Source organism: Arvicola amphibius, chromosome 13 (genome assembly GCF_903992535.2).
Source record: "Arvicola amphibius chromosome 13, mArvAmp1.2, whole genome shotgun sequence".
Lineage (NCBI taxonomy): Eukaryota > Metazoa > Chordata > Mammalia > Rodentia > Cricetidae > Arvicola > Arvicola amphibius.
This window is the reverse complement of record NC_052059.1, coordinates 63,238,099-63,381,344: the sequence shown is the minus strand read 5'-3', so window position 1 is coordinate 63,381,344 and position 143,246 is coordinate 63,238,099. Positions and strand designations below refer to the sequence as shown.

General features: G+C 39.2%; 2 protein-coding genes across 3 annotated transcripts; one reads left to right on the top strand and one right to left on the bottom strand.

The window, feature by feature from the left end:
- Positions 1-47,566: 47,566 nt before the first annotated feature.
- Positions 47,567-109,145, bottom strand: Exoc5 (exocyst complex component 5). The gene is made up of 18 exons (XM_038310320.1): positions 108,887-109,145; positions 86,099-86,193; positions 84,979-85,126; positions 82,199-82,393; positions 77,111-77,175; positions 75,248-75,276; positions 73,689-73,798; positions 73,028-73,072; positions 72,785-72,925; positions 72,091-72,173; positions 70,793-71,002; positions 69,623-69,770; positions 57,822-57,930; positions 54,463-54,583; positions 52,803-52,889; positions 51,416-51,524; positions 51,056-51,271; positions 47,567-50,444 (listed from the first exon to the last, which is right to left on the bottom strand). The coding sequence occupies exons 1-18, from the start codon at positions 108,911-108,913 to the stop codon at positions 50,256-50,258; spliced, it is 2,127 nt and encodes a 708-aa protein (XP_038166248.1). The 5' UTR covers positions 108,914-109,145; the 3' UTR covers positions 47,567-50,255.
- Positions 109,146-109,277: 132 nt separating this feature from the next.
- On the top strand, positions 109,278-131,613 carry Ap5m1 (adaptor related protein complex 5 subunit mu 1). Of its 2 annotated transcripts, XR_005282968.1 has the most exons (9): positions 109,278-109,586; positions 117,109-117,757; positions 122,609-122,836; positions 124,115-124,254; positions 124,939-125,024; positions 125,115-125,233; positions 127,957-128,022; positions 128,117-128,213; positions 131,391-131,424. XR_005282968.1 is itself a non-coding variant. In XM_038310032.1 (8 exons), the coding sequence occupies exons 1-8, from the start codon at positions 109,513-109,515 to the stop codon at positions 131,471-131,473; spliced, it is 1,476 nt and encodes a 491-aa protein (XP_038165960.1). In that variant the 5' UTR covers positions 109,278-109,512; the 3' UTR covers positions 131,474-131,613. The 2 variants fall into 2 exon arrangements, 1 of the variants encoding a protein (XP_038165960.1); XM_038310032.1 differs by lacking the exon at positions 127,957-128,022 and having other exon boundaries at positions 131,391-131,613.
- Positions 131,614-143,246: the final 11,633 nt, after the last annotated feature.

The following is a 143,246-nucleotide window of genomic DNA, read 5'->3' as shown; positions in this document are numbered from 1 at the left end:
AATGCCCTGCTCTTGCCGAGGACTGGAGTTTGTTTCCCAGCATCCACGGTGACGACCAACAATCACCTACTGTAGCTCCAGGGAGATCCAATACTTCTGGCCTCTGAAGGCGCCTGCACACACAAGTACCAGCTCCCCCGACCCACCCCATCCCACCCCACACACATAGACATAATTTGAAAATACATATTTTTAAACTTGAAATTCTTAGGCTCACCATTAAAAAAAAAAAAAAAAACCCATGAAATGAATCCCTGAGAGACCGAAGACTTGTATTTAAAACAAAACTTCCCCAGAGAATTCTGGGTGTCATCGATGCCGAGGAAGTAGTTCTGCATATTGCAACAGTGTGGTCTCTGAGGAGCATCCATGCACATGTGATATTTAGACAACAAACGCAAATAATGGGGGACTTGGGTGTGTATAAAGATAGGCCTGGTTTCCTGTGGCTCGCAGATGCTGCTCACGGAAGGGCTCTTGATTCCATTTGCCTTCTTGATTGGATGGCAGTGGCCTGGAAAATAAAGCAGTTGTTTTGAAATAAGCACCTTTATACCCTATCAAGGTCAACCCTTTCTCTTGATGTACTTAACTAACCATGTAAAATATTACATCAGCGAGCCTACAAGGCACTTAGAGATATATCCACATTTGCATAATGTCCTCTGTAAGTTGGTCTTTGGTCCTTAAGGGTGTTTAGAATAACTGCATGCAAGAATATACTTAATCCAATCTCATTTTAGCTTTTGCTCTTTTAAGATTTCAAAATTAATAAATCCTCCTGATACTCCAATTACCATGAGCTTTTATAGGCATAACTTTGTAACTTTAACCCATTTATGAACATACCCCACAGGCAAATGTACTAATGAATAGGAATAACATTAGAAGTTTAAAAGATCGTCTCTTTATGAAGTAATGTAAGAAAATCCTGTTAGCTGGATCAAGTACAAAAGTGTGATTTCTTAAAAAATAGAAAATCCATCACAAAATTACATGTAATTACAATAACCAAAGGATAGAAAGTAAGAATAGTTGGAGTACCATGCATTATTTAACTTAGTACATGTTATCACTTGCTTGCATATGGATGAAAGCAGGGAGAAGAAGCTGACATAAACTCTCTGCCTGTGGCTAAAGAAATGGTGGGATTTTGTGCCTGACTTCCTTGATGTGAATTCTTGACCAAATCTATTGACATACCTTAGATAGAAGGTAGTCTGGCTACTTAGCCATTACCTCCCACACTCACCTTTACACACATGGGTGCACACACACACACACGCACGCACGCACACACACACACACCACTGCCTTTTATTCTGAGGTTGCATTCCAGAATAAATTCAGTGTTGGTTGTCTTTCTCAGAACAGAAAGAAATGCTAACTTCAGCGTGATCGACACATGAGATTTCTTCTTTAATCAAGTCAATAAACTAGCCACACACTATCATCGTAGGCATGCTTGAAGAGGAATTTCTATCGCCCGAATTATTTTATAGTGATTTCATTCAGAGTGCCGCTACTAAATACCGCATTGCAAGGAGTCCTGTTATACACAGCTCTGGTCTTCTGGTAAGGACCCTGAGACACAGAGGGGATGAGTCACTTACCCAATACCACACAGCATCTGCCTGAGTCAAAACAGCATTCAGATTTACGAACACTTCAGTTTACATGGCTCACCGAGCTCTACACTCCCATCTCTCTCAGACACACAGACGTATGCTCACACAAACACTCATGCACATACACAGTCACCACACACATACACATTCTCACACTTATATGTACAAACTCACACTTACACTCAACACACACACACTCATATATACTCATATAGATTCACTCACACACATTTACACACAAATGTTCACACAAACACACACATTCACACACACACTCATGCAAATTCACACACTCACACTCTCACATACACGTGTGAAGCTCAAGAGTTGTCATAAAGAATTTGGAAGACAAAACTGTAAAAGGCATGAAATGGTAGTATTTGTCTAGCTGGGCACCAGAGCAAGACCCCAGTGTCCTATGAAGGGGCGTGTCTAGCATCAGCTCTGGGGCTGAGATCTGTGGTGGAGAAACAAGGACAGGTTAGATGTTTCCAGATGGAAACAGAGGCTGATTTCTGCACACTGCTCCTGAAATGGGCATCAGTAACACTGCCGACAACTGTCTCAGAAAGTTCCAGGACAACCAGAAGTTTATGTGTTTCCTGTTTTAAGTGAAACAGAAATGTGAACAAAAGTTTATATTTAAAAGCTAAGTGCAGCTCTGGAGAGAAGGCTCAGCAGTTAAGGGCACTGCTCTTCCAGAGAACCCAGACTCCATTTCCAGCACCCACATGGTGGCTCCCCACTGTCTGTAACTCCAGTTCTAGGGGATCCTATGCCCTCTTCTGGCTGCCCCAACCTGCACATAGGTGGTGCACAGACATCTGTGCAGACACCCTCTTGTGGCTTGCACAGGCACCTGTACACACATACACATAAATAAATAAATAAAACACATCCTCTAAAAATGCTAACTGAATATGGTAAAAAAGTGGAATGGCCTAAATGTTCAATAACTGGAAACTTTAGGAAAGAGACGATGTTCATGTGATTACATATTTAATGTCATAGGTGAGTTCTTTGTTTGTACTGACACATGGAAAAGAAAAGAACATAAATTTATTCAGTAAAATTATCCCTAATCCATACGTTAAAATATTAGCAATTTTCTGTCTCTGAATTATGGAAAAGTTATGAAAGAGTTAAACATTTTGGTTCTTTCTGATATTTTCCAAATTCTCCATGACAAGTACATATTTCTCACATAATCAGAAGCACTTTAGAAATTGTCATGCAGATCCTTTTACACTGCTGTTGGGGAGACAAACCAGTGACAGGCATCACCTAGCGAGAGAAGATACAGGCTATGTCAGGGCCCTCATCGTAGCAATATTTAGAGAAAGGAAAAATTTGGGACTAAAACTAAGTTATCAGTAGGAGAGTAGATGGATAAATTAGCAATTATGATAAATCTCAGTATAATAACAATTATTATTGTGGCTGCAATTAAGTCTCTTACATCTATTGGCCCTCACGTGGTAGACAGATACACTTCAGAGCACGTCAAGCTTGGTTACTTTTCAGCCGTTACTGTAACTCTGTGAAGTTCTGTTTGTGTCAGTCAGGGCTCTCTAGAGCTGCAGAGCAAACAGGTCTATGAGGGCATTGCTGAGACCTGCTTAGCAGTCCATCCCGGCCACGTGCAGGCTGGAGAGGCCAAGAGGAGGTAACGAGGCAGCCCCACTAGGGGGGCCATCATCGCAGGTTCACATCCAAAGGCTAAAGAAACCTAGGATCCCGTGTTCACAGGCAAGGACGGAAAAGGGATGTGCTCAAGAAAAGTGGGCCACGCCTGCTCTCAGATGCCCCCCTTCCTCTGCTGCCACTTCTGTCTTGTCCGTAGACTATAGACCGAGACAGCAATGCCTAGGTACGTGTTCCCCCCTCAGCTGACCCAGCCACCAATGACCTCTGGAAACCCCTCACAAGCACACCTAGCACACAAACACACCCAGTGTTCTACTAATTTTCTAGGCATCTCTCCGTCCAGTCAGGTTGACAACCAAAACTGACCTTTATAGTGCTGTTTCCAGTTGAGCCGCTGCATACATAACCCTCACTGCATTTGGCATTTTATTATTTTGCATTAGTGCAGTTGTTGGCTGTCTTCATATCTTACTTATTTTTCTCTTCAGCATTTAAAGAGTGAGGCATTCTGATGTGCTGATGCGGAACAGTACCTGTAGCACATTGGGGCACGAGCAAAGCGAAACCACAAAAGAGGACACTGAACAAGTTCACTCTTTTGTATGTTCAGAGAAGTGTGAAGGCTCGGGATAGCGCTCACTGGTACAGCACTTGCCAAGCACGGCAGGCCTTGTGCAATGCCCAGGACTGAAAAAAAGAATTCTTTTCAGCTACATATGGTGACTCATAGCCTACAATTCCAGAATTTGGGAGGTGGAGACCGGAGGAACTCAAGTTTGAGGCCAACTTGGGCTACATATTGAGTTTCAAACCAGCCTGGGCTACATAGAAAAACCCTGTCTCAGAAAAAGAAACAAAAATGTTTACAAAAGTCTTTGCAAACATGTGTACATAGAAAGCAAGGGCTAAACTCAGTTAATCAAATTTTTGGTCAGGGTGATAAGCGTTGAAATGATACAGAGAATTTCACATTTTACTTTACACACTTGTAACTTTTTTTTTTTTTTTTTTTTTTTTTGGTTTTTCAAGACAGGGTTTCCCTGTAGTTTCTAGAGCCTGTCGTGGAGCTAGCTCTTGTAGACCAGGCTGGCCTCGAACTCAGAGATCCGCCTGCCTCTGCCTCCTGAGTGCTGGGATTAAAGGCGTGCGCCACCACCGCCCGGCCACACTTGTAACTTTTATAGATGTGTGTGATCAAAATATTATCTTAATGGAACTGTGAGAAATAAAATTAACTTATCTTTCTAGAAGAAGATAAAATATAACTAAGCTAGAGAAAGAGCCACAAAGCACCCAATAGACTGTGAGCCTGCGAGGCCACAGATGCTTTCTGTTGCATTCGCTAATATTAGACACAGAGAGCCGTGGGTGCACACTTGACCGGAGTTGCTTAGTGAGGAGCAAGAGCTGTGGCTTGGGGCCCGAAGAGAGCAGATCAGTCCAGCAAAGGGAGCACCTTAACAGGAAGGAGATCCTGAAGACAACTGATAATAGCAACAGACAACCCCTGCAGACATATAGGCCAGGAAGGAGCATGGGAGGACGCAGTGTTGGAAAAACTCATCTTCAGGCAATGTAGATAGGATGGCAAGAGAAATACCCATAGACAGTTAGGACTATTTAAATGTCAAGTACTTAATAAGAACCAGGTCAAATGTGGAGAACGCAGAGGAAGGAATGTGTCGGAAGAGAGTTCATGTTAATACAAATGAATATATAAATAGATAAAATGTTTAAAACAAACAAACAAAACCCAAAAAGGCCCGAGACACAAGATGCATCCCAATACAAACTGTCCCTATAGGTCCAGTGCGAGGGTTAGGGTTACGGCAGAATTCAACCCATAACTACATCCACCCTTTAGGCCCTAAAAACACACATTCCCACCTTTTTTATCCTATGCTCTTTTTTGTTTGTTTTTGTGTAGCCCAGGCTGACCTCCAATTGGCAGTAGAGCCAAGGTTAGACTTGACCTCCTAGTCCTCCTGTCTCTCTTTCTCCCCAAAGCCTCAGCGGGCATCAGATCAGAAGAGGTTTAGTCAGTGCTGCTGTTAGTGCAGCCTAGGCAGGAGAGACTGCTTTGGCGTGCTGGCAGGTGTGAGCAGAGGAGGTTAGGTTCAGAAACTGCCAACCATGGTGACTATCAACAGCTCACCACTGGCAAAGTCTTTTCTCTGCAGAAAAGAAGTGATTCTTACATAACGAGCAAAAATAGTTTCCTCTATGGTGCTGAAAACCCATTTTCTTGTTTCTTTTTGCCTTTCTATTCATGGTTTTGGGGCCTCATGAATTAGAGGGACCTGAGGAATATTATACAATACTAAACAATTCACCTTATTCTTACATTTGAGGATCTAAATATAGTGGTCAAGTAGTAAAGATATTTATATAGCTCAGTTTTTAACAAAACTGCTTAAAGAATGAATGCTTATAAAATTAAATAGAAATTGAGTGCTTGTCTAGCTTAGTATGTGTAGGCACACAATCCCAAACCTGACGCCTGAGTTTGATCCCTGGAGCCTACATGGGAGAAAGAGAACCTCCTCCTACAAGTTGTCCTCTGACCAGCACAGCTGCTCAAGAGCACACACAGGTATACACAACACAGATACATAAGCGCAAAGTTCTAAAGGATGTTTGTCTAAGAAACTTTGCTTTTAAATGTTGATATTCAATATTATCTGTATCTTAACTGTGTTATATAAATTTAATTATTTTAGGGGGAAATTTTTGAAGATACATTGAATATAATTTTCATATTTATCAGATTTTTAATTTTAAAGGGCTGGGGACATAACTTAATTAGAGTGCTTGTCTTGTATGTACGTAGACTTGGGCTCAATCCCCGGCACTGAGCAGTGGTATAGGCTTGTAATCCTAGCACTCAGGACTTGAAGGCAGGGGATTAGAAGTTTAAAGCCATTTTCAATTAAATGGAGCATTTGAGGCCAGCCTGTGCTACATAACATCCTGATTCAACAAAAATATTTTTCACTATTTTGTTTTATTTCCAGTTACATTCTTCTGAAAACATGTTCAATTTGCTTTCTCAAAGGCCATACATATCATTTAACAATCTTTTAATGTGTTTTTGTTAATAAACTATAGATTATATAATAATCCTGGCTATAACAACAAAACTTGTAATTTTGCTAGAAAAAAGGGCAAAAATAAATATTATATACACATATAATAATATATTAAACATGTTTGTGTGTATGCATGGATGCTGGCTGGTTTTGTGTCAGCATGACACAAGGTAAGATCCGAGAAGAGGGAACCACAGCTGAGAAAACGCCCCCTTCAGATTGGTCTGTAGGGAAGCCTGCAGGACATTTCCGTGATTGGTGATTGATGTGGAAGGACCCAGTCCACTGTGAGCATGTGGCCCTGGGTTGTTTAAGAAAGTAAACTGAGCGAATCAGCAAACAGCACTCCTCCATGGTCTCTGCTTTGGATCCTGCCTCCAGGTCCTCCCTTTGACTTCTTTTAGTGACAGCGTGTGTCTTGGGATGAGTTAGCCAGACATATGTTTTCCTTCCCAAGTTGCTGTTCATCATAGTCTTTAGCACAGTGCTAGAGAAACTTAGCTAAAAATACGTGCCTGCACATACACACGCACACCACACACACACACAAACATGTATACATACACGGACATATGCTCATACAAGACACATACATGGACATCATGTACACACATGCACAAGCACAGACACATTACATATACAGACACACATACACGGACATACATATACACACGTGCACAAACACAGACACACATATACGGATGCACACATGCATGCATACACACACATACATACACATGCATGCACACACCTTTATTGCTCACCAACCCATCACAGAATGCCCAGACATGCGTAACTGTGATTAAAGTCAGCTGTCTTTGGCATTTTGCCAACTTTGAGTCCTTCGTAAACTATAGCTTTGTCTACTTCTTTTGTCATTTTGTATGATATTATCCTAAAGTACTATTTCTCAAGGCAAAAAAGAATATAATTTACTCAGTGGTTCATAGTCTTGAATTTTTGCAACTTGGCCATTCTTAGGCAACAACGCCTGGGGACCACTGCTTTACTCTTTCCTCTTTGCTCTGTCCTCTTAAGCGATACAGAAAGTTGGATTCAAGAGACGTTCAACAGAAGACTCTATTTAGGACACAGAGGGTGGGGAGAAAGGAAACAGACATGCTAAGGATAACAAAGATTATGAATTTGGAGAGCCTCCTGACAGGGAGGACATTGGGAGAAGGTGTCTTGTTCTCTCATCCTGTACAAAACCTGGTAGGTAAGAGTCACTGTAATAACCCAAGCCTAAAGGAAATACACATTGAGAACAATTGCCATTATGATCGACGTTTCAGGGAAGCCCTGATTTGATGGTTCCGACTGTCACAATGCTCCAACTGAAGAGACAAGCAATGACAGTAGACAGAGAACATTTAACTATTATGCAGCTTGGGAAGAGGAGCTAGGAAAGGAGTCCAGTGTCTGAAAGTCTGTCTTCAGGTCTCAAATATAATTCTTGCATGGGGCAGGAAGTCAAAGTGTGGCTTGGTTAAGCACCATCTGGGGTCTCCTTCAATGTGATCCGGTAGGCCTTATTTTCTGAAAGAACCAACTGCTTCTTGGGGAAGGGCTGTACCCTTTAAAAAAGATTTCTTTATTTGTTATGTATACAATGTTCTGCATGCATGGATACGCATGCCAAAAGGGGACACCAGATCTCATTGTAGATGGTTGTGAGCCACCACCATGCGGTTGCTGGGAATTGATCTCAGGACCTCTAGAAGAGCAGCCAGTGCTCTTAACTGCTGAGTCATCTTTCCAGCCCAGGTTGGTCCTTTATAATCCCAGCTTTGCCATCCCAGACAACTGCCCTCATCTGAATGTGTGTGTGTGTGGGCACGGGAACTTTCCTGCAAGGATCTGTCATTGGGATTTAAAGTGTCTATAGGTTTAGGATAATGACGGGAGGCATTTGGTTTCTTTGGGGGTATCTAGAACAGGACACTGTGGAAGTTGACTCTTACCTTTGTGCCCTTGGCCTTGAAGTGGAGAAAAGAGCTCCATGTCCCAGCGACTAAAACCAACTTCGGGGTAATGGATTTGTGTGACTTATAGGTTATGGTTGTCATCAAGGGTGCCAAGGCAGAAACTCAAGGAAGGAACCTGGTGGTAGAACCTAGAGTAGAGACCACTGAGGAATGGTACTTGCTGGCTTGCTCCCAGGCTCACCCTCAGCCCAGGCCTACAGATTGGATGCAGAGCATGGAAGAGGTAAGGGGCATGGGATTGCTAGCACTGGGTATGAAGTAGATCCCTGAAATGTCCTGCGGGTAATGGCAGAAAGAACTGGAATTCCTTTCATTGCTATAGCTACCAGTCTTGTGATAATGCAGCATTGGCCCAGAGGGGAGGTCATTCGGACCACCGTTTGTATTCACGTTGCTTAGTGATCCAAGTGTCTCATTATGTTATCAAGTTCCCTCTGAAGTTGCAGAGAACAGAAAGGAGGAGGCTACAGAATGGGCTCAGACAGCCCACAACATCTCAGACATCCAACAGAAGCCTCCTTCACCTTCAGCATCTCCCATTTTTTCTTCTTTTTCCTTGGGAACCGGTCAGAGCTTGTTTTCAATTTCAAAAGGACAACCCTTTTAGCCTCTTTCCATCTGAATTTTCTTCCTCTGAGAATGTGTTATCTTCTGGAAGTGGAAGGTCCCTTGAAGGTTTGCATGTTGACGGCTTGGTCCTCAGTTGCTGGTCCTAGTAAGTGCTTTAGGGAGTGGGGATGGAGGAAGCAGAACACTGGGGATGTGCCTTGGAAGGGTGTACTGTCCTTTCCTTTCCTGCTCCACCCTTCCTATTCCTACACCTGAGAGAAACTTCCTAATTCCACCACACTCCCCCCACCCCACCATGGTGTTAGGCCCCACCTCAGGCCCAGAAGCATCAGAATTAAGTCACCATGGTCTAAAGCCATGAGCCCAAATAAGCCCCGCCTCCTGGACGTTGACTTTCTCAGGGACTTTGTCGTGGCCACAGAAGCACAGCTAACATACAAAGTTCATAACATTTCCTATCTTGCCCTAGAGTTAGATCCCATGATGGATCGTTGAACCAAGTTTTTATTTATTTATTTATTTATTTTGATTTTTTTTTCTGTTATGTGTGTCTATTTCCCGTGAAAAAAAAATTATAGAAAGCATTCGTTTCTACTGTGGAGTTAGTTTGTTGACAATCAAATTTCAGTTTGGAAACACCTAGCTTTTCACACACACTGATTCTCTCACTGAGTAAAGAACATCCAGAAAAGACTGCCTCTTTGCACATACATATCACGGGAAAATCCCGGAAATGACGTATAAAATATTCCCCAGTCTCCCTTGACTATGGAAGATGAGTTTGCATTTTAAACATAACGTGGTCTGAACATCTGCTTGTAATTCTATGATGCTCTGCATTACTTCATGTTCCAGAGAGAGTGAGATCGAATCCCAAAGCAGAGGCCCCGGCTCAGAGCAAGACCTTGTCATTTTTCATGAGGATATAATCCAACTCTAGCAGTAGCCGCGGTTTAAGTATGCCAGATTTGGGGATAAGCTTTTTTTTTTTTTTTTTTAAGTGACTGAATTTTAATCAACTCTTTTCCAGCTTGGAGAATCCCATATGGCCCCAGGTCACTCAGAACATGGGAATGTTTTGACATTGTATACCACTTTTGTTTCTCTCTACAAAGTAGAGCCACAGTGCTCTGTTTGGGAAGCTGCTTTCTGTGGAAGCTACCCCCAAGAGCCTGCTGATAACTGCTGGCAAAGTGATCTGAACCAGTCATGCGTGAGGAGTCTCCTGCCTGATGTTTTGGCATGTCACGATCATGCACCGCTAAGTCTTTGTCAGGAACAAACCTGTTGCCAATGTTTGTTGCTTGTGCCCGTTGTTAATAATTGTCCCTTTCCCCCACCCCAACAGCAATCAGCCTGTTGTAAATGGTAAGGGAACTCCATCACGGCTCTCCTTCCCTGTACTTGCAGGAGTGAAAACAGAAGGGATGTGGGAGATGGAAATCCTAGTGTATCTGATTACTTCCAAAAAAAAAATTCATTGGCATGAATTCCTACATCTAGAGTCCTTATATTCTACTCTGACCCTTTGGCAGAACTGGAAGATATTGAGAAAAAGTATACTGGTGGCCTTTCTCCCTGCTTAACTGTGTCTGGGGATTAACTGGAGCATCAAGGCATTTTCAAATTCCCCCCTGTGGATGCTGATGGGGAATAAAAATTAAGAAACTCTGTCTTTACTCAGTGTAACATTCTGCATTGAGAGAGAGAGAGAGAGAGAGAGAGAGAGAGAGAGAGAGAGAGAGAGAGAGAGAATGCGCTCATGTAATTTTATTTATTTATTTTGGGTGCCATGCACAGGGGTCAAAGGACAATTTGCAAATTTGCAGGGGTCAGTTCTCTCTTTCCATCATGGATCCTGGGGCTCAGACTCAAGTCTTCAGGCTTCATGGCAAGTGCCTTGACCCACTGAGTCATTTCACTGGTCCTAAGATCCAAGTTTTAATCATTCCCTGTTTTATACTTGGAATCATTAAACTGTTCTTTCTTAAGCATAATGGGATCAGATGACATCATAGCAAGCCAGAACCTCTTGGATCAGCTGTCTTTTATGAGACTGAGGTCTCTTCTAATCTCGTTTTTATGTTACAGGACTCTGGGGAATTTTGTGACTATTATGAAGCTGTCCACCTCAGTTCCTGGCAGGCAATTCGTAGTAGCAGCTCAGTACGTAGTTCTGTCTCGTTTCTATTGGTAACCATGGGGGTTATCACACTCAAAGGGGTGAACTGATTTTCCAGCATTCTTCATTTTATACCAGATGTTGTCGGTGGTGTTCTTATAGTCTTGTTGGTTTTAACTGAACCACGTGAGAACATACAGTTCTAACTCTACCCCTTGTTTACTTCTCACCCTTTTCGCCACCACCCGATAAACACACAGAGAAATGAAACTTGGTTCAGGAGGATCTGTGTTACAGGACAGTTACTGTTCAGGATTCTAGGGCTGGATTTCCCACCAGGTCTTTCTCAGGTTTTCCCATGATTCCAAAGATTCATGGTAGAATACAACAGCTTTAGATATAGGAATTTATGGCTATGATTTTTTTCCACTTTATGGAGTTTCAGGCACTCTGTATCTCCTCTGCTCTCTCTTCTCGTCCAAATGGAAAAATTCCACCAGAGATTAATTCTTGCCCACATGGCACTTTAAAGATTAAAATGGGCTACATTAAAAGAACCAAAGCTTTAGCATAGTGAAGAACAGAAAAATTATTAGGAGAAGAGGCAATAACAAGCGAGTGCACCAGAAGGTGAGTGAGTCTTGCTAAAAATGAGCTACATTTATTATTATAAACTTAGATTGTCTCGATCCCTTGAATATCTGTAGCTCCCTGATGGAGACTTAGCTGAAATCAAAATTCCAGGCAAAGTTGCTGTGTTTATACAGAACCAGTCGATTTTTTAAATGAGAAAATTCAAGGTAAGTTAGTTCTTAGGTGACATTTAAAGTGTGTACTCTCTCCCAGTCACTCATACACATACACACACACACACACACACACACACACACTCACACACACATCGATTTCACATTTGAGTATGGCACGGTTGATGGTCATATACAGTGACCAATAATCATCTGCCTGAGAAAAGAAACTTTTCTCCCTTTGGCCTCCAACACGCTTCAGAGCTATTAACAAAACACGCTCTGGTACCAGCATAGATTCTGACCCTTTCCTGCCATTCACAGAGGTTCTGAAGTTCTGCAGAGACATTCTGTTTGGGCCAAAGAGCAAGCCAAGGACATGTTTGCTGAAAAAGTGCAAAGTCGGAGAGAAGGATGTCTTGAGTTGGCATCATAGAGTTTGTCTTTCCTGAAATGCCATCACCATCCCTTGGGACAACAAAATCTCAAAGCTTTGCTAAGGCTGAAGGTTGTCATCTTTCAAGAAAACTTTTGCTGCTATGATTTGCACTGAACAATTCCCCTCTAGGTTTCCTGTGTTGGTTGGTTAGTTGCTATTTTACTCTTTGACTCTTGATTCTTTTGGCACTTTGGGGGCCCGCCACCCAGCTCTCAAATAAATTACACGGAGTCTTATTATTACTTATGAATGCCCAGCCTTAGCTTGGCTTGTTTCCAGCCGGGTTTTCTTAACTCATCCCGGCTACCTTTTGCCTCTGGGCTGTTTCCTCTTCTCACTTCCACTCTTGCTCTGAGGCTGGCTGTGCTGCTGGGTAGCAGCTGGGTCCTAGCATCCTGTCTCCTTGTTCTTTTGCTCCTCCATCCTCTCAGATGTCGCCTCAGACTTATTCCCTCTGCCTGCCAGCCCCGCCTATCCTTTCCTGCCAAGCTATTGGCCGTTCACCTCTTTATTAGATCAATCAGGTGTTTAGACAGGTACAGTCCACACAGCTTCACAGAGTTAAACAAATGAAGCATAAAAGAATACGACACATCTTTGTATCATTAAAACAAATGTTCCACAGCATAAACAAATGTAACACAACAGTTTGTTGATTGTTTTCTGTTGTGGTTTTCTTTCTTTATTTTTCCTTTTGGTTTTTGCTTTGTTTTGTTTTTGTTTTTCTTTGAGACTCAGTCTCTCTACATAGCCCTGGCTGTCCTGAAAGTCACTATTTAGGCCAGGCTGACCTTGAACTCACAGAGATCTACCTGCATCTGCCTCATGAGTGCTGGGATTAAAGGTGTGTCCCACCATACCTGGCCTCCCCTCTAAGTTTATAAAACAAAATTTAAAAAGTATTTTTTTTAAAAAGCAAGTTTGCTTATTACAAACCCTAATGGCGGGTTGCAAGTGTAGTTCTCAATGACAGAGGTTAATGAAGAAGGTACAATTGGCCTGCAGAAGGGACCAATGTGGTAACACCACCAGAAAGCAGGAAATACAGACTGTCTCAATTCCAATGTTCCTGGGCTGTGACTCATGAGACGACCAGTGCCAATCATTGGGAGGTTTCTAAGCCTGCTACATCTTTCCTAGATCCACCACATCTGTCCTGGACCCACCACATCTGTCCTGGACCCACCACATCTTTCCCAGAACCACCACATCTATCCCAAAACTACCACATCTGTCCCAAAACCACCACATTTGTCCCAGAACCACCACATCTGTCCCAGAACCACCACCATAGGCTCCAGAATCCTTCCACAGAAAGCTGATCTGGACTGTTTACTTGCCACCCAGTGATAAAAAGCTTTTGCTACTGGAGTTAGCAGCTCATCCTTTATTAGTCAATTCAAAGAACCAAATTAGTTATCAGAAGATGTCTCAGTGGGGAAAAGTACTTGCCATGAAAGTTTGACAACCTTAGTTCCATTCCCTAACACTTATAAAAAGCCAGTGCAATAGAATGCATCTATAATCCGAGCACTCTACAGTGAGATGGGAAGTATGAACAAGAGAATCTTCCAGAAGCTCACAGTCCAGGCAACCTAGAGTATACAGGTCTGCAAAAGAGAACCTGCCTCAGCAAGGGGGAAGACAAGATGCAACTTCAGATTTGTCCTCTGGCTTCCACATGTGTGCCATGGCATTCATACATGCACTCAATTAATTAATTAATTCTAAAATCATTTTTAAAATAGCCAAATTAATGGTGAAAGGCAGAAAAAGGAGATTTATTTGATATGACCATGTTAAAAGAGGGAGGGACAAAGAAATTCTGGCACCCCAAGTCCATCCTTAGGTTCTCGACATCAAAGCAAGGTTTAATTGGAAGGCAAGAGATATGCATGATTTAGTTCTGTTCAAGGTGAGTTCCCACTCACTGGCTATCACTGCCATGGCTCCAGTCTCTCTAGTAATGTGTAATGGCGTCTTCAGCACTGGGTGAACCATTTCCGGGAGACAAGTTGTCCCTCTGGCTGGGAAAGGCTTTAACTGTTTTCTTTTCCCAGCAAGATATTCCTGGGGAGAACTTTTAGTTACCTGAAGTGCCTTGTTTCAACAGACCAGGTAGCCAGTTAGGGACACAAGTGTCCCTTTAGAATGTCCTCATTTCTTCTAGGGTATGGCGGTCTGAATGAGAATGGCCCCCATAGGCTCATATATTTAAATGCTTGGGCCCCAGTTAGTAGAACTGTTTGGGATGGTTTAGGAGGTGTGGCCTTGTTGAAGGAAGTGTGTCATTGTTGGTGGATTTTGAGATTTCGAAAGCCATACCAGGCCCAGTCTCCCTGCCCCCGCCCCATGTCTGCTGTCTGAGGATCAAGATGCAAAGTTCTCAGCTACTGCTCAAGCACCATGCCTGCCTGCTTCCCACCACGATGGCCATCGACCAACCCTCTAAAACTGTCACCAAGCAAACACCCAATGAAAGGCTTTCTTTTAGAAGAATTATCTTGGTTATGGTGTTTCTTCACAGCAATAGAACACTAACAACTAAAACACTGTTGTCAGGATGGATTGAGATGGCACAGACCCACAAGTTCTCAGATGGCTAGCTAAGTGGTTAATCTCGGCTGGTCACATCATCAGTCCTGCAATGTGGCCCCAGATTTAAAGTCAGTGAAGGTTTTAGATGACATTTTTCCTGTTATGAGCAAGTTTTTCTTTTTATTGGTCTCAATTCAGACAAGGTTATTTTTGAGTTTGTGTAGTTTAGTTGCCCCATCCATATTGAAGCTTGTGGAGAAACTGAGTCATCCACAGTTTGTATGTCCCTCCCACAGTAGTACAGGATGTGATATCTCAATATTGATGCTTTTTTAAAATGAATATATTACTGTGCATGTGTGCATACATGTTGCAGTCAGAGGACAAATTTGTAGAATTGATTTTTTTTCCCCACCAACATTATGTGAGATCAAGGGATCAAACTTAGGTCTTTAGGCTATTGCTGCAAGCATGTTGCCCCACAATGACCTCTCATGCCCAATATGGGTATCCTTAACTGCCTACCTGGAAACAGATAAGCCAAGACACTGCTCCCCCAAAGATAGCCACTCCTACCAAGAGACTTGTGCTATGGAGCATTGGCATTGGTCAAGTTTTCAAGATCTAAGCATACACTCCTTTCCCAGAGAAGTAAACAAAGAAACAACAACAAAAAAAAACTTCATCAAAACCATCTTTAAATTTCCATTGTTTGGTTGTAGGCATAGCTTTCTACTTTTTTGATTTCCTGCTCAAATTTATCCTTATTTTTTCTCTTAATGCCAAGTGTTTGAGAAACACACACACACACACACACACACTCACACACACATGAGTGCCCTTCTCAGGAGACACCACCAGCATAAAAGTTGGAATGTGCTTGGCTTTGCACCCATCACAGCAAGGCGTTAGAAGATTGGATTTAGGGTTGTGCATCCACAGATATGAAATTAGGCCGACAGAAGTCTGGATCTGGGCCTCATTCCATACTGCTAACTTGTAGAGTGCCGGGAGCCAAAAGGGTTTGGAACGGTTGGCTCTCTCTACAGAGGCTGCCATTCATTTCTGTGGAAACAGGACCACTTACATCTAATTACAGTTTCTGCTTAAATTAGCAGGACAGATATGACAGCAGTAACTTCTTCAGAGTAGCTGGTGGGAGACCTTTAGCTGACACAGCTTACAAAGTAGTTGGCTTGCAGCAAAGCAATGTCAATTTTTAAAAGTAATTTAGAATTCATATGATTCTATCCACCCACCATTTATGGCATCCAGGGGAAAATATTTGGGGTGGGGAATGGGGCAGTGGGGTGGGCTAGAAAGTGCCTACAGTATTCCAGAAGGAAGAAGAGATTATTTCACAAAGTGATTTTTTATAGAGATTAGGTCGTTTTAATTACATACTGCCATATTACATAGTCAGAAATGAGATAACAGGCATTTGAACCTGAAAGATGAACTTCAAAGCCCTGGCAGTAAAACTTGGCTGCCTATAAGGAGTCCTCAATCAGCCTCTATCTTACGTTGAAACCCTGCTGATAGGCACTTGGAGGGTAGTCTATGCTTGATACCAGCACCATGGCAGACATACTGACCCTGTTTCTGGGGCAGTCTATTTCATGCCATGGACCCAAAGTGAGCTGACCACTCTGCAGATTCCCCAGAATGAGTCACTGCACAACCCACAGAATTTAATCAATGTGCGGGACTGCCTGCAACTAGGAAATGGGGTCAGACAACCTTCAAAGAAGGCAGCCCAGCAGATGTGGAGTTCAAGGGGCAGCCTGGTAGATATGAAGTTCAAGGTTTCCAGACTGAACTGTAAGCTGCTCTCTTTTCTGTTTGTGCTTGTTTTGTCTCTCCTCCAGCTCACTAAGTGTCTCCTGTTCACGTACCAAAGCTGTGAAGATGATCACCTCAGATCCCAGCCCTGTCTTCATGACCTGAGCTCCAAGGCTCTTCGTCGTGTTCCATCAACTTGATGGACAGACCCTCTGATGGGAGCAGCCAGAGGGCCACAAGTCCCATCCTGCTCCTGTGATTCAACTCTTACCTAGGACAGACCAACCCTGGGTCACAAGCAGATGCCATGTGATCCGGGGATGCCTGTTTCAATTGGAGGACATAGAGCAACCCAGTTTGACTATCTGTGAAAATAACTGAAAATGAAATCTAGCTATTGAGTTTCATGGCATGCAGTTGACTCTCGGGATCTCTGGGTTCTATTTATATGAATTTAATCAACTTAGACAGAAAAAAAATACAGGAGGGCTGGTCCTATGGCTCAGTGGTAAAGCACTTGCCCAGCATCTTGTGGCCTTGGGTTCCATATCCAGCACCACTATATGTATACATACGTACATACAATGTTTATATATACATACATGTGTACATACATACATAAATATATAACGCGTATACCTTTCATTTAACATACAGATGTTTTAAATGCTTTCATTGTCCTGAGCATCCTCTGTAAGCTAGAAATGACTTAACGGCGTAAGGGAGGCTGTGCTAGGTTGTGGGCAAACACTGCCACTGTCCAGCAGGGACTTGTGCGCTCACAGATTTGGAAGTGATCCTCTTGGTGAGCGCACCCCAGCTATATAAGTATACTTATTTTAGAGTTATAGATGCACCATGTGCAGGACTAATGTGAAATATGTTTCCCTAAGGAACATATCTCATTTCAAGGTTGTATTTTAGAACGAGGCACTCCGGGTTCTCTACCGACTCATCCTAACTTCCAATTGGAGGACAAGAGCCATTGTTAAAAGCATAGTTCCACACAGTGAGTCAAAGGCATGGGAATCATGAGTGACAGCTCCTTGTCTACAGCTGACTGCACCCCCTTTTTTGTGATTAACCTCCCCATCTTCCCACTGCAGTACATTTATTTCAAGGAATTTTCAGACAGTAAGTCAGCAAACCATGGCCTGCCTTTGTAGGTAAAGTTTTATTGGAACAGAGCCATGCATGCTCAGGTGTGTGTGTGTGTGTGTGTGTGTGTGTGTGTGTATGAGTATGTGTGTGAGTCTCTGTGTGTGTTTACATGTTGTCTTAATACAGCACAATGAGCTGAGTAGTTTGTCAGATGCTGAGGTCTGAGAAATTTATTCCCTTTACCCTCTGACCTTCCATAGGGCAAATGTGCAGGTCCCATCTTAGCTAAATAACAAGGGCCACAATCTGCAACATGGGCTTGTTTTATTCATGTGTATGGGTATGAATTGCACGTGTGTGTGCAGTACATATGTGTGTATACATGTGAAGGACAACTGATGTGAGGAATTGTCCCAACCCCTCTCCACTTCATTCTTCGTTCTGGGGTTTTTTGTTTTCAGAAAGTCTGTGTACATTTATTGCAAACCTGTTAGACAATTTATCCCACCCTAGAACTAGAGAAGCCCGCTTGTTGAGATGTAGTTCCCTCTTTTGCATCTGGAGTGATGATAAAACCAGGGAAAACCTTTGCCATACAAGAAATACATTTTCCTCTTGGGTGAATGTTCAGTTACCTGCAAGGAGAGTTCTGTCTCTATGTCTGGGTCCTAGGCTGACTGCTAAAGGTTAAACCTGAGCTGACTCTGGGAGCAAGAGTCTTTTTGGCATTTGAAGCCGAGACCTTTACATTTCAAGGCTAGGCTTGCATTTGATAAGAATAAATTCTTGGTTCAAGCGAATCAACTTAACAGTCACGGTGTCCCTTGACGGTAGAGAGGCTGCTCCCAAACATTGTCACACCTGGGTGTGTTCTGGGGTCCTTGAAGTGAAGCATGGATATTTTTATCCACACAGGGTGAGGTGATGGCAGTCTCTGTAACACTCCCCACAGTCACCTTATTCTCTGAGGCCAGGCCTCTCAGTCAGACCTTCATCACGGCATCAACTTGACTTCTCTTGCTCGCAGGCGGACTCCAGGAAAGGCTGTCTCTGACTCCTGAGACTAGAACTCGCAGTGAACAGCCAGCCATGCCTGCCCTTCCTCACTCCTGCAAACAGGGGTTTTAATTCCAAAACAAAACCTGTTTTCCAATGTACCCTGAGGCTGGGAAAGAGACCATATGTGTTTTAAAGACTGCAGAGTAGCCCTCCCTCCACACCAGGCTTCCAGCACACATGCTTCATGCTTCAATCATGGAAAGAAACCTTGAACTCAAATGCCAAGACATATTTACCTGTTAGCTTTCCTCAGCAGATACTAAAGTTATAAGATGAGAATATCATTCTTTATTCCCATCATCTCAGACCAGCAAGGGTATGTGTTTGCCTGGTTGATTTTAATAATGAGGGATAATGGGGTAGAGGCAACTCACAGCGTGAATGCCTGCAGTCTCCATTGCTGTGGGGGTGAAGATAAATAGACAGCAGTGAGAATTCGTCTGTGCTTTCTGAGTTTACAGGGAGAGCTCAGTTGACAGAGAGCTTCTTTAGCGCACAGCCTGAGTCTCCATCACAGTATCCCTACGCTGGGTGTGGTGGTGCACTCTTACAATCTTGGCGAAAGGCGGATAGAGGCAGGAGCATCAGGTGTTTAAGGTCTGTTGCACACTGAGTTCAAGGCCACACGAGATTCTGTCTCAAAAACAATTTTTATTCGTCTTCAAAGGAAACATGCGCTGCTTCCAATGAATTAGAACAATTGCTCATTTAATTAGTATTTGGTTTGATAATAATGAGAGGAATCTAAAAGTAGTTTCTGCTTCTCTACAATATGGACACAGAAATTAATTTGAAAGCATGCACCACTAGCAAAGTCAAGTATATTGATACCTGTGAATTTAAGGAGGATACAGAAGGGAACTTCCCACCACACGCTCTCTCAATATTGAAGCATTGCTTGGAAAGTTAACAAAGATAAGCACCTGGTGCCTCTCCACGAGTAAAACTGTCTTTAAAACTGGAACAGTGTAAAATCCTGTCCACTCGTGGGTGCAAGGATCATTTTGCTTATTTTTATTCTCTTTTAAAAAGGTGGATCTGTTTTTTATTGATGATAGATGTTTTTGTATGTGGACAGGGATTGGACCTAGCCTCTCATTCATGCCAGGCAAGCGCTCTACAACTGAGCTACCATTCCTGGACTGCTGCACTGGTGTGGGGTGAGGAGAATGAGGCTCCAAGCATCTCTGAATGGAACTGACATGCCACCCGGCCACCACTGCGTCCAGGCACAAGAGGGAACAGATTTGGGCCGGGCATCACAAGCTGCAGTCAACTCTCATAGCTACTGCTGTTGCATTGTGTGGTCCTGGGCAAGTTGAAACACACACACACACACACACACACACACACACACACAAAGTAAATCATTAAAAAGGCCCCAATGTGCCATGATGTAAAGTTTCACTGATAAAATAAAGTTGATCATAAAGTTAAAAATGCAATTAAAATTAACATTTTTTCCTAGGGGTGTGTGTGTGTGTGTCACTTCTATTTGATTTGATTAATCAAACATAGATAGGGCATGTTCCTATTTTGAGGGTAAATGCAGTCTTTTTACAGAAATTCCCACTAATCCAGACATGTCAAGACCAGAGAGGCTTCTGTCCTTCCCAGAGTGGTTCTCTGGTGGAGCTGGGTGTGAGTGGACAAGACTTCAGGAGAAAAATTGAGATGCAGAGGAAAGCTCCCGCATCCCATCTCCCCAGCTGCCCGTCTTTACTGGGTGGAAAAGAAGACAGGCAGCTGTCGGGGGGATGTTGGGATTACTGCCATGGGAGAAGAAGCCACGGTGGGTGAAAGGCTGGGCTCGGGTGTCTTGTCCACCCTCCGCGGCTGGAGAACAAGTGACTATTGCTCACTTTCCTCTAACCCATGATTCACATCCCAGGCAGCTATATTTTTAATGCTGCTATATTGCCAACTTTGCTTTATATATTGTTTTATTTTATTTTTATTACAATCTTTAAGATTTTTCATTGTCATAGTACTGTGTCACATAAGGACGCTCTCACACAAATATCTTTTCCACACTCCTCACCCTGCCCTTCCTTACCCTCCCCCTTCCATTAGTTCTCTTTGTTTTCCTAGACGGTTTTGATTATATTCCATATTTCATGTCATATATACATACACAGTTTTATATATTAATATAAAATCTAGAAACCACATATGAGAGACAACATCGGCTTTCTGAGACAATATCATTATCCCCAGCTCCATCCATCTTCTTGCAAATAAACCATTCTTTACATCATAAATTCATTCTTTACATCAACCATTTCATTTCCTTTTTAAAATTAATTTTATTTTTATTGGTGGTTTGCCTCATGTATGTCTGTGTGAGAGTGTCAGATCTAAGGGTTACAGACAGCTGTTAGCTGCTATGTGGGTGCTGGGAATTGAACCCGGGTCTTCTGGAAGAGCAGTCAGTGCTCTTAACCACTGAGCCATATCTTCAGCCTCATAAAATATACTCTTCTTTTTTCAAGATAAGGCTTCTCTCTGTAGCCCTGGCTGTCATGGAACTAGCTCTTGTAGACCAGGCTGGCCTCGAACTCACAGAGATCCTCCTGCCTCTGCTCCCGAGTGCTGGGATTAAAGGCGTGCGCCACCATTGCCTGGCTCAACCATTTAATTTCTTCAACGTCACTATCCATATTAAGAAAGACTTAAGATGTGTGGAAACATTGCTATCTTCCCTCCAAAGTCTTCTGGGGTAAAGAGGTACCAGCTCCACTGATGTTTGGGAAAGGGTTTATTGCCACACTAAATGTGGGATTAGCCTGAAAAGGGGTTTTTTAGTCCGGGACTTACAGACCTTCAGAGTTGAATAACACCAAGGAAAAAGGCTTTTGACTTATAGGCCTCCGTGTCTCCTGCCTTATCAATAAGAATCTACGAAGTGGTTTTTTCTTCCAGAATCAACAAAAGGTAAGGACACTACATCTCCCATGCTCTCTGTTGTGACTTCTCAGACAGTTGTGTCCTATGTGAAATAGCCAGGGTTCGTTAGCGTGGTTTCTGAAGCGCTGGCCTGCACAGCTCTCATGGACATTCAGGACGCAGAAAGTGACACCGTTCACTTAGAGAACATGACCAACAGCCCAGATAGCCACTCCAGTGGGTAGAGTAGGAGTGACAGAAATGGAAATTTCAGGCCTTAGCCCACTGGTGCTATCCTCCTTCAGGCCACCAATAAGCGTTATGATCAAAGGAAAAGGCAATTTAAATTTGTTGGGCGGAATATTTTCCGCAGCCCATGGGCAAGGCTGTTTTCTTTGCTTGGCCCTCTCTAGCCCTAAAACTATTTATGGTCAGATATTACGAAACGCGTGGAAAGCCACAGAAAAAAATTACATTTCTTTTAACCAAGGGTAGGGGAAATAAGTTAATTTCATGCTATTTCTTGAGGTCAGATAACAAAATGCACATTTACCCAGGAAGAGAAATCACAAGCTTTCCTCCCCAAGGTTGTGAGTCCTGACAGAAAAGCAGCTGAGACCAGGCGCTGAGTGTAGCCAAGCTCGGAGAGACCCACAGCTCCCGGGAGAAAACCCAAGACAGAAGGCCCGGCCGTCAGAGGCACAGGGTTGAGACCAGTGGAACTCTTACCGGTCATATGGTCCCTGTAGAGAAGGCTGCAGGGATAAAACTAAACCTGGGAGGCGCTCGCTGCTGGGGGAAGCTTTGTTCCCCTTTATTCCTTGCAAGCAAAATAACGGAGGTTAGGGACGAACATGGTGGTTAGGGAGGAGCCAATAACTGAGAAGCTTATGGAACGCTGTTGGGATGGGAGGTCAACTGGTAAGCGTCAGAGCTGAGAGTCCTAAGGGACCGCATTGTCACCCACAATCCCCCAGTCCCCTTTACTGCTCATGAGAACAGAGATCCAGATGCTTGTCTCGCTCAAGACAGCAAGTTGGTGGCAAGGTGGGGTTGAAGCCAAGGCTCTGCCTGCCCGAAAGTCAGCTCTTTCACCACAGCTGCACTCTCTTCAGGAAGGGAAGAAAACAGGTCGCGTTCAGATAAGAAATGACTTTACTAGGTAGGCTGCCTCTAGTTTCTGCCCTGTGTATTGTTCCCCGTTCCCAAACCTCTCAGCTAAGTCTACATTATAACTCTATTGACAGGAATGTAAATTAAATATGGCCATTCTGGAAAACAGTTTTCTAATTCTTCAAAACACTAAAGCTAGAATTCCCATGTGACTCAGCAGTACCCCTTCTGGGAATTTTCCCAAAAGATCTGAAGTGAGGATGTTGAGGAGAGATCTTCAATGCGGTTGCAACCCCAGCTTTAGTGTCCATCGGTGAGTTAGTGGACAAAGAAAATGTGCTACATACACATAACGAAATGTGCCATTCAGTGCTTAGAAAGGGAAAGGCCATTGGGGGAAAATATGAATTGAATTAGACAGCTCTCAGTGAGACGAAATAAGCAGGGGGCAGAAAGAGAATACGGAGCGTCCTCACATGTTGCAGGCATCAAAAGCTGAGGGGTTGGAAGAATGGGGTGTGTTGGTCAAAAGCTCAGGTAGGCAGAAGGAATAGGTTAGAGGTTCTGCATATGAGAGCTATTGTACAGCAAGGCAAATATAATTAAAAATAGGATTTTGTATGTCTCAAAGATAGAGTAAAATTGTCATGTTCTCCCTTCAAAACTCAGATATTAGTAAGTATAATTTAATTACATTATGTTTATCATTAATAACAGTACTTTGTACCCCATAAACATATACACTGATAATTTGTCAACTTACAATAATAATTAATCATTTTTTAAAAATCTACGACTTAAATCAAATCCATTCTATGCTCCTACCAACCATATGGGAAAGAAGACCCACAAACTCTCCCCGCCTCTCTGGCATTGCAGCCATCTTCCTGGAGCCGATTCTACCCATGGACTATAGAATTTCAAAAGATGTCTCAGTTTCCCCTCCAAAACCTGTCTTTTTCCTATTAACACCCACCAGGCCAAGAGTTTTGCCCTGGTGTCATTAACTTAGAAGCACACTCTAAGAAGAGACATGGCTTTTGAGTGCAAACAGTTTAAACTTTCTTTGATACAGTTGAGAGCGGCCAATACATACAAAATAAAGTACACGTTCCACCAGGGATGTCTGTGCTGCCAATACATCAAAGAAGTGTCTGAAGGCCATCTTCCGTGTGTGTGTGTGTGTGTGTGTGTTGGAGACTGGATTCATAGCTGCTTTGGGTACTGCTAAGTAAGCACTCTTTCAAGAGTCACCCCAGCTTTCATCATCTCCATTTCTTGTGGAGCCAAAGGAAACGGGTGACCTTGGCTTCCTGAGTAGCTCACTTGTGAACCAACAGTTCTCACACGTTAGGAACATCATAGTTCCCTGGAAGGCTTACTGAAGGCAGACTGGACCCTCTTTCCAGAGTCTAGTTCAGGAGTTCTGGGGTATGGCGAGTGGTATCTTAGCATTTAAACAACTTCCCTTGGTGATGTTGATGACTAGGCTGCTGGTCTGGATATTGTACTCTGAGAACCAATGTTCTAGGTCAAGAATAGGGTAGTCTTGGGGCAGGAGACAACAAGGAAACATATTTCCTCTTCAGTGATTTTCACAGGTTAGAATCCATCACACAATTCTGATGGACAACTCTAAATCCATCAGTAGAACTCTGCTTACCCAGAGGTTTTGTTGGTTGCATGCATTGGGAGACTCTTGTATACCCATAAAGTTAGGAATCAAGAAACTGCATCCCAAAGGGATGATTGATGAGAGATTGGTGGATCTGCTGTTCTGATGATGATCTTGAGAGGAAACGCTGGTCTGATACCCAAGGATGAAGGCTCAAACCCAGTTACCCATCATGCCAATCTATCTGGTCCAGATCTTCAGGCAGAGCATTCAGTAAATGATGCTCGCAGGTCCCGTGTGCTGACCTTGATCTGTGACCTCAGGTGGGTCAGAGGGTCACTCAGCACATATGTTTTGAAGCGATACACAAACCAAGAGCAGATGCGTTATTGCCTAGTAACCCAGTCCCCTCCTTGCCTTACCTCTAGTGTTGACAAGGAAACCTAACAGGCATCTTCTGTGAACTCTCAGGTTTGCATTAGTGTTCACGTGGCTCCCATTTTACAGATGGGGCATGGAAATGTCATAAGCTTGATCCAAACCAGGCTGCAGGAGCGCAATGCACAATGCCACAGTGCCTCTCAGAGGCAGCAGAGTGCAGGCACAGCACAGCCCTGAGACAGCTTGTCAACATCCTTGCCAAACGAAACAACAAAAGAACAGGGCAAGGAGCAAGCTGTTTTGGCTAGCAAAGATGGAGGAGCAAACAAAAACATTACGAAAGAATTGAATTTTTTAAAAAAAAACGCATGTACAGTGACTTCCCCAATAACACTGTAGATTCTTTCCTCTCTAACCCACCCACAGGATCTGTGAGCAGACACTGTATTCACCAGGGCCCGTAGACGAACTTACACCCTCACTTTGGCTGGTCTTCATTTTAGGGTTAAGTCAGGAAGAGCTCCTACGGCAGGAACTAGACTGGCTTTGTTAAAGGTAGTCAACTCCCAGGACCCAGTGGCGTGAAGAATGCCCAGAGAGAGCTTTAAATATGTATTTATGAAGATGCACGTCCCTCCTAAACTCAGTCTCCTCCTTGCTTCTTATCTCCCTCATGTCCTGGGTCAGAGGCAGCCCCAGGCAAATCCGACAAATAGAAGTTTATTTTCAGCACCGCCACCTCATCCTAATCTGCACTCCCCCCACCTCCCTATAACCACCCCAGGTGCTTCTCCCTGCCGCCCTCATCCAAGCTCCATTTTCTGTCCTTCCCAATCAAAACTTGCCCTCCAGAAAGGAGATGATCAAATTTTTCACACTCAAACTGATGGAGCACAACTTGAGCTGCACATTAAAGTCAAGTTCTATTTATTTATTTATTTATTTATTTATTTATTTATTTATAAATATGCCAGAACCTGGACCCCATCCCACCCCCGTCCTTGACCAACTGCGGGAGTCTCTGACAGTGGTCATTGGTACGTAGCAAACAAAACCAACAGATCACCACTCCCGGTGGTTCCAACAAGCAGCATAGTATATATGTTCATGAAAAGCTAATTACGCAACGCTTTCTGGAAAAAAAAAACTTGTTTTTTTACATCATAATGGAGCCTTAGCAGTGGGATTTTTCAGGCATGTTATGAGTTTGATGCAGCGTAAAGGGAGCCCTAAAAGCAAGAAATGACCCCTGTGTCGAAGCTGTTTTCTGAGGAGGGCTATTCCTTTTGCAGGGTTTGGGGGAGTTAAGCCACTTGCTTTGCCTCAGACTTGCTGTGTAGCTGGGGCGACTTTGAACTTCTGATCCTCCTGCCCCTTCCTCTGGAGGACTGGGATTACAGGTATGTGTCACTATGCCCAGTTTATGTGGTGCTGGTGATCAAACCCTAGACATTGCGCTTTCTAGGCCAACACTCTAAGAACTTACCCCTGTGGTTGTCATTAACAAGTTGCGTGGGCCCAACTATGAAAGCGTCCTTCTGACCCTAAATTTGACTTTATCTTAGCCCTCTGGGCTTGCCTTCCACACACCAAACTTTGACTGGCATTTCTGTCGCCGGCACTCAGTCCTTCAGTTGTTCTTGTTAGCTTTTCACATTGGCAGATTGTTTTCCTTGAGACCTGACTCAGATACTTTTTTTTTTTCTTTTTTTTCTTTTTCTTTTTTTTTTTTTTTTTTTTTGGTTTTTTGAGACAGGGTTTCTCTGTGGCTTTGGAGCCTGTTCTGGAACTAGCTCTTGTAGACCAGGCTGGTCTCGAACTCACAGAGATCCGCCTGCCTCTGCCTCCCGAGTGCTGGGGTTAAAGGCGTGCGCCACCACCGCCCGGCTGACTCAGATACTTGCCTGGGACTTTCAGCCTTTAACCAAGGGAGTCGGGGCCCTGGTGGAGGTTTCACGGGTTACCCTGTACAAGAGATGGAGAGAAGCTGGCTCTCCCTTCTGGATGGATCTCATAGGGATGTTGTTTGGTGAAATCCCAACTGTTAGGGCTCTGAACCAAGCCTGGCATTGTCCATGAAGGTGAACAAGCCTGGCAATGACTCACTCTCGTCTACCACACGGGAGAGTTTATCCAGATCTTGGATGGCCAGATTGGCTATTCCTTAGCTGAGGGAGAAGAACCGGCAAAGGTGTGCACCAAAGCCAAGCCTGCTGGGCTTCCCATGTAGAAGGTCTTGGAACCAGACAGCAGCCCTGCTCCCTGCAGCAGCTTCTCCTTGCCCTTCGAATTGGATGTGGGCTTTTGAAGAGTTAGACTTGGAAAGTAGCAGGAGGATTGGCCCCCAAGGACATCTTTGCTGAAGAGATATTGCCGGAAGGAAGCCACTATCTCGTGGCCAGTGCCATTCCTTCAAGGAGAACGGTGTTCTTCTACCTTTGAACCCTAGACCACATGGGAGCTTTCAAAACTCCTGACACTTGGGCCAGACGCTTCAGGACTCCCAGGGTGAGATCGCCTGGCATCAGGACACTAGGAAAGCTGCACACACCTCAGGAATGTACTTCTAGATACTCTATTACTTTTTCCTTATGTCCCCCACTGATTCCAAGGGAGATCCACATTTATGAGCCAGTGAATGGTGTCTCTGAAAACTGCCAGCCTTTCCACAGTCAGAGTCCCCTTTCCTCCAGACAGACTGAAAACACCAGCCTCCTTTTCTGTGTAGTCTGTTGTTTAGGAGGTCAGGGTGAGAGTGGTTTATGCATGCTGTGTCCTCTGTTTGGGACACTGATTGTACATCCCAACTCATGGGACTGAAGTTCAGCAACCCTCAGCTCCCAGGGAAACTCAGAGATTGTGCACTGGGAGTTTGGAGAGTCTTTAATCTCCCCATTAAATGAAGTCAGACCTGAGGTTGAGAGCTGCTGGGTCACGTGAGTCATCTAGTGCTGGTGACATGTGTCAGTGCCATCATAAGAGCGTCACTCCTTACACAGGGAAAACGACCAGGCAGAAACCAGACAAAAGCTTGTGGCACAATTATATCAGGAACAATACGATTGTGGACTTGGAACTCACAGAAACATTTCTACCTTTGTCTCCCAAAGGCTGGGATTAAGGGTATGCATTTAAAAGGAGGAGGAGGAAGAGGAAAAAGAGGAGGAAGAGGAAGAGGAGAAGGAAGAGGAAGAGGAGAAGGAGGAAGAGGAGGAGGAGGAGGAAGAGGAAAAGGAAGAGGAAGAAGAAGAAGAGGAGGAGGAGGAGGAGAAAGAGGAAAAGGAAGAGGAAGAAGAAGAAGAAGAAGAAGAAGAAGAAGAAGAAGAAGAAGAAGAAGAAGAAGAAGAAGAAGAAGAAGAAGAAGAAGAAGAAGAAGAAGAAGAAGAAGAAGAGGAAGAAGAAGAGGAGGAGGAGGAGGAGGAGGAGGAGGAGGGCGAGGAGGAGGAGGAAGAAGAAGAAACATCCTTGCAAAATTGACCCATTCTCACCATTCTCACTAAATAGACATTAAATTCCTCTTTTCAGCAATCTTCCCAATCAAGCCCTTGTTTTTACTAATGTCATTAGGGTTGGTTACTTCTTCTGGGCAGGCTATATGATGTAATAAAGCCAAGGCCTTCACTGTTTCCTGAGCATTTACTTTGCACCTAGCACTTCCTGCCACCTTTTATTATAATTTCTTTCACAGAGGGGCACGCTCATTTATTCAGATGGTGACCATCAGCTTTCTGCTAGAGAGGGGCAGTGTTTGGCTTTGGTGAACAGGTAGGTTTAGACTGAAGTGCTGTAAGTTTGAATGCCTGATGCATGGGTACTGATCATCTGTCTTTAACACAAGAGGTTTATTCTTCCTAAGCTTCAGAGCTGCTGCTTCTGTAAAATACGGATAAAAATAAGATCACCATAAGCAATTGATTCATTAAAGCACTGGAGACAAAGTTGATGAGTGTTCAGTAAGGTTTGAGATTGTCATTTCTCCAGCAAGTACTATATACTAGATAAGGGCTGGGTTCTGGGTACCTAGTGCCTTTATCTCATAGGAAAATCCATATTCATTTATTTATTCGTCTGGTTAGCAAAATAGTCAGTCAGTACAGCATTTCACAATGTTGTCTAGGTCGTGAAAAGGCAGACAGGAAGCAAATAAAGAAATTGGAGGTGATAACTGAATGTGTATGTCAGGGGGTGCATGTGTGTGTGTGTGTATGTGTGTGGGTGGTGCATTGTGATTGTGTGTGTGACGTGTGTGTATGTGCGCATATATGTGTGTGGGTGGTGCATTGTGATTGTGTTTGTGTGTGTGTGATGCTGGGAATTTGGGGGAGGGGTTAAAGTTAGCAGGTAAAGGATAAAGGAGACATAAACCACGCCGTAATGGCAGCAGTCCCTAGAGTGGAAGACTAGCCGGCAAAGCATGCTTTTGGCCAATGAGAAGCCATGTGACTGGTCTGGTTTCTAGGATAAAGGCCTCTGCTGACGACAGAGGACCCCTTGTTTTTTCCCTGGCAGTCTGAGGAGTCTGGATTTAATCCTTGAGTTAGACTTAGCTCCACCTATCACAGTTCTCAGAAATCCCCATTATGATTTGATGACTTTTCTACGCAGTTCTTATGAATCAATTGGCCAGAGCCGAGGCAAGTAGCGACTTCAAACAGTTACTCAGCCATTCATGACAAGAACCCGAAAATCAAAGGCAAAAAGGAAAGACGGGCTGGTAGCTGGTTTCAGAAGATATCCTGACATGGTTTTCTTATCACTTGAATATTTTTAAATTAGTTTTTAAATATCAAGTACAAAATTCCCTGACCCTGCCCGCCCAATAATAGCCCTTTGGAAACTTTAACAGAAAGCAACACTGTAAACATTTACGTAGTTTATCGCATTAGAATAATTGTCAACACAAAGGAAATCATCACTTTCTTTTATAACAGAAAGTTTTGCTCACACAATTACACACAGAAAGCAAACCCGTGTGGTGCTTTGTCTTGCCCACCTCACTCTCCAGAGGCCTTCGGAAGCATTTCTTTCCACACAGCCCCCAGCAGCCAGGATGTCTTCCAGGAAGTGCCTAAATCCTGAAGTCCTTGCCATGCAACAAGAAAAACAACAAAACAAAACCGAAAGCAATAGACTATCGCTGCCCCAGGGACAGCCTCTGAGCTGGGGATGACAGCATTCTACCCTTTTCAATAGTTTCCAAATGTTCTGCAATGAACGCTTTCTGCTTTCAAGAATTTCCCAGTTAAAAATATCAGAACACAGACAAAACTCTGTCACTTGGGCATAGTTTTAGCCCCTTGTCTAAGCCCAGCTTGTTTTATTGGGAAAGACAGCAAAGACGGGGTGCAAGGGGCTCAAAGAGGACCAGGCCTTGTTCCTGCTGTAAAGTACACCCCACTCTCATCCCTCCGCACCCTCTGTTGATTGTATCTTAGTTTTAGATGTCATGATTCCAAGATAACGGTTTAATCATGTGTGCCTTTTAATAAGAGTATTGTCACAGCCGTTGAAAATAATAGATGCACAATGGCTGTGTGGCGACCTATTCTCTAGGACTGCTTTCCTGGAGACCTACAGGGGGAACAAAAGGCTTGGGGCCAGTTCAATAAATTTTCCCAAATGTAACTTCCAACAAACTGCAGAAAGGCAACAATGACAATATTTCAACCATCTGTAAACACAATCGCTAATGTTCTATTTTGATAATTGGGTTAGAAAAATCTTACAAACTGCTTCTTTTCTGGTTTGGAAAAAAATTAAATCACAGGGGAGAAAAACGTCACTTCCTGGTCACACAGCAAGAAACATTTTAATTGTAAATGTGCCTTTCAGGACCTTTAAATTTCAAAAAGATGAGGAGGCCGGATCCCGTGTGTTTACTAATCTGTAAATAGAGAACAGGCCAAGAATCAATTCTGAAATGTGGCATCAATTGCACAGGCTTCCACTTAGTTTTAGTCGAATAAAAGCCCTACTAGATACACAAATAACATCAAACTTACTGGATTAAAGAGCGGCCCCTCATACTCTAAATCATGATTGTCAATCATCACCCGGGATTAAGGGATATATTTTAAAAACCTAAAAGCAAGCGCTTCCTTTTAACTTCTGCCTACTGCGCATTTTGGATTACCGCCCAGAAATAGTATTACTTGAAACAAGACTGCCTCCCTCCTACCAGCCAGGAGAAGTGCATTGTTCGCAGCTGCCGCAGCCCATCAGCCAGGCGCGCAGCTTAGCGTGCGTGCTGAGCCCTTCGGATGCTGTCTGTGTGCAGAACGCAGCTTCCCATTTACTACAGCGAGCTGATTTCCAGTTTAGTCAGTGTTTTCCTCAGCCTTGCTCTCCCCGTCCAGAAAGAAGCAAATTAGTCTGAGAACTAAGACGACCACAACTTATTGACGTTGCAAGAGGGAGCCTCCTTTAAACCCGTGGTGGCCCAGCGAAGCTCTTCGCGATTTATTTAGCTGAGCACCCCCTCCTCAGCCCCGTTTTCGATTTTTTTTCATTAGCATGACGCACCAGGGCCTCTGTCTTTCAGTACTGGAAATAGTCTTTGAAAGGTCACGTGAAAGAAATAAAACTTAGAAGGCGTAACCGTCCAAGGGCCTTGGACAATTTGTAGCTTTTCATACCACAGGAGCTTTGAAAAGAGTTAAAAGAGGCCCAGTAACTTGTAAGTTGCTTGGATTTATTTACAGGCGAGAGAAGTTAATTTTTTTTGCAAAAACAAATCTCGGAAGGCTTCACAGACTGGTCCCAGGTTTCTTCAGTAAGAGGTTGTCCGTAGGAGACTCCAAGGCTAGGGTGTTTGGACAGTTGCTTGGCTGTGCCGTTCGGTGCTGTTTTAAACAGTGTGCTAACATTGGGAGGTTTACCTAGTAATGCAGCTATTTGAAATTAGGAAAAAGAAAGAAAATATCTACTGGTTCTTTAAATTTAAAAAGAAAAAAAATCTCATTCCAGAACTAATCTTATGAAGAAATAACCTTTTAATAAGATTACTGGGGAAAAAAAGTGTTAAGCTATGAAAAGTTCAGCACTCTTTGAAACCACAAACAAAACACTGAATTTCAACCCAACAGGTTGCTTCGTTTAATTCATTCATCCACGCCTGGCAAAGACATTCCAAATTTGAACTTAATTAATATTCCCTCTCTTGGTTTCCATAGTTTCTTTTTAAACACGAGTAGCAGCGAAAACTGGCAGTAACTTTACCCATATTCTCAATAATAACCCCCTCTGGCTGTCAGTATGGATGAAAAGGGGAATTTTTTCCATACCCAAGGAGCCTCCATTTTCGTGTCTTTTGTCTAAAGCTCTGCTAGTGATATGTTTTCCTCTTTTTTTATTTTGAATATACCGTCTGCCATAGTTAACTCTTTCCTGGATGGTGGCTCCTGTACCAGTGCTTCAGTAGAGAAGGAATACTCAAGTGTAGATTGCCATTCCTGGATCCAAACAATAGCCTCCCTTCCCTTTCCCTCCGACCACATAGGGCAGCGGTCTTCTCCACTGGAGCCTGGCAGTCCTGTTTCCTGGAGGAACTCAGCGCCTACATTGCGAACCAGCTGGCGCAGCAGGGCAGGCCCCTTTGTTTGTGTTAACAATGAATGCACGTTTCTTTGGCCACTATGAAAAAGGAAGAAATGGGTATGGAGCATGTGTTTGAGTAAATGACATTAGGCCCGCTAGAATGGTTGCTTTAGGGGCAACTAGTTCAGCACACTCCAGGTTTTCTTCCAACGGATAAGGACTCCGTGTGCAGAGTGGATGGAATCACAGTCTCATATCTGGTCTTGAATCTCTGTCACATCTCTCTGCCTTCTTTCCTCTTGGGTCTATTAGGGAGCTGAAAGCCTTCCGCAAGTCAGAGTGCCTTCAGCAGGATGCTGGAGGGGGTGGCACTGTAAACACCTCTCTGCTCATCTCCTTTCAGGCTAGAAATCTGCCCATGTCTTTCTGCCATCAAGCTACTGCTTTGATTTATTATTATTATTATTATTATTATTATCAATTATTATAATGATTATGTATTTATTTATTTTACAAATATTTAAAACTTCATTGTAACCAGAAGGTGGTGGTGTACTCCTCTAATCCCAGCACTCAGGTGGATCTCTGAGTTCAAAGTCAGCCTGGTCTACAGAGCAAGTTCCAGGACAGCCAGGGCTACACAGAGAAACCCTGTCTCAAAAAACTACACACTCAAAAACAACAACAACAACAACACTTCATTGTAAAATACTTTATAGAGTTAAAAACTTCAGCAGTGAGATTAGCCAGATTCAGAGTCTAAACATTGTAACACTTCTATCCCATAGAATAGCCATTCCGAAGCCTGAAGCTTCACAAGAGTTTACACTTCCACTGTCCATTCATATTGTACACACTTATCTACCACCACACACATAAGAGGAAAAATTAATGACAGAATTAAAACTAGAGGAACAATCTGCTTTATATCCTCTTTTACTATTTTTTTTTGTCATTAGAAGTTCAATGGATTATCCACTGAGCCACAGAGCCTTTATTTAATTTTTAAATTTATTTAATTTTAAATCTTAAGTGTATGGATGATTCGCCTGCATGTATATCTGTGCATCACTGAGGGCAGAAGGTGGTGTCAAATTACCTGAACAGGTGTTGCAGCTGTTAGCCACCTTTGTTTTGTTTTTGTTTTTTTTTAAAGTTAGTATATAAAATAATGAACTTCATCATGGTATCTTCATGTATGTACAATTTCATGCCATCTTACTTTGCTATTCTTGTTTCCATCCAGCTTCTGCACCTCTGGACGTTGGTGTGTTTCACACTGCTGTGAGCAATCACATGTGCCGACTTAACCTATCCTTTGTAGTTTACAGGTAGGCTTATAACCTTGGATCTGGCAAGAAATTCATTTCCTCCGGTCTTCACAAATCAGGAGTGGAGCCCCCATCCCGGCAGCTCCCGTGGCCCTGTCTGTGCTGTTCTTTGCATTCATCCCTTATTGGCCATCAGTGTCAAAGGCGTATATGTAGATCTCACTGAAAAGGCCACAAGGTCAGTCACCTCTGAGGTTACCTCTCACTGGTTTTGCTAACACCCATAGCTATGTAACACTCAGGACAATCTGTTATGACCACTGCTGGCCTTGCCAAGAGCAACTTTTTAATCAGAATCTCACCAAACTTATTAGACACTCATAATGTAAATGCTGCCTCTGTCTACCTGGGTGTTCCTGTCTTGGCTTTAAAAACACAAGTTCAAGGGTGGACTTATGGAGAACTGCAAGCTGATATCAGCAGAACACTGGACCGAGGGTAGGCCATTCTGAGAGCTGGTTCAGAGCAGGTGCACAGGTCTGGTGAAGAGGCTTACCATGCCATACTGACCCTGGCTTTTAAACTGCTGCTCTTCCACTCACTCTGCTTCCCCCCATGGTTTCATCTAGGATCTTTCTATGTCTCTTATCACCTTTTGATGTAATACAGAGTTATCTACTAATTATCTTATTTGACTTTCAGTGGCTGGAATGCAAGTTCAACATGTGACTTCATTGCCTACAATGCCTGGTACATACTAGGTAGTGTTTTTGATGAATGTGAAGATAAAATCTTCAGTGCTGCTTGGGCCTCTGCTACCTAGGGCTCAAATTCCATGAGGTAGAAATTTGTGGTAGCTCTTCCCCGGAAATATGTCGCCCTGATTCTAAAGAGTGAAGCTGGCGTTGGGAAGACTCACCACTCCCAGGTTTGTATTGTCACCATTTACTGGCTTAGTTAACTGGGCACGGACAACCTGTAAACCTGTAAACAGGTTCATATTGTCTTTATTACTCCTCGTTAAACCTGAACCAGGCCTTGAAATGTAGCATGCTATTAACACAAAGCCTACAGCAGGCTCTGGGGCTGGCCCAGCCCAACAATCAGACATTACCATCAGCTAACTCTTGAATTTTAACTATTTGTTCAGAATTATAAAATGGCACACCACCTAAGTTTTACAGGTCGGTATAGGTATTTTAGCCTTTCCCAGGCAGTGAAAGGCCATATTAGTGATGTGCTTGCTGCACAAGTAAGCATGAATAGCACCACTTATTAGAGATCAAGCTATCTGAAGCTATAGTAATAAAAACCTATAGCTGGATTATGAGCAGGGTTTTGACAGGAAGGGGACTGGGATTTTTCAGTCTTGCAAGTTTCTGATTGTTTGATGCAGTGTTCTGGTTTTTTTTTTTTTAATGGGGGATGATAGATATTTTGGGTTCCTGATGGTAAATGATTTCATTATGTTTTAATGCCCTGAAGGAAGCTCTTTTGTCATACAAAATGTATCTAAGAGTTCATCTGCTTATCTCGGAAATGTAAAGTCATTCAAAAATACAAATCCAGATATCATAATCTGAGCAGTTTTTTTAAAAAATTATTTATTATGTATATAGTGTTCTGGGCACCAGATCTCATTATAGATGGGTCCGAGCCATCGTGTGGTTGCTGGGAATTGAACTCAGGACCTCTGGAACAGCAGTCAGTTCTCAACCTTTGAGCCATCTCTCCAGCCCAAGCAGTTGTTTTTTTAAAGAAATGTACCATGGGTGTAGATGCCATGTTTGATCCTCATCCCACCTTCCCATAGCTGGGTGGATTTCCTGGGTTTTCTCCATGCCTTAACCATCGGCAGTATCTGCTGTAGAGCTTGTGTACAGGTGAAAGCAGCATGGAAGTGTTCTATGAATGCTAACTATTATCACTAGTGCTAGGAGTCCCGTAAACATGGGATTGGCTGTGCTGGCTATTGAAGTACTGACAAGTGCTCTCCTGAGATGGGGCCTCAGTGTCCCTGTGAGGTGTTAGTAGGCTAACTTGGGATTAGAACCATGCATTTTCCTGGGACTGGCCTGGTCCCACTTTCAAACACTTTAAGGGAGAAAAGGTAAATGGGCCTTGGCATTATCAGGAGTGATGATGTGGAGCAGGGATGACTTTCCCAAGTGTTGATCTGGAGGAAGAAGATTCTTGGAGAGTTTTGTTGAACAGTGTTAAATTGGCTCCAACATCCAGAGCCTGATTAAAAAAAAAAAAAAAACAAAACCTCACAGGATTGTTAATATTGAATTTGGGGTTCATAAATGAGAAACTCACCACCATCAGTATAGTAAATCATATGTGGGGCTCAAGTACTGAGCATGCAGTAAGGCTTCATTAACTACTATGAACCTAGACTTGGTGTTGGAGTCAAGATACTGTATTATGTTTTAAGTTGATGTTTTTTCAGCCCATCCAATATAAGTAATAATAGATGGCAAAATATTTATTTTTATTTTGTTTTTTTTGAGACAGGGTTTCTCTGTGTAGCTTTGGAGCCTACCCTGGAACTGGCTCTGAAGACTAGGCTGGCCTTAAATTCACAGAGATCTGCCTGCTTCTGCCTCCAGAGTGCTGGGATTAAGGGTGTGTGCCACCACCGCCTAGAATGGCAAAGTGTTTTCTTCCTCATCCTATATTGTGTAATTCAGTTCATGGTATTTATAGCATGTTTATGTTATTTCAGAAATGAAAAGGATGGGTCATACCCACATGTAAATTCACCTATACAGGAATTATAATAGATCTTAACTTCTCAGGTAAAATGATGTTAATTATTCAACAAGTCCAATAAGCTTATAGTTATATCCAGAATGTTTTAAGAATGGGTTTGTGCCGTCTATAGTATTTTGAGCAAAACTATTAAAAGTTCTGGATTTTTTAAAAAAGGAAGGAATTACATTTCACTTATTGTTTTAAATAACATTTTTTATTAGGATATAACAAACTCAGAAAAGCACTTACAAACGTACTCTTAAGAAATCCATTTGTGCCCTGGGAAGCCACACACCAGGCTGGCCAGGGAAGCAGGTAGGCTGGCTGCAGATCTCTTTCTTCTTGTCTCAATCTCAGTCTGCCCGCCTCACCCCCAGCCCTGTATGTAGAGACCACCTGCTGTGGCCTCCCTTTCTCTCCCTTCTCCTCCAACCTTCCTCCCCTCTCACCTATTGTCACAACAGATTTTCACTTTCCTGCTCTCCTTTAAATCCAGTCCCTCAGGCTCATCCCCAGGTTTGTAGTTGTGGCTTCTCCTCGCTCTCTTTCCCCAGGGACTAAGCAGATCTGGGGAACACCTGCTTTCCTCTTTTCTGTGGCCAAACAGTATCCCCCTCTTCTATTCCATCCCCATTCTTAAGTGTCAGCTACCAACACCCAGAAACATTTTATTGGGACTCTAGTGACCGCAGCGGCAGGATCCCAGAATAAGTCCCTAAAGGCAATGCAAAGCCATCCACAACCTCCTAAGATTCAGAGAGGGCGACAGAAACCAAGGAACAAAACACTCACCCAACAAAGAGAAGAACAGATACCCAGAACTACATTCATCCCAAACTCAGAAGCCTTGATGCCAGTGTAAAAACACAATCAATAAGCACCAGGACAATAAGTCCCCTCTAGAGCCCAGCAACCGTACTACAGTAATAGGCCCCGATTAAGGCAATATAGGTAGCGGAAGCAGGAGACGTGGGCTTTAAACAGCCTTTAAGAATATAATAGAGATGCCTAAGGAAGAAATAAAGAAATCTCTTAAAGAAATCTATGGAAACACAAACAAGCTGTAAAAGGAAGTGAATAAAATTGTTCAGGACATGAAAGTGGACATACAATTAGAAAACAAAACCAAACCAAAAAACAAACCCAAACACTGAGGGAAAGCTGCAAGTGAAAAATTCAGCAACTTGAACAGGAACCATAGAGGCAAGACAGGGAAGAGAGCATCTTGGGCACTGAAGAAAAGATAATGTTAAACCTAAGAATCGTGAGGAGAAAAGACCAAGCCTACGATTATCCAATTAAAGCAACCTGTATTTTGGAGTGTACCCAGATCTGACCAGTCAGCTGTCTTACCCTTAGCAGGGATCTGAGCGAGCAGCTCCTATAGACTCTCGAGGTCCCTTTTCTAGGAGAGAAATTGGATACCAAGGAAACAAATAACCCAGTTAAAAAAGCTATACAGATCTAAACAGAGAATTCTCAAAAGAAGAAACTCAAATGACTAAGAAACACATAAAGAAATGCTCAATGTTCTTAGTCATCAGGGAAATGCAAATCAAAACTACTTAGAGATTTCATCTTATACTTGTCAGAACAGCTAAGATCAACAAAACAAGTGACAGCTCATGCTGGCAAGGATGTGGAGTAAGAGGAATATTCATTGATGCTGGGAGTGCAAATTTGTACAGTCACTATGAAAAATCAATGTAGTGGTTCCTCAGGAGAATGGGAATTGATTTACCTCAAGATTCAGTTATACTACTTGCACACACCCAAAGGATGCTTTGCTCTACTACAGAAACACTTGCTTAACCAAATTCATTGCCGCTCTATTCATAATAGCTAGAAATTAGAAACAATCTAGACTCCTTCAACAGATGAACGGATACAGAAAATGTGGGATGTTTACACAATAGAATATTACTCAGCCATTAAAAAAAGGAAATCATGGAATTTTTAGGTAAATATGGATGGATTAGAAAAACATCTTGAGTGTCCCAGAAAGACAAATATGTAATGTTTTCATTTATATGTGATATTAGCTGCTAAGTCTTTGACAGTGAAGCTGCAATCTTGAAACCACAGACGTTCTACTGGGGATGAAGGGAGATAGCTCTTCCTAGGAAAGGGAAATAGAAGAGATAGCTATGGATTGACAGGGTGGGTGGGGCTGGAGTAGGAGGATAGAGCAAGGAGGGAGAGGGAATATGGGGATAGCTAAAATTAAGGTCCATTTGAGGGTAGTGTGTAAACCTAGTACAGCAGAAGTAAAACACATTATATGTAAGAAGATGATCTAAATGAAGTCACCAAATAATGGGAGAGACAAAGCCCCAACTGGCCATATCTTGTCACCAATGGACCTTTTGGTACTAGGTTTGGGTTACATCTAATTGAGTTGTTGGCCCGAAAGGTCCCACTGGAATCCCCAAACAACTGAGGCTGTAGCCAAAACTATAGATTGCCCTCCACAAATTGATGGCAAGGCCTTATTCCTGAAGACAACACCTATATAACTCACTGAAGAATAGAGGTGTCAAAGCTGCTATCTACCCAAAGCCTTCACCCTCTGGATTAGTGTTCTTGGCACTCAAAGGTACTTTGCACAGTACCAAAGTAGAAATGTAAATGTCAACCCAGCTACAAACCCTCTGATCCACAGTGGTGTTCTGCCTGCTAGTGCAATGGTGGCACAAAGCTTGTGGGAGTCACCAGCCAATAACTGACGACCAAAGATCCACTCCATGAGATGGGACCCATACCAGCTGCTCTTTTAGGTAACCAAAAACCCAAGACCAGATTGTTCTAGGACGTAGGGTAAAGCCAAAGAATATTGTTCTACTAAAGGAACTGGCAGTAAAATAATTCCTAGTGACATTCTGCTGCTCACAGACCAGAGTTTGATCAGCCATTATCAGAGAAGCTTCCTCCTACAGCAAATGGGAGCAAATACAGGGACCCACAGCTAGACATTACATAGACACTGAGAGACATTGGACCGCTTGTCCTAAATGAGATGACTCCATCAAATCCCTCCCCTCAGAGCTCAGAGAACACTGTGGAAGAGAAGGCAGAAAGAGTGTAGAGTCAGAGGGGACAGACAGAGGACAAGAAACAAGGCCTTCTAAACACAACAGGACTGACACACATATGAACTCACAGACTGAGAATGAGGCGGTGTGCACAGGACCAGTTAGGGTCCTGGAGCTGAAAGTGGACACAAGCCCCCACCCCTAACCCAGAAGATACCTCCAATGGATAACCACTTGCAAATAAAAATTTAGTTTTTCCAAGGGAGTCTCACTGGGGAAACAAACTTCTCAAGCACGTGTAGGCTGCATGCCCAGAAGTAGACGGACAACAAAAAGTGAACTCAACATCTTTGGAGGTTTCTGTTTCACAATAAGTTGTAAGAGCCTTTTTTTTTTTTTTTTTAAACATTAGTTTTAAAATTTATTTCTCATTTTTTTTTTACATTCTAGGTACTTTGCATATACATTATGGCTCTAGTATTGTTTTTATGGGGATTCTTGAGTGTGCTAACTAGTGGGTCTCTGAGTCCATATCTGCTTCTTGTGCCCTTTCTTGGACTCTTTCTTCCATGTTTGTTTTGTCCTAGTCCAATGTACTTTTGTTTTATCTTACTGTATTTTATTATCTCTTAGATGCCTATTTTTGTTTTTTTTTTGGGGGGGGGGGTTGAGATGGGGTTATGTAAGTCAGCATATCCAAAGTACAAAGGGTAAACTTCACCTTGGGAAAATCACCTTTGTGATCACGATCATGGTATCTTTCTTGCCAGGTAAGTATGCCTGTTTGCTTTCTAATGAGACAATAGGGTGTAGACTGAGATGGGAGAAGAGGTGGGAAGCAGTTGGGAGGAGTAGGGGGAGGATAAACCATAAACAGGATATATGCTAAGAAAAAAGCCCTGTTTTCAATAAAAGAAAAAATAAATTAAAAAAAGGAGAAATACACTCATTTTAATTTTACTCAGATGCCCCCTCTTTCTTTTTGGTCATTAATTTGCCTGCTTAAAGGCAAGAATGGAACTTCCTGTATGGATATGAAACTGAAAAAGTAAAGTAACCAAAATTGTGATCCACCCATATGTCTACCCCATCAGAAAGGTGCTCCTTCCACTTGCTTCACACAGCTGTGACATGGGATAGAGTTAGCTGGCCTTTTTTTTTTTTTTTTTTTTTTGGCTTTTCAAGACGGGGTTTCTCTGTGTAACAACCCTAGCTGTCCTGGAACTTGTTCTGTAGCCCAGGCTAGCCTCAAGCTCACTGAAATCCTCCTGCTTCTGCCTCCTGAGTGGTAGGATTAAAGGCATGCGTCACCATCGCCCAACTTGTCTGCTTTCTTGATGCTAGCTGTTCTGTAAGTTGTAGAATCTCATATAGTGTAGGTATCTGGTGAGCAGCAAGTCTGAGAACTTTTTGTTTCTATCTGTTTTCATTTAAATGTCTTCATTTGTAGCTATTTCAAATGTTTGTGCCTCTTTTCCTATTTGAATCTTTCTACTTGGTAACATCGACCCACTGATCCATGCTGGCCTTGTCGTCTACCTTTCCTCAATGTTTTAAAGTCCTAGCACAGGCTCTCTCGCTACCTTTACTCTTAGTTATCTGGGGCTTCTGTAACTGGTGTTGCTTAAAACCTTTACCTTCAGATTGCTATTGCTGGTGTAAAGGGAAATTAATTTCTCATATGACTTTGTGCCCAGCAATCTTGCTAGATTCTTACAGACTTCTGTGCACACAATCACATTCCTGAACAGTGCAATTTTATTTGCCTTATCATATTGGCAAGGGTCTCCAGTATATTAAACAAATGATAGCATATTTTCTTGTCTCACTGTTGATTTCAGAAAGGAAGTTTTCAACCTTTTAACACTATCCTAAGTCTTGTTACTTTTTGTAGCTACTGCAAGGAATTTTATTCTATTCCTAATTTGCTTTTTAAAATGGACACTGAATTTCATTAATCATTTTTGTTGTGATATCTTCTGAGATGTTCACCTTAGTTCAAGAAACATGGTAGATTTTGATTTTTAAATAATCTATTGTTGAAATAAACCTTACGTGGATATAATGCAGTTTTGCTTTTAGCTATCACTAGGGTTAAGTTTGTTAGTACTTTGGGATTTATGCTCTACATCATGAGATTCTGTAATTTCCCTTTCTCCTGTTAAACTCTCAGCGTGGTTACAACTGCTGTTAGGTGTTCTACTCTCGGTGTGGTTACACCTGCTGTTAGGTGTTCCACTCCTTGGGAAGTCTGCAAAAAATTGTCATTTCTCCTTTTGGTAGTTGTAGGAACTTTTCAAGTATGTCACCACAATCTAAGTTTTCTGTTGGACTTTTTTGTTTAGACAGAATCTTACACTTTAACACAGGCTGGCTATTATCTTTGAGATGTATAGACTTTAAATCTGGTTAATTTGGGTGTATGATGTATCTTATTTGCAAGATTTTTATAAAGTTTATTAATTTAAAAAAATTCATTTGTAGGTATACATATGTATGTGTATGGGGGTACACATGCTATTGCACACATATGCAGGTCAGAGGACAAGCTGCAGGAGTCAGCTGTCTCTTCATAGCACATGGGATCTGAGAATTGAACTTAGGTTGTCTGTCAGGGTGGGTGGCAAGCCTTTTTACCTGCTGAGCCATCCTACCAGCACGTATCCCATTTAGATAATGGTGACCTTTCAGAATACAGGGACACTCCTCCTAAGCTGACTTTTTCTAATATCCATAAACAAGTCAATCGTTTGGTCCTGTATCACTGCCAAGTTCAGGCCTTCACCATCCACATTAATGCAGGAGCCTGCCTTCTATTCTCTCCTCTCTTTCACTGCAGGTTTATACTGGATTGTTTAAAACAAACTCTATCTTTGATTTGTTGTTTCTATAATAAATCAACTGACCTATGACTGAAGACTTAGTAAGCCAACCCAAACCATTTTAGCCTTGCCTTAAAACACACACTCACACTGAACTCTACTCTCAAAGCCATCTTTTCACTTGGTGAACACAGCAGTGTTTCAGATTCTACCCATCTGCACAAGCAGTCACTCTGCCTGTCTCCTGCCTCATTTTCTAAAATGCTGCCTGCATTTCTTAAGGCCCAGGGGAAACATGGCCGTGAACTTTCTATGGGTAACACAAATAAGCTCTTAAAATACTGGCCTCAGGGCCAGGGAAAGTCTGAATCTGCTTTACTTTTAGAAATATAACTTGGCTGACATCTATGCCTCGGTCTATCATTTCATACGGAGTTGACCTCAGTATGTGTGAGACCCAGCACTGGGAGAGATTCATGTGTCACAAAAGGTCCACTTGAACATGTAATTTTTAAAAGGTCTACAAAAACAACAATTCTATAATCATTTTTAAAATTTATTAGCAAAATTATGTTATCTAATGTTTAACAGCTAAAATTTCATTAAGTTCCTATGATGTACTCTATCATTAAATAAGCAATTACAGCAGGAAAGGGATAGAGAAAAACATGCCATGCATTTTAAATTTGCTTCCAAAATTTAACTTTTTAGTTTATCACTCAGTAGATTTAGTAAATTCAGCTTTACTATTTCCCTCACTATAGTGCACTCCTATATAGTTGTTTGGGTGATGAAGTTATGAGTAATTTATTGAAAATTTAAAAACCTTTACATGATTTCCTTTTTGTTTTTTCAAGATAGGGTTTCTTTGTATAGTCCTGGATATCCTAGAACTCACTTTATAGATCAGACTGGCTTCCAACTCAGAGATCTGTCTGCCTCTGCCTTCTGAGTGCTCGGATTAAAGGTCTACATCACCAACATCCGACTTACACGATTTCTAATATGATCATTCTTGTTCTTCCAATTTGGTCCTAAAGCCAATACTTCAGTAGCTGAGTAGGATGAGGATGCCCTCCTTCTTTGCATGGGTCAGGAGATCCTGTATGGGACATTAAATTTCATGAGGGCTGTGTGTGACAAAGGGGGGAGAAGGCACAGGAATAGATACATGTGAATAAGTATTTTTAAATGAGTGTATGTATGTATACTCACATGAAGCTCCCCAGCACTACGAACTAGAAGTAGCAGCATCTCCATTTTAACGAGTACTACCAGTGCACGAATCTTGGCTTCCAAGTACCAATTTCCACTAAACAGTAGGATGATTGAGAGCTGCAGCAAATCTAGTCACACCACCCTGAAGGTGCCCAATCTTATTTCATCTTGGAAGCGAAGCACAGTTGGACCTGGTTAGTGCTTGGATGGGAGAGCTAGGGTAGACAATTAAAAAATGAACTTGGAAAATTCTGTTGTATTGAGTCCAAGACAGAGCTTTTAAAATGTTGGGAATGCCAAAAGTGCACAAGGGCCAACCTGAAGAAGCCCCCACTGACTAAACAAACTAGAGACAATCCTCATGAAAGCTTCGAGTAGAAAACTGGTAATAAAATGAAATTATGATTAAGACTATGATACACACAAGCAGCTTCCTGTAACATCATCTTAAAGCAGCTCTCCAGAGCAGAGAGGCCTGATTCCCTAAACAAATGGTTAAATGAGCACTTCAGAGTGGGTGAGGGGGAGATGTGAATACTCCAGAGAGTGCAGAACAGCAACCATGAAGGCCCCAAAGTATGACTGGGATCCAACCATGAGCAAATAGGAATCCAAACTCAGCAAGGTGTGGAGGGTTTGGAAAGTCAGAGGCAATACATGGTCAATCAAATAAATGAACCACAGATAATCCGTGGAACATGACTTTCATCTGGATCTCAGAGTTACTGAGGCAAACCTGTAAGACTGAAGCTGGGTCTGAGGACTAGATGTCAGTTACACATCAAAGCAAATTCCTGAGTTCAACAGTTGCATTATGGTCAGACAGAATTCTGGAAAATGCAAAAGAATTCTAAGATAACATCACAGGAGCAACTTACCCTCAAAGGGGGAAGTTTTTGATTTGCACAGTCCTTAAAATTCTAAAGTCCCTAAAATTCTTTCCACTTGAATTTATCTCAAGTTTCCCCATTAAAAAGTGAATGTAAACAATGAATACCCCCCCTTTAAAAAAAGCTGACAAAGAACTCAATGCAACATATAAAACTCTAAAAACAGAATTTTAGTTTTGGTGAATCTGGTTCAAGTCCTCCATCTCTGTGTACAAACATGTTTTGGGTTTTTGTGTTTTTAATATTCTTAGACTTTTCCTCATTGATGACTTACTGAATTACACACACACACACACACACACACACACACCTGCAGTGTATGACAGTAGTGTTCACAGATGTTATTCAGTAAAGTTTATGAATTCTATTTTATAAATAAAAATAAATTATCATTATAAAAATAACATCACCCCCTTGTGGTAAAAACTGAAAAATACATTCTGCTGGAGAATCCTAACAGGCACTTAGGCAGATACTTATAACGTATTTCCACACAATTCATGTGTGTCCCTTACCGTATTTACAAACAATATATACAGAAGTAGTCCCAGTCTTCTTTGGGTTGGTACTGTGTCTGGATTTCTAACAGGGGACCTCTACAGTAAAAGCCGCCCATGTGACAGAAGTGCCACAATAAAAGACTAGAGTTCAAAGAAACCGAGATTACCACAGAACAAAGAAAAGACTGTCAGGCCTGATTGGGGGGGCATTTGCCTACTTACGATTACAGGGGCATCAAGGTGTCCCACTCTGTCAAGTTCAACCTACGATTTGGAAGTCCTCCTTAGCTCAGTTCTATTTTACAGGTTCTACTCGTCTTCGCCTAGCTTACTAATATAAAGATATTATGGAAGGGTCTTTTCTTCATTTAAGATTGCCAATAGTGATAAAGGTTATGAGTATAAATGAATCTTCAGCTTACTCATTCTAGATTCCTAGTTCCAATCTCAATCCTCTGTGTTTTCTTCTATTAAGTAGCAGGCATTGATAAATCTGTTTTACTGATGTAAGTTAAGTAAGTTAAGTGCTTTCTAGAATGTAAACATAATTCTGGTCTCAGAGTTTTTAATTAAAAGTGGCTCAGTTGGATACTGCCTGTTAAACACAGTAATATAAATATTAGTATCCTGGCTAAAAGGAATTATTGATAGCTTTAACACATGTTGCATAATACATATTAACAGAAAATACATGTCAGCAAAATAATGTTGACTATATTCTAATCCATTCCATCTGCTCAAATATTAGTGCAAATAATTATACATTTGAAATGCTTCACTGCTGCCCAGCACAAACCTATGCCTTCCTAATAATGCCTTTCTTCTGAGGTTGTTTGCTATTTGGAGTACGATACGATATATATTCCTATTTAAATTGGCTTTGCACATTAAGGCAGATGGCAACCTTTTAAATCTCTGAGAAAATGAGCAACTGTGTTTAATTGCTTGTCCTTTTTGCTTTGAATGGATATTTAGTCAAAAAAGCAAACGTTTATTGATACCTACACCAAGTAATATCACCAAATAGCAGCGATAAAATATGAAGTGCCTAGTTTAAAACTATGTACTTAGTTAAGTCCAGGGTTACCAGCTCCATTCACCAATGAAAATTCTAATAATTACAAGTTATTAATAAACTACTTTTTTGTCCAACATTTTCATTCTGGAACTAGCCATTTTAAGACTATTGATGCATTAAAAAGCTAAGAGAATCAGCAAGCCATTCAAAATATTCTATTTTTGGATGTAAAAATACTGATTTCTTTGTATCTCCTAATGGGGAGTTATTATTTTTTTCCTATGCTATAAAAAACTATATGAGCAGATGCATGTTGTGTATACACATATTCCTAATATGTAATTATAACATACTTAGTCTATGTAATGGTATTTGTATGCATGTTTTCTGGGCTGACAAAAATTTGAAAGAAAGCAAGGAGGGGTAAATGGGAAGGATAGGAGGGAAGAGGGAAATTATGCAATTATAATCTCAGAAAGTAAAAAATTCAAAAACTTTATGAAATACCTATACTCTACTGTTAAGATCATTAAGCAGAAACAATATGACTGTATAATATTTTCACTAAAGGAAACCTCTGTGATAGGCATGTTTCCATTAAATACAAACTTAAAGTTCAATTAAAATTGCATGACTACTTACATAACTTTAAACACCAATTGAGAAAGTATGATTACACACTGAACATATTTTTAAAAATTCAACAGTAGCTTGATACAGATACTATATTCCAACCTTATTATCTAAACTTCGCAGTGAGAATCAAGCACTGGATGAGAAGAAGATTAAGTAAAACTATTGAGGCTTTCAAAATAAGGAATATACATAATGTTACACGAATAAGAAAAAAATACAAGATAAATTATAAAAAGACATTATTCATTCCCATTATATGAGATTTAAGTCTGAGCCCATGTCAGCTTATAGACTTTGAAGGTCTCCTTACCTGTTCTGTGCCTTAGGTTTTTCATCGGTCATACAGAAATAATAGTACCCAAATGACAGTTACTCTGAAATCAATAATATATGCAAAGGACTTAGCATAGTACATCAGATTTAAGTCCAATAAATGAGGATATAATTACCTTCACAATCATTGTAAATTTTAAAAGTTAATTGTGTATATTATGTGTTAAATGCCTCTGTATAGCTTGCTGTTTTATATATGATTTAATACAATAAATACATCAACAATAAAAAAAATTTTAAATTGCTGTTTTTACTTCATGCAAAATTATTTGGCATAATGATATGTACTAGTCTTCTTTCCCAAAATATGCAGTAAATTGTAGGATAAGCCTTCACGAGTAGAGTAATAAAGTAACTGAATGTAATTCAGTGAACTGGATAAATCAGAGTGCTTTGTATACCAAAGTCTCTGTTAGTAATCAATAAAGTGTGTGTGTGGGGAGGCTTCTGGAAAATATCTCACACCCATGAAAAGTCAGTGGACAGTGTGTGGGCAATGACAAGATATTTTTATAAGAACACCGTGTTAATCAGGGACAAAAGCTGTTCTGGTCATAACAGGCATGCATTTGAGTGCCCCTTACTCTCCCACCAACAATTCAAGCAGGTCTTAGCCTTGTAAACATGACCACTCTGAGGTTCAGTGGCATTTCAGGAGTCAATATCCCTTCATCCGGATGTGAACCAACGTAGACAGAAACATCTCAAGGAAGCAGTAAATTCTCTACTTTGAATCAATCTATTGGCTGGTAATTATTTCACTGTGTATAAGAAAGGTAGTATTGAGAAAGTGAAATATTTAGAAGTAAAAGAAAAATGGAAAGAAGAAAGAAAATATAACACAAATTATCTGCTTTAAGTTTTAATTTAACCCACTTTAACCTACGTTAGCAGCACTTTTTAAAACAAGGAAGACCCCGGGGCTCACAGGAATGGCACGTCTAAATGTCAGTAATTGTCTTGGAATGGCTACACGGTCATATTCTAAAAATCTGTCCACCTAACTATTATCTAATAATTCTTGATCAGGGCTCATCATGTACTCTATCACTTCTAATTAATTCGGGGGCCATTCTAAACCTATGCATAAGGACTTGTGTGCTCTAATTTTCAGTAATTTATAGGCTTGTCTTCCTTAGTCTATGCTCTGCATCTCATATAAGACACTCAAGTTCAGACAAACAATTTTCAGCATTTTGGAGCAAACTTCAAATTAAATATTTATACCTAAATATTATATGAGTTCACACAGAACCATGGAAAGATTCTTATTTAAAGAATAGTGAGTTATTAAGCTCCACTATGTATAACCAAAAATTTCCCAGGTAGCATTTTATCTACTGACAATCTCTCCTGAGTTATACATTTTGAACTAAATTTAATTATGCCCATACATGTAAATACTTTAAAAGTGAGATGCAAAGAATGTATAATGGTTTATACAACACACTTTTTATTTCTTTAGAGAAACACCCTATTCTAGCTTGATTACTGAAGCTTGATTATACAGTCATGTTCTTTTCTACTAAAAAAGGGAGATACCTAAGCTATGAAAAATAAGGAATACTGTCAGTAAAAAAATCAAATGTTTAATTCATTATAGGTGTCCTTAAAATGTAAAAATATTGTAAGATAAAAAAACAACTGCAGGGAATTTGTTTATTGAGCATGAAAGTTAACACTTCTAAATAAGGTATTCACTTTGAATTTTCTTTGTCCTGTTAGTGGACATAATGGAAAATATTGCACAGAACTCAAGCATGGAAATAACAATTAACAAAATATCTAAGCAACAAGTAACTGCTTTACATTTTTAAAAATTAATCCAAACAAAATAATTTGAAGTGCTTCTCTGATTTGGAAGTCTTAAAATGTTATCTCATGTCTTTTTTTTTTTTTTTTTTTTTTTTTTTTTTTTTTTACAAATTGACACTGTACAAAGAGTTCAAATGGCCAGTAAACTCCTGCCTTAAACTGTTGGCTTTAATAACAGAGGTATGATCTGAATTCACAGCAGTGTTCTCTAAAGTGGCAATAGTACAAGCATAGAGCTTCCTAGGATCTAGAACCTGTTCTGGTTCTCCTTGTCTGAGGATTACTATCTGGAAAACCTCCAAACCTGCCACAATGTCCTATAAAAGTGACAAAGGTTGGCATGCTCATTGTCCTTGCTTACCTTTGTAACACTGGGCTAAACAGAAAATGAAAATCCAGTCAACAGTAACTTGCACAGTAGCTAGTTCTGAACTAGACAGCTGGAAATGCTGACAACTATTCAGAGGGAGGTTCTCAGTAGAAAGAGACAGCTCCCCCCAATTAGGCCAAACCCTACATTAAGAGAAAACAACGCTATGAATGAACTGAACATTACAGCTTCCCTGGGTCCTAGAGACTATGAAGAATGCACTATGTATAACTTAGAACATACCCTCACAGAATAAGTTAATAGGGTTTATAGAACAATGGCCTTTCTACATTTTTATATGATGTTTAAATTTTTGTGAGTTACTTATTAGTTTGTCATATTAACCCAATTCAATTAATAATATCCAAATAGGAATAACTTCAGAAATACCTTGAAAACAATGAAATAATCTTCAGATCTGAAAGGCTAGCTTTTGCTGTAAGCTTGCCTCCAGACTTGGAATATATACTATTTATTTATTGCCTGAAACTCTCAATTCCTCTCAGAATAGAAGATGACTGGGTGTTTAGCTATCCCATCTCATTCAAGGCTGGTATTAAGGGACTGACGGCACTGTGGCTAAACATGTTGCTATCTCCCATAAACACGGTTTACACTATAAGTCGCTTTTTACTCAGAGTACTAAAATAACAAACATGGTCCTTTAAAGTATTCCCCCTTAAATATAAAATAAGGTTGTTTCATTAACATCTTGCTAATTAATTGGCTTAAAATCTATTTATCAAATAAGAAATAGTAAACTTTAAGTTTTACCCAGAAAGTAGATCTACTCTGATCTGTTCCTAACATCTACTTGAGACAGTTCTGGGCTAGCGTTGCTGTACCTCAGAGAACAACCCCAACCACCTATAGAAATGACGTTCCACTCTGGTCCTTTTGAGTCGTAACAAGTTCTTCAATCACCAGTGCTGAAAAGTTAACTGAAAAACTAATAAATAAGAAATGTAGTTTTACTGCACTTCACCTATTTTAATGCAAATAGGACGGTAAGATTTCCAGATAGAATAAGTTCAAGATCAAGGACCAGAACACTGGTGAAATTTCATTCAGCTTCTGACACCAATGCTTTTCAGGATTATAACAGTCACATACAGGTTATAGAATTTGAAATTTATAAATTAAAGCATGGGATTCAATGTAATAGGGAAAAGATAAAAAGCAAACATAGCTAGTGGCGTCCAAATTTCAAATAAAATTCCTGGGTAAGTATGGCTGCTGTTTTCTTCCAGTCATTTTTTTTTCTGTAAAATATTGGCTGTGTCATAGGAATCTCCTGTGCTTTCTACCATCCGAGGCCTTCCGAAATAGAACACATTTCCTTTTTAACTTCACTCAGCTGAAGTGTCGAGCTAGGCGGGCAGATCTATAGTCAGCACGAAGTTGTACGAAGGAGTGAAGTATGTTCTTGTCCAGACTGGCAAGCTGTTCTCCTGAGCAGACTTGCTTTAAATTATCTGGAGCAACGACCAGGAGATTGCAAAGTGCATGCAGAGTGTCAAAAAGATGTAATACCATTGGAATCTGAATCGAGAAAGGAAAAGAAAAGCACTGAACCAGAACAACTTGTGTCCTATAAGTTCTGCAAACTCTTCTAACACGCTGCTGATCAGAACTTGGTAGTATGAAGACATTCCTATGTTAGAATGTTCCAAGCTGCAAGCTTATGAAGAGCTAAACCTTAAAGGTTCTGTAGTTAAAACTCCTAATAATCTTAGAAAAGATTTATATTATTCAATTTTCTCAATAATTTGTGATTTGTTACACTAGAACGATCATTAGTATACCACCTTTAAAAGTAACTTAAACATAAGGGGAAACTGATTTCACATGAAGAAAGAATATTTTCCTAATGTGTGACATCAATGGATGTTAAAAGGCACCTGAACGGAATGTGCTGAAATATGACCTCATCAAAAAAAAAAAAAAAAAAAAAAAAAAAAAAAAAAAACTGAAGGGGGAAAATGCTAATATTGAAATATAGCTGGAATAACATGCCTTCAGGAAGGCTATATAGTAGAGCTCTCCTTATGGTGCCAATGAAATCACACTTCTTAACAAGTCGGTATAAGTTTTTAATAGTATGGCCTGTTTTCCTGAACTTATTTGCAAGCTTGATGACTGTTTATACGTACCTTGAAGTCTTTGGCACATTTTCTATATTCAGCTACGTCGCAAATTGCTAACATGCCACCCATACAGCTATAGGAATATTGTTGAAGATGCTCATAAATAAGCCGATGGAAGCGGACTCCAAGCTCCATCAGAACTGTGTCCACATTCTTCCCATCCATGGAATTTTTAATCTTCTCAACTTGTTTTCTCACATAAACACAGACTTTTACACATGCCTGTAAAAGGTTTTCTACACTTATTATACAGATATGTGTGTCAGCCTAGCAAAGAAAAATCTTAAAGCACAATTAGGCATACTAACGAGGGTTCAAGCATTAACAAAGGAGATAATATATTAGCAAACAGAATAGTCCACTCACGTTAGTATACTGAATCAAAACATTGTTCTCATCTTCTGGCTTAAAATCCGTTTTCTTTTGTTCTGCAGCCAAGATATGTTTCATCTGTCCAATCATACAATTTAATGTCCTAAAGACAGAGGACACAGTATATGACCCATTTAACTCAAGTTTACCTTTGTATTATACTAAATTAAGTTATATTTAATTTCCAATTATTACAAAACTACTTGGTATTTACAAACCAAATTTTAGAAACAAAAACAAAAACAAACCATTCTATAACTTGCTATCAAAGAGCTCCTAGTTTTAACATCTTTCTCTCTTGAAAAGATCTTGACCTACTACTAGTTACTTACTTCATAACTAAGGATCTTCAAAGGCAAAGCCATGCATAAAGAACACTTAGGAAACTGGACGATAAAAGGCTTAAAAAGAAAGGTTGTAGGCACAGAGTCCCATAGTCAAAGGATTATTAGGAAGATGGACAAGTGGTACTGAATTCCCAGCTGAGATAAAGGTACTGATTAGAAGGTATCAATAATATCTAACTTATGTGATATTCTCCAACAGTAAGCTTATAAAAATGAAAAAGACTACACTAACTCAGACTTTAGTGGCTGTAAGACAGAGTGGTCAAAAATATAAGTTTTATATTAAATTCAAGAGACAGACCATATAATTATTGTTAAGTATAACAATAATGAGGACAGTAGACCAAGATAAGATAGTGAGATTAAAGGATACCAATCATGATCCCTGTACTGTGCCTGATATATAGCAAATACTTGATACCCGGGAGCTGTACTAATTTTTAATCAATGTAAGACCACCATCATCTGAAAACAGACAGCTGCAAAGTAATAGTATTTATAGTCTTCAGTAAAGTTTATCGGGTTTTGAAATTCACTCAACAGAATTTACAAGTACAAAACCAGTAAAATTATTAAAATATTTCAGATATAAGTCAGAATACACTAAATGGAAATATAATAATAAATATTGCATACCTTTGTTGTTTCAGCAGCACTAAGGATTAAACCAAGGGTTTCCCACAGCCTAAAATATAAAACACTCTAGCCCTGGACAACCTCTCAGCCCTGCATCTCATTTTTCAAAGAAATTTGTAGTTTGTACATGTATGGTGCAGAGGAGTAGGGCTTAAAAGGGACTTCTGTTTTGATTCGAAAATATATCTAAACATATTGACTTAAAAAAACCACCTTGGAGATTAATAAAAATAACATTCTCCTAAAAATAAGAACAATATGTTAAAGTGTCAACTTTACAGCCAGAAAAGTAAAAATAAACACATTTTCTGTTTTAAAAATTATGTTCATGCTGCAATGCAAATGCATGTCTATAATTTTTAAAACTGCAGGAGAAGAAAGAGAAAAAGTTAACTTACCTATCGATGCCAGTATCCAATTTCATCTCCATGTGTTCAATGATCTCTTTTTTCTTCTGAAGGCATTCAGACAACTTGGGAGATGAGCTATGGTTTATTAAAGAGAAAACAAACTCCCATTAATAGCCTACTTTCTAAGTTTCTAATCTGTGCATCATGAATACACATTTGCAAATCCATTTGCTCACATATCCAATAATTACAAGATAAATCATCACACACATTATGTCCATTAGTATGCCCAATTCATTCACAGTAGAAAAATTAATCCATTAAAAGTAAAGACAGAGTTGTTATCCTGATCTCTGAGGAGATAGGACTTAACATGCAGCTTTGAAATTTTGACACTAGTTTTCTCTGTATCTAAATATCTGGTATAATAGTAAGGAAAGTCACGGATATCACCAAACTCTTAAGAATATAATTAATTCTAATAAAAAATGTGGACAGTAGTAAGTAAATCCAGTTACATTTCACTTTTTTAAGTAAAAAGACATGAAACCTAATGATCATGGTCAGCTTCTCAATAGTATTAAAATATTAAGGAATAAAGAACACTAAAACCCCTGTGAATTCTCTGCTATGTGACATAAGAACCCTTTACAAAGTAAATCACTAAGAAAACTCCCTAAGCTGGGCTTGGTGGCTCATGCCTGTAATACCGCCTGGACTATACAGAAAAACTGTAACTTTCCTTTAGATTATGATTCAGGAATCAAGTGATCTGTGAGCTTGTTTCTGGGCACGATATGTCATAGCACTGCCCATAAAACAACTACCAAACTCTATCATTTATCTGAACATTTCCTGCACAGATAATAGTGTTAATGACACAACTTTATGTATACATATAAAGCTCCATTTAATTTTCAAATGCTTTAGAAATCCATATAAGTTGATACAAAGAATGAACCAAATCTTAATGCTTTATCAAAATTTGTTCATTCATGTTTCTTATGTCTTCATAACAAGTGTATCATGTCTATTGGTGTGTATGTGTGTTTGTGTGTGTTACTTGGGAGTAAGCCCAGGACTTTGTAGACACTAAAGCAAGCTCTATCAATGAGCTACACCCTTAATTTTTTTTTAAAAAAAAGAACTTTCAAAAATTTTGAGATTATAACATAATTCCATAATATCTCTATTCCCTGAAAGCCCCCTTATATCCATCCTACTCTCAGTTCCTTTAAAAAAAAAAAAGGATAAAAAGAAAACAAAAACCCAAAACAAACAGAAAACAAACACCTTTTGAGACTGGGTCTTGGTTGTCCAAGCTGACTTTGAAATCATTATCTTGACTAGACTGCCTCAAACTTGAGATCTTCCTGCCTCAACCTTCTGCGTAGATGAGATTACAGCTATGCACCACCATGCCTGGTACCTGTCTTGTCTTCTGAAGGATGTAAACTGGTTGAGCTGCACTAGGCCGGAAGGCCTTTTTCATGTTAGATTTCCAATTTTGGTTTATGATAATTAAAACTTTTTAAATATACCAAAATTAACAGCATAGTGGGAAGAAAAAAACAAGAATTCAAGGAAGGAAGAATTTTATTTCAAATCTCCTGTCCTGTTTGATGTTTTCATGAACATGTATTATTTAAAAAAATAATAAAAATACTACTCATTAAAATACCAATGAAAATATGACAATGTAACTAACCTTATTAGTGGCATAAGGTGATCATTAAATTGTTTGTCAAAAAGATGAAAAATAGTATTGGCCTGTTGTACAACATCCAAAAAATAGAGATTTGCATTCCTAGAATCTGATGATGGAATTCCTAAAATTGGAAGGTACAGGTGAGTGAGAACCAACCTTGGAAAAAACTGGGTAAAATAAAAAGAATGATTTTATATATACCACATGAATAAAAGTAATTGTCATTTAATAAACCAGAAGTGATTCTACAGAGATTTTGATAAACAGCTTAACAAAATTCATCCAAAGCTATTTTTATACCCCAAAGTTAAGCATCCTCATGGCTTCTTTGATAAAATGGAAAATCAATCAACAAAGCACCTAGGCTCCCTTCCTCTGACAGTTGAAATGGTCTCCTGTTCAGTTTGCACCTCCACTCTGCGCAGACTCCTGTCGGTCACACACTGCACTCTTCATCTCTCCACTCTTTCCTCAACATAAGATTCTGTGTCGCCATCAACAGCATCTGACACCAAAGATGAAACTCAGCCCTCTGGATCGTTTCCTCCTTTCCCAGAGAACAACTCACGGACTCAAGATTCCTTGCTCTTTTTAGCTCTAGATACCTGTGCTTCTGTCCAAACTTAAGACTAGACTAAGAAAAACACCCCAGCTAATGATAATACATAACTTTACTAACTCGAGTTCTTTATATGATGATTCTTCAATTTTACAATTAGAAAACTAAGGTGCTATTTTGTACAAAAGAAACAATCAGTTGGTAGGAAAATTAAAGGTGTCAACACAAACATAATAAAAACACCTGAAGCACGTGTAGAAAATACTAATCCCAACAAAACATGGAAATTAAGACAGTAATAGTGGATGTATTTACCAACAAAATATAAAAATTTTTGAAGAATATTTAAAACAAATAAAAACTGGTATATACATGTAAGCTAGAACCAACATAAATTGTATGGAACAAGCCTCTTAGGAAAAAAGGTAAATTAATTTAAAATAAATAATAAATAAATTTGAATTTAAAATAAAATTTAAATTAAAAATTAAGTAATAAAAATTATTTTAAAATATATACACATAATATACTCTGACTTGGAATTTTATCTAATGAAAATAATTCAAGTAAAGAGTAAACTCTACAATGTTACTCCAGCATTATTTCTTATCACTTGGCAGAACTGTATGTGATCAGTAAGAACAATGACTGTGAATACTAACTACATGAAGAATAGTCCCAGTCCAAATTAAATTTTCCTCAACATTTCCAAATTCAGAACACTGCTATTAAAATAAACAGGAAGGCTTCCATTCTAGATAAACAATCAATCCTTCACACCAGATTTAAATTCACATTACTTTATCTTTTTTAATGAACAATTTAATTTTGTGTGTGTGTGTGTGTGTGTGTGTGTGTGTGTGTGTGATGTGTATTATATTAGTCAGAGGACAACATTCAGGAGTCGGTGATCTCCTTCCGCCATGGGATCCAGGTACTGAACTTAGGTTGTCAACCTTGGCAGCAAGCCATGTTACTGCTGAGCCATTTTGCTGGCCCGTATTCATATTCAATATCTTCTGCAATTATCACATCTTTGAAGATTTAAATTATTCCAATACAAATGACCACACCAAGTCATTTACTGCCGGCATGGGTTAAATACGTGATGTCAATAGTCTGCTACAATTAAGTTAAAATACAGTTACAGACATTCTTGCTTATGTAGGAAATAAACTGGAATTAGTTATGACTGATTTATGGCTAAATTTGGTTCATCATTAAAGGTTTCTAGGACGGTGTTTTATGCAGCCAGAGACCTCCTGAGCACAGTGCTAGAGGCAGGGTATGAAACAGAGTGGGATTCCAACCCTAAGAGCTTAAAAGCTGGTGTCTCTTCTACAAGTTTACTCACCACTTCACTGAGCTCGCTGACTCGTGTCTTCTCAGAGGCCTTCTCTGACTACCCTTTCAGAAAATGCTTTTTGGGGGCTGGCAAGATGGCTCAGTGGGTGAAGGTACTTGCTGCCAAGCCCACCATATAAGTTCAATCCCTGGGACAAATATGGTGGAAAGAGAGAGCCAACTCCTCTTTCCTCTGACTTCTGTGTGTGTGAGCATACACAAAATAAAAAATAAATAATGTAAAAGAAAAATAATTTCTGCCTGTAAATCCTCCACTCTACTGCCCCATTAGTGTTCTCTACCCCTTACCCACTTTTGATTTTCTTTACTGAACTTCCTAAACTTTTGTCTATCACTCTTACTGGACTACGATCCCCATGATTAGGCATGTAAAAAGTATGTGCTAACTTAATGACTACTGACAGGAGACAGGTACTAACCGATGCTATTATAAACGGTGAAATCAACAATGACTATGGGTACTATGCTGCAGCAGGAGCACTACTTCATCTAAGGTGATCAGCACAGGTGTCTGGAAAGGTGACAGTAGGTGAGGTCAGGTTTTAAAGACACCAAGAGCCAAGGGAAATGCAACTCAGAGAGGAACACGTGGAGGCACACCACAGCTCATGTTCTTCTGGACACAGGAACCAGTTAGGAGATGACAGTGTTTGAGGTGGGTTGCATCAGTAGATGAAGCAAAGTAGATAAACCAGTTATATTTGGATGTTTACTGACAGGGTTTTCTGACGAACTGGCTATCAGCAATGAAAACAGGAAGGTTAAGGTAGTTTCTGAGTTTGGTAAATAACAATTTCCTTAAAATCCTGGAAGAACAGTGTTGGAGGAGGACAGCTTCTTTGTTTTGCTATTTTAGGTTATTCAGAAAACATTATATAGTCTAGGCTGGCCTCCAACTCATAATGACCTCTGCCTTGGAATCCTGCATGCTGGGATTGCAAGCGTGAACCACCATGCCTGGCTGAAGAGTTTCATTTTTGAAATGTTAAATCTGAGACACCCACTTCACAGGTCATGGGGTCAGGTTATGAGGATAATAGAGACACAACCAAAAGAATGAGGCCAAAACATTTAATATAAATTTATTCCTTTCCAGATTTATTTTTGAATATTTTTCTCTCTAAATTTCATTACTTACGTCCCAAGCAGAATTATTCTTATCTTTATTTATGCTCCTTGACATTTTATAGTATAGAGCACTCTTATACACCCTGCCAATATATTGTGCTGAATTTTGTAATGGATGTAAACAATATGAGGGAATTGCCTATGTTTAACTTCCAGCACCTTGCACATCCTAGGATTACAAGCTCAAATGCATTGTACTGAACTGAGTCTATCACACACAAGCTATACATAAGACAGCATTATGAGTATTGGTCAACCAAACAAGACCAAAGGAGTTCAACAGAAAGTGTAATATAAGTATACTTACCAGCAAGCCCCGTTTCTAAAGCATAATCAATATGCTCAATACATAAAAATTCCACAAGAATGGTAAAAATTCTAAAGGCATTCCTTGGTAAATCAGAAGGATCAGAAAGCTTTAAAAACAAGCAAAAACAGTATTACTCTTCAGGGCTATATTTTAAAAAGCCACCTCTTAAAGCAATTTTTTTTTTTATAGAACACTATTTCAGGTAACAAACTGTTAGTGTTCTCTTCCCACTGCCCACACAACAATTATAATCAGTCTGTAACTCTCCTGACCTAGAGCAGTGCTTTTTAAAATTTAGATTGTAATCCATGAGTGAAATGCAATTACACTTTCAAGAAACACACGCATGCTCTGCTTCCATGTGAGATGTATTGTTAACTATAGTGACCACAGTCAAAGAAGTTTCAGAGCCACTAACAAAGAGGGCTGTTCTAGTAAAACTCAAAACAAAACAAGTCAAACAAAAAGATTCTTATGGAATCAAGATACGAAATCAATTAATATACATAGTAAAATATAACAAGATCAAATTTTAACTCATCATGTCCTGGTAGAGCAAATCTTTAGACTGTTACTGAGCTTAACAAAGTCTCATTGTTTCATGTATAGATGAAACAGCACTGACGGTATCTTATGTTAGTGTTGAATTGGAATAAACTAGGGAACTGCGAAGTGGTTACAACACAGAACTTGATTTAAACAAAGCTCACAATTCTCACTTTGATGTTGCTGCTGCTGGATTATTTACTAGGAGTTGAGAAAATGAATTCTTCTTAAAAGAAAACTATTCTCAATTTCTTTTCAATGTTTTCTGTATTAATTATAAATCACTTTCTGCCTCTGTCAAAGCTACTTATAGTATCCATTCCTATGGCTTTCAGGGTAATACTACAAGTGAGAATTCCTTATCAAAAGAGTGAGACTAGAAGTGTTAGGGATTTTAGACTCCCTGGATTTTGAAATATTTGCAAATATATAATGATATATCTTGGAAGACTCAAGTCTAAATCATAAAATTCATTTATGTTATATAAATACCTTATACAAACAGCCTAAGGACAACTTAATACAATACTTTTTACTAAAACCTAACCTTAATGCCACAAGTAGAACTTTCCAATATGCCACCATATTAGTGATCAAGAATTTTTTATTTTGGAGCATGAAAGACTCTGTGTTTTTAAATCAAGTACATTTAACCCAACTGTAATAATGTAAACCTGATGTACAACTGAGTTTATGAAAATATCCATACACTACTTTAAAACCCCAGTGATTATACATCCCTATTTGGTACTAGACTTCTTAACCACTATTAAGAACCTTTAACTCTTACCAATCTCTCTACTGCTTTGCTTTTGTTTCTGATGCTCAAAAGGTGCCCTTACCTTCATCACAAATCATAAAAACCAAGCCTAAGTGTTCCCACCTTTCTCCTGTTTATATCCTCAAATCAGTGTATAAGAGGTCAACAGAAAGCTGATAGAAAATATAGAGGACATCAACAAATAAGACCTGACATTTATAGAAAACTCAGCCAACAATGTGAAGATGTGCATTATCTCACACGTACAGAAAACCAGCAACATGGGCTGCACTCTGCATCTCAATACATTAAAAAGAACTGACATCATGATGCAAAGCTTGCCCACTGACTATAATGGTAGAAGACCTAAAGTCATTAATAGAAAGGCATCCAGAATATCTCCAAATGTTTAGCAACCAAACAATACAACTTCTCAGTTATCTAGAGCCAGAAAAAAAATCAAAGAGAAATTAAAGAGAATTTCAAAATGTATTAAAACATACTAAAAAAACTAGTTTCAGCTAACTCAGAATTTGAGAGTAATGTCACTAAATACATACATTAGAAAAGGTCAACAAACTCAGCTTTTACCTAAAAAACAAAGCCAAGGCAAAAACAAACAAAAAACCAAATAAAAAACCTAGGAAAGGGGCAAATAATACCTAAGTAAGTTGAAGTAAGGAAACAATAAAAAATAGAAATGAGGTTTGTGGTGGAGCACCTTTAATCCCAGCACTTGGGAGGCAGAGTCCAGCAGATCTCTTGAGTTTAAGGCTTGCCTGGTCTACAGAGAGAATTCTAGGACACCCAGGACTGCATAGAGAAAGCCTATTTTGAAAAAGATAAACAAAACAAAATAAAAAAGAACAGAATCAGAGAAATCTAAGGAAAAAGAAAAGAAAGATATTACTAAAACCAAGAAGTGGTTCTTGGGTAAAATTAGTAAAAATAATATACCTTTATTAAGATTTGTTTGTAAAAAAAATTTGGTAAACAAATTACTGATGTTGGGAATAAAATGGTAATTATTACAATAGTTTCTACAACGAGTGATGACAGTAAGAAAAATATCATGAATAACTTTATTCCAATAAATACAATTTTGGTGAACTATGAAAGTCTTTAAAAGATACAAATTAGGCCGATGTATTGGTGTAACACACCTTTAATCTCAGCAATGAAGGGAGAAGCAGGTGGATGAATCTCTGCAAACTGAGGTTAGCCTGGTCTGCATAGTGAGACCGTCTCTAAAACAAACAAAACTGACAAGCTCACTTAAAATTAGATTACCTGAAATTTCTGTAAACATTAAGTGGCTGGATTATTAGCTAAAAATCCTTACAAAGAAAACCACAGCCCCAAGTAACTTCCCTTGTGAGTTATGACAAACCTTTTAAGACAGAAAGACCACCATCTACACCCATAAACAATTGAAAGGGAAGGCAGAAGTACTTTGCATATCATCCTATGGGCACAGGATTACCTTCATTATTAAAACAAGACAAAGACATCAAAGGCCAATATCCTTCATAAACACTGATGCAAAAAAGTTCTTAAGAAAATTTAAAGCACATGGGCCAGCAAGATGGCTCAGATAGTAGTTTGCTGACAAGCCTGAAAATGTGAATTCAATTACTGGGACCTACTTTGTAGACAGAGAGAACTGACTGACTTAAGTTTTTCTCTAACTCCAAAATGTGTGCCCTAATACATTAAAGGCAGCTTTTTAAAAAAACGTTTTTGTTTTTTTTAAATTTAGCAACCCTAGCCAACAATGTGTGAACAGGACAATAAGGAAATTGCAGGTGATGGCCAGCTGAGGGTTACCAAAAGATGCAAGGATCACATCTGAAATATCAGTTAGCATGATTCTCCTAAAGAATAAAAAGAAAACATGTAAGAAAATCTAACACCAAATCTTTTATTTTGTTTGTTTGTTATCTGTGTGATACAGTCTCCTGTGGCCAAGACTGGCTTCAATCAAACTCATCATGTGGCCCAGGATGATCCCGACGAACTCAAGATCTCCCAAGTGCTAGAGTCTAATAATACCCAAGCTTCATATGACACTTTAATAAACTAGCATACATTCCTCACTGGAGAGATGGCTTAGATGGTTAAGAGCACTGGCTGCTCTTCCAGAGGATCTGATATCCTCACACATATATATATATATATATATAAATGAACGTAAACACCAATCAATGCTCATTTAAAAAAAAAAAAAAAAAAAAACACTTTCCTCAGGTTAAAAAACAGTATTTATAAAAAATAAAAACAAAAACCAAACCTACAGTAAACATCACATTTAGTGATCAAAGACTAAATGCTATACTCCAATGGTCAACTGTAATAGCCAGTGTTTGCTCCCTGCATGTCCTTCCATATTAGATTCCATACTGGAGTCTAGCCAGAGCAACAAGGCACAAGAACAAAATAAAAGACACCTATATGGAAAGGAGTCAGTATGGCTGTCTTTATGGTAAAATAACATGACAGTCTATGTAGAAGGTCTAACAAATTCTATAAAAAAGATTGTATAGTAAACTTAACATGTAAAGATCCAACTACACACTCCTACATACCAAGTTAAACTTGAAATTAAACATAACTTTAAAAATTACTTTTCTGTTGTTTTTGAGACAGGGTCTCACTTTGTAGGCCAAGCTAGCCTTGAACTCACAATGTAGCCTGATTGGTCTTGAGCCCATAGAATGCTTCTGCCTCAGTCTCCCTTGTGCTGGGATTATAGGCATGTCGAACTGAAAACACTTTTATATAATAGTAATAATAATAAAAATAAAAATAAAAATATCAACTCTTCCCAAATAAAATCATAGACTCACTGTCATTCCAAACAAAACTAGACTTTCCTCTGATAGAAACTGGTAAGCTATTAGACATATATGAAATACAAATGGTCCATATGGAAATGTCAGAGGACATACTACCTGATTCAAAGCCTATTGTTACTACAGCTAACACAGCATGATATCAGCATAATAGATAAACTGTGCAGAACAGAGATGAGAAACAGTCAACTCATTTTTAACCAAGGTTGAAAGTAATTTGTTGAAGAAAGAAGTCTTCAATAAAGGATGGCAAAATAAATGGAAACCTAATTGTAAAAAATATAAACTTCAATCATACATGATTATATTAGATTCCTAATTTAATTCAGAGCTGACTATCAGCTTAGTAAGCAACACTGCAGATTATAAAACTACTAGAAAATTTAAAAGGCAATTCCTGTAACTCTTAGCTCAACAAAGATGTACCTGCAATACAAAAAAATGCCATCTACAACAGATGTTAAATGTATTTTATCAAAATTAAGAACTTCTATACTTTGAAACATTAAATGCAAAATCATATATTTATGAACAAGCTATAGAGATTATGAAACTTAAAAAGGGTTCAAAGGACAACCTGACCTTAAAAATGCACTAAAGATACGAAAAAAAACACTTCATCAAAGAGAATGTTCAGAAAAGAAACACATGAAAAGATGCACAGTGTGAAGCCATCAAGTCATTAGGAAAACCAAGGATTGAAAGCCTAAGATAGCACTACACACTCTACTAGATTAGTTGTTTCTTAAGATAAAATACCCTTATGACTCACATCACAGCCAAGTATTTCTGAGATTAATTCATGCTGATTCATGTAATTCTAGCTGGTTCATTTAAAATGGTATAGTTTCCTAGTGTGTGAACACCACCATTATATTTTATTTCTCTTTTTTACTGACAATTTTTTAAAAAGTCACAAATTATTCTTCAAAGTAACTAAAGCAAATTTTGCACACACACCCCATTACTGGGCATTGAACCTAGAGACTCACATGCTAGACAAACACTTTTAACAACAAACAGTCCCAGTCCTCACTGTAATAATTTTCAAAGTCATTGGTAGTATATGAAAGTGTCTTTTACCTCACTTTGTTACTAACACATGATAATATCATAGTTCTTAATTCATGTTACCTTAATAAAAATAAAATGGTATTATTCCTATTTTACTTACCTATTAATAAGTAATTTATATTTTAAGTGACATGTATATTCTTTGAATATTTCTACTAATTTGTATATTAATTTACTGATATTCAAAATGAATAAATAATATCTATATATGCATATAAATAAAATACTAAGATTTCCTCAGTTCTTAATTCCAGAACTAATTTAGGAGCTATGATTCTCCAGCATAAAAGTGTAAGAATTACCTTACTGGGTCTTTATGATGATTAAATGAGTTAATACGTAACACCTGAAGTATGTAGATTAGTTACCAGAACATGTTATTAATATAGTACTAGGCGAAGCCTCAGCACTACTGCCCCAAGCCGATGTCTATGGATGGGGCCTCAGGGCTAAGCAGGAACTGGTGAAAAGACAGACTTGTGCTCAGGCCACTTGTGTCCAGCTACAGCTTGGGCCTTGAATAAACCAGGTCCCTCCTTTAGTCACAAGTCTCAGGCACAGGTCAGCTTAGGATCAGTCACGGCAACCAAGGGACTGTTTTTACCATGCTACTACAGACCTGAGCAACACACTGTATACAAAGACTTCATCTGCTAAAGGAAAGACAGGAAACTAGGCACACAAATTTTCCTCAGAACTGAATGCCAAGCCTACACTGGTAAAAGTTAACACGAGATGGGATACAACAGAACCTCTCTTGAGCCTGGCGCCCACAAGTGGAACCTTTAAGCCTGTCCTAGCATCAGGTGGGTCAGCTGTATACACCTCCAGACCTGCGGAGGTTCCAGGCCACAAACAGAGACAGGACTGGGAAGACCACAACAGTGTGGGCCTTTGTCCTATCTCTGTGCTGCACTCATCTCGATGGACTGTGAGCTCTGAGTAAGACCAAGTATTACTGTATCCGTGACAGCAAAGACAGAAGAACTTCATTTAGAAAAAGAAGACAGAGCCAGCTGTAAATTATCACTTCAGAGGTATAGACCAGACATCTGAGAGCAAAGCTGCAGAGTGATGGGCAAGAACCCTGCAGTGCTGAACACAGGACAATAACTGTAGAAACAGGTTTTGGGCCTACTCTGGCTCGCGGGAGAAAGATGCATTCATTACCTTTCTATGGAATGCCTAATGTCTAGGTCTTTCTCGCTAACAATCTAATGTTAGCTTTATAGTATGTCTGTGGATTTGTGACAGATTCAAGCTTGAAGCCCTCTCCAGTGCTGAACTAATGACAGTAAGAGAACTAGAGCTGGCAAAAATCTAGATGTAGGGTGCCATCTAGTGCTAAAACAAGGGCAGTGACCAAGGTCTTGGTGATAATAATAAACAGATTATTGGGGAAGAATGAGTATAAAAATACAAGGGCAGATTACTATGACAGTAATAAGCATCTAAATTTCCAATATGCAGATATTACTGTAGGCCAACAAGCATCCAGAGTTTTCAGGGACGCAATCATGAACAAAACAAGGCAAAACAGAGCCAACCAAATTGTGTGATCTCTCAAGACAGAAAACACTAAGTAGATGCTTTAAAGAAATTCTAGGAACCTCAAGAAGATATATGCAAATAATTTTGCAATTTGCCAAAGAAAGATGAAATAATTTATAAAACCAAAACATCCTGGAGGTAAAATCATGGTAAATGAAAAATGCAATAAAAGCATCATTAGCAGAAACAAGCTGAAGAGTCAGCTACCTCCCAAACCAGACTACTATATATATAGTCTATATATACTATATAGTATATGTAGCATATATATATACTATATAGTATATGTAGTGTATATATATCTATAGACTACTGTATAGTATATGTATATATTACATATACATATACTATATAGTATATGTAGTATATATATCTATAGACTACTGTATATATAGTACTCTATAGATATATATACTATATATAGTATATATAGACTATATATATAGTAGTCTGGTATATATCTATATATATAGTAGTCTATATCTATAGACTACTATACTATATAGTATATATAGTATATAGACTACTATATATATGGAAAAGAAAAATAGGAATATAAAGATTATAGGAACTAAAGAAAAGCATTAATAGAGCAAATATTCAGGCTAATAGGATTCAAGGATGGGAAAGCAAGAATAGAGAGTTTATACTTCAAGATTCACAGGTTATAAACAAGTTTCAAAGGTTTAAGACAAGAAGATTCTTAAAGCAACAAGAAAAAATGAAACAAATAGCATATAAAGGGATCAATAGTGTAAATCTGTCCTTAGAGGTGAAGTGTGGCTTCTTTTGTTACCTTCCCGTAGTATGTATCTGGGTCCTTTTTTTTTTTTTTTTTTAATTCCACTCAGTCACTCAACTGGAGAATTGCAGAGCTTTAATGGCCAAAAGAGACTGAGATATTCACATGTTGAAAAAGTAAGAGAGAAGAAAAACAAAGCAAAACAAGCAACAAAAAGCCCCTAACAAATAAAGCCTGTCAACAGAAATACTATACCCAGCAAACCTAGACAATAAAAAATACTATACCCAGCAAAGCTAGCCTCTAGACACAAAGAGAAGAGACATTTCCAAACAAACACTGAGAATATTTATCACTACCATATTTTTCCTACAAACAAAACAAAACAAAAAAACTCAAATAAACAAAAACAAACCCCTGAACAAATGCAGGTGTTTTCATCTTGTTAACATCTCTTCATTTCAGTCTGAAGAACTCCCTTTAAGCATTTGTTCTGGGGTTTGTTTTTGTTTGAGATTTTTGTTTCTTAAAAGTTGAATATCTTTCTAAATAAAACAAAAAATTAGTAACAAAAAATCTTTGGGAATTATACAAATACATGAAAATTAAATACCTAAACCATCAATGAAACAATAAAGAAGGAAATTAAAAATGTCTTGCTATACATAATAATGGAAATAAAACAAACCAATACCTTGTGGATGAAACAGTACTAGCAAGAAGTTTACAGCAACAAATAACTATGTTTTTAAAAACATACTTAAGTCTCAGTGGATACATCTACAAGACAATTCCTCCACCTTGCTTAGACTCAGGTATGGTTATGGAAGAGGAAACAAAAAGATTATAAGAGCCAGAGGAACACGGACTTTTAAAAAATGAACCATTTCACATCTAATGTAGCTATTTACTACTTTTGATTTTTAGATTTCAAGATTGCTATGAGATTATGTCTCCTAGAAATGTTAGAAGCTACACTCATAAAGTCTCATCAACAAGAAAGCCTACCCAAGAGCTAAACAAGGACAACAACAGATATGCTAACATGGGGTAGGGCCGGGTAGAGGAACCAAAGGCTTCAGTCCTACACAAACAAGTACTGGCAACTAAGGAATGACGAGGGTAGGGGAAACAGTCTTCCCCAAGAAAGTTTGGTTATTACCAATAGAAATGTCAGCCCTGAAAACATACATACAAGTAACATTATACAGATTGAGGTTGCAGTCACATACTTAGGTATATTTATGCATTTACATAAAGGTACATAACCACAATTAAGAAAAGCCATGAATTAAAGAAGCAAAGAAGGGGTGAGAAAGAAGGGAAGAGGGGAATAATGAATATATTTATTATAATCTCAAAAACATAAAGAAACAAAACAATACGACACTAAAAGTCAGGTGTGGCTATGCATGCTGTTTGATATCTCAGCACTCAGGAGGCGAGGGTCTCTGTGAATTCCAGGCCAACCCAGGCTACCGAGGCGATCTCAAAAAAGGAAAAAGGAAAATTCTACATAAGTAAATCAGAGTGGAAAGTAGACATTATAATGGATGCCATAAAATTACAAAGGATTAAAGAATTATTATGAATAAAGATATGCCCAATAAATATGATATCTAGAAGAAATGGACAATTCCTGAACACATTCCTTATCATGAAGAAAGAGAAACCTAAACAGACTAAGAATGAGCAATGAGATGGCCCACCAGTGTTATGACCGTCATGGACGTGACTGATTGGGCTCCACTGGGACTCTGCTGTGGACTATCAGTAAAGGTGTGCTACATTTGTTTATGCTGTGGAAAAACTGCTTACTGATGCAAAGATGTGTTGTGATCTTTTATGTTGCATTTGTTTAAACTCTGCTGTCTAAAACACCTGATTGGTCTCATAAAAAGCTGAATGACCAATAGGAAAGCAAAAGAAAGGATAGGTGAGGCTGGCAGGCAGATAGAATAAGTATAAGAAGAAATCTGGAAAAAAAAGATTGAGGAGCATGAAAAAAAAGAGAGGAGGACATCAGGGGCCAGCCATCCAGATACCCAGCAAGACACGAAATAAGAAGTAAAGAAAGGTATACAGAAACAGAGAAAGATAAAAGCCCAGAGGCAAAAGACGGATGGGATAATTAAAGTAAGAAAAGTTGGCTAGAAATAAGCAACGTTAAAAGTCAGGCATAAGTAAGAATATGCTTCCATGTGTGTATTTACTTGGGAGCTGGGTGGGCACCCCAAAAAAGCCAAAGAGCAAAACACAAAAAGACCAAATAAAATACATTAATTAATTAATTAAAAAAAACAAAACACAACTACAGGATTTGATGCTTGTTCCACATGAGTGAGTTCATGCCTGGTTCTGTGAAGTGGGTCAAAGACCCATGGCCTAGAAAACCATGGACCTTAGTGGTGAATCTATTGTGTCTGTCTGGCTGAAATGGACATACTATCAAACTACTCCCTAAACAGTTACATTTATTTGCACAGGCTAGTGATTGCCTCAGCATGGACACAGAAGTTTCTTTTTGATCTGACAAAAATCTTAACACAAATTAGGGAAAACAATCTGTTTCAGCTGGGACATGGGACAATATGTGATGACGTACAACTGTCTGTCCCTAATAACAGACACAAGTTCACTCAAATAAATTAAAGCCTTTAGTGGAACCCCTCAAATTATGAACAAACTACAGGAAAACATAGTGGATATAGGGATATTTCATTTGGTACTTTTAATTAATAAATAAAGCTTTGCCTGAAGGTCAGAACACAAACAGTCACACTAGTCAGTCCATACAAGCTCAGAGCAGTGGGAGTGGCACACACCTGCTAATCCCAGAAGCCACACTAACAAGCCATAGAGGTCTTTAAACCCCAGCTCTCTAGTGGTTTGGCTGCTTTGCTTCTCTGATCTTCCAGGTTGAACCCAAATATCTGTCTCTGGGTTTATTTAATTGTGCTAAAAGTGGGAAATACTTTCCTCACATTGGAATGGATAAATGCTTCTTGAAGGAGATTCCAAAAGCAAAGGAAAACAAAAGTGAAAACAGGAAAAGTATATTCAACTACAAAGTTTTCATCCCAGACAAAGGAAACAGCCAATGAATGAAGAAAACTTACAGAATAAAAAAGAAAATATTGCAACTATACAATCTAATAATTGTAAATGCATATGGAGAGTATATAAGGAACTCAACACAATAAAAACATGATCATTATCATTAGTCACCAGAGAAATAGCAAAGAAAATTACCAAGTTATCATTTTACTTCAGTTACAAAGGCAAAAATTCAAAAAGGAACACAACCTTGAGAGGATATGGAGAAAGAGAACCCTTTCTACTGTCAGTAGGAATGTGAATAGCCATTATGAAAAATGTTACAGAGATTAAAATGCATTAGAACCAGTAGTCCCCTCCTGGGTACAGAAACAAAGGAAAAGATATTTGCTTGTGGAAGAAAGATCTGCATTCCAATGTTTTTGAATTGAAATTTATGTCCTAGCAATAATTTTTTGAAGTGTGCATGGGCAGCCCGTATATGGCAGCTCTGTTGAACTTGTCCATATAGAGTTTCATGGTCTAAATTGATGAGTACGACTAACCAGGTCTCTTCCTCAACTTTTACTACAACAATATTTGCAACAGCCAAGAAACAGAATCAATTTAAGTGTCCACTAAATGGCGGATAAAGAAAGTTTGGTATATATACACAAAAAGGGATACTTTTCAGTCATCAAAGCCATAGAATCCTGTTGTTTGCACAATGGAAAAGGAACTGGAAGACATTCTGTTAAGTGAGGTAAGCCACGCATGGAGCAACAATACTGTAGCGACTTCACCCATAGCCAAAACTAAAGGGATTTCACAGACGTTGAGTGAATCTGGGCCACTCGGCAGCCGAGGGGAAGTGTGGAAAGTAGAGTGATGGAAAGGCTGTCAACATTCTACTAAGCACCAGCAGGATGACAGCGATTAACAATATGCTCTACATTTTGAAATGTGAGAATAATTTTGAATGTTTTAATAACAAAGAAATGATGAATATGAGGATATATATGCTCATCCTGATTTGAATATTACTCAATGTACACTTTGATCAAACTTCATATGGTATCTATATGGTACATGCAATTTGTATAAACTGTGTGTCAATTAAAATTAATGTTAAAACATTACTTGGTCCTAATCAAGAAGTACATTTTTATCTTTCTATAAATGAGACAAAACTTGAAATATACAACTATAGCTTAAAAAATTAATTTATTATTCTTACCCTATGACATCTCTCAAAGGCTTGTTTGGTTTCTTGTAAAAGATTAACTACCACTTCTTGAGATAGGAAAGTTTCCCCATGCGTATCAATACTTGGACCCAGTGGTAAGTTGGTACGTTGTCTAATCCTTTCTTTTAAATCTTGAATACTAGTACATCATAAAGACAAACAAAAAGAGAAGTTTACTATATTTAGATTTTAACTGCAAATATGCTCAACCTTAATGCATATCAGCAAAAAGAATAACAAAACCCAAAATGAGCCAATAACCAAGAGATTAACATTTTAATTATAAAAGTTGGCTTTTAATGACTTTCATCAAGACAGGATAAATTTGAGGTTCTGAACTTTGGTGTGCATGTGCACAAGTATGTCTGGGTGCATGCTCCTGTTTACTCACAAAAAGCCAGATGAGGATGTCAGAAATCCTACCTGGATCATTCTTCACCCTCAAGAAGCTATTCTAAATAACAAATAACTGAAAGTAGTCTTGTATAAAAAGAAAGCTTTAAAATTTTAGTATTTCTTTTAAAAACACAACCATTTAAATATATTGCTCATATCTTTACTATATTAAACTAGACCTATTAAGTATAACAGCTTTCCTTAGTGATTAAGGGTCACCTGTTATTATGCACATATCTCTAAGTTAAATTACTTTTGCTACTAGAACATATAGCTCAGGCTACTGTGAACTCATTTTTTGAAGTCTTATGTTTATTCTTTAGGTTTTTACTTTTTTGAAATAAAAAGATTTTGATTTAGCATGAAAACAACTCAAGAATTCCTTTTTAAAATGTATGAGATATGTGTGTGTGTGTGTGTGTGCAGGCTCATATAACTCAGAAGGCAGTTTTCGGGAGTCAGTTTTCCTATGGATTCTGGGAACGGAACTTCGGTTATTAAGGTTCGCACCAGAAGCTCTTTTACCAGCTGAGCCATGTCCAGCCCAAGATATTCACTCCTTTACTAATGGCATTCAGGTCTTATCTTTGTTCACTACAGACCATTTCAGTGTGTCAGTCGAGAGTAGGATTTGGTCAATAGTACATACAGTATGAAGAGCTGTACACAGAAAATCTTAATTGCAGCTAATAGTTACTAACTTTACCCAAACTTAATGTTCTTAACAATTTCAATTTTAACTATATTTAATTTTTAGAAACCTACCCTCCTGTGCCAATGGATCTCTTTTGGTGGTTTTTTGAATCATAATAGCGCTGTAGGATCATAGCACTTCTGCTTTTCAAATATCCAATCTCCACTTCAATATAGTTCTCCAAATAGGAAATGAAAATGGATTTGATAAGCTTAGACAAGAAAGTCTGTTTATCAGTACCTAAGTTAAACTCCATCAATTTGTTGGAGAGACTGGTGGTTCTTTTCATGGAAAAGAGAAAGAAAAAGATTAATATATCTTTTAGATACAGCAACAACATTATAGATCCTATATATCATAATGAAACTTTAATGGTTTATATCAAACCATCATTTCTAAAATGTTGGGAGACTACTTAAGATATAGAAAGCATCTTATAAAGCTATATACGAAACAGAATAGAATATTACAAATAATAATATAGTTTTGAAAACTGGCATAAAATGCTGGAGATGACCTAGAGAAAAAGGCTGTGAAGCAATGACTAGCATAGAAATGGCAAAAATGGAGAGCAGCTAAGGTATATTCTAAAGCCTTCCACCATAAGTACTCACGTGATTTGAAGAATTTACTGTCTGGTCATCATTTCTGTCTTTGTCCATGTGGCTGACCTCTAAGTTTTTATTTACAACCATTGAAGAGAGTGTTGCTACTCTTATTAGGATGAACCTTCTCCCAAAACAAAAAAGACTGGGGATGAATGTAACTGTACTAATTCGTTTGTTTCGTTCGTTTGTTTGTTTGTTGTTCTTGCTTTTCAAAACTGGGTTTCTCTGTAGCTTTGGAGCCTGTCCTGGAACTAGCTCTTGAAGCAAAGGCTGGCACCAAACTCACAGAGATCGACTGCCTCTGCCTCGCAAATGCTGGGATTAAAAGTGTGCTGTACCACTGCCCAGTAACTGTACTAATTCTTAAAGTAAAACAACAGAAACACCACAAAAACTAGCTCACAGGTCGCAAATGAAATTCTCAAGTCAGTTAAAACAAGGTCTTTTGTTAGAACAGTAAGAATTCTGCTTCTGTGTACCTCCAATCTATACAGGCCAGCACTTACTGCAAAAAGGGACAGTGCTATCTGACAAATACCTGAATACTTTCCCATTTTCTAGTAAAAGAGAAAGAAAATATTAAAATGTATGGCTACTGTCTAATATTAACAATATACCTCAGCAAGGCATAGTCACACATATTGTGACAGTCTAGTATTCACAAGGAAGAGGCAGATAGACCTCGGTAAATTTGAGGTCAGCCTGGTCTACACAGGAAGTTCCAGGCTAGCTAGAGATAGTGAGGCCCTGTCTGCACATACCTGGTATACAGATCATAGAGACTTTTGAGATACTGCTCAGCATCCGATTTCCTACATTCTTCTAGCTGATCTTTCACAAAACTCTAAAAGGCAAAGTAACATTCTTAGGAATCAGGAAATATTAAATTATATAACTTCTCAAGATCATTATGTTAAATTAATAAACCAAACTTACAAACACAAATATCACATTCTTTCTTATCTATGAAACCTAGATTTAAAATGATATGAGAATGCTGTGGGTAAGTCATAAAATTAGAAAGGGGTAAGCGGGTAGGAAGAGAGCTTAAGGGAGGTGAGAACGTAGAGGGTGGAAGCAGAGGGGCTTCTATGAGGAACAGAGAAACTGCTTGGAGGAGGGCACAGGGCAGGGAAGCAGCACAAGAACAAAGGAGAACACATCAAGTTGCTATAATGAAACCCATTTCTTGATATGCTAACTTAAAAAATTAATTAAAAAAATCTTCCAAAAGCACTGACTTCAATTCACAGCACCCACATCTGATCGCTCACAATCACCTGTAACTCCAGTTCCGGGGAAAATCTAACACCTCTGGTTTCTATGGGCACCTGAACTCATATGCATGAACACACACACACATAATTAAAAATAATGAAAATAAATTTTAAAAATCTTGAATAAAAACAACACATTGCCCTAAGAACTATTTAACTTATTACTGTTTAAAGTTACCTGTAGTTTGATTTCAAACACATTCTGAATAAGTTTAGCCAGTACTGCTTCTGGATTACTAAAGATATCTCCAACTTGCTTGTTCACTCGCTGACAGAGTATTGCTGCATCTTCAAATATATCATTTCTCAAGTAAGCACCCTAAATGACAGAGGTAATTTACATTGTTAATATATTATTTATAAATGGCTTCAAAATAAAAATTAGTATAAAATAAAATTCAAAAATATACTGTAAAATTACCTCCTGGCACTGCTTTATATAAACATCAATACAATGGGAATAACCCTATAAAGAAGAAACAATGTTATTGTCTCGTTCTAATTATAATAGCAGTCTCAGCAGAAGATAATAAAACTATATTTTGTACTAATATTTCATACTACATTATGAAATAATGGTAGTGAACCATCCAGTAATTTAACATGGGTATCTTGCCCTATCTTCTATGATTAAACTAACAGAATTTTTCAATGAGGATTTTCTCTCCAGCGCAGGCTCCAGGAAGACAGCTCCATAATCCACATGGATGTCTTCAACACCCGAGATCTTCCAGGTCCCTATTTCTAGTCACAGTGCATCTACTCTCTGGTTCATATCTTCCACCAGATATTTATATTCAGGTTTTCTTATTTTTTACTTATTTATAAACATTTTTGATTGAAAATGATATACTTGAAGCACGAAGGCTAATGACATGATTTTCTTTCACCAACTATTTATATTGCTTGATATAGCATTAATATTACCAGAAAATCTTAAAAAAAATATTAAGTAACATTTAACAAACATCCAAGTTATTCTGTCATATAGTTATATAATAATTAGGGGAAAATTAAGGGACATAAAATAGAAAATCTTCAGGAACTTGGAAACTGGTTATGAGTTAAAATCTTAGCATTACCTTGAAATGAAGTAAAACTGCGGCTACTTCCCTCATCCTGGAGATCTCTCCTCTTCTTTGGGCATTAGTAAACTCCTGAATCAGTTGGCATTCCAAATCATGGTATTTACCTAAAGCCAGGAAATCATCCAACTGAATCATGGCAATCTAGTATACAACTTACATACAGCCATCTAAGTCTAGAAATATTAACAAAATTTATAGTGGTTATGGGTCTGTCTTCTTGGGAGAATTACAAAAACATGAGATTACAAACAGGGAATCTAGCTCATACAACATCCTGATGTACACTAATCTGTATTTCAGGACACAAAAGCTTACACACTGGCAAAAGAGTTGAGCTCTTCGAGGTATAACAGCCATTTATAAATATTACTTAAATCAAAAGATGACGAGATATTTAAATGAAAGAAAAATGAGAAAGAGAAAAAACCCTTTCAGATACCAATTTTGATGGGAATATATAGAAAAAAAATCCGTAATCTGTTAATGGCAGGGAACGAGTATAGGACTAGAAAGCCTTTAATAATGCTCAGATTACTTCTACAGAGATACAGTCAAATATCAAATTTTATCCTAAGATAGTATGTGGCCCTTGATTTAATGCCATATTCTTACTTATTATCCGAACCATGGACTAATTTATAGTGATCAAAAATTATCCCTAGGGAATCCAAATATCTATACATGTCCTTATTGTAAGATAAGAAAAAACCAGGTCGTTGGCTTTCTGAGAAATAGCTTACTTAACAGTGAACATAGGTAAAGTGTACTAAAAATACAGGGATTTTTTTTTTTCTAGAAGCATGGGTTTGGCTTAAAAAATAATGACTTTTTTAAAAGACTGACTTAAACCAGGTGTAGTGGTACACACCTTTAATCCTAACAGCATTCAGGAGTTCACAACAGCATTCACAGAGTTCAACTCTGTGAGTTCAAGGCCAACCTGGTCTATATAGTGAATTCCAGGATAGCCAGGGATATATAATGAGACCCTGTCTCAACAAAACAAAACAAAATACCCCCCTCAAATAAAACTATAACCATATAAGGAACAAGATAGCTAAACAGAAATTGAAATGTTTATGTCTTCCCAAATCAAGAAAAAAATCCTTACATTAAATGAACACAATCTCTAAAAATGCATAGTTAGGCTAAATATAGTAAGTCTAAAGTTACATGCTTCCAATTATTTTAAAATATAGAAAGATACATCAATATGCACACAAGGTACTAGTTAGAATAGCCCAGAAATTGGTCATTGTTATTCCTGAGCGGAAGAGGCCTCAAACTTAGGATCAGATGGATCAATGTAGCATTCCTGCTTTCTCACATGTTGCTTTTTTTTTTTTTTTTTTTTGGTTTTTCAAGACAGGGTTTCTCTGTAGCTTTTTTAGAGCCTGTCCTGGAACTAGCTCTTGTAGACCTGGCTGGCCTCGAACTCACAGAGATCCGCCTGCCTCTGCCTCCCGAGTGCTGGGATTAAAGGCGTGCGCCACCACCGCCCGGCAGAGTTTTTCCTTTTTTAAGAATGTGCTAAGTAAATAGATTGCACTTACTTGCAATTTTGGATTTTACTTCTGAAAACCTGAGAAACAGAAAGCCAATGATGAGGTTCATGAGCCATGACAATATGACAATAAAAAACAATACAAAGGGGAAAGTGCTGCAGTTATGTGTGTCACCCTTTGTATTACCTTCCTAACTGTTTTTAAATAGAAAACTACCATAAAAATAAAACGTCACCATAGAAAAGCAGTAAGACAACACTGTGGAAGAGAATACTGAAAGAAGACAAGCCAGGTGACAATAAATTTAGATAATTCAAATGACATTGCTATTCTCATTTAGAAAATTTACATGTAATAATCAATTCCCTTGTTAAAGAAAGAGTTCCACCTGAGGCAATAACAACCCAGCCAATCTCATAGGTTACTTTCCTTTCTAGTTCAATGGTCATTGTGAAGAATAATGACAATGTAAAGTTTTAAGTTTTTTTTAATGATCACATAAGATGATACAGCAAAATCAAATGATAAAAACCTCAAATGAATTATTCTAAAACTAGGAAAATGAAAGAGACCATAAAAGAATTTGGAAATTAGTATAGGAGAATAATCAACTTTTACAAAATGAGAACAATAAAATACACTAAAAACTTTTCAAATATTAATCATCAAGGGAAACTGACTTTGAGAGATCCTAAACAACTGATCATTTGAAGAAAAAAGATGCTAAAAGCAGACAAGGAAGGAAAAACATTTAAAGGGCTATATAAAAATCTTATAGCAAAGTCACGGTAGACAATGGCTATATTAGTCTATGTGAACCCCACTGGATTTGATTAGAATAAATATTCAACTCCAAGGCTTAGCTAGAGGCATGTCAAATGTATAGAGCCTGGGTTCACTCCCCAGCATTCTGAACCCCCATCTTTGCCCCCACCCCTACCCACTAGTAATAGCAGAGATAACTATAGGCATGAACGGTAACAGTCTGGTGCAGAAAAATCAGACTGAAAGGTAGGATATAGAATGAAGCCAGCTAACATCCACCTAATCTTGACTTAGACATTTTATTCATTTAAGTACTGTTCTAACTCTTGGGTGACTAATAAAACTATTAGTCATTAATACAGTAATAAAACTATTACTGTTCATCTTTTATGATGGTACAGGGTTGAGAGTGAAGTAAGTATATGGGGGGTGGTTAACAGTATGCAAGGAAAATAACAGTCGAGGTTTTAAGTACAACAAAATAAATATTCACAGTCTATCTGTACCTGAAGATTTTCAAGTATCAACAGATGAAAAGCATGCTCTGTATTTTACAGAAAGTAGTATTTCCTTTATATAGTCACCTGAAGGAACTGTTTTTTATGAGACAGCACAAAGAACATTTCTTTCTCAGTGGACAGTTTATTTTAGGGTAGAATCTAGTTAGTGATGGCCCAGAACTTTACATTACAAAGGTGTTCTTAACTTAAATTCTCTAGGATAGGTTTTTATTGTAGTATAAAATTCCACATAATTATATACAACAATCTGTACACATCTTAATTTCTGAAGAAACTATATTATCTTTCACTGGCTTTTCAAAGGTAACAGAACCCCGCCCCCCCCAATTTAACACTGGTCTAGTAACACAAAAAGAGTTAAATACGCAAGTTAACATTGGTTCTCAAATTTCCAAATAGGTTAATTCAAAATCGTACTTTGTCAATTTAAAAGATCTCCTCCATCAATTTTGTTTTTCAAAAAAAACAATGAAGTCCCTTCAAGTATATTATTATATTACACAGTATCTTGTACAAATGAGGTGCTCCATAAATTCTTGCTGCCTTAATGAGCAAGAAAAACACAGGAAAATGCAATTTTATTCCATAAATTATATTGACAAGTAAACTCGGGGTATAAACTTGCCTATCGAAAGGTAACTCCTGGGCAATCAGATGCAACTTCTGAATGACGTCTGCTGCTTCCTTTATCTATCAAAAATAAGTAAAAGCAACAATTAAAGGTACTCTTTTAGATTTCAAAAGTTAATAGTATAGCTGCAAAGAGCAATGCTGTCCTATACCCAGCCATAACACCTTTACAAACAATTTTCTTTAAAACCTTAGGGGCAACACCATAACAACCCAAAACCCAACCATGTATCTTTCTGGTGCTTAAAATACTATTTTTTTTGATATCACAATTCTTCCCCCCAACAAAACCAGCAATTAAATTTTAATCTCTGAGCAAATTAAAAATCCTTGTTTGTTAAAAGCAAAGTAGAAATTTCTTCTACATTAGTGAGATCAACAGAATAGACAAGATTTAGAATATACTGCTGCATATATTAAGCTGAATGAATAAAATAACAAAATGGTTATAACTTAACTATATAAATTTATAACGTGTACAAAAAATAAAGCTACAGTTTAATATAGTATCTGGAATGAAATATAGTACAGAAATATGTATATACTGTCAAGTATTCATTTTCAAGTTGAATAAAAAACTTAGGCAAGGTTTCTAAAATTCTTTAAATAGAGACATTTATGCTCATTTATGAAACAGTGAAGGAAAGTCATATAGAGGCCACTTCTTACTTTAAATTCCAATTTAGTACTTTTATTTTGACACAATTTTAATAACTCACTTTGTGATGATTTATACTGTTTTACATTAAGAGTCATATAACCATGAAGGAAGGACTAAGAACATTAGCATAGATTTTTGTAGGTGCTCCTGTGATCCCTGGTAAGGGATGGAAACATGGCTTGTTCTTGTATATTCATGTGCAGTCAACAGGAGCAGTCCTGCTTCAGACCGCGCCGTCTGACTCAGCAGGTCACTCGTTTTTCAGTCGCCATGTGCTTTCTTCACCCTGATACATGGAAGTGTACCAGTCACTGCAGCTTCCACTACCGGCCATGCATTCAGTCTTAGGAGCAAAGCCCTTCGTTGTTATTTATCAATATCCTCTTCAGAACACAGCTAACAGCCCGCCAGCTCTGGTCCATCAGGATTTTGTTCTTATTCTTTTTAGGAAGCATGGTGTTTGTAAACTTTGCTGTTTGTGGTAGAAGTACCACAGTTTTGTTTCTTAAAAGCTGTTTTTACTGATTCCTCAGGGCTAACTGGTAAGAATTGTTTACAATATCACTTAAAATAGGCATCAATAAATACAAAAAGGTACCAAATAACACCTAATAAATTGTTTGCATTTGAACTGTTTAAAACAGTTTTAAACACTCATCAGGTCTTTACAAAAAAAGCACTAAGCTGCTATTCTAAGAAAAAGGTATGGCTCAGTTTGTAGACGCTTGCCTGGCATACACAAGCCCTGAGTTCCATCCCCAAGCATCCTATAAAAACCAGTGTGGTGATATATAACTGTATCCAGGAGACAGACTTTCTCTCTCTCTCCTCTCTCTCCTCTCTCTCCCTCTCCCTCTCTCTCTCTCTCTCTCTCACACACACACACACACACACACACATGTTAGAAAGAGGAAGAAGAAAAAACATATTGTTTGGCATTTTATCTAATTCTAATTCCTCCTACAGTCACATCTCCTTAGAGCTCTGTGGGTGATTTTCCTTTTCATTCCATTTGGAAAGTAAATGGCAAAAATCTAGAAACTGAGATAGCCAGAGGTTTATTTGATAATTGGCAATCTATTCTCACACATTAATTTTATCTATTACTTATTTAAATTCATGTGTATGACTTTTGCCTGCATGTATGTAAGTGTACCACATGTATGCTTGGTGCCCACAAAGGTCAGAAGAGTGTTTTGGATCCCCTGCAACCAGAAAAGGTCGTCAGTTACCCATGTGGATGCTGGGAACGGAACCTGTGTCTTCTGCAAGAGAAAACAACATGCTCTCAATCACTAAGACAACCCTCAAGTCCCCACACTGGCATTCTTAACATATGGCTGTTATAGGACCAGGTCTTCATTATTACACAGTAACCAAGTGACAAAAACAAAACAAGGCCAGCGGGAAAAGCAGAGTAAAGTAGAGTACAGGAGATAAAAGACAACAGGGATCCAAATGAAAGTGAAGCAAAGAAGAAAAAATAACTTAAATATTGTGAGTCTCCAATTATGATGACGTAGTAACCAAGAAAGGTACTAACAATGTAAAAATGATTTCCTTTCAATTAAAACCTAAAGGGATTAAAAGTCAGACATCAAGAACTATGATTAGTTAAGGGCAATTTCAAAATTTTAAAGTTTAAAGAGTAAGCATTCAAATAATTATAAATCAATTTTTTTAAAAATCAATCTAAATATAGATACTTCTTCCAACTTCTTTCCCGAGTTTCAAAAGGAAAGCAGCAATAAAATGACTCCTAACGCTATCCTGTTATATCCACAGATGAGTGTCTCACTCAGCCATCATCAGAGATGGCTCCTCCTGCACTGGATGGACACTAATGGACAGACAGACCTACAACTGGACACTGCAGAGAATGAAACCTTGGAGCACTCAGTCCTAAATGGGATGTTGCTAGCTTTTCTCTCTCCTCAGGACTCAGGGAACCCTGCAGAAAAGGAGGAATGATTGGAAGAGCCAGAGAAAAGCCCAAGAAAACAAGACCTTCTAAACACAGTTCTGACAGACACAAGAACTCACAGAAACTATGACGGCAAGCACAGGGCTCACACAGGTCTTGGAACAGCAAGGGGAAGGGGACACAAGCCTGCATCCTAACTCAGAATCTCTCCATTGATACTCGCTTACAAATGAGACATTAGGTTTCTCTACCCGAGTCTCACTGGGTATACAAACCACTCTTAAGAACAAGTGATGCAGGATGTCCCTCTGTATGCTGTGAATATGTTTTATTACCATTGGTTAATAAAGAAGCTCCTTCAGAATATAACTAGGCGGGAAATCCAAGCAGACAGACAGGGAGAAAGCAGGCAGAGTTGGAGAGATGCCAGCAGCCCCTGAAGTAAGATGCCAGAGAATTACAGGTAAGCCATGGGGCACATGTTGATATACAGATTATTAGAAATGGGTTAATTTACTTCTTACTGGCTAACCAGTAAGAAGCCTGAACTCCTGGCCAAACAATTATAATTAATATTAAGCCTCCAAATGATTATTTCATAAGTGGCTGCCGGGAAGGTGGGCGGGAGAGAAAAGCCTTCAGCTACAGTCAGGCCCCATGTCCATCAGTAGATGGTTGACACAAAATGAAAACAATGGCATTTTGGAGGTGCTTTGTCTTATAACACTTTGTAAGGGTTTTTTTTTTGGGGGGGGGGGGGGCTTGGTTTTTTTTTTAACCTTGTCTCATTAGGCTTTGTAAAGATTTTGCTTCTTTTAACTTTATAGGTCCTTTTTATATATATTATGGTTCCCAGCTTTGTGTTTTTATGGGAATTCTGTATGTGTGAATATGTATATCTCTGAATCTGTGTGTTTCTTGAGATTTTTCTTTGGCTTGTTTTCTTCTATTTATTTTGTCTTATACTGGCTTGCTTTCATTTTAAATAATAATAATAATAATAATAATGATAATAAAGTTTTTGATGCTGATAATAATAATTTCTAGACAATTGCATGTTGCCTAAGTGTGTTTATCCCTTCCAACTGGTCTCCAAGGTGACACACTTTGGTGGCTACAGAGCTAATGCACTCATCTAGTTATTGGAAATGTTGGAAGGTAACTTAGAAATAGTGCACACAGAAAATACAACCAGAGAATTGTTTATTAATAATTATTGCATAATCATAATAATTACTATTTTAGATAAATGCTTGTATCATAATGAGTGAGAAAGAAAGGAAGTAGACTTTGGTAGGTGGATTTGGGAGGAGTTGGCGGAGGAGAAACCATAATAATAATATATTGTATGAAAAACAATCTATTTTCAAAACAACAACAACATAAAATAAAAATAGGCTAATTATGTTGGTTAAGACAGTTGTATTTTGCTTAGAGCATATAATCTAACAGGTACAATCAAAAGTAACTTAAGGAATCAGTTTTACTATGTCCAACTTATTTTATATAAAACAGAATTTTCATGTTTTAAATAGGTACTTTCGTACTATATTTATTAATATTTAGAAAAAAAGCTTAAGAATTTTATAACTATCCTGAAATGCAAATTGATGTTCAAGTCTCATATACATTCTTATATCTAAACCATATAAATATAAAATGAAACTACCAGTATATAACAAATTCTTAATATCACTTTTCTTGTTATTTATCAGGACTATTTTATACTATAATCCTTGAAACTCAATCTTTAACAGCTGTCTTTTCTTTAGAGGGAGTACCTACAGATATGTAACCATTTTCATATGTAAATATTATAAATCCTTTAGCTTTACACAGTTCTACTAATAAGAACATGTTGCTTAATTCAAAACAAACCTCATTAATATTTAGCTTTTAACATCTTGAAATCTGATGTTCTACATAGTAAATTTGGAATAAATCAGCAAAACTGTATTCAACATATGAGTGGATTAATGTATAGCAAGCCTATGATTCACAAGACTATCTTTTTTGTTTACATTGTGATTTTTTTTCCCTCTATAGGAAGGAAACCAAGCTTAGATGCCTTCTCTCAGAACTGACAACCAATACCATATGTGACTATGTTATGAAAAGAATAACAGAGTTTTCAATGATCACGGTCTAATTTTGCTTTATTTCTTTATAAGGGATCTTGATTCAAGTAAATAAAACTAGGACTTGTGGATTCCTTTACAGAAACACATTTCAGCTCCTCAACAATTTAGGTTAGACCTACTACCCTATATTATATAACTATTAAAGACTATGTAAATTTCATTAACATTAAAAGTCAAAGGATAAGGAAATATTTAAAAATAGTTATCTCAGCATCTAAAACGAATTCTAATTTCATAAATAAAAACGTAAGGTGACTGTTCATAGGTGAAGCCCCCACACATGCAAACAAATGTTTTTTAAAATATAAGGCAAACCAATTAAAATTGGATTTTTGCTTTACTTTTGGCAATGCTTACCTTTTCAGAATTTGTAAAAACATCAGATTTCAATTCTCCATCTAGAAACTCATTAAAATATTTCATCAATTTCTGAGCCTCCACTGCACGTTGTCTAGGTGTGTTTACCCCTTCCAACTGGTCTCCAAGGTGACACACTTTGGTGGCTACATAGCTAATGTGCTCATCTAATTCTTGAAAATGTTGAAAGGCAACCTAGGAAAAGAGCACACAGAAAATACAATCAGAGAATTAAGTCTATAAATTAATACCTATCAAAACTAAACTATCAGCTCAGGGCATTAATGGTAGTGCAGCCTACCCCAGGTTTGACCACTAACATAGCACAAAACATGTATACATACCGACCTCACTACTACTCTCTAGGAATAACACAGACCTTACATAGGAGATCCACAGAATAATTTATACTCATTGGCATGTCATGATCTGACAACTCTTAACCAAGTTTCCAACTTTTACACACAGGCAACTAGAAGTCCTAAACGATGACTGTGAAAACAATGAAGTGCCAGAAAGGCTAGACCTGGGGGAGGGAGAATACACCTGTGGAGAGAAGAGAGAATACACCTGTGGGGAGGAGGGAGAATACACCTGTGGAGAGGAGGGAGAATACACCTGTGGGGAGGAGGGAGAATACACCTGTGGGGAGGGAGAATATACCTGTGGGGAGGAGGGAGAATACACCTGTGGGGAGGGAGAATACACCTGTGGGGAGGAAAGAGAATACACCTGTGGGGAGGAGGGAGAATATACCTGTGGGGAGGAGGGAGAATACACCTGTGGGGAAGAATACACCTGTGGGGAGGAGGGAGAATACACCTGTGAGGAAGGAGAATATACCTCCATGCCTGTGGGCAGGTACGCTTGCCTATACAATGCAGTTTAGAGGTCAAAGGGCAATACCAGGTGCCTTTCACCTTACTTCACAAGATACAGTCTCACTGAACTTGGAGCTGCCTCTGTTTTTGCTCTCTGAACCCCATCCCTGTGCTAAGTTGCAGGTGAATGCCACCAGACCCAGCCTTTTAGGTCTCAGGTCCTCGTGCTCACACAACAAGCCACAGCCACCTCCCCAGCTCCGTGGGACTGGATTTTTGAAGAACATTTTTGCTATTAAACTGAAAAGATTAGAAAATGTATTAAAGGTTGAAGGGTACTGACTAAAAAGAAAACATTAACATTAAAAATATCTAAAACTCAATGCTAAACTGGGTGTGGTGCTACATGCCTGCAATTTCAGCACACGGGACAAGGACATAGAAAGAAATCGCAAGCGAGAGGCCAATCAGCACTACAGACCAAGACTCTGCCTTCATACTGCCACCAAAATGCACGTGACACTAATATTTGTGACAATTTATTCTTTTCAAGTTTTGAAAACAGGATGGACTACAGCAATTATCCTGCTAAAGCCAAGTTTCCCTTGTCCTACAATCCATGAAAACTGAATGCAATCAATCCCTTAGATTACCGCTGATAATTCAGAAAGATACTTTTGCTCTAATCTTAAAGGGGGAAAAACTGAAACATTTGAGGACTTTCCATCAGATACTATTCTAAACATATCACTTATTATATATTACTATCAATATGTTTACTTATTTAGTAATTATAACCCATTTTACACATAAAAACACAAAGTTCAGAGATGTTAAATTGCTTGAGATTATACAATTAGCTTAGTGGTCAGGTTATAATTCAAACTCAGGCAGACTGGCTCCAGTTTGTTACAACTATTAATATTATTTTTATTAATCAAGGAAAAACTGTATTAGAAGATTATAGAAACTGTCACCATGATTATTCAAAAACATATTGAAATTATTAACTTTTTAAATCAAATACTTTACCATAGCCATATATGCTTAAATAAAAGGACATGAATGAAATTTTAGAAGAAATGAGCTTGGCCCCCAGGAGTGGGCAAAACTCAACAATGTTCTTCAAACTACACTTAGAAAAGACAAACTCCAAATTAAACCAAGCCAGGGAATGGGATTCAGACATTCAGACGTAACAGGAGCTAAGAAGTCTGGTAAGCTAGCCTGGAATCAGGCTAGCGGTTTGGTTTCACTGGAAAGTAGACTGAGGAAGAGAGTTCTGTAGCAGTTTTCACAGCCACAGTAGAGCTCTCACTGAGGCACAGCCTGGGGCTTTTGTGAAACCACTCAAGTTTCTTTAGGGCAGCAGTTCTCAACCTGTGAGTCATGCCCCCTCCCATAGCAGATATTTAAATTATGCCTCATAATAGGAGCAAAAGTATAATAGTTATGAAGTAGCAACAAGATTTTATAGTTGGGGGTTCACCACAGCATGGGGAACTGTGTCAAAGGGTCACAACATTATGAAGTTTGAGAACCACTGAGGTAGGGGATAATTTGATCCAGATCTGGCTTTATTTATGATTAAATAGAATTAAAATGACTTCTTAAATATCATTCTAATTAAAAATTTCTCAAAGAACAGATCTATGGACTAGACAGTCTTGTGAAATTTACTCAATTAAGAGGTGAAGCAAGGGTCACAATCAGGCATCTACCACCCTAACCTAAAAAGGGGAATCCCGTGATTCCAAACCCACCCAAGGAGCACACCAACGCCAATAGTAGGAAATAACAATACATTATTTTATTCCACAGGACCAGAGAGTTACAAGTTACTACAATTTGACTTGACTCTTCAAAAGCCTAAAGCTGAAAAGGAATAAAGATATAACAAAAAAAAAGAAAATATGTTATAATCTATATAAACCATTCATTCCTTAGTTAAATGTATACCTGATTGCTTTTCTGGAGCTCTTGTACCTTCTTAGCAAATTCCTTAGCTTCTTTCTGACACTGCTGTTCTAACTTCTCCACCTTCCTTTGAATTCTTTCATCCATTATCTGAAGTTCTTGAATATGATTCACAAATTCTTCTAACAACCTAACAGAGGAAAATAATGATACAATCAACTTGCCTAGTATTAATTAAAAGGGAATCACCAGATTGCTTTAGGAAGGTCTTAACAGGGTTTGTTGAGATAGGGATAAGCATGTTCATTTTCTTTACAGCACCTTGTAATTTCTTCAATAGGGGAAAAAAACTTTTGGTGTGGTTTTAAAATTACATAGCATTTGTTATTGACTTTGCAATGGATTATCTCTAAGGTAAAGGAAAACCTCAAAGAATCCCCATTCAATATCCAAACAAGCTTTAGAATTTAAAAATCAAGAAGATAAATGTACAATAAAAATGTACCACAGACTTCAGTGACTTTGTTTCCCTGATTTATAGCTATTAAATTTAAAAGAACATAGCCAATTTTTCATTATTTATTTGTCTGTTCAGAGTCGGGAGTTTTGCTATGTATTCTAGACTACCCTCCAACTCACAGCTCTGTATTCTAGACTACCCTCCAACTCACAGCTCTGTATTCTAGACTACCCTCCAACTCACAGCTCTGTATTCTAGACTACCCTCCAACTCACAGCTCTGTATTCTAGACTACCCTCCAACTCACAGCTCTGTATTCTAGACTACCCTCCAACTCACAGCTATGTATTCTAGACTACCCTCCAACTCACAGCTCTGCCTCAGGTCTGAGTGCTGAGATTACAGGTGTGCATTACCACGCCCAGGCGAGTTTTAATTTCAGAAGTATAACCAGACCTTTCTAATTTAATGCTAAGTGGAGAAATTAAACTCTTAATGTCAATAAAATCCTCTCATCCAATCAGCTCAAGTGCTTAAGGAAAAATACAATTTTAGACTTCTAATGGTGTAAGAAACTTTTTGAGATGTTAATTAAAATTGTTTTATATGAACACTGAAAGAAACTCCAATACAGTTGTCTCTAATCGTAACAGAATTTGTAGTACTACATTGGGACTATAGAAATTTTGTTTTTTAGTTTACCTTTTGGGATCAAAAGCTTCAGATCCACCTCTAGAACCACCTCCTGGGGTTCTCCACACCAGACGCTCGATGTATTCATCAGCCACAAAAGGCTCCTGGTTCACAGAATAAACACGTTTTAACAAGACTTTACAGAACAAGTTACAGTCTAAAACAGGCTTTACTACTTGAGAACTTGAAAACTGATGTCTATTATTATTAAAAATGTTTTTGTTGTTTAAAATTCTTTAATAAATAAGGCTAATTAGTTAAAGAAACGTAGGATACTAAAATATTAGAACAGCATTACCGACCAGTTAGAACAACCAAATAAAAAATGAAAAAAGGGTATAAGAAGGCAATTTAGTCAAACAAACAAAAAACTTAAACCCAAAACAAAACAAAAGGTATAGCTTTACTAGCAATGGATAATCTTTTGGGGGGGCATGAGGGAAAAATAGGCTCTCTCTATGTAGCTCTGGCTGGTCTGAAACTTGCTATGAAGACCAGGTTTAGTGTGGAACAATTCTGTATTCTGTCAATTATGCTTTAAATAAACACTGATTGGCCAGCAGCAGGGCAGGAAGTATAGGCAGAACAACTAGACGGAAGAAGAGGCAGGGCAATGAGAACAGGAGAATTCTGGGAAGGAGGAAGCCCATTCCTCTGCAGTCCTGTTCAGACACCGAAGAAGCAGGATGTGACCTGCCCCACTGAAAAAGGTGCTGAGCCATGTGGCTAACATAGATAAGAATAATGGGTTAATATACATTACAAGAGTTAATAAGAAGCCTGAGATAATGGGCTAATCAGTTTATAATTAATATAGACCTCTGTGTAATTTCTTTGGGGCTAAACGGCTGTGGGACCTGGTGGGAGGACAGAAACCAGGCAGGACAGAAACCTCAGACAACACAGGTTGGCTTTAAACTCAGAGATCTTCCTGTCTGTCTTGCCAGTGCTGCTGTGAACCCTAACCCTAACCAAAGCATGAACCACACAACATCCATCAAGTTAGTATTTTTTTTAAACCCAGACGCAGAGAACTGTATTTTAATTATAGAGTGCAGTGTGGTAAGAGGACAGGATGCTGACAGTTGCATGGCACAGCTGCCAACCAGGCAGAGCCTTTCAGAAAGACAGCTGGCAACCTCCTAGCAATACCAGCAGTGTTACCAATGCTCAGCTCCAACCCCATCATTTTATTTTCCCATTGCTTGGAGAATGAGGCAAGATCATAACAAATTCTTGGTTGCAGAGCAAATCCCTGTCTCAAAAACAGAGATTAAAAATAAAATATAAGGAAATGCATATATGAACAATAAATTCTGGAGTAACTGGACATTGTGTATAATGCTGTAAACTACATACATATTCAATAAAACTTCACTTAAAAGTGTTACGGTAAACTTAAGCTGGAGAGATGGCTCAGAAGAGCACTGCCTGCTCTTCCAGAGGCCCTAAATTCAATTCCCAGCAACCACATGGTGGCTCACAACCATCTGTAATGAGATCTGGTGCCCTCTACTGGCCTAAAGGATATATGTATGCAGAATACTGTATACATTATAAATGAATCTTTTTTCAAAAAAGTGGGTAAACTTATATACAAAGCTATGTACTATTAAAATCGCATAAAACATTCAATGAAATGAGTTAATATGTACACACTATGTGAAAACAAGCACATTAAATTTTCTCAGATACAGCATTATTAGATTACTATTATTTATTTAAGTTATTAAAGTACAAAGTCAAATCAAAAATAGTAAATATGCATGTTGGGAAAAATGATGCATGTTTGCAATTGTAGCACTTTCAAACTTTTGAAGGGCAAAGACTTGTGAAAGCAACATGAACACCTAAGATTACTAGCAGGGTTTGTTATCACACTGGAGGTCAGATGCCTAGTAAGTTCAAAGTGCTAAACAAAAATCTGTCAAGAAATCCTATGCGCAGCAATACCAGCATTCAAAAGCAAGGGAGAAATTGAGATGTTCTGAAATTAAAATAAATAAGGAAATAAAAACTGAAAGTCCGTTACCTGCCCAGGATATAAGGTAAAATAAATGAGCACTATACAATAACCTAAAAACATATAAAATAAAAATCCTAATAGATTGCTGGAAGGCCTTGCTGGCTGGTCAACAGCTTTTCCCAAAATTTCAGAGACATGAAGACTCTCTTCTGCCCCAGCGAAATTTCCTGCTCTCTACCTGCCCTTATCTGGAGAATGTCCCTTGAACCAGAGGACTGACCTGAAGGCTGTGTCTAAGCCAGAGGCCTGATTTAGCTTTAGCCTGACCCGTGGCACAGATTCCTGCTAGACGATTTGTGCTAGGAGCTCTACTATAGGACCCTACTGCCACATACGGAGAGCCTCATGCTAGGAGCGTGTCACTGAATACAAACTAGGGTTGGTCCCAGGTTCCCCAATCCTAAACACTCCTTATATTCTGGAATAAAGCTGAGATGATTCACTAAAGTCTGTCTCCAAAGTGCTGTCTAAGTCATACCTACAGCTGTCGGAACCTTGTTCCCCCTTCTGCTCTCTCTACCCTTGTGGACCAATGCAGACAAGCAGAGCCACAAAAGATAAGTAAACAGAAAGGTAGTTAAGTCTTAAATAATAAAACCAGCTACAACTTGATATTTTGTTTCATATGTAATTTAAGAAATTAATATACTTTAAAAATTATAAGCTTATGTTTGAGGCATATAATATATAAAGGTAATTTTGTGATTCAACAATAAATGAGACTTTGGGTAATTGCCCAAGTAGCCGGTTGTCTCTGTCATTTCTTGCACCTTTTGAAAGTTGCTCAATTGCACTTTCTGTTTACTCAGGTAATATTATTTCCCTTCTCAGGTCTTTAATGGGGCTAAAGACTAGATAGTCATAGTTACTTCCCTCTCATGACTTATCTAAGCCATTTTTAATATAAGACTAAGACTATTAAAACATTTAACATGTTTCTTGTTTAATGCTGTTAATGCTGGTTGTAATTCTAATTGTTATGTATGTCTTTGCCTCTTCTTTTGCCTGGACACTATATAATTGATGGAGGAGTGTCTATGTGTTAATTTCATTGGTTAATAAAGAAACTGCCTCGGCCCTTCAATAGGACAGAAAATTAGGTAGGCGGAGTAAACAGAACAGAATGCTGGGTAGAAGGCAGTGAGGGAGACACTTCAGGGAGTCGCCATATGCGTCTCCTCTCCAAGACGGACGCAGGTTAAGATCTCTCCTGGTAAGCCACCCCTCGCGGTGCTACATAGATTATTAAATATGGGTTAGTCAAAACGTTGAGAGTTAGCCAATAAGAGGCTGAAACTAATGGGCCAGGCAGTGTTTAAATGAATACAGTTTCCATGTAATTATTTTGGGTAAAGCTAGCCAGGTGGCGGGACACAGCCTGCTGCTCCTTCTACATATAATATTTGTTATTATTGTATATAGTTTTGTATTAGGCCTAAAAGTCTTATTAGACAAAAGGGGAGGTGTTGAGAGAACTCCTTCAGCCAAAGCCTTTAAGATACCAGCCCACGTTGGGCGTGGTCTCATGTACTATAAGTGCAGATGAAAAGCATGCAAGGTCCTTTTTTTCTGCTGGATTCATTTCCAGTTCCCAGTGCATGCAGAGAACTGCAGATGGCTACCCTTTCTGTGAGTTTATCCCCAAATAAATAAACCTTTGATACTACTACAAGGATTAGGAACAAGAAGTAAAGTACAAATGATCTGCCTACCCTATCACCTAATCTGTTCATGTCTCATGTCTGCAGTGAAAGAGATCTTGATATCGAAGGGGGAATGCTTCTTGCCTAAGCACAAGGGAAGTAAGAAGTGCACTAAAGAGGTTGGAGAGATGACTCACACTTAAGAGGACCTGAGTTCAATTTCCAGCTGTGTCAGGGATCTCACAACTGCTTGTAACTCCAGTCCCAAGGAATCTGATGCCCTCTTCTCGCCTCCACAGACACATGCACACATGTAACATATACTTCACAGACACATATACTTCTAACAAAAAATTCCAAAGGAAGAAACAGAACTGCATTAAACTCTGGCTTTAAGTGCTGCTCGATAACACTGGCTGCTTGTATTCAGAGAATAAAAGGGAATAAAAGTGATCACCTTTGGCGGGGGCAATCAACTGTGATCTTCAAAGAGGGAGAGGCGCTGCTATATACCAAAGCAGAGACTAGTATCTTCTGTGTCACAAAAATAATTCTCTTGGGAAGATCAATTCCCTCAGTTTTGAAAGCATACATATAAGTGTCACAACAACAGCCTAAGAAGATTATGTCAACCAGTTTAGATAGTAAGAATAACAAAAGTACTAGCTATAAGTAAGATGGAATTAGCCTGATCACAGAGGAGATAAAGGGTCAGCTGCAACTTGAACCATCTAGCTACCAGACCAGAGGTTTACTCTACTTTTAATGATCTTTAATTTCCTCCATAATGAGACTGAACTGGAATCCTGGAGGGTCTGCTATCAAATGAATATGGTGTAGAATCTAGTGACACAGGGTGGCCTATTGTGGACAGTGATGTACCTCCAGCTCTCCCTGCAAAAAGGGACTTGCTTGATGCTTTTACCTGGTGACCCCCACTTACTGAGTGTCATATTCCACTGATCATACCTTTCTCAGTGTAACACAGCTTCAGTGACTGAGACAGGAGCATGAAGGCCTGATGTGTAAGATCAAAACCAGACAAAGTGACGTTTCATAACTTTTAGTTAGTTTTATAACTCCCACACAGATATACAAAACAGAACATCGCCATATATGTCCTGCTTCTCATACGCCCTATCTTACTTCCTCACCTACCTCTTCACCCCAGCGGCACCTTCTAATAAATATGCTGCATAATAAACTCTCTCAGTATCTGCTTCTAAGAGGACCCAACCAACAACACTGTCGAGACAACAGTGGTAGAGATGAAAGTGGCAGAGGTCAGAGCTTTGGGAAATGTGTTCATATAATTTTAAGGGATATATTTAAATACTGTTGAAGAGTTGGAAGTGAAGAGAAAAAAAGTTAATGGGATTTATTTTTAATTAATTAATTATTATTCTTTATACATTACATCCTGATTGCAGTTTCCCTTCTTCCTCTCTTCCCAGTTCCATCCTCTCTACCTCTGCTCTCCCCCAGATCCACTCCTCCATTTCCCCCACAGAAAAGAGCAGGCCTCCCAGGGACATCAACCAAACACTGGTATAACAAGTCACAATAAGACTAGGCACATAGCCTTATATCAAGGCTGGGCGAGGCAACCCAATAGGATGAAAAGGGTCCCAAGAGAAGGCAACAGACTGAGAGACAGCCCCACTTTCACTATTAGTAGTCCCACAAGAACACCAAGCCACACATCATAATGTTTATGTAGAGGATCTAGGTTAGATTTTGTGACATTTCATTTGTATTTTAATAAATAAAGTTTGCCTGAAAACTGGAGAGTAAAATAGCCACAATGGTCAGCCTTATAGACCAGGCAGTGGTAACACCTTTAATCCCAGTAGCCACACTAGTCTGCCACAGAAACCGGGCAGCACAAATCTTTAATCCCAGCCCCAGAGAGAAATAGAGGATGGAAGGAGACAGCTCACAGACCCAGCTTCATTGTGAGATTCCTGGAGGCAAAAGTGCCATTTTTGGACTGAAGTAGATATAAGAGCCAGAACATACTGTTCTGCTTTTCTGACCTTCAGGTTGAACCCCAATTTCTGTCTCTGAGTCTTTATCAATTGTGCTTTGGTCAGACCCATACAACTCCCTATTGTCCATAAAATATATGTAGAGGACCTCAGTCATGCCCATAAAAACTCCCTGATTGGTTAATTTTGTGGGCCATCCTATGCTGTTCGTGACCCCTCTGACTCCCACAATTCTTCCTCTCCCTTTTCCACAAGATTCCCAGTGGGTCTCTATAACTGCCATCCATATCAGGTGCTGAATGAAACTGCTCTGATGAGAGTTATGCTAGGCTCTGATCTACAAGTATAGCAGAACATCATTAGGAATAGTTTCATTGACTTTTTGTTTATTTATAATGCCAGTCAAAAACAGAAATTTCTTAAAGAGGTTTATGATCTGAACAACTATGGTGGTACTTTTTACAGTGATGGATGCCAGGGAAGGAGATGGAAAAGGAATGAGGAAATGAGAGTATATATCATACTATAAACTAGCTGTCAAAGTGAAAATATAAAGCATGTCGTTAAAAAACTAGGTTGGCGTTATAGAAACAACAGAATATATAATTTTGAAGTAAACAAATATTTTAAACCTCAGTAATGCATGAGATCATTAGGAAGGAGGAAGGCATGACAATTTGGGGGGAAAAGAGCAGGAAAAAGATCCTATAGAATAGACAAAATAAGACACCAGTGAAGGAGAAAAATGGAGAGAACAATCAATACTCTAAAAATAAAACAGAAGTTTTATCTTCTGAAACAAATTATTGCTAATTTTTTAAAAAGCATTTACTAATGACTATGGGTACAAATTTTTTGTTTTTTAATAAAAATTTCTGTTTATAAACCAAACAAATCTTAATCGTATTTTCTAATACATAACCTTCCTGTAATGGCATTTACCTTAAGAAAACAATAAATTAACCAGTGCCCTGGCTTTTAAGTAGCTATGCCCTCCCAAAAGGCTTCTCACTTTAAGAACAAACGTCAAACAAAGAAACAAACTTTTAGAATTTTATAAGTGTAGCATGAATAATAAAAACCCAGAGGCAGATATTGGGGTTCAACCTGAAGATCAGAGAAGCAAAGCAGCCAAACCACTAGAGAGCTCTTACCTCTGTGAAATCTTGAGACTGAAAGAGAACAAGTTCCTGTCCCATCCCACTCTATATTTCTCTCTAGTGCTGGCGTGCACCACACCTCAGCCTGGCTCTATGGCTAATTAGTGTTGCTTCTGGGATTAAAGGTGTGTGCCACCACTGCCTGACCTGTACGGCTAACTAATGTGTCTGTTTTGCATTCTGATTTCTGATCTGTAGGCAAGCTTTATTTATTAAAATACAAATGATATATGACTACACTTCCCCCTTTTGGTCTAAACTTTAAAAAGGCTATAATTAATATAAGAAAAACTTCATACAATGAGTATAGTAACTATATATAATATATACAAGCAATAATTACATCAACAATGTCCATTTGCATTTGACAAATTCAGAGAAAATACTCCATATCTATCCTATCTTGGTGAGTCCAAAGCCTTTTACCTAATTTACTTTCTATCACAACTTGCTTTCTGCATCTGGTAAACTATAACTATCTAGTCTTCAACTCCCTCAGAGACCCAAACTGAAATAATATTAACTGAGTAAGCAGGAAGTGTGAGCAAATAATTTCCAAAAAAAAAAAAATGTGAGAAATGACAGAAACAGCTGGCTGCTTGAACATAAAGTTCCTCTGCAACATTAGGGCATCAACCTTGGCCTACAGGCTTAGCACATTTGGCAGACTTTTCTGTGTAGGATATCCTGAAGAACTGTCCTACCTTGTCTTGACAATGTTTGGCAGACACTCTCTTTTGTGTCCTGCTTGTACAATTAGGACAGCAAAAGGTCAGTAATGGCTTATTTTTGACACAAGGAAAGTAAACTCAATGTGGAGTTTCTTCAATTCTCATTATCTTCTCTGAAGTAGATTGGTGCTGCCATGAGCAGACATGTCTCATTGTCATACAAATGAGCTTATGTTATTAAAACATCTACATGCCATATTCTCTAAATCTCTGAAGTGTCTGGGATGACCTGTTTATCTAAAATAAATCCTCGTTTGACCTTGAAAACATACCTAATATGACTACAAGTTCTATTATAATAGGTGATTAATTAGTAAGCTTCATTTCCTTATTATCCTAAACAGTTGGCAATACTAATTTTCAAGTACTAGAAATTTGCATTCCATTGTTAAATGAGATGTAGAGGTACCATACCTTGAACAACAATAGAAATTTTGTCTTAAAAAAATTCATCTTAAATTTGTATCAATATACAAAACTTGTATACAATATACAAAAATCCAATCCAATGTAAAAGATTTAAAATTAGTAGTTGCTTTTTTAAAACTAGATTCAGTAATCTACCTTTGTATCATATCTATAGCTTCTCTTTTTTCTTTTCAGAGCAGAGTCAATAATCTAACCTTTTATCATATATCTTTATTCCCCTTTTTTCTTTTCAAAACAATAACTCTATCTAATCTCCTTTGTTCAACATTCCTCCTGGTTGTAACCCAAACAACTGGTAATCAACCCCCCTCAACCATGGCAAATATCCATAAGCCACTGAACAATCAAAAACCGCCCACCCAAACTCTTGGGAATGTGGATGTTGTGTTCTTAAATTAGCTTTCTTCAGTCTGGGGGAGGGGTGACTATATCTTTAGGGGATCCTGAAAAGAAAAAAAAAATGGGTTCTCAAGTTCTGAGAGAGGAAGTTGTATCATTTGTTGTCCAATTTCTGTGCAATGCAAAAGTGCAGGGCTTGTCTCAAGTCCTGGCTAGAGTAGTTTGTTAGTATGGATCATCTCAGCTCGCCACCTCGTAATTGTTCTGAGCAGTGTGTAGTTCAAAGCTGATCTTTAGGTGGTATTCTTCAGCTCAGTGGTGTTACTATAATCCTAGAGGAATCCTTGCTATGGGGCCCCATCTTCCTTTTGGAGACAGCAAAGGTTGCTGTTAGGCATGGTCATGGTTCACTGCAGAAAACTATCTGATAGAGACTCAAACCCAAAATCAAGTATAGGAAGGTAGATGAAACTTTTTATCTATAATTAGTTAGTACTCTATATGACCATTAATAGCATGGCAAAAAGTCTAATATATATCTTATAAATTTTATACCTTAAGAAAAGCTGTTTAAGAGTCAATATAAAACCAATGGATTATGAGATTAGTAGCAATAAAACAGTCCTTAAATATTTGTTTTTCTTCTGTCCTGTAGCAGGTGTCTCTTCTGTCATGAGACAGAGATTTTGCATACTTTAACAAACATGCTTGGGTTTAGAGAAGGAGAGAGCCACACTCCAACTCCAAAGTCAGCTCTGATTTTTAATTACACTGGGACTACAAAAGACTGCATTATATGTCTGTAGAAAACAGCAGAACCAAACATTTGAGAAGATTTATGAAACTTTACCCTGTTGGAAATGTTTAACAAGACAATTTAGTCTTTTTCTTGAGACATTTTGGTGCGGGACAATTCTATATTCTGTCAATTTTAAATAAACGCTGATTGGCCAGTAGTCAGGTAGGAAGTATAGGCAGGAAAACCAGACAGGAAGTAGAGGTGGGGCAATGAGAACAGGAGTATTCTGGGAAGAAAGAAGCACATTCTGCAGTCATGCCCAGACTATGGAAGAAGCAAGATGTGACCTACTCCACCAAAACAGGTACCGAGCCATGTGGCTAACATAGATAAAAATAATGGATTAGTATAAGTTAAAGTAGCTAATAGTGAGCCTGAGCTAATGGGCCAATCAGTTTATAACTTATGGAGACCTCTGTGTGATTTTCTTTGGGACCTAGTGACTGTGGAAACTGGGCAGGACAGAAACCCCAACAAGCAGGCCCTCATGATACAACATTTGGGGGGGGGGGTGATTTGTCCCTTTTCTACAGATGTATCATATATCTAGTGATCTTCAGATTCCTCAGCTGGATACCTTTATTCTTATGAAAAGACAGAAACAAAACCCTTCCCCAACCCTAATTATGGAGAGAGTCCCTTTTGGCAAGTTTTATCTGATCAAATAAAAGGCATTTATTAGTTTTATAAGTTAGTTTAAATGGCCATGGTGTTTAATGAACTTCTTCTAATTAAGAGGCGTCTCTTTTTCAAATCTAATCTTTCTCACTTTTGATGGTATCCAAAGTTTTCTTCTCCTGTGGAAACAAAAGAAAACCCTTCCATAATGTAACACATGTTCTGTCTCCCATTGTGACATCAGTACATCTTTAAAGTATATCAGCTGATTTAATTCTGTAGTTTTTTTTCTACTAACCAATTGTCTCTCAATAGTTGTTCCTTTCTCATTAGCATTTAGAAAATTCAAAGTTAATAAAACATTATGCAATCTATTTCTGTGGCTATCATCCCTTTCTGTTTATTTAACATATCCTTTAGAGTTTGATTTGATTTTTCTATAAAACTCCTTGGATTATAGAATTGTACATTATACCTATAATATGTTTTATATTGTAATAAGCAAAAAACTGCTTAATTTTCTTAGAGACATAAGTTTGAGCACTATCTGTCTTTATTTGTGCAGTTATACCCATGATGGCCAATTCTTCTAGTAAATATGTGATTACTGAATCAGCCTTTTCTGAACTCAGACAAGATGCTCATTGAAAACCTGAATAGGTATCAATGGTGTGGTATTCATATTTTTATTTTCCAAATTCTACAAAATGGAACACATCCACCTGCCATCTTTCATTCTTTTGAGTACCCATTAGGTTAGTTCCTGCAGGCAGTAGTGTTTGGTTGTATAAAGAAGAAGAAGAACCTTTCCTTATAATTTCCTTGGCTTGTTGCCACGTGGTAGAAAAGTTTTTTTTTAAAAAAAAAAAAAAAAAAACCTCTGCTATTAACATGATGGGTTTTTTAAAATGAAACTGTGAGGCCTTCAGGACATTTCTAATCAATAATTTATCGATTTCTACATTACCTTGTGCTAGAGGACCTGGGAGACCCATATGTGTGTTATTATAGGAGACTGTTCATTCCCAGCCTCCCAAACCTGAATAATCACACAGAATCTATATTAATAACACTGCTTGGCCAATAACTCAGGCATATTTCAAGCTAGCTCTTATATCTTGAATTTTCTTCCTTCCTTCCTTCCTTCCTTCCTTCTTTCCTTCCTTTCCTTTTTTTCTGGTTTCTCAAGATGACGTTTCTCTATAGCTTTGGAGCCTGTCCTGGAACTAGTCTTGTAGACTAGTGGAACTAGTCTTGTAGACTAGTGGAACTAGTCTTGTAGACTAGTTCTTGTTGGCCTTGAACTCACAGAGATCTACCTGCCTCTGCCTTCCAAGTGCTGGGATTAAAGGAATGCACCACCACTGCCAGGCAAATTAACCCATTTCTATTAATCTATGTATCACCATGAGGCTGTGCTTACCAGGAAAGGCTCTTGGCATTTGTCTCCCTAACTCTGCCTACTCTCTCTTTATCTCTGTTCAGATTTCCTGCCTGACTTTACTCTGCTAAATCGTTGGCCAAAATTGCTGTATTCATCAACCAATAAAGCAACACATACATAGAAGAACAACCAACATCATGTTATGTATATAGGATGATTCCTATTCCTGACTGTATCTTGTAAATGAATAAATAATAAAGTCAATTTTGTATCATCTGGTATAAGCTCAATGGTTTCAATATACAAAATATCTTTCTGTAAATTGCAAATTGGTAACTATCTTGAGAAGTTCTTTAAAATCCCTTAGCACCATAAGAATATCAGGTAATTCTGATTTTTGGGCAGAATCATAGGGCTTTGATCCATGTTACTTAAGTTTTCTAATTTGCAACCTGCCTTTCCTGATTTATTTGCATCAGTATAGAATATAGGGGCTCCAATTATTGGTGTGTCCTGTACAATGTAAGGAAGGATCCAGTTAGTTCTCTTTGTAAGTTGAATTCTCTTACTTTCGGGATAATTGTTGTTAATCTCTCCCAAAAACCTACTACATGCTCTTTGTCAGGGTTCACTTTCCTTTCATAATTTGTCAATTTCATCATTATTAAAAGGTACTATAATTTTTCCTGGGTCTATTCCTGATTATTGACAAAGTCTTAATTTTCCTTTTAGAATTAACTAAGAGACTTTTTCCACATAAGTTTTTAATATTTTACTAGATATATGTGGTAAATAACCTAAATAACTATTCTAAGATATCTTCCCTTGTAGGGGAATGTTTGGAGGATAATACGACCAGAATTCAGCTAAGATTCGGATCCACACAACCCACATGTACCTTCTGTAACTTCTCTTCAATCAAAGACAATATCTCTCAACTTCAGCTGATAATTCCCTGAGACTATTTAAGTCCTTGTCACCATCTAATGTTATGCTTAAATTAATAAGTTCATCAGGACCTATCCCAATAATGTGCTGTACATGGCAAATGTCTCCTAGTAATCTTTGAAAGTCATTAAGAGTCTTCATTTGATCTCTCCTAATTTGTACCTTTTAGGGCCTAATTTTCTGTAAACCTGTCTTATGCCTAAATAATTAATAGATTATCCTCTTTGTATTTTTTTCAGCAGCAATTTGTAATCTCCAACAAGGCAAAATTTTCTTCTCCAAACATTTTTTCTAAAGTATCTACATTTGAATCAGAAAGCAAAATGTCATTCATGTAATGGCAAACTATAGATTCAGGAAATTGCTTACATATCATTTTCAAAGGCTGATTTACAAAATATTGGCACAGGGTGGGGCTATTTAGCATACCTGTGACAGAACCTTCCACTGATATCTTTTAGCAGGTTGAGAAGTATTTTAAGTAGGCACTGTGAAGGCAAATTTTTCTTTGTCCTTTTCTTTTAAAGGTACAGTGAAGAAACAATCTTTTAAATCAACAATTACAAAGGTCATCCTTTAGGTAATAGGGAAGACAGAGGAATTCCAGATTGTAGAGAGTCTATTGGCTGAAACACCTTATTAACAGCAGCACTTAGATCTATCACCATTCTCCATTTTTCAGATTTCTTTTTAAAAACAAATACAGGAGAATTCCAAGGGCTGATTGATTCTTCAATATGCTGAGCATCTAGTTGCTCCTGTACCAGCTGTTCTAAAGTCGGCAGTTTCTGTTGCTAAAGACCATTGCTTAACCCATACAGGTTTGTCTGACAATCATTTTAAAGGCCTTTGAAATATCAGCAGTTGTTGTGCCCTGTTCTTGTACAACCTGAATGGTTGCTGACTGGTCTTTATAAAACTTTCTACTATTTTCCCCAAAAACATGTATTAATTTATGGTTTATTTTTAAGATTGGTGGAATGTTAATCTGAGTATTCCATTGCTATAACAAATGACGTCCCCACAAATTCGTTGTTATGTTAGCGACGTATGGTTTTAATATTCATCTCTGTCCTTCTGGCCCATTCGACCCATCTCTTACTCTGTTTCATCTGAGATAAAGTTCTTATTCCTAAAAACTGAACATTCGCATCCTGAAGAGGAAAATTTTGATGCCAAGATTCTGATGAAATTATTGTACCAGACCTTCAATGATGTCATTCATTCATATTTTTAATTTTAATCTTTGTTCATTTATAGAAGTTTGCCAAAATATTCACTTTATGGTTTCTCCTGAAACTTTTGTTCTCTCTTCTATAGTTGTTCTAATATCCAGAACAGTATGATTTCTTACACTAGGCATTAGGTTCTTTACTTGCTCTAGGAAGGAATTTCCTCTACAATGACAGGAAACAATGGAACCATATTTGGCATATGAGGCCCCTCAAAGAGTTTCCTGATGGCAAACGATTTCTTGGATATTCCTCATTGACCTACATTTATTATTCCAATACCTGCCTTTGCCACACTTTACACATAATCCAGAAGGGAGAGGCATTCTGAATGGATTATTCTTAGAAAAAACATTGTTTCTAGGAACATCCTATCTACAGTCCCTTTTAAGGTGACCTTGTTTGCCACAATTATAACAGCTGACATTTCAATTTTTCATCAAGTCTATGAATATCACCTCTCCTATCCATGCATCATCATGTTCATGAAATTCAGTATTCATTGTATCTTGAATCCATTCTCCAAAGGTGCTACCTTCCCTTTAATGGCCTAATGATTCTTCTGCATAGAAAACTGGCATTTTCAAAAGCCAGAGATTCAATTGCTTCTGATATAGTATCATCTGTTTACTGTTGATGTGAATCTTTGTAAGAAATCAACGAAGGTTTCTTTTGAGCCCTTTATGACTTTAGCAAATGATTCAAACTTCTTTCCCGGTGTAGGAGGTTATTCTATATTTGTGTTGCTTTCATTGGTTATTAAAGAAACTGCCTTAGCCTAGTTGATAGGGCAGAACTCAGGTAGACAGGGAAGACAGAATTCTGGGAGGAAGAAAGCAGAGACAGGCAGATGCCAAGAATCTCTGGCCTGAGACAGACGTAGGCTAGAATCTTGCCGGTAAGCCACAGTCACGTGGTGATACACAGATTTAATAGAAATGGGTTGATCAAGAATGAAAGTTAGCCAATAAGAGGCTAGAGCTGATGGGCCAGGCAATAATTTAATTAACACAATTTCTGTGTGATTATTTCGGGTATAAGCTAGCCGGGCGGAACAAGGGGCCCCGCTCCCCACACGACAATTTCCTACTTCTTCAATTCTGTTCCAAGCATTCAAAACTGCTGTACAGCATAAAGCCAGGAAGTGACCATCATACAGAGATTGCCTTTCTACAGTAGCACAATTTCCTTCTCCAAGAATTTGATCTTGGGAGATTTCCATACCTCTAGTTTTACTCCATTGCTCAACAGTCTTAGCCTCTTCTCTGAACCAGGTACTCCACTGTCATTGTGAACCAGGCTCTAAAACATCTTTAACCAACTCTATCTAGTCTTCAGGAATAGTTCTAATATAAACTAACCACAAATTTAACATTTCTTTCACAAAAAGTAAATGCATGCCATATGAGACTATTGCTTCCTTGAATTTCCTTAAATCTAACATTGGCACCGGAGTCCATTCATCTCTTCTTACTCTATCATTTGGCAATTCCTTAAGGTTAAAAGGTTAACCTTAAAAGGTTAGTTGTTTGGAAACTTAAAATTGTTCCTCTCTATTCTTACAATGCAGCACTGAAATTGGTTCTCCACTAAATTCCTGTCTAGATTTGAATATCTCTGTGATCTGTTTTATTAAGTTTTTCTAAGGCCTTTATCTTAGCACTCAGATTAACCAACATTTTTAGTGATACAGGAAAAATGATAATGTTGAAAATGATTACAATTGACATTACAATCCCATCTAAATTAGTTATCCTCTCATTTAATCATTCCATTTTCTTTTTCCATTTTTTTTTAACTTTTTTGGTTTTTTAAGACAGAGTTTCTCTGTAACTTTGGAACCTGTCCTGGAACTAGCTCCTGTAGACCAGGCTGGCCTCGAATTTACAGAGATCCACCTGCCTCTGCCTCCCGAGTGTTGGGATTAAAGGCATGCACCACCACCGCCCGGTTCTAATCATTCTATTTCCAAAGTGTCCAGTGATTCCAAATTTTTAATGTGAGAAAAACTCTCTCTTTTAACTAATTCCTCCCTTTAAGAATTCTGAATTGTCTTGCCAAATCTGCAGACGATGTTGATGAAGATGTGAGGCTTATTGCTGCTAACTAGAACAGTGAAAGCCTGACTGGATTTCAAGGTAACTACCTAGTTTGGCCCGAGAAGGGAGTTCAGCGAGAGCCCACCAAGAGAGAAAAGCAAAATCTAGTCAGAAGTGCAGTGACTCCAGTCGTGTCTAGCTCCAGCCTAAGCTGGAAGTTGTAAAGCCACAGGCAAATGATTTTTTTCATGATTTTGTACCTCAAACATTAGGCACCAAAAGCAGCATGAACAATAAAAACTCAGAGATGGATATTGGGGTTCAACCTGAAGATCAGAAAAGCAAAGTGAAGTCACTGGAGAGCTCTTACCACTATGAAACCTTCAGCCTGAAAGAGCGTGAGTTCCTGTCTCATCCCTATTCCTCTCTAGTGTTGGGATTAAAGACATGCACCACCACAGCACTACCACAGCCCAGCCTCTATGGCTAATTAGTGTGACTTCTGGGATTAGAGGTGTGTGCCATCACTGCTTGGCCTGTATAGCTGACTAGTGTGGCTGTTTTGCGTTCTGATCTTCAGGCAAACTTTATTTATTAAAATACAAATAAAATATCACTACACATAAGCCTAGTAACAACTTCTTAGTCCCATCTTTTGTTTTGCTAGAGTATTTATTTATTTATTTATTTATTTATTTTTCTGGTTTTTTTTTTGTTTGTTTCTCCCCCCCCCCCCACCCCAAATGAAGGATGTCATTGTGTAGCCCTGTTCTGAAACTCATTTCATCGACCAGGCTGACCTTGAACTCACAGAGACCCACCTGCCTCTGCCTCCCCAGTGCTGTGATCAAAGGTGTGAGCCATCACTTCCATCTTAGAGCAATTTTTTCAATCCTCAATCCTGCACAAAAGTCAAAGAACTATGTACTAAAATGCTATCACATCATATGCCACTGTGTAAATTGGTTTCACATTTTCTAAACACTAGCAATTAAAGACAAAGCATGGAGAAATCACTTGGAAACTATTCCTTTTAATCAAGAATAAAAATCTCCATTGAAACAAAACCAATCAACTTTAATTTTCCACTATTAATACACTACTACACTCAAAATAGATCAACATAATGTATCAGAACTACCCACAACCTCAAAGAAACTAGAGTAATTCCCCCACAAGCTAGGTGAAAGAACAGAATTTCAGAGTCACGTACTTCTGTATTCCCTTAGACCAACAAAACCACAAGTTCAACTGTTGCCTACAGTGTATTTTTCTATTTATGATGTTTACATCTGTCACAGAAATCATTAAAACATTGCTACCTTTTATTCAGAACTTCCATAAGCAATCTCAGTTGAGGTCACATTCATGTGTCTGTTTTAAAGCTCACCTTGATTTCTGTTTCCCAAAACCAAGAGCAACACTCCCATCAGCCCGTCAGCCTACTCCACACTCTTGCTACTCCAGCTATCTAATCTGGGGTTATGTAATTTATTCTATAGAATGCCTTTTTCCCCCTATTAACACAACCTCCTATGGCTTGGATATGCTTCCCAAAACTTAATCACTGATGAAGCAGTGTTGTGGGACAGGATACAACAGAAAAGTGTTTAGATAATGAAGACTCATTCCAGTCATAAAGAAGTTTGAGAATGAGTTCATTAACCAAACATTATGTGCTTACTCCAGTCTCTCTCCTGACTCCTGCCCTCACCAAATGCCTACACCTTGATATTTCAATTCCAAGCACTAAGAAAAGTGAATTTCTTTTCAAAATTACTCAGTTTGTTAAAATAGTAGCAACAACAATGAACCAAAAAAAAAAAAAAAACAAATAAAACCAATCAAACCAAAAGGAGCAAGACACTAAAGCCTAGCTCAAATCTCTGAAGGTTTCCATTTCTCCCCGACATGATCACCACCACTTTTCCGTCTTAAACCCCTACAAACCATAAAAGTTCAAATGTCAATGCAAAGCAATTTGTTGTCACTTGTTCCTTTTTGGTTTTTGTTCATTTACAAACATTAATGCAGGGATCCAAACATGTTAGATAAGCACTCTCCACGGAGCGTACTATCAGTCCTCCAGCAACACCTTATTACATTGCCCAGGCTGGCCCTTGAACTCTCAATCTTCCTGCCTCAGACTCGAGTAGCTGGATCATAGTCTTGTGACACCAGCACAGTCTTACTTACTGTTTCATAACAATTTTTTCTAACTTACTCTCTTCTCCTTATTTTAACTGAGAGCAAAGGCAAGCTCTGTCACATACTGTTTTTCCTTTCCATCTGTAGTCAATGGAACAATGCTGAACAAGCCAAAATGCTGACTAGCTAGGGATATGTGCAAACCCTCCTTGAAGGCTCTTGAAACTCACACCTCATACATGCAAACCCAAACTACTAGGTCATGAACCAGAAGAAACTGGCATTACATGGTGTTACCAATAAAATATAGATTAGAAATATGAGCCTAATACAATAACACTGAAAGAAAATGATTTTGCCCTCCTCTTTGGCCCATTGGATTTGTTAATGATATTTTTATATATTTACTATAAATTAATAAACTCTATTTATTGATTATTGGTTATTTGAAAAGCACTATAAAATCCTTCTCAGGATACCATGATAGATCTCTAATTAATCTGGAAAGGTAGAAAAAATAAAGCACATTAAGAAACTAAATCAAGACAAACTTTAAAAGTTTTTTAGAAACTACCAATACAATCTTGAAGGAGGTACCACTGCTTAAAAAACTCAACAATGGTAGTTAGAACTGTATCACTTTTTTAGGTTATATTAAGTAAAATCTCTCTTCCATTAAAGAATATGCTTTATTTCTGAAAAAATCTCATGTTTTAGGTTCCAAAGAAAAAGTAAAAGAATTTAATGGTATCTTTTACATGATTTAACAGAATCACAAAATTAGATTTAAAATTCTTAAAATAGGAATGGTCTTTAAATATCACCCTTGTTCAACTCTTTCATCTCATTCACTTATTTTATTTCAGTTCCAAGAAATGAGGATAATAGAGAAGAAAGCTCAAATGTTTGTTTTAATTTTTCAGTTGGATCAAGCTGAAATTACTGAATTTAAAACATTTTAATCTTGGAGGAATATTTTGGCTTTCTGAGTCCTTTAGTCTGGGTGTCTGCTGCCATGTGTGTTTCCTCACCCCTGGTAAATCCCTTTCTTCAAATTTCCAGATGCATGACAAAGCACAGACCCAAAAGGATGAGCGTGAGTCACACTTTAGGGTGACAGACCTTGCTGCAGACACCATGGGTAACACAACTTTCCAGTCACTTTTGTACTCTCTCCCAGTAGTCGGCTATGACTCTCTCTAGTGAGACTATCTGAAAGGCTCTTCTCCCTGATGGAGGCTCAATCTTAGAGGGGGCAACTTGCCATATAGCCCAAGCTGACTTCAAACTCAACATTCTGCCTGCTCTGCAAACCAACACCATAATCACAAGTATATACACTACCATGCCAGGTCCCTCCTGTCCCACTAATCTACTTATATTCAAAGTGGCTATCATTCTCTAAGAAGTTTATCAAATTTAAAGTAATCTTCAAAATAAGCTTCAACAATGAGAAAACTGCAGTACAAAGAAAATAGGTAACCTGCTCAAATCCTCCAACTAATGAGATGTACAGTTGATAGATGTCATCCATCCAGGTCCAAGTTATTATCCATATAATCATTTCTAAAGTGCTAAAACTTCTTGTGACTTCCTTTTAAGTTACTTATTCATATATATTTACAGTTAATAGTGATTGTCTTCTGATATCTTCATAGGATACTTTGAAAAAGCCCTTTTTGTTGTTTTGGTTTTATTTCTGGCTTTTTGAAACAGAGTCTGGCTCTGTAGCCAAGTTACTTGAACTGATTCTCCTGCCCACCTCCTGACTGTTGGGATTACAGATATGGACTACCAAACCCAGCTTTAATCCATACTTCTTTTTTTTCCCCTTTTTGCAACACTGGAGGTTGAAAACAACACACAGTGCTGTATGCTAGTCAGGCACTCTGCATGTCCTTAGCCATCTTTCTACTTATTTTGAGATAAGAATCTAAATTGCCCCAAGCTGGTCTTGAACTAGCAATCCTCTTGCAGTGGTCTCTAGAATAGCTGGGGTTATAGACCAGTACCACTAGATCCAGCCTAACATACTTAAAAATTAATTTTCTCTCCTTAATATATACTTAAAGTTAATATATCTTTTTCTCCCTGAAAGGGTTCTACCAGTTTTCTTTGCAGAGGTTAACATATTTAATCACCTACCTTCACAACTTCACACACACATGATTAACTTCTTAGTAACCAATTTTTTTGTTGTTTTTCAAAATGTCTCCCCAAATTCTCTGATTTTTCTGTTCCCATTAAACTAGTTTAAGATTTTTACATCTAGGCTAATGAATCAGCAACAGACAATTCTGGAAGGATTAACAAATGACAGGAAGAGATGTCGATGACAACGACAGTCTGTAATCCCCACTGAAAACCATTCTTCACACTAACTGTAGTCTTATGACTCACTTAACCTACTAGGGAAAAGTCCTCAGCTCCTTCACGCATGATCTACAAAAGCTGTCTCAAAACTTCCGCAAACTCCTATCATCCAAGACTTCCCATGAGCCACCACTCACTACACACACACACACACACACATACACACACACACACACACACACACACACAAACACAGGCAAGCATGTACACGTGCCTCCCTTATCTTGAGTTACCTTCTGTCACTGCCTTAGAATTCCTTTCTCCTGCTTGAAGTTTCTACTCTTCTATCAATACCTAACTTACGATATTACATGAAACCTTTCCTAATTATCCAGGAAAGAGGTGGCTGCCCTTACTCTGCATTGGGTTTATCAGTTATCCCATCTATAATTTTACTTTGTGATCTTTTAAACCCAATGTCTGGAATGTCAGCTGCATCAATGCACAAATGCATTTTCTGTGGCACGTCTGAGGGGACATGCAGTGTTGTTAAGTTTAGCACTTTATCTTGAAGTTGATGGGTACTCAAAAATATTTCCAGAATGAATAATTGACTCTAGTTTTTAATAATGAACTCTCCTATAAAATGTAAGCTGCCCAGAGAAATGGGAAGAATATGTAAGAACGACAGGGAAGACGTTCACCAAAGGAATAAGAAAGTATTTTCAGTAGTAGAAGTAAAAGAGCAATGTCTGAAGCAACAGAAAAGGAATTTACCACTCAAGCTATTTTTTATATGCTGAATATATCATTAACCCAAACCACTGAGGAATCTCAGTTCGGATAGGCCATCCTGAGTTTATTACTCAGAAACACCACAGATGGATTCTTTCAGAAAGACCTCCCAACAAGAAATCAAATTAAGAAGGGTATTCTGGGAAACTTCCAGCACATTATTGCAACCACTGAGTCATCTATTAATAAATCATTTTGTCAACTGAGGAAAGATCCTAAAGTTTGATTTTATAGTCAGAAGTTGTCTGTCAAAAAAGATGAGTCACCAAACCAATAATAAGATTTTACAAGAAGCCGAGTTAACAATGAAATTTCATGGGTTCAAAGCTCTACTTTGTTTCCATTAAATTTTTCTAATGTGGAAAATGAAAGTACAATTTTATTTAGTAGTACATGAAAATCAGGATGCATAAAAACAAAATATCCTTGACTACATCCTGCCTTGTTTCCCCCAGTTCTCCAGCTGTGGCTTAGAATAGGAAACAGGAGATCCGCAACCTATAGTGATGGCAGTAGCTGCAGAAATGGCAGCAAAGAGTGGGGGCCTTTTTCTTTCTCCCCTTTCTAGAGCAAAGAAGTCAACTTTTCACTTGGGGAATGAAGACTTACTCATGAGCAGAGTCCTTGCAGGGTTAGACTCACAGCAATTCAGGAAAAGACAAATAGACTTCTTAATTATACATAACCGATAATATTTAATTGTAGCTATTACTATGTTTTTAATTTTGATGAAATAAGATACACATGACGGGAGGGGGGGGGTCACTTCAGTTATAAGACCTATCGATATGCTTAAGTTTGTCCTAAGAACCTTCTGATGACTGCACCAGCATGGGCTACCTAATCAGCTATTACAGAACTGGTCTAAGTTAAACAACTTTAACAACTCTCCACTAAATGGCAAGACCTAGAGAACAAACACACATTTCTTCACTCCCTTTTCTTCATCCCTGGGAAAGAAAACACGTTTTCCAGTAAGTTACTGGACTCATCTGGTCATATATTTAAAGGAAATAGAGCATGATCCAAGACAAAACTGCTAGCTTCAAAGAGAACTCATTGTAGCAATAGGGTAATGGGATGGTTTTCTGTCAATTAGTGACTAGCGAAACCCATTATTTAAATATCTCAAAGCCTGTAAAGATGTAAAAATTGAAAGAAGGAACTACAGAATTACCTAGTATTTTGATCAAAGATACACAGTAACGTTCAGAGGACTAAGACGGTTTCCTTGGCCCAGTGTAAATAAACAGATGGCAGAATTTTATGATTAGAGACGCTAATATTGTGCATCTCCAGACACTACACCTGAGAAAAAGCAATAATTCTTCTTAAGTTTAATTATAACCCTCCACTCAAATCACTTTCATTATAACTTACAATTTATATTTCATTGAACAAATGCGATGTCTGTGCTAGGCAGAACTGCAAACCAAGGTGCAGTAACAAAAAAGTAACAGTGAAAAAAGTTGAGTTTGTTATGAAAACCACGGCATTTAAACTTCAAGCCACAATCCACGCTGAAGCTCAAACCAAGAGGACCCGATTTTCACCCGTGGTGACATTCTTACTGGAACCGCAGTGTGCTTTACCAACTTACACTTCTGTTGATAGGATGGAAGCCCGCAGAGCCTTCATTTTTCCTCTTATCTCTACTTCTACTTCTTTTTCACATAAGGACACATTGTTTCGTTGTTTTGTCACCCATTCCATTATCTCAAACACCACAGCTTCTTACAACGAACACCACCAAATCCAATTTCAAGCTGAAGTATCCAGACACTAAAGAAATACATCTGACCACCCACAGCACCTCGCACCTTAAGGATTCTCTAAGTAGCAGCGGGGTGGTTCCACGACAATTGAACGCCCTGAGCTGTGTCGCTGCCCTAAGCCCACCGCTGAGGCTAAGCAGGCCTTTATTGTCCTAAAACATCCTCCAGGCTTTCAGCCTGTACGGTAAGCCGGCAGGCTCCCGGTGCCACTTCCAGCCTGCCGGGCCATCCACGGGGACAGATCTCCGAGAGCCCCGGCTGCGGTGGCCCCCGCTGCCCCGCTCGGCGCGAAGATCCGCGCGGAGGACCCGGCTCGCCCAGCCTGGGCTCCCGCCGCCAGCACCTCGGCCCCGGCGACCCGGACCCGAGCGAGGCCCGGCGTCCGTCCCCGCCCCTCCCCCGCCGCCGCCCGCCGAGCCCCGGGACCCACCTCGAAGAGCTCGGCCGTCGTGGCCATGCCGGCCGGCTGAGAGGCTCGCCCCGCGCTGGAAGCCGTCTCCGCTTCACATGCTGCGCCTCAGCGGCGCGGCTCGCACGTCCCAGCTCGGCCTCCCGCCTCCGGCCCCGGCTGCGGACGGCCGCGGGCCGCCCGGGTCCTCACACAGCGCAGGCTGCGCGGGAGAGCGGCCATGAAGCGGAGCCGCAGACGCCTGTCAGCTGCCTCCCGGCGCCGCCCGCGCCGCTCCCATTGTCACCGCCTCGCACGCCGGAAGTGGCGCTGCGCGCGCCCGGCGGACTTGGCGGGGCGGGCGGGCCGCGGAGGCGCTCGTCTGCGAGCGGGCGACGCGCCTTGAGCCTCGCGGGCCGCCGTCCCGGAAGTGGCAGGTCAGTAGAGATTCCGGTGCGGGTTCCTGGACTTTCTGAGGTGTGTGTTGACTTCCTGGAGGGACCGGCGGACTTGAGTCACCGCACTGGAAAGAGCGAGCGTCTCACGTGAACGGTTGCGGCGCGCAGTGAACGCCGACGTTCCCCGGCGGAGTCCATCCCAAGGCCGGTCTGCTCTGGCGGGATGGCGGCTTTAGTTTCTGTGATGGTCTGATACTGCGGCGGCTCACCATGGCCCTGCGGGCAGTGTGGCTCATCCGTCACGAGCCGGGAACTCCGCTCGGTGGCACCGTCAGGTTCTCCAGGTAATTGCGAGTCTGCATCGTCAGGCGTGATGGGGCCCAGAACGGATCGTGTAGCAGTTTTCTTGTGTGCACTGAATTCCAGATCTGCCCGGAACAGCACGCTGAGCGCCGTTTCTGTACCTTCTGAAATTGTTGTGAGAAATGAGTTGCTTGACACGTTGCTATCTTTGTTGTTGTTGTTGTGAAGCAAAAATACCCCAGCTATCCTGGAACTCGCTATGTAGACAAGACTGACCACGACAAACATATGTCTGTCTCTGCCTCTGGAGTGCTGGGATTAAAAGTGTGAACCACCATACCCGGCTGTATTATTGTATCTTAAAATGAATTCCATCTGTTTAAGATTGGTACAGATATAATGAAAGAAAAAAAAACTTACTGAGCACTAAATCTGTTTCAGGTTTTTCAATTTTCAGTGGCAAAATTTATTTTAGAGTATTTTAATGCATTCTTCCAAAAACTTCTTGTGGAGCAATAGACTGTTGTTTTCATCTTATCAGTGGACGTGATTGTTAGAAGTCATTATTGTTTGCAGTTTTTAGTGGTTGAACAACATAGAAGGAACAATGAAAACTTAAATTACCTTCACTTTTCTCTAGGTGACATAAATGATCTGATCCCAATTTAAGATTTTGCCATATCTTACCAAAATAATTCTACGGCGAGGACTATACATTAGCTTAAAATACGGAAGACAATCGTGTACACTTATAAAAATATTTTTAAGCTATTTTTGTTTCTTTTCAGAACTTATTATTGAGTTCATTTCTCCATTTATTGATTGGAAGTTTGGGGCTGTGTATGTGTGTGTGTGTGTGTGTGTGTGTGTGTGTGTGTGTGTGTGTGTACGTGTACGCGCGCGCGCGCACGTGGTTTCCTGCAGTTCTTTATACAAGATATTAACTGCTTTATAAAGTATAGCTGGCCAAGTTTTTTCCCAATCTGTAGGCTGTCTCTCTCTCTCCACTTTGCTTGTAGTGTTATTTTTTTTTTTTTTTGCAGATACATTTTAATTTCATGTCACTCTTGAGGTTGTTTCCTGTTCTTGACAGTATTTCTGAGAAGCCTCTGTCTTACTGAGTAGCTTTGCATTCTTGGAAACTTCCTACATGACAGAAAGGGAATGGGTTCTAAGTCTATGCTAATGTTACAAACCAGTAACAGTAAGCACGTGTGAGTGGTATGACTGAGGAACTCATTATTAGGTCTTTGTTGTTGTTTTGAGACTGGCACTGCGTAGCGCTGGCTGACCTAGAACTCACTATGTAGACCAGGCTAGCCACAAACTCATAGATATCCTCCTGCCTCTGCTTCCTGGGTGCTGAGATTAAATTCATGCCACAACCATGCCCCACCTCAGTTGTTATTTTTGCTTAAGTTTAAATCGTACATGTACCTAGTGTCTACCATATTAGATTCGGCAGCTCTAGATACTTGATCTGTAGGAAGTTATGATTTCCTTCATTTGAATTCCTTAGTGATTCAAGCTGCCTCTCCCATTCAGAATGGAGCTACATTTGAGGAGACATCCTCAAATGGCCTTACAACATGTTTATAATGATTTTGACAAAATACTGACAAGCAGCTTCCCAAATGCTAACACGTTCATTAGAAATTAGTGAATTTCTGTACTTTTATGACTCTTCCTCTAATTTTTACCAACAAAGGTAATCTAATTTCTATTTGTATATCTTTCTCTAACTATTTGCTCATTTCTTGGGTTTCCTTTTCTGTGAATTACCTTTACTTTCCAAAGATACCAATTTATCCATTCTGTATAATTTTGTCTGTTACCTTTAAGCCTTTAGTCTATTTGAAGTTCAGCTTTGCATATGGTGGTGGTAAATGGGAAGTTCACCTTTTCTTTATGCTATTTGACAGTTTTCCTGACATCGTCATGTAAGTCTATATACCTTGGCTCACTATTGATGTTTGGTATATTCCTTTATATAAACACTGGTCTATCTCTGTTCTATTACTTTGTCTTTTTTGTGCCAATGTTCTGATTTTATGCATTGTAATTGAAGTGAGACTTTAGTTAACTGAAAAAGTAATTCCATTTGTAGAATTCATGCAGAGCTGAAGAGATGCTTGGTAATTAAGAACGTTTACTTGCTCATTCAGAGGACCAGAGTTTTATTTCCCAGAACCCACATGGGGCAGCTCACCAGCCACCACTAACTCTAGCCCCAAATGGATCCAGCGTCTTCTGGACACCAAAGCCATCTGCACTCAAATGCACATACCCACCCCACCACTCCACATGCGTACGCAGAATTGGGAAATGAAAGTCAAGTTAGTTTTCGGGATGCTTTCCCAGTTGTGCATATTACGTACTTTAGACAACACATTCAGACACGTTGAGGTGAGTCTCACTACATCTCTATGGAGTTAGCAAGTTGGGGGGTCACATGATTGATTCATCTATGTGTTGCTTTAATTCTGTATTATTGAATAAATTGCTAGTTTTGTAAAGTTCTGCATTTTCAGATTTCTGACCACTTGAAGCTGATGCTAAGGCCAATAGATATGAATTAACATATGTTCCTTAGCCTGTTCTGGGAAGATACAATGTTTGTAGTAATATTTTGTAATCTACCAAATAAAGGTTGCCTGAAGATCACATTGCAGAGCAAGTCACTAGTTAGCCATAGAGGTCAGGCAGTGGTGGCACATACCTTTAATCCCAGCACTCGGGAGACAGAGGCAGACAGGTCTCTGTGGGTTCAAGGCCACCCTGGGTTATATGAAATTGTTCCAGTTTAAAAGAGAAGCAGAGTCAGGTGGTGGCAGCTCACATCTTTAATCCCAGTACTTGCAAGCTACGCACCTTTAATCCCAGCACTAGGGAGGTGGAGATAGGGATGTAAACTGGACGGAGACAAGAGCTTAGATGCAGTCTAAGGATTCAGTCTGAGCATGAAGGAGACAAGAGCTTAGATGCAGTATAAGGATTCAGTCTGAGCATGCAGTCTGAGATCATAGAGATGGATGCAGTCTGAGGTTTCGTAGAGACAGCAGCTGTCTGAAGATTCTTATAGACTGGATCACCCCTTTGGTCCAAACATTGGTAGAAGTAAGAATTCTCTAGTGGTTGACTGCTTTGCTTCTCTGATCCTTCGGCTTTTACCCTGATAGCTGACTTGACCAATTAGAATTCTTGTTATAAATGTGTAATAACCCTAGATTTAAAAAACAGTAACAGACCAAAGGAATCTATTCAAGTTGAGCTTGACAAACCAGTGTGTTTGTTGGGGTTACTTAAGGGAGCACGGGTGACTCACCAGAAGACACACCAGTCACAGTCCCCCAAGTCAGTTGTTTACCTGTTATGTGGTAGGATTGGTGTCTTGGGGAGAGGCGGCCCTGAGAGGTTCCTGTCAGTCCTGACTGGGTCATCATAGCTACTCTGCCTCCACCCAGAGGGAATAGTCACAGCACTGCATATTCTCCACATACACACCAAAGAGTAGTGGCTATCACTTATAATACAAGAGGGCAAACGATCTTCATATAACAGTCTGGATGCACCTCAGATTTGTATTACACCCATAGCTATAGGAACACTTTTAAAAAAAGATTTATTTATTTATTATATACACAGTGTTCAGCCTCCATGTACGCCTGCAGGCCAGAAGAGGGCCCCAGATCTTATTACAGATGGTTGTGAGCCACCATGTGGTTGCTGGGATTTGAACTCAGGTCCTCTGGAAGAGCAGTCAGTGTTCTTAACCTCTGAGCCATCTCTCTAGCCCTCTATAGGGACACTTAATCCTGTCTTGAAACTGATGTTTTTCTGTCGGCTCAGTGGCTGTACATGAATCTACTGATATTTTAATTATCATCTGCTATCCCACAGCCCCTCAGTCAATGCCCTGCCGGCCACTCGGGCCATGGCCTGGCTGGGATATATAGGTTTAAATTAAGTCTCTATCGTTCTATTTACTAATAAGACTCAGGAGTCAAAGGCTGGGATGAAAACCTGCTAGCCCAGAGAGGCTAAGTGGCAATTAGCTGACCTTTATTTTTGACTAGAGACACCACAAGAGTCTCTTCCCTGATCCCAAAACTGAGAAAGCTCCAACTCTAGTTCCCGCCCTTTCCTTCCTATGTGCCTTCTCTATTGAAACTGCTGACTTCTCTATGACCAGTTCTGGTCAGCTAGTCACTGGATCCACCCCTGATTCAAGGTAGAACTTTATTGGACAGTCTTGGGAGTGTCAAGAGTATGAGCAAAAGATCCCACAACATGAAACAAAACCTCGAATAGTTTGAAATAACAGATTAAATCAGCTAACAAAATTTTAAACACATATTAAGACATTGTGTAAGGTCCCGGATTAGTTTGTTTTCTTTATAGTCAACTGTGAGAGTAAGACAAGTCACTAATGGTATACTAGCTAATTTATCCCCTTTTCAATCAGAAAAATATGTAAGAATCTAAGTGAATATCCACTAATTAAGATTATTTCAATGTATTATTTTATTTATTATCAAACATTAGTATCAGAGAAAAATATTGTTATGAAAACTATAAAAAGAAATCTTAGCAATTGCTATCCATTTGCTAGGTTTTAGTTTGCTTTTGGTGCTGGAGATTGAATCTAGTGTTCCAGGCATGCTAAATACATTCTCTTCCACTGACATATACCTCTTGACCTCTCATGTATTTTATAAATAGGAAAATGGCCTTAAGAGAGTGTATTAGGGTTCTCTAGAGGAACAGAATGGATAGAATGAACATATTGTGTGTGTGTGTGTGTGTGTGTTTACTGAAGTGGGTAACAGCCTTTGGTCCACCTAGTCCAACAATGGCTGTCTACCAATGCAAAGTCAAAGAGTCCAGTGGTTGTTCAGTCTGTGAAGCTGAATGTCTCAACTGGCCTCCTGTGTACACTGAGTCCCCAAGAGGGAGTCCCCACTGCAGAGAAAGAATTGACTTATCAGCAAGATTGAAGGGAAGCAGGCAAAGAGAGTAAGTTCCCTTCTTCTGTGACCTTTATATAGGCTGCCTTCCGAAGGTGTGGCCCAGATTAGAGGTGGAGCTTCCCACTTTAAAAGATTTAATTTAGAAAAAAATCCCTAGAGGTGTGCCCAGCCACATGGGTTTTAGTTAATTCCAGATATAGTCAACTCCACAACCAAGAAGCGCCATCACTGAGGGCTTGCTTATTTACTCAGAAAATGAGGAGTTGTAGACAACTTTATTCTGAACTTTAAAGTAGAAGGAAAAGGAATAAAGAAAAGTGTATTTTTTGAAAGTGAAAACCAGTGTTTAGGATCTAGTGGCTCAGCCCTTAGCCCTGGAGAGAGGTGTGGCCGTGATTAGTGGAGTCTCACAGAAGACTGAAGGGGCTGCACGTCTTCTGCTTTGTAATGTGGCAGAGAGATTAGAAGTTTACAGTCTACCCAGAGTGCATAGACTGTAAAGGATTAATTTGATTTCTCTCTTTTTATTATCTCTAAATATCTTCCAGTACTATAGAGCTAAGCCAGTATTACAAAATGATCTCCCCTATTTAACAAGGGTTGTTAAGAACATTCACGGCATCTGTTATTCATTATGTACATTATATCATCTCAATAAATGAATCTAAAAGTTTAGAGGCATAAATATAATCACTTCATTGTGATTAATCTAAAGTATAATTAAGCCATTTGAGGGCTGGCAAGAGACCGGACTCTAGGGGGGTTCCCAGGTGTCCAAGGAGATGTCCCCAGCTTGTTCCTTGAGCAGCTGAGGAGAGGGTTCCTGGACTGGCCCTATACTATAGCAACTCTGATGAATATCTTTCATACCACCATAGAACCTTCATCTGGCAATGGATGGAGATAGAGACAGAGACCCACATTGGAGCACTGGACTGAGCTCCCAAGGACCAAATGAGGAGCAGAAGGAGAGAGAACATGAGCAAGGAAGTCAGGGCCGCGAGGGGTGCGCTCACCCACTGTGACGGTGGGGCCGATCTAATGGGAACTCACCAAGGCCAGCTGGACTGGGTCTGATGGAGCATGTGATCAAACCAGACTCTCTGAACGTGGCTTACATGGAGGGCAGACTGAGAAGCCAAGGACAATGGCCCTGGGTTTTGATTCTACTCCATGTACTGGCTTTGTGGGAACCTAGTCTGTTTGGATGCTCACCTTCCTAGACCTCGATGGAGGAGGGAGAACGTTGGACTTCCCACAGGGCAGGGAACCCTGACTGCTCTTTGGACTGGAGAGGGAGGGGAATTGGGGGAGGAAAATGGGAGGAGGTGAAAATTTGTAATATAATAATAATAATAATAATAATAATAATAATAATAATGCTGTCAGAATATTTAAAAAATAAATAAAAATAAAGTAAAATTAAAAAACAAAACCCCTTATTATAGATACTTGAGAGAAAAGAATTTATTTTGACTCAAAGCTTAAGGGTACAGTCCATCAGGTTGGAGATGTCGTGGTCCAGGAGCGTGAGACAGCTGGTCACACTGCACGCACATCAGGATGCAGAGAGCAGCTAATACTGCCCCCACTCTTTCTCCATCTCATTCAGCTCAGGACCCAGCCCGTGGAGTGAGGTCACCCGTGTTCAGGGTGGGACTTCCAACCCCAGCCTAATCTAGAACATTGTCCCACAGACATACCCAAAGATCTGTTTCCGTATGGGAAATTGTTTTTCTGTTGGCTTAGCGGCTGCATCTGAATCTTCTGCTATTTTAACTACTGCTGCACCCACCACTCCGCAGTCAACATCCTTCCCCTCAGACTGCAGCCTGGCAAGGTTTCCAGTCCTGTGGTCACCATCTTGGCTGCAGAGGGCAAATGTAGGTTTTAACTAGGTCTTTATTATTCTGTATACCAGGTAAAACCTTGGGAGTCAGATGTTGGTGTGAAAACTTGCTAGATCAGAGAAGCCAAAAAGCAACCTGCTGAGCTTCCCATTCGGCTAGAGACCCAGCAAGAGAAGCATCTTTCCGTTTATCTTAAGCCAAAGATCAAAACTCTCTAAGTCCCAACCTACTCTTCTTGTGCATCTCTCTATCCGTATTCCTGGGTCCTCTGTGCTCTCTATAGTTAATTCTTGTCAACTAGTTGCTGGCTTCACCCCTGATCCAAAGTTAATTTTATTAACAGTGTCGGAGTTTCACAGTGTGATCAAATATCCTGCAACACTAAATCCCATCAAGTTGACAGTCAGATTAACCATAACATTTACCAAGATGGAATCTGAGTGGCTTTATTTGAATTAGAAACATGTACTCTACCTGTTTAAAAAACTAATTAAATTGAGTCAGTCACTTTCCACAGTAAATGGTACATTTTGTCACTTGAGATAACATCCTAAATAGGAAACATTTGTTCCAGTCAGACATTAGCAGGTTTAATGGCTTAGGGTTTTTTCCTTTGGTAGTGCATGTTATTTATTCATTGGTTTATGTTTTATAGCTGTGACTCTTTGCCTTCTGTCTTAAAGCCTTTTAATTCTCCCATTGATGTACATGGAAGAATCATTTGTAATGTTTCTGTTTCCCAGACGATACCCTACTGTTGAAAAGCGAGCCAAAATCTTCAATGGAGTGAGTTATGTTCCTGTACCCGAAGATGGTCCCTTCCTGAAGGCATTACTCTTCCAACTGAGATTATTGGGTGATGATAAAGACTTTGTGGAGAGGCGTGATAGCTGCTCACACATCAACAAATCACCCATCTATGGACTTTCAGTAGGCGGTGAAGAACTCTGGCCAGTCATTGCTTTTCTGAGGAACGATATGATTTATGCAAGTGTTCCACTGGTTGAACAAGCTCTGTCCCCCCGTCCGTCTGTAGTTAGTGTTAGTGGAGTCTCACAAGGCTTGGAACTGCTTTTTGGGATACAGGATTTTCTTTACTCCTCAAGTCAGAAAAGTGACACAGATCTAAACACAAAGTTGAGTCAGTTGCCTGACCTGCTTCTGCAGGCTTGTCCTTTGGGTACTCTGTTGGACACTAACTTGCAGAATTCACTGAATAGTACTAATTTCTCATCTGTGACTCAGCCGCATAAACAGCCAGCATGGAAAGTTGGAGCATACAAAGGAAAGCCTCAGATTTCTATTTCTATCACTGAAAAAGTGAAGTGCATGCAGTATGGTAAACAGGATGCAGCAGACACGTGGCAAGTTGCTGGGACAGTCACTTGCAAGGTGAGCTTTTCTCCAGGATTTGCTTTGTCACATCATTTAACACTGAAGAACAGAAAATTTTGTAGCTTGTCTTTTACAGTTTTAAAAGTTGTGATTGTTATCCTTAGCAGCAGCCATGAGATTTTATCTTTCTGTATTTTTTACAAATTGTTCACTTAATGACTATTATGTAATGAATTATCTCATTGCTCTAAAATAGACATTATCTTAATAGTTTCTGTGGGTCACAACTTTTCGAGCAGCCTCGCTGGGAATCTTAGTAGAGAATCTCATGAGCCTTTAGTCAGGGTGTTGGTTGGAGCTCTTATCATCTGAAGATCTGTCTGGGCTTGAATATCTGCTTGCAACATGACTCACATAACTGGCAAGTCAGTGTGGGCTGATGGGAGGAGGCCCTGTCCCCACGTCACATGTCTCCACTGGCTGCTTGAGTGTCCTCAGCACTTGGTGGCTGTCCTCTTTCAGATCAGATAGTGTGTGCTTATGTGTGTGTGAAAGAGAGGAAGATTCAAGCTATGGTTCTCACAACTTACTCTGAAAAGCCATGGCATCATTTCTACTACGTTCTGTTTGTTAGATGCAAAGCCGATCACTAAGTCTGGTTACATGAGGACACACAGAATCAAATCCACCTCTGGAAAAGAGGTTTTGGGACACCTTGTGAATATCCTTTAGCACCATCTCACTTCCATTTCTCTAGGAGAATTGACAAGTCCTCTGACTTCACATCAAATAACAAGAGGGTGCTTATTTTATTTAAATAGCTCAATGATAGAGTTATCTGCCTTAAAGTTAGAAAATGGGGAAAGTGGAAACATCAGTACAGATAGCAGTGATTAACATCAGGTTGAATAATAATCAACAAAGTCCTCCAATTAAACACTACATGATGGATAAGGGTCATTTGTCTATGTGCTACTTTCATTGGTTAATAAAGAAACTGCCTTGGCCCTTTGACAGGACAGAAAATTAGGTAGGTGGAGTAAACAGAACAGAATGCTGGGAAGAAAGGAGTCAGGCAGACGCCATAGCTCTCCTCTCCAAGATGGATGTAGGTTAAGAATCTTCCTGGTAAGCCACCTCTCGTGGTGCTACACAGATTACTACATATGGGCTAAAGCAAGATGTGAGAATTAGCCAACAAGAGGCTGAAACTAATGGGCCAGGCAGTGTTTAAAAGAATACAATTTGTGTGTTGTTATTTTGGGGCATAAGCTAGCCAGGCGGCCGGGAGTGGGGCGGCGGTGCTGCCCGCTGCTCCTACTACAACTACATTTATGTATTAATAGTATGCTCAAATAGCTTTTTTGGTCCTTTATTTTATATATTTTGTAAATTTAACATTTAGTTACTATATATAAATCCTATGAATAAAGTATATTTTAAGAACAGAATTAAATGGGGAAATTGTTTCTTTTTTCTAATTAAAGTAACCTAAAAGTTTTGTCTATGCTAAAAGTTTCTGTTGTGTTCAAAATTGCATTCAAATTGTTCATCCTATTAGGAGGAGCTATTTTGAGAAGCTTGAAAATCATGGGCTTTGTCATTCATCACTCTTAAGGTGCTGAGTTTTTTCCTCGTGAGTTCAGTGCAATAAAAATTAGAAAAGGTTGCTGTTCTTCCTCCTGGATGTTACATATATTGTGACTAACATGATATGTACATTTCTCTGCTCATTGATAAGCTGACCCTAGTTTCTTGTTTGTGGGAAATGTGAGTTACTGCCTTCGCCCTGGTTCAAATGACCATAATGAAAATGTTTTTTAAATAAAGGAGGGCTGGTGAGATGGCTCAGCTGGTAAAGGCACTTTTCTCCAAGCCTAACAATCTGAGTTCCATGGCCAACTCTCATGAGAGAACTGACTCTCACAAGTTGTTCCCTGACCTCCACACATGCACTGTAGCATACATGCTTATACACATATGTATACACACATACATGCTCTTATATAGTAAAATAAATAAATGCAATTTTCTAGAAAGTGTTTTAAAGTGGGTAGGGATGATGACGTATATCTCAACCTAATAGTAAATGTTTGTCTGAGGCTGTCCATTACCTCTAAATGACCTGTGTCTTTACAAAATCACCTAACTTTGTAAATCTCTTATCATTTTAAAATAAGATAGCCTTCTATGTGTCTTCTTCTTTTATAGTTCCTGGTTCTCAGGTCCAGATTCGTATATGCCAAAGGATTTTAAAAAGGCATCTAGAGATTCCTTCTAGAATGGCGGTCCTCATCCTGTACTTATGGCAGTTTAAGTGACTAGACAGCAGGAGTTGTGACGGTTTCCGTAATGGTGCAGTTTCTTCGATCTCATTGCGAATGATACACTGCTAGGGAAAAATTTAATGAACGTAAATGATGCTTTAGGTTTTAATACTATTTATTCTTAAACATCTGGGTGTTTATTATCTCAATAAATAACAAAATCAAGACTTTTATTCTTGCTAATTTACAAATGTAATATAAAACCTAATTTTAAATTCAAATTTGAAATTTAATATTCTTGTAATTGTCACAAGTAGGAATAAAAGACCTTTCTAAGCTACTACTGTGCCCCAGCACAGCTGAGAATGCCTGCCTACTGTTGAAGCAGATACACTATGAATTCCTATGTGTTAAGTGGTAGGTCAGACATTACACAGTGAGATGGCTCAGTGGTCAATACTGCTCCTGCAGAGGATCTGAGTTTGGTTCCCAACACCCACATGGTGGCTCACAGCTGTCGAATTGCCGTTCCTGGGCATCTGGCACCTCCTCTGTCCTCTGTGGGCTCCTGCTTACATGTGATGCACGTGCATGCGCCCTGACGAACACGCATAGCATAAAATTAAGCCGGTATTTGAAACATTTCAAAGTGAAAGATTTTATATTGATATTGGGGAAGAAATAAGGTTGAAGATTAGAAAAGGATATGAAATTGAAGCAGTTAAAACTGTTCTCTCTCCTGTGAATAACAGTGATGTATAAGGAAGCACAGAGCAGCTCTTGCTGAGAAAGAGCGCGAAGCTACAAGAGGGGAACGATTAGGAGCACAGATCACGTGGTGACTAGTGGTGACTGCCTGTGCAGACTGTGTAGCATCTAGAAGCACAGATCACATGGTGACTAGCAGTGACTGCGTGTGCAGACTGTGTAGCATCTGACCTGAGCACTCTGCCTGTCGAGTCCTTCTGCTAAATGCCTGTGTGTCTAATCAAACATGGTTCATTTGGCTAATTGAATCCAGCACTTTACAAACTGAATAAGGGCTGGAGGGATAGCTCAGCAAGTAGGAGTACTTACTGCTCTTGCAGAGAACCCAGGTTTGGCTCTCAGCGCCCACACCAGACAGTTCACAGCTTGTAACTCCAGCTCCAACGGGCCCATTGTCTTCTGGTTCTGGCTTCCACAGACACAGTACTCATTGTACATATCCACACATAGACATAATTTAAACTAAAATAAGAAGTAAATGTCAAGTCAGAATTAAGGTTCAAGGAAGGCCCCGAGTACACCCTCTCTGTACATTTATACACACACAAGTAAGGTGTGTTGGTGTAGGCTTATAAAGTAAAGACATTGAGACTCTCAAGTACCAGAGGAACTGGGGAATAAATCTTTTCTTTTGATTATAGAAACAAGTCAGTCAAGACTTCGTTCTGGAGACTTGACTAGGTAGAGGAGTTCACAGAGAAGGCTGTGAACTGCGTGTCACAGCTGGGGTCTAAGGAGAGGGCTGGGAAAGGGCTCTATCATTTGGCCCTGGTGGTCATAACATAGAAGCTCACAGAAAGACCTATGGAGCGGTCTTACCTGCCTTCCCCGACCTTCATGGTTACCCTACCATGGGCAAGTCAACTTAGTCACATAGGAAGAAGACCCTGTGTCTCCATGCAGAAGCAGACGGTTAGGCAGTGCAGTGCAAGGCTCACACAATCAAAATGAGCTAGGCACAAAGAATGCAAGGCTTTCTTTTAAACCTTTATTTGTGTGGGTGCACATAGAGGTCAGGGGGCAACATGGGGGAGTTGGTCCTCTTCTTCTACCATGTGGGTCCTGGGGATCAAACTCAGACTGTCAAGCTTGCCTAAAAGTGCCTTTCCCCAGAAAGTGATGGCTCCTGACTAAGTAAAATACTATATAGGGAGAACGCACACCTGCAAGGACCAGTGGGTGTTAGGGTACGCATGGAAGGATAAGACGATATTGTTTATTCAGAAAGAATGCAGAATTTCTATACATTTGCAATGTAAATCAAGGGGCAGAAGATTAGAGTTAGATGGGAAGCAAACGATGGAAGGCATAAAAGTATACCAAGTGAAATAGAAGCCATTGAAATGTCTGAGTCTGGAGTCAGTGTGGCTGGAGGGCTCGAGCAGTGGTTCTCATACAGTTCTTGTGGTGCCCCCTCCCCCGCAACCATAGTTCAAATTGCTACTTCATCACTAATTTTGCTACTATTATAAATTGTACTCATGGGATCTGATATGTAGGCTATCTCATGTACGACCCCTGTAAAACGGTTGTTCAGCCCCCAAGGGAGTCATGTCCCACATGGTCTAGAGGAAAACAAGTCAGATTGAGCTAGTGAACAGTAACATTGTAAGAGCCTGGTTGCCAGGGTCCTGAGAGAAATTAGTAGATGTGAACTAGCTTTTATAGGGGCTTAAAGGAGAGCCAAGGGGTCTGTGAAACCTCTCTGACCACTGGCTTGGCTAACTATCAAATTGCTAATCAGAAAACAGGGCAAAGAGAATAATGCATAGGGAAAAGATACATTGGGAGAAGTGACTTGAATTCAGAAAAGCCTCAGGAAAGCTGCACTACTGTAAGATCTTGGCAATTCTTGTTTCTGCTTGCATTCCAGTGTGATTTGGAAGGAATCATGCCAAATGTTACCATCAGCTTGAATCTCCCCACCAATGGATCTCCACTTCAAGATATTATCGTTCATCCTTGTGTGACTTCTCTTGATTCAGCCATTCTGACCGCTAGTAGCATTGATGCAATGGACGATTCTGCGTTCAGTGGGCCTTACAAATTCCCGTTCTCTCCGCCTTTAGAGTCATTCAGCTTATGCCACTACACGTCTCCGGTAAATCACCTGGGCACAGTTGAGACTCTGCTGACACACTGGTGAATGCTCCTGGATGGAAACTTCTCATGAGTTCTTTACAGGACAGGAAGGGGTGGAGGAGATAAAAGTTCACGTCTCTGCATAGGCTGCCTCTTATCTCTGCTGTCTGTAACTGCATTAATTTTCACAGTCAGTGAAGTCTTTTTCTTTTTAATCTTTAACTAAGCATCCCAGATCACAGGATGGACCCTGATGTGATTTAGTCATGGTTTTAAATGCAAACACGAATAACAGGCAGGCAGTCTTAGCTAAGTGAACATGGGGTATTTGTAGCTGTTTATGCTCACTGTGTGTGCTGTGTGTCACTGTCCTAGGCTCTTGCATCTTTCTCTCTAGTGATTCCAACAAACAAAGATGTTACTGTGTCTGTTCTATAGACGGTGAGAGTCTTAGAGAAGTTAAATGACTGATAGGTGGCAGAGCCTGGGTTTGAACCCAGGTCTTCCAAATTCCCAGAGCCTGACATGTTTTTACCATGTTGTGTCAGTTGTCTCTATTTCTAATTATCAGCCAGTTAGATTAGAAAACCCTGCTCCAGAGATTGACTAGAAGAAATTTATCTTGAAGGATTCTCATTATCATTCAAGAAATAGATGTAGGCTACCTGAGACTTAGAAGCAAAGCCACGACAGTCTCCCTTGTCTCGCCTCTCCTTCCCAGTGTTCCCTGTCTTTTGGGTCTGCTTGCACATGCACATAAAAGAGAAACTTCCCTGTGTCTTGCATAAATGTACCAATAAGGCGTCTCGCTCACACCAGCATACAGGCCGTTTCCTCTTCAGTCAGTCATTAATGCCCGGCTAAGCTATCGCTGAGCTGGGGGCTGGAAAGGAGAAACAATAGTCACAGGGCAGGAAGGGGGCATTTGGAGCCGTGGGCAGAGCAGTTCGCAGTGTGTGTAGAGGACGACCCATGCTGAGGTCTGAGAACACGGAAGAGCAAGAGTAGGAGCAAGTGTGTTCTGTAAGGTGCCTTTCTGGTCTCTGTTCAGAGAGGAAGGGAATCTGCTCTCAGGACAGATGTAGACCAGCATTGCTGCTGTGGAAGCAATGTAGAACAGCCCTCTCGCGTTAAAGCCTGCGTATACAGATTTATAAAGTATATATTTTATGTATTTATAATATGTATGTATAGCTAATAAATAATATATTACTACAGGGCTTTTTTTTTCCTGTCACCATTTGTCTCTTAGACTCATTAACATGAGAATTATACTAAGAGTTGTGTCTGTTTTCAGGTCCCTGTCCCACCAATATTGGGTTCTTATCACATGAAAGAAGAAGAAGTACAACTGAAAATAACAGTTAATTTAAAACTTCATGAAAGTGTAAAAAATAATTTTGAAATCTGTGAGGCTCATATACCTTTCTACAACAGGTAGGGACAAGTAATATGGCGCCATGATTGCTGTCCTCTGATGTGTTCCTGTCCCACGATAAAGTGTCTTCTTCATTTACCATATTTTTAAAAGCTAAGTAATTTTGTTATTCAAATGAGTACTGATTCTGAACCCAAATGTAATCATGAAAAGAATCTATTTACCTTTAGATGATGCCTCAATTTTTTTCCATTTAAACTTGCAAATAAATTCCAAACTTAAGTCAGTGTAACTTCCTCAAGGACCATGGTGCCACTGACTTGACTTCTATCAGTGTCTCTGGTCTGTGTACATCAGTCTTAACCATCAACAGCCTGGTGACTTGGGCAGTTAGAGCAGAGGTCAGTTCTGCTTCTACGATGTCTTCAGCAGCGCAGCTCTTTATAGAGTGTACTTAATTAGTAGTCTACCAATGCAAGTGATATGAATATAATCTATATGATTTTATAATTGTCTCTAGGAACACGAATGTGATATATAGTTACTGTAAATGTGTTCTCTAAGATCTGTATTCATTTTTTGTTCTCTTCTGCAGTTGGAGTATAGATCTGCTTTTATGGTGTAAATAACAGTAACAAGATTTGAATCATCAACTTTAAAACTTATATCTGAGGGTTTTTTTCTATGTTCTCTCTCTCTCTCTCTCTCTTTCTCTCTCTCTCTCTCTCTCTCTCTCTTTAAAGAGGTCCGATTACCCATTTGGAATACAAAGTTAGTTTTGGTCAACTTGAAGTATATCGAGAAAAAAGTTTGTTGGTCTGGATTATTGGTGAGCAAGGTTTTATCTATTGATTTTTTTTTCTCATTTGCTGTAGAATTTTCTGTTTTAGAATAATTGATTGATACATTTGTGTTTTAGGCCAGAAGTTCCCCAAATCAATGGAAATTAGTCTTTCTGGAACTCTAACGTTTGGAGCCAAGGGCCATAACAAACAGCCATTTGATCACATTTGCATTGGAAATACAGCATATGTAAAGGTAAATACATGAAACACTGCATCAGAAACCCTATTTATTTCTATAGTGTTTCCTAGCACTTTTTATGTAGCTAAGCTCCTTCTTAGAAACGTTTGTTGAGGGGAGCAGGATCTCTGCCTTAGGCCAAACTGCTCTCCAAATCCCTGTGTAATGCTAGTTGGCTTTAAGCTTATGAGTCTCCTGCCTCAGCCTCTCCTAAATTCTTGGATTACAAGCATGAGTCACCATGGCCAGAGGTAGCTTTCCTGTTTCACCAAATGCTCAAATGTTAAGGAAAGTAGTTAAGAATAACCTAAACACTCTAATTTAAGCTACCCAACTCTTAGTGACCACATTAGATTTATGTTCAAAACTAAGATGCAGCCCTTGATTTCTAGGGTATTTTTAATAGCGCGGATTAGTGATTGATCAGTACTAGTTGCTTTAGTTGTCTCGGAGCAAGCATGAGTCCTTCTGGCCAAAGCAAACTCTGAGGACGATGTGAGCATGAAGTCTGACTAATATCTTCATCTGAACAATGGGTTAAGGGCCAACATGGCCCAGCGGGTCAAAGCTTTAACCTAAATTCAGTCCTTGGAATTCAGAGTGGAAAGAGCCAGCTCTCAAACATGTCCTCTGCCATCTCCATCCACACATGGCATCTAAGTGCCTATGCTTACACACAACACAGCACATAGTACGCGTGCCGCATAAACATAGTAAGTATTTTTTAAAATGACTTAGAGAGTGAAAGGAAGTGAACACGGTTTCAGAAACCAGTGCTAGGAATGTGAGTTCATAGGAAGGACAGGTAATTTAGGTTGGAATAGAGAGACCCTGCATATCCTCAACCTTTGCTAGATGTTTCAGTTTCTCAGAATGATCTGTTTATGAGTGTTGATCTGTAGTGGATTCAAGCAAAGTGCATGATGACAAAAACTGTATGACTCCTACTCATTCTCTGTTTGATCCTCAACATCTAGTCCAGGGCCTAGCACATAGATATTTGTTGAATATGCATGTATGTACGTACATACATATGTATGTATATCTGGTAATAGCAACATACCTTAATGTAAATGTCCAACAGATAACTAAAACCCTAAAATTTGATTCACGTGAAGATCTACCATATAATAAGGATTTAGGAGTACCCATTGAAAAGAGAAAGTTGATACAAGGAAATGAATAAGAACATATAAATAAAAGAAAATAAGAAAAGAGTCAGAAGAATCAGTAAGGAAAATTGAAGGAATAACCAGAAGGTTTACAGGGAAAGAGAATGCCATCAGAGAAATCAAAGATGAAAGATAAATAAATATCTATAAAATCAGCAGTAGTGAGGGTGGGAATACACTGCTAAGAATTTATATTTTTCTATGTGGGCTTTGACTTCGCCTGCTATTCTGTTTTAAGGCTTATTATTTAAATTTTTTATTTTTTTCAGAAAAAATACAAAATGTTACTACATTGTGTATGGCAAGGGCTGTTTTTAGAATTTTCCTGCTCATTTCTTTCACTTAACCAGTTCCAGTCTGATCAGAAGCATATAATAAATATGGAATGGACCTCATCTACATAGCTTCTAACACTGAGAATTAAAACACTACAGCAAGCCCAAGCTCTTTGCTTTCCTATTATGTGAATTGCTGTAAGAAAGAGATTGTTAAAATCTGAAAATTATTATACGCACATGCACAAAATGGGAGAAATTTGCAGAGAAGAGAGGAGAAAAAAAGTATATGGCTTGGTATGTAACGCAGAGATGGAGGGCTTGCCAGGAATGTACAAGGCCCCTGGTTTAGTGTAGGGGGAGGTGTTGAAAAGATAGCAAGATCTTGGCAAATGAGGTGTTTACCAACACAGATGAGAACAACAGCCCAAGGAGCCTAGAAAGGTGTTAACTCCTCATCTTATTTTTTTTTTTTTTTTTTTTTTTTTTTTGGTTTTTCGAGACAGGGTCTCTCGGCAGCTTTAGAGCCTGTCCTGGAACTAGCTCTTGTAGACCAGGCTGGTCTCGAACTCACAGAGATCCGCCTGCCTCTGCTTCCCGAGTGCTGGGATTAAAGGCGTGCGCCACCACTGCCCGGCTAACTCCTCATCTTTATAGCCCAGTGTGATGCTAGCATTCACAGTGATAACTGTACATCACCGATGGGATCCAAGAGCGGTGGCTTACATTTTAGAAAGTTTTCTAGATGAGGGAAGGAATAACTTGATAACAGTTCTGTAAGAGTTAGATTTTGGTTGTCAGAAAAATTAGGTGGAGCGTGCCATTTCCCTAAGCATGAGATAAGCTGGTATCTCTTCTTGTCATGATTGCATTTGTGTGCTTTATTAAAAAGCATACACATCCTACATATAATAAGAATGTGGTTGGGGCTGGTGAGATGGCTCAGCGATTAAGAGCACTGGCTGCTGCTGCTCTCCCAGAGGACTCAGATTCGATTCCCAGAACCCACGTTGTGCCCTCTCCTGGCCTTTGAGGGCATCAGACACAGACATGCATGCCGGCAAAACATCTATACACGTAAAATTAATTAACTGAAAAAAGAATGTGATCTGAATTTATCAGAGATAGCCTGCTAGGGAGAAAAGACTATATATAGCTCTGTCGGAAGTCCAGCAGGAGCAGTTCTGAGACTACAGCTCTATCGGGCAGTGTAGCAGTAGGAGCAGTTCTGAGTTCAGATGCACGGTGTGCTGCACATTCTGAGTACTAACCACCTCCCTGTGTGCACCAGAGTTCATGTTCATGGAGCACTGGATGAGTTAAGCACTTACAAAGAAAAGGAACTAGTACAAAGCGGGTATGCACACATTTATGTGTTTTCACAACTGTACTTTACTAATTGGGTCTGAGCAAATGATCCCCTCAGCTGACTCTCTCTCTCATTTCCCTAGCTTCATTTTAGGATCTCAGATTACACACTCACTGGGTGTTATGCCGACCAGCATTCAGTTCAAGTGTTTGCATCAGGAAAACCAAAAATAAGCGCATGTAAGTTGTACAGATTCAAACTAAACAGGGTTAAAATGGTGCTGTGTTGTCACTACCTATGGCAAAATTAAAATGCAATGAAATTTGGAGATTGGAAAATAATCCTATTTTATAAATATTTCTTTGGCTTGATTCCTTCCCACATAACCCTTGGTGAACTTTATGTTGTCCTCTGACTTGTGTTTAAAAACAGTCTGGATGAGCAGGCCCCCGTTGCTGTGGCTTTAGTATATAGCATATATATGGATTTGCCCTAGTTATATTAAACTCCCGTCTGACTCCAATGTATGTAACTTTGGAAAAGCTGCTGAATTTCTTAATTTTTAGTGTCCCCATTCCTAAAGAGAAGTTAGAGGGAACTGTTTAGTGCTCTGAAGGCAGTGGGCCTGGGAGAGGAGCCTAAAAACAAGGGGCCCACTCTATTCAGAGTGTCAGACAATGTACCTCTGAGGGCTAGGAGGAGTCCCCTGAGCAGAGTGTTCAATCACAAGGGCAAGCCACATAGTAGTATATAAACAATAGCAATAACCAATAATGAGGACCCAAAGTTAAACCCACTCCTATCTGCTTCACCTGGGAGTGACAGGAAAGCACAAGCCAAGAACAATTCCATCTCTTTGAAGAAACTGAGGTCACAAGACTTTTATCTTGTTTTCTTGGAGTTTTCCTCACAAGCACTCAAAATCCCCGTCATACAACTCCATGCTTGGACTGCGCTCCAAAGGAGCAGCCCGGTGTTGTCAGACCTGATGGCCTGGGTTCTAGCCCCGGGACCCAGTGGGAGGAGAGAACTGACTCCTGAAAGCTGTGCTATGCACACGTGCACACACCACATGCTGTCCTGTGCACGCATGCACACACACCACATGCTGTCCCGTGCACGCGTGCACACACACATGCTAGGTTTCTTTGAATGCAATAAAAAAGTTAATGAAGTAAAAAGGACAGTATTATATACCTTATAATTTTTGTGAATAGATTGTATTTTAAAATTTAATTATTCTTAGTAAATGCCATAGCCAATAAACATCATTTAGCACCTTCTCCATCTACCAAAGGACAAGCAATAAAAAGATGATTTCCTGCCTTCATTGACTTTATTGGTTGTAAGATGCATATATATTTACATATGTATGCTGTATGTGAAGATATGTACGTATTTTTAGACGAATATGTCAGGAGGTGAAAAGCAAAGCTTAAAATTATTCAATTTAGCTTAAGTACATACAGGTGACATATAAAAGTAAATAGACTGAAGTACCTAGGTAAAGGTAGGGGTAAGAATGTCAGGTTATGTATCTAGCTAGCAGTAATCCAAGTTATAAAAGTTTCTATATTTAGGGACATTTGTTTACTTTGTTTGGGCAGTACTTGGGATACAGCTCAAGGCCTCGTGCATGTCTAGCCTCAGACTTAGGTTTCTGAACATTGGAAGACTTTGTGCCTGAATGCTTTAGAAGACTAGGAAACTGTACTACAGAATCTAGACAGTCTATAAATGGAAACTGTACTACAGAATCTAGACAGTCTATAAATGGAAACTGTACTGCAGAATCTAGACAGTCTATAAATGGAAACTGTACTGCAGAATCTAGACAGTCTATAAATGGAAAGTGTACTACAGAATCTAGACAGTCTATAAATGGAAACTGTACTGCAGAATCTAGACAGTCTATAAATGGAAACTGTACTACAGAATCTAGACAGTCTATAAATGGAAACTGTACTGCAGAATCTAGACAGTCTATAAATGGAAACTGTACTGCAGAATCTAGACAGTCTATAAATGAAAACTGTACTGCAGAATCTAGTCTATAAATGAAAACTGTACTACAGAATCTAGACAGTCTATAAATGGAAACCGTACTGCAGAATCTAGACAGTCTATAAATGTAAACTGTACTGCAGAATCTAGACAGTCTATAAATGGAAGCTGTACTGTAGAATCTAGACAGACTATAAATGACATCAGTAATATATCTATTTTTATTTATTTATTGAGATAAGGTCTCAACTCTATAGCCCAGTATGGCCTCCAGCTCACCATCTTCTTGCCTCAGATTCCCAAGTCCTAGGATTATAGATGCATGCCACCAATGCACAGCTTCTATTTGCCCTTTCTATAAAGAATATTGAATGTGAGAATTCATTTCAAATTCACTGTACCTAGCCCTTTATTCCTTCACACTTTCATTTTGCCTTGTACTGAGTATACAGTGTGGCTCTGCAAATAGTTTAGTAAAAATGTTCATTTTCATAGAAGCGTTTTTCACCAACTATGTTCCAGATATAATTTCTTTTTCCCCCCCAGATATAATTTCTATGTGTTTTATTTACATTAACTCATTAAGCCTCACAGCACCTTATGTGCTGGTATCCCTGTGTTATGGCTGGGGACACTGGTGGAACAGAGGCGATGTGAGGGTCATGTAGCTAGTAAAGGACATGGCTGAGATTCAGATGTGGGCAGTTGGCCACTGGAGCCTGTCCTCTGAACAGTGTGCTGTGCCGCCTCCCAGTATTGCTAAAGCGGGAAAGGGAAAGGTGGCGTGACTCTGTGGAGTTCATGCTGACGGGCGTGAAGAAAGGCAGAAAAGGCTGGGTTATAGTCAGTGATGCGATTAATAAGAATGTGTGTGTTCATCAGTTTTATTACTTAGAAAACTTTGGTTCAAGGAAATTACCATTTGTCCAGAGTGCAAGCTGTGAAAGCACAATGCTTAGACTGGAGCCAAACCAGAAGAAGCAGGAAAGCAAGCCTCCTGAAGTGCTGTGGAGAAGCGGGTGATGATTTGTGTCTCCAGCTCTTTGACTGCAGTCATGAATACCTCGATTAGAATTCGGAACTTGGTAGAGGGCATAGAACGAAAACCAAGAAAAGTAATGGTTCATTAGAAAATCAACTAGAGATGTAGGGAAAATAAACATTTGGTATAAATAAGAGATTTCATATAATGTGGTTTGCCCAAATATTTATGAGTTCATTTTAATGGGATCTAAGTTGTAATAAAGCCTCAATAGGGTAAAATAAATATAATACTTCCAAGTTATTACCATGACATGGCTATACTCCACAAATTCAAAAACTGATAGCTTCATTCTCTTACCGGGTTTTTGCTAAGATTAAACATTTTTTTTAAGATTAAACATTTTTATCATTTATTTTTCCTTTTGTAGATCGGAAACTAATTTCTTCTGACTATTACATCTGGAATTCTGAAGCTCCTGCTCCAGTAACATATGCGTCATTGTTGCCATGATTTTCTCATGTGGGATTTATTTATTTCTTCAAATGGGATTTATGTGATGTAACATTCTGTAGTAGAATCATAGTATTTTTATTTCTTACATGTATTCACATAACCTGTGACTGAAAAATCACTGAAAATCTTTATCCAAACATTTGTATCTGATGTCTTTAGTCTGATACAGTGTGAAGGAATATATTCAAGGCTAATGTTTTCCTTTTTTCGATACCCTCTGATTTCATGCCATTGTGACTCAGGACATATGAAAGTAGTGATTCATTTTGACTTAAAACCAGTCTTGGTCTCCATGCCATACGCTCCTTCCTGGAACTGTGGCAGTGTGGCAGTGTGGCAGTGTGGCAGTGTGGCAGTGTGGCAGTGTGGCAGTGTGGCAGGCCTCCAGGCTCATCCCAGCCAGGACAGGCCCAACCGCTGCCTCCTGTGGGACAGACTGTGCTAGTCAGTCAGAGTCCTTTCCTTGAGTAAGAGCTCAGGCTTCCCCAGCACAGCCTCAGGCAGCTGTCCTGTGGGTTGTCGTGACCAAAGGGAAACTGTGCTTATCCAAACCTCAGCAAGCAGCATGCTGTTACAGGATGGCCATGATCTGGTTAAAATCGTCACGGATCTTTTCTTGCAAAGCAGAGATACTTCTCACATAGTAAGCTGCTCTCCATCACATCCCTCCTCCTGGCCAATAAAGAACCCACATAACTCTATTTGGTGTTCTTGAGCTACTCTTTCTGGGACAGGGCCACTGTGCAGCTGAGGATGACCCCGAATCCCTCTCAGGTGCTGGGATTTCAGTGGTGTATCACCATGTCCAATTTGTTCTCCGCTTCTAGGGAGCAAACTCAGCTTCATGCATGCCAGGCAAGCACCCTACCAGCTGAGCTATGATGGTAACCCAATAACCCCTCTCAGGCTCCTTTAACTAACTTAATAATCTGCCCGAATGACGTGTTCAGGGCACCAGGCGACCAGGCTGCAGTGCTTCAGAAGATGAGCACAGTGGTCTGTGATTATCCAGTGTCCTTGGACAAGGTTTTTAAAGTAATTTTAGATATTATACCCCCCCTTTTTTAAAAAAAAAATTAAAGTCTGTTAACAAATGAACTCAGGTAAACTCAAAAGCCCTTTCATGGATAAAAAGTCATTTACACTAATTTAATGTAGCATATTTTTCTTAAGTCTGTCCCTGTCATTTTCTCTACCATTTTCTTGATTCCTTCAAAAGCATCTACCGTGCTCTTTATCCTCTACCCATTTCTACCATCACGCTTCATACTCTGCTTCAGAGCCATGTGTTGTCGCCAAGCTGGATTTTAAGTGGCCATCAAAAAAGAGAAAGAAATCTAAAGATCATGAAAACTTAACTGATGTCAACTGAAGCCTGACCTCCCCCTCAAAGAAATGAGTGACATACTAATATTTAATTGGATTTATCCTGAGTTCTATTTTTTTTGTTGTTGTCTTTTTAAAAAATGAGCCTACTAAAAAGGGCTTAGAGAAAGCTGTGGATTCTTTGGAGGAGAGTTAAAACCATTGAAGAGGACGTGTGTATAAACTAGAACTTGAAATACATTTTCAATTAAGGTCATTCTTACTCATTATAAAACCTCTTTGCCTGCAAAGCTTATCACAGCAAAAGTTCTGTTTTCACAGTCATCCTAAGTAAGGAGAAGAGAGTAATTGCCTGACCAGGACGGTAACTTGCTGTCCCGACTCACCCAAAGGAAGTCAGCGGTGAAAGAAGACACAGTTCTGTGGTTTCTATCGCTCCTCAACTCAAAGTGTAACATGGTACTTTAATGTATTAGTGTAGCCATTTGGAAATTTTGACTGTACAAATGCTTAGCAAATTGTTCTAAGGTAGACAGGACACATTCAACTGGAAAGATTCAATATATAATCCTTGAGGCAAACTCTCTTCATAAACAAATTAGAAAAACCAGTGACCTCTAATTTGACATTTCTAGAAACCTAGGGAAAATCTAGGGGTTCCTAGAAAAGCATGGGGGTGACAAGGAAGCAATGCCATCTGTTGCCGTTCCGTTCTGACAACACTAGGGAGCTAAAAGCCAGCCCACATTTCATCCCATTGAGATCAGCTGGGCACACTGATGCTTTTGATTTTGTCTAGAAACCTGTCACTTCAGGATAATTTCTGAAGACAAAGCTTGTTCCCGGTTTGGTAGGTGAACTGTTTAATGTTTTCCCTGTGTCTGGGAGCTCCTTAGTGTAATTAGCGACCTTTGAACTCCACAGCTAATCCTGAGCTATTTTGTATTCCTTACTCATCTTTAAGGCTGGACCTTTCTTTTCTTCAGAGTCCACTGCCACAATTAAAGAAGAAACAGCTGCATTTCAAAGGGATTCCGATTCCAGAAGCTTAACCGTGATTGACATGTTCTTATTCTAAGCTGTAAGACACTCTCGGAGTCCTTTCTTTGGTTAGAACTTCAGTCATTTTCTAAAAAATTATCTCACTATGGATTTTATTCATTTTCTTTGATAGCTATTCTTTGCAATTTTTTTAACTTGAAAGGCGCTTTGCATTTGCAGTGAATATGAGCATCGACTTCCAGCGACATGGGTTAGACCTGCTCTAACCAGGACGGGGTTAGACCTGCTCTAGATACCACCTTGCTACATTTCCTTTTAGTGCCAAAATATGATTATGAAATCTGATATCTATGCTGTAGTTATTCTTACTCAACCCAAAGGGTTAAAGAAAGTTTTAAATATCTGAGAATGAACTCTAGAAAAGATGGGTCATGATTTGGGTAAAGCCTGTTCTCCATTTATGTACTAAGCAATATTGTAAGGCTCAGAATGTAGTACTGGACAGTGGGGATGTCTTATACTGTTAAAACAATTGAACCTGTTAACTGGGAGGTAAACAGGCTCCTTGGGAATCTAACATTAGCCCATCTCAAAATCTTTTTTTTTCATGCCATCTCAGTATTTCTACTGTTGCAATATTGTGATCTTAAGATTTCATGTGCTGTGTTTAACAAAGACATTTTGCAAATAGTAACTATTGCTCTTTTTTTTTTTCCTGTTTCTTGTTACAAATATTTTTTAAAAAAAGAAGAAGAAAAAAAACAAAAATCCTTAAGAGGCCTTCATAGATTCCTCCAGTGCCCGTGGGAGGTTATAGGTGGAGTTCCTCCCCAGTGCTTGCTGCCCTAGCAGAGGACTTGTTGCGGAGACAAAGGTCAAAAAAGGGATGTTAATAAACAGTCCTCAGGTTTAAGGGACTTTTTAGGATTACATCTTAAATTCCAACAAATCAGATTTAGAAGTTGCTGAAAGTGAAATTGATCCATCCCTCATGCAAACTTGGCAATACTTTCCTGTCCTGTGTCCTCGATAGTTAGCTGCATGATCAGATTAGAAGCCATTGTACCCGGCTGCTGAAAGGAAAGAGAGGCAAAAAGCTAAACATGGGATGAATTCTGAACCTTTTAACCTGGCTGAAGTATGTTGGTTGCTGTTATGCAAATACCTCCAATCCTCTGCTAAGTTCCGTGGAAATAATTTTCTTGAATGACAGGTTGATTCAGCAAGGATTCAGTCGGTGATTAATCCCCCTTTGATCTAGGGTATTTCACTTAACTACCAGTTACCTCGTTCTGACAAAGTGCAGCTGAGATTAGGGAGATCACTAGAACACGACCAGCCCATGCGTTTATTCTCCATAACCTTTCAAAGCAAGGGCCAAGAATGCAATTTATTCTCAGTTTTTGAAGATGCAAAGTCCTGTCTGCTAAGTTACAAAGTCAATTGAATACCAAATGAAGTTTATTTCTTATGTAAGAGAACAAACTTTTTTTTTTTTTTGTTCTGCGTAACAATGATATTAGGAATCACAGGCTTTGAAGAGAGTAAAAACAAAGGCTACATTCCAAGTACGACTTTTTTGTCTCATGTGCAAGAGTGCATGCTCACTGCCCCTAGATAGGCCAAGAATCAAAGGTGTGGCTGCAGTTATGCTGAGAAAATTCTTGTGTTTCACGGGATCACCCCAGCCATCCCCGGCACCACTGAAATATGCACTGCTCACTACAGCAAGGGAGACAGGCAGCACGCAGTCTTGTTAACCTTTCTCTTCTTGAGGAAGTGAGGCCTTATGTTCTCATTAAGATAACTGCATTCATTTTCCCATAAATGGTATCATTGCCAAAGTAAGTCATTCTCTTAAGAGTCTTCTGCCTTTTGCTTTAATTTTGTCCCATATATTTAAACTTTGAAATAGTCTGTGCAGTTCTAAGAAAAAAATTCAGATGTGTTTCATGCTATTTTCAAATAATTCACTTTTTTAAAACTATTATCAGTATTAGTTTTTCTAGATGTCAAATTATTCCTTAAATAGCCTTCAAAGCCTATAAAATATATAGATACATAATATATACACAATAATTTGTAACAAATTTTGTTTTTAATTATTGTTGTTATTAATGATTAACTTTCTAAATAAGACAAAACCTTTAAATGTTATATAGTTGCTCATTATCCTGGTAGTAATCTACAATAAAAGCTACTGTTCAAATCATTTTGTATGCTTTTTTTATTCAAACCTTTGTACTTAATTTATAAATCAAAACAACTCAAATGCATACATAAATTTGTGAACACACTGGCCTCCTGTAATTCTAAATTTTATCATTAGTTTTCAACTGCTGGTTTAAAGGGTGAGTTTCCACGGTTATGTCGCTAGGAAACTCGTGTGCTCAGTAGTTAACAGCTCCATGTAGTAAATGGGGAGGTCGCAAGGTATTCACTGTCGTGTAAAATAAGCCACAAGGAATATATACATACACAACATAGGCATTGGTTTCTGCAGTGGGTTCCGTGTCTGCGTAGACATGTCCTCGTGGTTTCGGGAAGAATATTGTGATGTCGTCTATTCAGATATCTGCAGACAACATTAGTTCGCAATATTGGAGAGATGTGTTAAAATGGACATTACGAAGGGTCCCATGAGATTCTTCTTCGAGAGCGGTTAAGAACCTCAAAGAACTGCTGGCTTTCCTTTTTCCTCACCGCCTGTTTTACACATGTAACGCGGCCTAACACGGGTAGCTTGGACCAGGCGCCTGTAAGCATGGTACTCTGAGGTCTAGGTTTTTCCTAAGTCCTGCCTGCATACTTTGTGTGATTGGCATCCGTGTGTGTTAGTGTTCGATGATCTAGCCGTAACAGAACAGCCGAATGCCCAGGAATGGAAAGATGGGTTTCCTATGGGAGCTAAAATTTTGTAAACTGTGTGTTCCCTTTAAATGCCCTTTTTAGATGGTAGTTTCCATTTAAAAAAATCATTTTTGACAAATACTATTAATAATTTTAAAAATTAAAAGTCAATCTGCCTTAAATTTTTTACCTTTTCTTCAAGGGACTTGAGTGCCCTCTGCAGGTTACTAGAAGATATTTAAAGACTATAACTTAAAACTGGTTTTTCCCTGTTCAAAAAGTATCAACTGCTTCATATCTCCAAAAAAAAAAAAAAAAAAAAAAAAAAGCAATTCCGTTTGTTTCGTTAAGAGTTTATTGTCAGTGATCAAATTGGGGATTTCTTTCCTCTGCTAGTTTTAATCTTGAGTTTAGTACAGGGAATGTCATATCAGTGAAATTTCCAGAATCTTATCCAAGGCTCTTCAGTTGTTGGACCTACAGTAGCACACATTCCCTCACTGAAAGAAAATATGGAGAGTATTTAAATATATTTAAATTTATTCAAAACTTTGAGAGTAGCTTCATTTTCCCATTTATCTTTTTTAAAAGCCTGTACATTTGAAATAGCAAGCCCTGCTTTTTCAGTTGGTGTCAAGTAAAATTGCATGAATTCTAAAATTTACAACTTTTAAATAATAAAGTTAAATAATTACACGAATGAAAAGATTAAAATTCCACAAGTAATCTGGTGATGTTGTGTTAAGGGTCAAGTGTTTAAAAGGGCCCAGTAGACCTTGCTTTGGTATTGTTATTCTATAGGTTTCCAAATAAGAGTATTTTCATGCGAAAGCAACATCTTCCCCTCTGAGGAGTAGAATACATGTACCCCATGCGGAATAGATAAGTCCCTCGCTTTAGTGTACTTTCTTTTGGGTATAGCAGATTCGTCCCTGAGATATCGTTCATCCGTGATGCTTTAGAGCTGAGTGCCACTGGCACGTTGGGTTCAGCTAACTCAGTGAGGCTGCTGAGGAAGCTAAATAGGAGAACAAGAGAAGTGATTTGATCAGATTCATAGAAGCAGACTTCTTTTTGCAAGCAGTGTAATGATTCTGATCGTCAACCTTGAAAAGCAAATTAGAACAGGCAGATGACTATTGAAAATTCTTCCAGTGCTCCGCTGTTGCTACTCTGCCGGTCCTGGCTCAGCCAGAGGCCAGGGGAGCACACACTGGAGGGGCTTGACAAAGGAAACATCATTAAAGTGAATGTTTACATTGTGTTTATTGAAGTGTTCAAAGTGTATGTGTTGTCTCTTCTAGCAGCCTGCTGCTCTTCAGAGGATTAAAACTGCGGAGCTGATAGCCAAAAGCAGTCACTTAGACATTTTACAGACAGATGGCTTTTAAACAGACTGGTGCTTCTGCTTGTATTCCTTTCCCATTCGAGGAGAGGAACCCTCATTTACTCATACAAATTCTTATTTCCAAGTCCACTATATGACTTTCCTATCAGAAACTATTATGATTAAGTAATAATTTTACTTCTTAATACACCAAAAATAACATGAAAGCAATTATAAAATTACTGGCATGGCTGTCCAATTGAGTGTTAGTATTGGCCACCTACGTCCAGATTAGAGTGGAGACTTCAGGGAACTGCAGTTCTCTTGAGCTCCCTCTTACAAATTAAATTGAAAATGGAAGAGTCACTGTATACAAACATGCCAACCTGACATTTGAAAGTTTAATAACTAGAATTCCCAGAACAATAGTATTTGTACCAGTAAAATGAGAACATTGACAAAAATATAGAAAGCTCAGCTTTAATCTTTTGGTTGGTTGGTTGTTTTTCTGTCTCAGCCAGGGCTGTTCTGGAACTCTCTGTAGACCAGCCTGCCTCAGATTCAGAGACCCACCTGCCTCTGCCTCCCCTAAGGCTGGGATTAAAGGCAAGTAGTGCCACCACCGCCTGCCATTACTCTTCTTTCTAATATGAGCAATATTAATCACTTTCTCTATTGTAAAAATAGTACAGTGTTTAATAAGAACTAAAGGGGTTGGGGTCTGAGGTGGCTCAGTAAACAGTCGTGCTGTACAGGCTTGAGAACCAGAGTCAGATCGCCAGGACCCACCTGTCAGTCAAGGTGGAAGGGCTTGAATTTGTAATCCCAGCTCTGGAGAGGCAGAGGCAGGCAGATCCCTGGGGCACCTTAGCCAGAGCAGCAACTCTGATACCCAGTGAAAGGCCTGGGCTCAGAAAACCAGGCAGACTGCTTCTGAGGAGCAGCACCTAAAGCTGACCTCCGGCCTCCATGTGCGTGGCTACAGCCACTTGCACACATGAATATGCACGTGTGCGTGCACACACACACACACACACACACACACAGACACACATTAAAGTACTATAATCTGCATCCCTTGGGTGGTATAGATTGAAAGTTTATTATATAATCCCTCGTAAATTGGGAAAATTATGAAGGGCTGTTTTCTTAGATTCACTATCAAGACAAGTTATTAATCTCTTATTTCATTCACTATTTCTGTAACACTTGGAGCATCCTGCATTTATTATTTCATAGTTCAGAATCAGTAAAAATCCTTTTTTTTTGTAATGAGAAAATTTTTATGAATCTAAAATCAAGCAGGTTCCAGACCTCTGATGTGGCTTTTGCAAATCAGTAACCAGAGGAGGGTAGTGATGTTTGTAGCCTTTCAAACTAGTGTACGACAAAAGGGTTGCCTGTCTGTGTGTGTTGTGTCCTGAGAACTGAACCCCAGGGCTAAGCATGCGCTCCCCCACTGAGCTACATTCTCAGCTCCAAGGAATTCAACTAATGTGACTGTCCTAAGCCCCAAATGCATCTTCCCTTACACACACTAAAATAGCACACACTAGTCACTGTATTAAATATTGAGACCTAAACATGAGCTAGATGCATCAGAATGAAAAGTTGCTGAGCAATCAGAATCAAAACTGGAGTACTTAATGTCGTTAATTCCTGATTTTAAAGTTTCAGTGTGGCTTTTCGATCACATGGCACTCCAGAACTGGCTGACAGGAGAAAGAGGTATGGATCAAGCACTGAAACTTCCACAGCGCACTGACATTTTAACATGGGAAAGCACTATTCACCATTGTTCATACAGAAACTGTCCTTAGGATGGTGCCTGACTCACCAGGTAGAAAAGAGCATCCCAAGAGCAATACTCACTGTGGGTCTGTCTGATAAGCCTGGAAACTATGACAGAAAGACAAAAAAAAGTAAATTATAAAGAGCCCATTTGTGCAAGAAAATATCTTTTGCCTCCAAAAGTTTCAGTTTGGCTGTGTAGAACAAAGCAATTCTATTTAATTCAGTATGTTTAGTATGCCAGGGTGAACACAGATAGTACTTCGTACTAAGTATGTTTTACACTGTTCAATTTTATTGCTGCATAGTCAATAAAGAAAATATAATGAATAGGTAGTATTAAAGGGAAACCATACACAAGGAAATTCTATGTAATCTTTTCAGTACTGTAATACACATAACTTGCAGTCACTGGTTCACAATTAGTAAAATTTCTAGCTCCGCGCATAACCTTCTATAGTGGCATCTGAGACACTCTTCTGGAATAAAGGTGTACATACAGAGTAGTCACATGCATAAAATAAATAAAATTTTTTAAAAAAAGAAAGTGGAAAAAATTTCTAGCCCTGTATTCATTGGAGGTGTGTGTGTGTGTGTGTGTGTGTGTGTGTGTGTGTGTGTGTGTGTCCTCAAATCGATTTATTTTACTATTTAAATCCTTTCCCTATCTCCTACCTAATTTTTTGGCAGTGACATTTATCGTCACATCTTTTTATTACCAAAGCCACTAGGAACAAATAAGCTTAGGAATGGTGTGATAAGTAGCAGAATCTTAATTATATGATAAAGACAGTTGTCTTTCCATTTAAACACGTCACAGCTGTTATTGGATGGTGAGTGTTTCCATGTAAGCTGTGTTTTGATGGCATTCTGCACAGGTAAGTGGTGCTCTGGCTACCATTGCTAGCTCTCTGAGGAGCTAGTGACCTTTATGAAGTGTTCAGTCTGGAAGATCTTACGTTAGCAGTTGCACTCCCGAGAGACTCCTGGATTTGCTTCACTAAACCTCAGAAATTCCCTTCTGGAACTTACTCTACAACAAACAGCTTTGAAGGCTCCCCACTTTCCCAGAGGCAAACCTGATTTGATTGGATACTATATACTCAGGGAGGCACCCCCTCCATAAAGCCACATCCATCATTGATCCTGCATAGTGATGTGATTATTCTCTCTCTCTCTCTCTCTCTCTCTCTCTCTCTCTCTCTCTCTCTCTCTCTCTCTCTCTCTCTCCCTCTCCCCCTCCCTCCCTCTCTCTCGTGTGTGATGGAAGGAACGCAGAGTCTTGCGCCCTTGTTGAGCCAGTGTTCTGCCATTATTCCCAGCCCCCAGTGATATTTTAGACATTTCTTTTAACCATACATCCAGAGAATAGTCCTTGAAGTCACAAAGGCCTGATTTCAAATTTTAATGCGCTATTTACAAGCTGGGTGGTCCTGGAGAAGTTATTTAACCTATGTGGTCTTTGGCTTCTTGTTTCTTAGAGCCACTGTGTGCATTGAATGATACCAAGTTAGAAGTTCGTAAGTATTAAGTGCCCATTCCTTTCTATATGAAAGACTTGTGACCATGCTTCCATGGACCTGTCCCTGCTCTTAAATGCCCACGGTTTTGAATGTGCAGCTCTACGTAATGTCGCGGGAACACCTAGCTTGTTGCTTCAGTGAGGTCTTAGAGGCAATAGAAAATCTGTAACACAGTGGGTGTTTTGTAAAGCTCCATCACAAAACCACAGAACGACCTTCGCTCAGAATTTAGATATAAGGAAATAGCCATATTCTATTAAAAGCAAAGTTGAATGAAAGTAAAATTTGCCCTCAGAAACAGTGACGGAACTCAGTGGTTAGCCCCACACTGTTGATGGAGCTCAGCTGATTCCTGAGTTTAGGACTAGCCCGGGCTATATAAAAGGTTCAAAGGTAGTAGTCTGAACTACACAGCAATATCCTACTTCACAAAAAGAAGGGGGTAGAGGGAAGGCGAGAGAGACAGACAGACAGACAGAGGACACAAGTGAACGCACACATGTATCCTTGTAAGTGATGGGTAGCTCTGTGGTGTTAACCAGAAAGATGACAACTGAAATTCTTGCCTTTATTGTGGGAGTGAAGTCTTTTCTCCACATGAGCAGCTTTTAAAACCATTTTAATTATACTATACTCTTCTGGCTTTCCTTTTGTCTGTCTCCGTGTATTTTGTCCCGTTATTGTCTACTGTGCTACACCCTTGTCCCGGTCCTTGTTGATGCTATACTATTCTATGCTCATTGTAATTTTTGAAAAATTTGGAATAAGGCTAAAAGTAATTACTTTTGCAAATAATGATATGAATCCACTGCTCACTAAGAATGTGGGCACGGTTAAAGAGGGACAGCATGGAGAAACGCAAATCTGATTTTGTCAGACATTTTCCTGTCAAGTATTTGATTATGTTCCATTCTTGCCCAAACACAGATACATTATTTATCAATAAGGCCTTCACATCAAATATCATTAGAATCTGATTGACTTCTAAAACAGGGAATGGCTGGGGATGCCTGAGTTCCATCTGGGGGACCCGCATACTTCACACTTGTGAGCCCTGCAATTTGCTGGCCAGCCAGCTTCGCCTAGTCAGTCAGACTCGGGTCCCAGTGGCAGAACCTGTCTCCAAAGAACAAGGCGAATGGCTCCTGAGGGGGGACTCTGAGGCTGCCACATACATACAACAAACCCACACCTACATGCACGCACAAGAAAGAAACTTAAAAGAAATCACACCAAGCTGACTGTGGTGGCACACACCTTTAATCCCAGCACTTGGGAGGCAGAGGCAGGTGGATCTCTGAGTTTGAGGCCAGCCTAGTCTGCTACATGGTAAGACCCTGCCTCCAAAAGAAAGAAAGAAAGAAAGAAAGAAAGAAAGAAAGAAAGAAAGAAAGAAAGAAAGAAAGAAAGAAAGAAAGAAAGAAAGAAAGGAAAGGAAAGAGAGAGAGAGAGAGAGGGGTAGGGAGGGAGGGAGAGAGAGAGAGAAAGAAAAGAAAGAAAGAAAGAAAGAAAGAAAGAAAGAAAGAAAGAAATCACATCAATATCTGCATGAATGTATGCTTTCAAACAAAGATAGAGTTCTAATAAGGAGCTTCACAAAAGTACTTAGAGAGCTCCCCTGCAGAAACCTTTGGAGCTGCTTTGGAAACCATGGGAAAATGAACCTTGTAACTTCTTCTTCTTTAAAAAAATGTATTTATTTATTCTGTGAAGGCACGCACACGTGCAGAGCCATAGTGCTACTTGCAGGGTTAGTTCTCTCCCTCCACTGTATGGGTCCTGGGGATTGAACTCACATTGTCAGCCATGGTGGCAGGTATCTTTACCCACTGAGCCATCCTGCCAGCCTTGGGTGGTTGTTTTTAAGTGAATCTCAACAATACAGACATGCAGAAACATAATAAGCCCATGTTTCTAGAAGCCAAAATATTTCAGTATCGGAGTTGTTTGG

What these genes read in the sequence shown, in the direction of transcription:
- Exoc5 (XM_038310320.1), bottom strand. Translation starts at nt 108,913, where the DNA reads ATGGCCACGACGGCCGAGCTCTTCGAG. An exon ending in AGTAAAATCCAAAATTGCAA is followed by an intron (nt 73,799 to 75,247) that starts GTAAGTGCAATC and finishes TCCTGGCTTTAG; the next exon opens with GTAAATACCATGATTTGGAA. An exon ending in CAGTTTTACTTCATTTCAAG is followed by an intron (nt 73,073 to 73,688) that starts GTAATGCTAAGA and finishes TCTTCTTTATAG; the next exon opens with GGTTATTCCCATTGTATTGA.
- Ap5m1 (XM_038310032.1), top strand. Translation starts at nt 109,513, where the DNA reads ATGGCCCTGCGGGCAGTGTGGCTCATCCGTCACGAGCCGGGAACTCCG. An exon ending in CTGGGACAGTCACTTGCAAG is followed by an intron (nt 117,758 to 122,608) that starts GTGAGCTTTTCT and finishes CTTGCATTCCAG; the next exon opens with TGTGATTTGGAAGGAATCAT. An exon ending in AAAACCAAAAATAAGCGCAT is followed by an intron (nt 128,214 to 131,390) that starts GTAAGTTGTACA and finishes TTCCTTTTGTAG; the next exon opens with ATCGGAAACTAATTTCTTCT.